The sequence below is a fragment of the Osmerus eperlanus genome, chromosome 25 (assembly GCF_963692335.1).
Source record: "Osmerus eperlanus chromosome 25, fOsmEpe2.1, whole genome shotgun sequence".
NCBI lineage: Eukaryota > Metazoa > Chordata > Actinopteri > Osmeriformes > Osmeridae > Osmerus > Osmerus eperlanus.
The window spans coordinates 9,736,501-9,879,225 of record NC_085042.1 but is presented as its reverse complement, the minus strand read 5'-3'; the positions used below and the strand labels follow the sequence as shown (position 1 = coordinate 9,879,225).

Below are 142,725 nucleotides of genomic sequence, written 5' to 3'. Positions count from 1 at the left end.
GCCAGATGTTTCCTGCCTTTTCATCATGGTATGCACGGAACAGTCAAATCCCCTCATATCAAAAGTGGGATCTCAGAATTCAGGAAGCAAGAAAGAGAGCTTGCTGCCGACCCGCACTCTGATAGTGGTAACTCTAGCCGCGGTCTCGCAGAAAGATTGGTCCTGGCCAGTATGTGGGGCACACCTCGCTCCCCTGGGCCCATGTGTGTGGGCCTGCGAGGAGCAGACCTCGACGCAGGCATTCCTGTGATCAGCCGGCTTACAGTCTGCTGTTGGGACTCAACAGGAATCACACACAGGGAAAATGTCCCACTTCTGTTTTCAATAGCGAAATGCAGCGCTAATTCCATTGCATGAGGGGAAGTCAGGGGTGAATATTTCCAAGGTTTGGGTGACAGACAGACTGGGTGGGGTTAATGCTCCAGTTATCCTGTCTGTCTTGCTGGCTCGTTCGCAGGCTCAAGGTTACGTTCTGGGCGTCTGCATTCAAAAGAGGGCGTGCTTCGCCCTGGTACAGTAGCTCACAGGATAGGTGTGGATACCATGTCGGCAGCTGAAACATTACCACAGCGGCCTGGGTTTGAATCCAGCCTGGGCGCTTTGCTGCATGTCTTCCCCTCACTCTCTCTCCCTGCCTTTCCTGTCACACTTCACTTACAAACCAATAAATCATGAAAAATATCTCAAATATCTCAAAAGAAAACTTAAAAAAGGTCTGCTGGTGAGTGAGGACTGAGTTTAGGTGTAGCGTTGCTGTCTAAAGGGTTAGGTTCACACCTGAGAGAGAGTCAAAGGTCAAAGGGGAGGTTGTTCCTGCAGGGTATTCCCCCTTAGGTACCTCAGGTGTGAGCTGTGTCTGAAGACTGATGACCATTTCAATCCAGACCACCGATAACAAATAACGACTAATCAGGAATGAACTTGTATGGTTTGCCATGGCAACATAGAATGGACTTGTATGGTTTGCCATGGCAACATAGAATGGACATGGATTTGAAAGATACAACAACAATAACCATGCGAATATCGTCAATATTTTACAACTGGTCTCCTCATAGTGGTAAGTACACACTTTTTAGTGTTAATGACAGACAGTAAAACTGTCACCTGCTGTGGTGCTCTTAAAACGATCTGTCCCACTCTGATTATCTCCACCTCCAGTACAGTACAGTTCTGGTTGTGTTCAGATCTGATTAACCTAGTACAGCTCTGGTTATAGTCCAGCGCTCATGAATATCTACATTCAGAGCTACTGGTATGTGACAAGAGTGTTTGAAACAAAGTGAACAATTCCCAAACCTGGTATGGACGTATGAAAAGCACATCTTGAAAGGATCTTCCGTGCTTCTGTGTGGTCTGACCGAGGCCTGCTTCACATAGAAGAACCAAGCATCGTAAGGTCAAACAAACTCCATCATGTAACCACTGCAAGTGCCTGAATTTGAGACAACCAGGAATGTGGAATTCCGTGCATGTGCAGAAATCAGTTATTAATCGTTCCAGCATTCTCAGCTATGGGATTGCAACAAGAAAATATGTCATCAGCAGGGGTATTCTAGGAATGTCACCTATGTGTCGTAACACTTTTGAGAAGTCCTGGTATTTACTAAAAGCTATACAGGTTAGCACTTCTGCTAAATGCAATGATCATTCTCGGGCCAAAACTCGAAGTTAAACTGACTTGGAACCATTTTAGATTTCTGTTGTTGAAATATTCTGCAAAATAGAAAAAGGAAGTTGGTGAAGAGCAATGGCCAGTGTGCCCTCTTGTCTGAGATAGACCACAACTTGCGCAATAGATGGATGGATTTGCATATCCCTCACCCTCCCTCCCTCCGCCACCACATCGGCCTTGTTTAAATATTTACACAAATCAGCAGGACTCACACATTCAGTGAGAAATGTGGCCCAAACACCTTAACCCTCCCTGCCAGCTCCCCCACCCCTCCCCCCCCTCCCCCCCCTCCCCCCCCCCACCCCTCCCCCCCCCCTCCCCCCCCCTCCCCCCCCCCCCACCCGTCAGCCTACACGGTACACACACTTATCCTGTGAGCGACCAGGATCCATCTTTTTTGATCTTTCCATGTTAGGATACTCCCTCCTCCTTGTTACTTGTTCACCTTTGTTACCCAACAAAGGATCTTCCCTTTCTGGGCCTCAGCGTACAGTTTAATCAACACAGGAAATGTTGCTTTCCACTCTAATCGACTCAATTGCTTTACAGCTTCTACTTAATATGAGTCACGTTTTATTTATGAAAGGGGCTAACTGGAAGCCAGCCCTTCAGACTTCCAATCTGCGGCAAATCATTGACAAGCTTTATTAACTCCATATGGGGAACTGAGTTGATTGAAGAAGCACTGGAAGGATCTGACAGCGGCTACATGCATCAGGCCTTTGGGAGGAAGGCAACCATTCAAACTGTGATTGAAGCTGCAATTTGCATCCTATCTCAAACCCGCGTGTCTATTTTCAAAGAAACTATAAATAATACAGACACTTCTCATTTGCTATGTATGTTTGAAGACTATGATTCATTCTAGGAGGCAGACTGAGAACTAATCGCAGGAGTGTTTTGATTAGGTATGACTGCTGTGGAGGGTCTAAAAGTACAATCTTTGTCTTCATAATCATGTGTATTTTCAGAATTTCTCTGTTTGAAATCAAAGTTAAAAAGTTGAGCGTGTATTGATGTAAAACAGGCACTATATTACAAATATGGAAACTTGTGTATCATGTCACACCATTGAAAGACCATTCCTTATTCCTCAACTATACACAGATGGTCTCAATGTAGATGACAAATTATTCTCCAAAATCTTCTCGCCTAACTGAAATATGAACAGCAAATGTTTCAACCTCTTTTACGCTTGGATAACATATTAGGGTGTTCCTATGGTAGTCAGCCTGTGTGTATCTGTCTGTCTGCGAAAAGAACATCAGAAACATATTAAACACATGCTGTCCAGATCTGGAGTTTACTGTGGGCCAACCTGGGTCAAGGATAAATGGTTGTTAAATAATGAGCTAAGCTATCTATCATTCCAAGCTTGTTTCAGATCTCATGCAAGGGTGCGGTTATCAATGATGCCAACCTAGAGTTGGCAGTGCGCCTGAATATCTCATGAACAGAATATATCTCTTGAATGTATTTTGTAAAAAAAAAAAAAAAAAATACAAAAAGTACCAAAACTACTGTTTACACAACAGATCGGTGATAATAGCTTGACATAATTGACTGCCTCTGGTTACATTTTGTGTGCTTTGATCCATTTAATCGCTCATATTCTAAACATTCTGTTTTTGTACAATATATTCTCATTTACTTATTGTATTATATCTTTAGGTTCCAGTCATCTGAGCCATGAAGTTTAAAAGGAAACATTCTGGAGACTCAAGCGATAGCCGAGAGAACAGCATCTCTAAAAACCATTTATAGGTGCCATGTCCTCACAGTGACGTCCGAAACCTGTGTCTTTTTTCCTTGATGTGCAGGAAGGGGAATTGGGATTGCTTTGAAAAGCACTTCATTGCACCTGCACTGGCCAGACACATTTCCGGCCACAAATGTGACATTTGTACAGATGTGAGCATTGAGAAACAGATGTCAAAATATGCAGCGAGGCCCTTGTCATGCCAAACGCCGTACCAGGGAATATGCCTCAGTCTATTTCCTGTACCTTGGTCTCGAAAAAGAAGAAATAACTACCATTCCTTTCATCCAGACGTAAAAACCAAGAAACAAATGATTTAATGGATTGAAACGTTAATGGGCAATACCCATGCCAGCTGTCAGCATGTTTGATGGCTTGAGAAGTGTGGTAGTTTGGGAAGTTTTTGGTCAGACTAGTCTTGTTGAAAATAGGGTCAGCTTACTCTTTCAGCTAATTTGAAAACACCACCAGTTGTGAACTTTTCAGTTTCTCAGACAACTGCCAGAGCCTTTCAAGTGTTTTAATATAAATCCCCGTCTTCAGTTGTTCCGCAGTGGCACAGTGTTGCAGGTCAGGCCAGCGTTCGTATTGAAGGAGCTGCGGGGATAGCATCCGTGTGGCTTTGGAACGCAATCCAATCAGAACAATCTCAACACTGACCCTGTGGTTTACATCAGTGTCTGGGCAGACCACAGACAACACTGGCAGTTAACCCTCTTATCCCCTGCCAAAAAATCAAGTGAAGCATTCTACAATTAGTGTGAATTCCCTCGGAGGCACACTGGAGATGAGTAATAGAACGTACATTTCCACCAATTGCCAGACCATTCCCTCCAAAGGAAAAACCATCTTGCAAAGATTAGGGGTGTTTTATAATCGTGTCATGTGATGATCCTCCAGCACCTCACAGACCTGGTCCACTGGGACCTGCTTTGGCTCCACAGGGCTGGTAGCCGCTTCATTACACACTTTCTGGGGGAACTTACCTATGCTTTTGCTTAGACAGAAACTCTGGTAAAACTGCATGCGTGTTTATATCAAAACCCTGTAACAATAATGAGCATTTACCTTTAGTCATTTAGCAGACGCTCTTATTCAGAGCGACTTACAGTAAGTACAGGGACATTCTCCCCGAAGCAAGTAGGGTGAAGTGCCTTGCCCAAGGACACAACGTCATTTTGCACAGCCGGGAATCGAACCAGCAACCTTCAGATTACAAGCCCAATTCCGCTCAGCCACCTGACTCCCCACATGATATTGAATGTGAGAAAAACTCGTTATTTTCAAAGATATATGTACGGCCATTTTTCCTGCTGTATTGGACAGTTTAAGTGAAGTGTGACGCGTGCTTATCCGGTGAGCTACAGAGGTGCCCTAGAATCTCAGCCTGTTAAAGACGACAGTCCTGCACTCGTAGAGGCTACGAGAAAACCAACAGGAAAAAACACCTGGTCTCACATGAACAAACAGCTCTAAAAGTGCATTGTTGGCACAAATTTGCGTTTCACATGCTGTCAGAAGGGTGTCACAATAGGATCACATGAAGAGACATATTACCCACAGGAGGTGGGGGGGGGTGTTTACAGTGTTAATCTGTAAGTGCATCAAGAACTGGGGGACATGGGGTGGGGGCCGACGTTCCCACATGTTCTTCCCAGAGTCAGAATGTCAACACCAGGACAGGGTTTCTCATTTCCTTGCACTTAACATCTCAACAAGGGGGTGAAGAAATGGGAAAGACCAGCATTCTGAGGCCTTATCAGCGATTGCTTCCTGATTTGTGGGGGCAGTAAACAAACACGTCTTTAGCCAATCGGATGTGAGCCTGCGTTGTCATTAGTCAACAATGTAAGAAGCGCGGTGAAAAGAATCACACAACCCAGAGCCCGAAGAATCACACAACCCAGAGCCCAAAGAATCACACAACCCAGAGCCCAAAGAATCACACAACCCAGAGCCCAAAGAATCACACAACCCAGAGCCCGAGGGTTACCCCAAACCTCCTTTTCAGTGTTACACAATCAGTCATCCATCAATCCGTCTCTTTCTGGTTTCCTTGTGGAAGCTTTTTCGCTCAGCATCCTGCCCGCATGGAAGCTATGACTGGATACCAAGGCTGATAACCAAATGTAATAATAAAGGTCCTTCAGAAAAACACAGGTAAGTTGATCGGCACATCTAATAAAAACACACGTGGTATGTGAAGAGGACTGACCGAGGTAAACTGTGAGCTGAGGTGCCTGAGTCCTGCAGGGTCTCCCAGCTGCAGAGGGTGCACGGAGGCCTGTGAGCTGAGGTATATATAGGGAGTCAGGTGGCTGAGCGGTGAGGGAATCGGGCTAGTGATCCGAAGGTTGCCAGTTCGATTCCCGGCCGTGCCAACTGACGTTGTGTCCTTGGGCAAGGCACTTCACCCTACTTGCCTCGGGGGGAATGTCCCTGTACTTACTGTAAGTCACTCTGGATAAGAGCATCTGCTAAATGACTACATGTAAATGTAAATGTACCTGAGTCCTGCAGGGTCTCCCAGCTGCAGAGGGTGCAGGGAGGCCTGTGAGCTGAGTTGAGCCCTGACTGGACTCAGACTAGCACACAGGGAAGAATCATCCAGACCTTAAAGAGGTTCAGTGAGAAATGAATTTATTCTCATCTCGACAAAAACATGTTGACATGTGCTAAGATGAGATGGTTTGTATTTATAACGTGTACAGTTATTGACCACAACAATTGTAAAGGGGAAATCATGGCAACGTGTTATACTATAGTGCGTTATCCAGCACCATGAACAAAAACACATCAAACAGGCCCTTATCTGGTGTTTTAGTCGAATTTGTACAGCCGACAAAGTATGATATAGGTTTCTTTTAAACAAAAGAATCCAAATTTCAAGTGGGGAAAATGCTTGGCCTCCACAACAATACTCAGCATCAACCCTCTCCTCTATCAACCCTCTCCTCTATCAACCCTCCCTTTATCAACCCTCTCCTCTATCAACCCTCTCCTCTATCAACCCTTCCTCTATCAACCCTCCCTCTATCGACCCTCTCCTCTATCAACCCTCTCCTCTATCAACCCTCCCTCTATCAACCCTCCCCTCTATCGACCCTCTCCTCTATCAACCCTCTCCTCTATCAACCCTCTCCTCTATCAACCCTCTCCTCTATCAACCCTCTCCTCTATCAACCCTCTCCTCTATCACCCCTCTCCTCTATCAACCCTCCCTCTATCAACCCTCTCCTCAGGCCTCAGGGCAACAGGCCTCTTCATCAGGCCTCTCCAAACAGCAGATGTTAAGACCATTTAAATTACATTTTCAGACAACAAAATCCAACTCATCACTCTGGCCCTCCTGTTTCAACTTGAATTGTAAATCTAGTGCACTGTGGCTTGTTAAAAAGATTAGCAGATCTTTAAGGTGTTGCTTTAATTCCTAGAATTTCAATCACCTGTCAGACAGATTCTAGAAAGCCACTGTGTTTGTGCGATTTCCTGGAAATGTCTTGAAAGGAAGAATTTGCCATGACAGACCTCACCTGTAAGACCAACAGAGTGCGACCATTCTCGTCAAAGATTAAGTGTCTCAGAAATGTTGATGGTACATGCCTTTGGAAAATATCAACACAACCTTTTCAGACGTTTTGTTTCAGATTTAAAATGTAAATGTACAGCACAGGGAGAATTTGAACCTGCAACCTCTTGAACTGCAGTCAACTACTCTAGCCACTAAGATCTACTCTCCCCCATCCAGGAGTACCCCACCCAGGCTACTTGTTCTTATTCCCCATAACTGCCCCTTTACAGACCAGTTCAAGCCAGTTTATACTGCAGAATCTCATGGACATTGTCTCACATGAGATCCTCATTCCCTTCTTTGATTTTTTACCGTCTAATGTCTTTGGAGGGATCATGGAGACTATCTGGCTAGTTTGTTCACTATTGTAAATAGCTCGCTGTCTACCGGATGCAAACCTCATTATTTTAATCACAGCAGCATACAGTCTGTTCTACAGAAACAGAACATGGACCCATTCATTATGAGCAGTTACAGGACAATTTACTTTGACCTTTTTATTTCCAACATTTGTCCAGAACATAGTCTCAACGTAGGTTCTATAGGTAATGGAAAGAACATGTCATTCTGGTTTTCAGCAGCAACATAACACAAACTGTTCTCTTTCAAGTAAAACATTTAAATGAATGCTGACGCTGGCACATTTTTGGTTTTTGGTTTCTCTTGATCTCTGGTTCAGCATTGATCTAGGAAATTCTAAGATTGATTAAGGCGGTGTACTGTATCTCTGAGAAGTAGCATGAGTCTCATTCTACTTACTAAACAGGAAATGTTTACATTCTCTGTTGAACCTTCAACCTTGGGGTGGGGGGGGAACGGGGGGGCAGGACGCACAGATTTTGGGAGCCACTTGGTTGGCTTTAGAAGGCTGTGGACAGGGAATGGAAGCTCCTATTGGGTCAAATGAGGTGTCAATCGAAAGGTCAGAGTGCAGTGGCCATTTTGACTGGTCTTCAGTCGGCAAAGTCAGAATGATGCAACAAGAGATCATGGCTATTGATGGGTGTAATACATTGTTTTGGACGAAATACTTGGTTAGATAGTTTGGACCTTTGGGAATGTAACCAGACCATGGTTGGGGGGATGCTTTGCATAACTGGACAGCTCTGAGTCTTGTTAGGTGAGTAGTCTCTGTTTGGTGACTGGACAAAGACGTTGACTGTACTTGCTGTTGAGACTCGATCTTGAAATAATTTATATCAATAGGAGCACAAGAATCGTAGCTTTCCAACAATATATGGAATGATGTGTAGCAGTCTAAAAATATTATTTTGGTGGGTGGGGGGCGATTTAATACTTAACAAGCTACAACTCACCAGCAGGCTGTAGGATCGTTGTCTGGTTTATTTAAAGCACATTATTCTAGTCTTTCCTTTGACTTTTCTAATAACGGTTTTGCTTTTTTGTAATACATATAGAGCGCTTTGTAACATTGTTTGGAAGTACTCTACATCCCTGGTGATCACTGCCTCAAATGTCTCCATTTGTGCGACTATTGTGTTCTTCTGACCAGCACTCAGTATTTGACATCTTATAAACCTGAAAATGTGAAATTATGCCTCAATAGTTCATCAACAAAACCCAGCTGGCCCATCAATAAAAACAGCTGCACAAGCCAGTTGAGCAGCTGGGGAGAATATTAATTTGAAAGTCTATCTTTTGGAATAACAAGCAGGATAAAGACAGGGGTAATTCTGCAGGTGTTTGGAATATGTACACACAAACACCACTCCACATTTATGTTTAATTTACTGCCTTTGCCTGATGTTGGAGCACCCAAACCTGCTCTCATTCAGAATGAATGCTGCTGTTCCAGGAACTGTAGAGATGCCCCAAAACCCCTGTGCTCTACTCAACCCTGATGAATGTGCTCTCCCCTTTCCCACTCTATCACTCCTCTCCGTTCTCTTTTCTCTCCCTCTCTCTCTCCCTTGCTCTCTCTCTCCCTCTCTCTCCCTCCTCTCTTCTCGCTCCTCTCTCCCTCTCTCCCTACCTCTCTCTCTTTCTCCTTATCCCAGAGTTGCTCCTCACAGTTTTAGGAAAGTTTGAGTGTTTACTGAGAGGTGGTGAAATTGAATCCTCTTAAATCTCCCGATGTTATTTACAAAGCCTAAGAACCTCCTAAATCTTAGCAATCACTAATGTTTTCACAGATATAGGCCTAAAAGATGACAGACTTATTGCCTGGTTGAAAAGTCTGTACCTGATATTTTTGATGGAGGAATTTCTGAGGGAGTAGCGTCTTGGTGATGTTTTTACCTGATGACACATCATCAGGACACATTTAGAATGTGTTCCAAGGGTGTGTTCTGAATACTGTTGACAACCATTTTTCTGCAATGGAAACAACTTTACATCTAAAAATATGTTTTGTTCAAAATGGTGCAAAACAAAAAAAAAGCTGGAGAGTGGGAAGAAATAATATTAAATAATTCTGTTGTTCAGTCTGCGGTATTACTCTCTATATTATTGATGAGCTGCATTGGTTCAATGGATTGCTGACCATTTCATTACAGGTCAAAAACCTAGAGAATAATGGTTTAAATTCCATAGACCATAAAGTATATTTGTTAGACTTCCAAGGAGGTTGTCTGGCCCTGGCGAAGGCCCATGATATTGTACATGATGGGTTGAATTTTTTAAGAGTTTGTGGAAAGTTGGAGGTGTTGTGTTCCCATCGGGCTTCTAAACAGGCAAAACATTCCAAACATTTCTGATGAGACTGCAGCCAGTCCTCCAGGTTCATGGAACAGCTTGCAGTCAGAATTAAATCTCTGTTTAGGGAAAGTCACAAATGGCGCCACTATTTCACAATATTTCTTCTCTCTGTAGACTGATTGTGTCTTTCCTTGCTAACTGTTCCCAACTATGTGGTGCAGGGGCAAAGGTTTGTTTTCAAATGTGGGTGAGACAACAAGGATGCAGCATTAAATAGGATTTTCTTCACAAAAGGTGAGGGGGGGGGGTATTCTTGCTTGGTTTGAAGACTTTCTCTTAAGTATATTTTACATGAATGTCTAAAATATATAGCAATATCCAAGAAGAGCTATAAGTAGTCAATGCTAATTGTGGCTGACCTTATAGACAATGTTTTAGTTTTTCTATGAGCGTAATAAAGATTAAGGGTTTTGGTTAGGATATAGTAATCATTACCCTTTAGTTAGTCATGCTACAACATTAATGGAAGCTATTGTGTACACAGTACACAAATAGGACTACATAAATTTGATGAGAAAATAAAGAACAATATCCTCCTTTTACCCTAAACAGCAAACCACAAAATGAAGTTCATCATGATCTCGCATTTCTGAGTCTCCCATGTGCAATGTGCTTTTCCTGGCCAAAACATTTGCCTTTGTTTGCTGAAACCAAGCCTGTTCACATAAAACGACGGGGGGGGAAGCTTGCAAGCATGGATACGGAACTATTGAGCTCCACAGAGATGAGTGCCTAGTTGTCTTGGTGCGCTAACAAACAGACTTACTAACGCCTCTGCCTCTAAACCTGGTCTCCTTGGTATCCAGGCTCCATCCTGCCTCCTCAACGCTCAAACATTCTTTCCAGCTCTTTGGGGATGTTTGATTCTGGTGAACTCTTGCACACCAGCCTACAGGTGAACGAGGAAAGATGAATCAGACAGATCGAAGATCGACTCAGCTGTGATGCAGATTGGTTCCAGATGCACGTGGCCTCCAGACCGCTCTGCTTTATTATCCTGATTAGCTCCACGTGGGAGAAATCTGTATCCACAATGATTATCTAGAAACAACCCCCTGTTTACATCAACATGCTAATACAGAGATAAATGTTTGCCTATACTATCCTGCTAGATTTTACAAGTTGGGGTTTGAGGTGAGACAGAGCATTTAATGCAAATCACGTGAAAAGCTGAGACAAGCTAATGACTTTCCGTGGATTCAGAACGCACTGTAGTCTCGCTGGTAGCAGGAGCAGACCTGACACTTTCCACAACAGTTTGAGAGTTGGTTTTGCCTACGATGATGTGTGCAGTGTTCCCCGCTGTGAGTCTCACTGTATTACACACGCTCCGTGTGTCCCTGCCCTGCGTGAGTTCCTCTGCTCACCTAAGATCCACTCCCATCTGGTAACGCTGTCCTCTGGCCTTTCTAACAAGACAAAGGCTCCGGAGAATGTTCCAGAGGAGGAAGCTTGGTCTTGGGATGATCAAGATAGCGGGCGAGGGGAGCTTGCCTCATTTAGATACCATGCTAGAAACATACACAAACAAAAGGCAGTTTCCCCCCGGGACGCCTCCTTAAGCTGTGTTGTTGTGAGAGCTGGGGGAGCGGAGGAGCAGAGGGCTGGAGGGGAACACATGGCATTGGAGTGAGATAAGGAGCAACACAGGTGTGAAACATCCGGCCCGAGTAGCTCATCTCCAGAGAGCCAGGAGTTTGTTGGGATCACCAGGGAAATAAAGTAAACAAAATCTTGTGAGGAATTAAATAAGCAGCACACTGGAGTGTACCTGTTTTGCAGCTCATCTGATTTTTATTAGCGGCTCTTTGAGAGGAAATAATAACAATAATCATAATCACGACAAGATGTTTCACTACCCTATAGTGCGTCACTCACACCAATAAGTAAGTGACACAATCTGTCCTACACGAAGCTTTAGCGATTCAGTCACTCGACATCATGGACTCTTCAAACAGAAACTGATTTTTGCTGGTTGCCTCCAAAATTCAATTGATTTCCCCCCAGACTGTTGTGGTTCAACTGTGTGGATAAAGATTGTTAATATTTCAATGTGGAAGTCCAAAAAACTGGAGACCAAAAATATCTATGGGTGTTGAGATTGTTGTTGCTGGAAGGATTAGATTTAAGGACGGGCTTGTCTATTGGCTATATTTACAAGGCAGTAGAGTTCCCCTGAAAGCCCCCCTACCTGTTGTCATTGACCCCATTGATAAGATTGTAAACAAAACTTCACTTTCCCAGCAGCTTCCCCGCTGCCTCTGTGAAAGGACTAATTGCATCATAAAAAGAGGGGATTTTTTCCTTTCTCCTCAAACAACATTGATGGCATCCATGAAAAGGACCAGTTAAAGTTGGAGAGTCTACACTGGCCTTGTCTTACAGGTTTGTTATCTCGACGAGGGACAGTTTAATGAATGTGGAGAGGATTGTTGTAACCGAACCTTGGCACATCCGCTGCCTCCAACTGTGAATATAAAACAATCTTTAAGACATGCCACATCCTCTTCCATGATAATCATCTGTGGCTGAAATCTATAAAAAGATTCTAATCTGTGTTGCCCTGGTACCTCAGCGGCTGAGTGTGCGCACCATGGAGGCCTTAACACAGTGACCTGGGTTCGGATCCGGCCTGGGCCCTTTGCTGATGTCTTTACCTCTCTCTCTCTCTCTCTCTCTCTCTCTCTCTCTCTCTCTCTCTCTCTCTCTCTCTCTCTCTCTCTCTCTCTCTCTCTCTCTCTCTCTCTCTCTCTCTCTCTCTCTCTGTCTCTCTGTCTCTCTGTCTCTCTGTCTCTGTCTCTCTCTCTCTCTCCCAGCCTCTCCTGTCACACTTCACTTATAATCTAATAAAACATGAAAAATGTTTCAAAATATTTTTTTTTAAATCAAATTGACTGTGGATGTCTATCTAGAAAGATTCGACTTACCATAAGAATGAGAATTAAATGCAGATCTTCTGAGTATGAAAGAGGTACCTGGTTCTCATCTCTCACCAGACCCCCTGGTCTCCTTTGATTGGGAGGGCTCTGCCTCAACAGAGGCCTCTGCCTCACAACAGAGGCAGAGGCAGAGAAAGACACTGTCATCAACTTATCAGGTTAACTCCCTCCATACCCCCTCTTTCCAAAGCCCCATCCTTCCTCCCTGCATCACCCAGGGGAGGACAGACATCATCCATTAGCTGAATCCTGGACTTGTTTGTTTTCTCTGTAAATGTTTAGGAATGGGGCCTACACCAGTTAGGAAAGAGCAACATGTCTGTTTGTTTGAGCTCTTTTGATTGAACCAGAGAAAGTCGTCTGTCGACTGTTTTTGTGCGAGTGTGTGCGTCAGGGACCGTGTCTTGCTAACGCAGTTTCACGCCAGCAGACACGCCGGACCTGGGTGTTTTTGATGTCCTCTCAGGTGTTTCTGAAGACTGGTTTGCTCTTCTGTCGGTTGGGGAGTGTCCGAGGAAGGTCTGTAAGGAGGGTTTGAAGCCCACATTAGATTTTATCTACTGAGAAAAAATCTTACCTTCTTTTATGGCTCATATATGGGAATAAGGAAGCCCACATTCTCGATGTTTTGAGGGTTTAATAAAAATCTCCAGTGTCCGTTCTTTCTGTAAAACTTTGCTCCGTGAAACTTCATTGCCACAGGAGAGACTTTCTGCTGCTCACTGTCTACAAATCATGACTGCTTAATGATTCAGTTGTTAATCGTCAGTGGTTATGATTTTATATAGCTGATAAGGCGATGGTCGATCTTTGTCTCACTCATGAAGAGGGAGAGAGGACCGTTGGACGTTAGGGGAAATTGCTGCCTTTAACGTTTCTGCCACAACTTGAAAACATTGCTTGTCCCACTCTAAACAAAGCTGATGGTAAAAAAATTGTGCTCAAGTACAAATTAGGCCACAAATTTACACATTTTACATTCTAACGTCAACTAATATTTGTCGTTGCCAATTTCTAATTATTTTATTTTCAAGTAGCTGTGTAAACCCGAGGGGAGTGTTAGTCAAGCATACAGTGTAAATCATACCCAGTTTGTGGTTAATCAGGTTTGGCAGACATTTCACACGCTTTCAATTAGAGCTTTGTAAAAGGGAGAGGTAAGGGAATTAAGGAAAATGTTTTCCTGGATCATGTGCATGTACTAAAGTACCACAGAGGCACAGAATAATCCATGTTAGGAACCACTTTTAAGGTCAATGAGACGTTTAAACCCTAAACGTGATTAATCTAGCGTGAGGGAGGCTGTTCTTTAGTGTTCAAATGATGGGATACTTTTATTGTCCTTACAATTTATATATTCTTTAAGTAATGTCATCCTTTGTGTCTAGTTTGGGAAGGAGTATTGCAATACTTTACGACTTCTCACAGTCTTTTAATCTCAGGATGTTGGACGTGTCCTAACTCAAACAACACTTCTGTGAAGTTTTTGTTTGAACACATTTCTCCTTCCCGATCCTAGCAACTCCACAACTCGAGCCTTGAAAAAAGAGAGACAATACTAGTGAGGAAGCCTAGTATGACAGACCTCATACTAGTCCCCTCAATATCCAGTAAGAATAATTTGATGCCGGGACATACATATCAGAAATTACAGGGGGGTGCATTTCAGAGCAGGGCTGTGTTATTTGATGTTAGGATATCGTCGTAAAATAGCATAAAGAACGGGTCTTTAGCAGGGTCCTGAATCACAGCCCCCCCGCTGGCCCCCCGCCTGCCCCCCGCCTGCCCCTCGCCTGCCCCCCGCCTGCCCCTCGCCTGCCCCTCGCCTGCCCCCCACCTGCCCCCCACCTGCCCCCCGCCTGCCCCCCACCTGCCCCCCGCCTGCCCCCCACCTGCCCCCCGCCTGCCCCCCCGCCTGCCCCCCCGCCTGCACCCCCGCCTGCCCCTCGCCTGCCCCCCGCCTGCCCCCCACCTGCCCCCCACCTGCCCCCCCGCCTGCCCCTCGCCTGCCCCTCGCCTGCCCCCCCGCCTGCCCCTCGCCTGCCCCCCACCTGCCCCCCACCTGCCCCCCGCCTGCCCCCCGCCTGCCCCTCGCCTGCCCCCCACCTGCCCCCCACCTGCCCCCCGCCTGCCCCTCGCCTGCCCCCCACCTGCCCCCCACCTGCCCCTCGCCTGCCCCCCGCCTGCCCCCCACCTGCCCCCCGCCGGCACCCGTGCCTGCATGCCCAGGAGTGACATGAAAAACACATGGCATCAAAAGACCAGTATGAAACTCTTTAAGTCTGTTAAGAAAGAGCTACAAAAGCAACAAATGGCTCTTGACATTTAAAAACTGATTTGATAAGTGAAGGTCCGCAAAGTGGATTTCAAATGTGTCTAAATTACCTGTGTGAGATCGGTAATGACTTCTGTAAGAAAATAGCTTTCACAACGACGCCTACCAACTTCTGGTAATACGAAGGCCTTTGTGTATTTTCTAGCTTCTTGTTCAATTCCTTTAAAAGTCCTTTTATTCTAACAACACAAAGAGAACTGAACAAAATAAAACGAAAGAGCAGTATGCTCGGGCGCGGGTCAAGATGTTGATGGAAAACGTAACCTTTGAAGACCGCATTTCACCATGTCTGGCCTGAAGAACTTTGTTAGATGTCATCCCTTTGTTGGCAGCATGTGGGCTGCAGTGTACACAGGCTGGATCGCAGCAGACAGGCCCTGGGAAGAGTCAACAAACAGCCGAACAGCCGAATGTACACAGGAGAGGACAAGCATGAATAGGGGATGTCGTTCAAACAGTTCCTGTTACAGGTTCACCATCATCCTCCTTTGGGTGTCCTGAACTTTACTCAGTGACACGCTGGGAAGGGTTTGTTAGGAAGCGGTCTCCTGCAGCAGCACTGGAACATTGAAATAAAATAAATAAAATGAACTGAAAAGAATGGAAAACTAAATTGGTCTACAAATAAAACTCTGGAAATCAAAATATCACACGGACACTAACTTGAAATGTGATATTGACTCAGAATTTGAAACACCTTCAGCTCAAATAGCTACAGTAGCGTGACAGCGTGTTGTTAAATGACACTTCGTGTAAGAGGGTTTTGCTTGCTTGGTTGAGCTCCATGAGGGCAGAGATGTTTCCCCAGAAGCTGGTGCGATCATGTGAGCATGGGGGTCACACAAACAACAGGATATCTTACCAGTAAATCTTACCCAAACAAGTGAAGTTTAATTCAAGGTCTCGAACATTCAGACAAAATGTGAATCAACCAAAGGTACTGGTTCTTAACTGGCATGGTTGATAGACTGTTGCAATATATCTTATCTTAGGTGTGTATTTTGTATTTCTCAACGGGAGATCGTCATATCTCCTGTCTGAACCTGGCTCTTCTTGGATTTGTTGCATCATTTGAAGTCAGCTTGTTTTCACAGTTTCCCTGCAATGTTATATTTTTGTTGGAATTTAGTCAGGAAGGCTAACTAGGCCTCACTTGTATTTGGAAGTTTGGTGCTTTGATGTGGTTTGATTCAGTTCCTGGACTTGTAAGAGAGTAAAGACATTTTTGTATAATTTCCGCTGTAGTTAATTGTTTAACCTGTTGTATGGCTACTGTTGCACTTCTGATCCAAACAACAGGTTGGATTTAAGCAAGGAATAAACAACATAATTCAGAACACATGAACCAAGTCAAACAAATGATCTCCGTCAGTACATTATGCAGCTAAAAAGTGTTGCCTTTTGCTGATGTTCAACTAAGAACAGAGCTTTTACACCCACATGTTTTGGAGTCCTTGTGGGAAGTTGTTTGATAGTCTTTTCACTACTACCATTACACTTTTCTGACTGTTTTGTGAATATTTTTCAGTGGAAACTGATCTTTAACAGTTCACTAGATTGCTCTTGCGTTTGACTGCGTGCGGCTGCTTGATTGAAAGCCAGTTGTGTCTTGTACAGTCTGTTTGTCATCAATGTCTCCATATTGTGACCCACAGTACAGTATTACATAAATCATACCACAAAAAAAAAAACTAAAATCCTTTCCCATTGTTTATCAGTGTTGCAGGAAGTTCTTGAGAGTGACACTGTTATTAACGTCATCAAGCCACCACAGCCTCTGACCTGCTTGGATCATTACAAATCAAGTCTGCCTTCCCGGGTCAAACCCCTTGTCAGTAGTTGCGCAAGATCGTTTCCTCACCTCTCCCCTGGTCTGATTGGTGAATCCCTCGATGACTCTGCAGCGTTGTCATCGATGACAGGTTTTCCCCGGCTACATGAATGACTGAGGTGCACTTCTCTTCACTTTTGAGTCACTGAAAATGAACACGTTATCATGGACTATTATGTATTAAGTCTGGTGATTAGGTCAACAGACTTAATGTTGAACAAAGGAGTCTAGTGTGGGAGACCAACTGAAGACTTGCCTTTGCACTTCATACTGAACAAAATGTTGTAGTTCATGTGTGTGACCCTTATCACCTTGTTTTCATTTGGCAAAGCTCTCATCTTCATGCCAGCATCTCTGTCACTACAAGCTGGTGGCTCCTGAGAGATAGGCGTCCACACAGGTTTATATTGGCTCGTAAACATGTCGGCCTAGACCCAGCCAGCGCCCGTGTCACCGGGACAAGCCTCCCATATATCACCTCTAATTCTTTTAGTCATGCCCCCGTTGTGAGAGTAATGCACCCAGAGACGGACACCAGGGCGCAATGTCTACCAGGGCTCCTGTTTCCTGTTTTGAAAATATTTAACACATAGAGAGCGCATATTTGCAGCCTGGCTGGTTGACTGGTTGGCTGTTTCGCGGCAGACGCCCTCCTGCGGAGGTTTTCCTCTCCTCATCAGTGAGCCACATCACATCTCCACCAGCCTCATTTGGCCAGCATTCCTCCAGCCTTTTAAAAGGAGACCAGGGCAGCACAGAGGCATGGCCGACTCACAGGGACAGGTTAATAAGACCCAGAGTTCTCCTGGAGATGGAGGGCTGCTGTGGGGTTAGCGACACCGGGGAACCTGCCCTCTGTGTCCTCCAGTCAAGGTCACACACCGAAATACATGCAAGCCTTAAGACAACACACCTTTACATCTGGAAAAGTTCTTGATTCAAAGTAGTTAAGCTTAAAAATGTCACTTGAAATGAAGATGATATTGATACAAATGAATGCTCTACAGTAAAACCCAATTACTTTGGAACATTTGGAAAATGCCACAATCGTCAGTGAACACTGAACTTTTTTTAGGAGGTCTTTTTTATAGTGGAATATCAGACTGATTCAATCCACCATCAATGGTTTAAAGTGACAGAGCTGGCTGTGGACCCTCTAAAGTCCTGTCCTCCTTCCACAGAAGAACGGTCAGAGGTATTCTCAAAGTTTACCGTAGACCAAATAAAAAAGGGGGAGAATTCAACCTCATAAAAGTAATGATTTTCGGAACAAAATAATAACACGCTACTGAGTTGTTACTCCAAATTGTGCTTTAGACATTCCTCTAAACTTCCTTTCACCTCCTCAGCGCAGACACAGACACAGCCCTGAGGGAACACATTAAAAAAGCACTTCACGTCATTAGGGGTTAATTTCAGTCCAAAATATTCAATTTATTAACCATAAAAAAATGGAAACGTTAACTGTAGAACAACATTTTAAATTAGGTTTGTGACTTAATTAGCAAAGTGGTGCAAGCCCTCAGGATAGTATCTCCCAGGAGTGACTCCTGGCCCAATCTGGAGTCTAGGGAAGCAGGAAGGTGATCGCAGTAGCGGTTCTTGGGTTCACTTTTAACTGAAGTTGCACTTCGGCACCCAGGACAACTTCACCACGCTGTGCCCCATATCTTACAGCCTGGCTGGAACTGATTGTACATCTTTCTCTCAGTACGTCAGTTTAACTGACGTACTGAGAGAAAGATGTACGATCAGTTAAACTGACGTGGATCGGCGTTTGCATTTACATTACATTTAGTCATTTAGCAGACGCTGGGGGGGGGAGAGGGGGGGAGGGGGGGGGGGGGGAGAGAGGGGGAGAGAGAGAGGCAGAGAGAGGGACAGAGAGAGGGACAGAGAGAGGGACAGAGAGAGGGAGAGAGAGGGACAGGGAGAGAGAGGGACAGGGAGAGAGAGGGACAGGGAGAGAGGGATGGAAAGAGGGGAGAGAGAGAGATGTGCTGATCGCTGTTCAAACATCCTCCACATGGTCCTGGGTCTTAGTTGTCTGTAGAGAAACACAGTGTTGACTCAGTGTGTGTGGCACGGACATCCGTACGTCAGAGATTTCCTGCTTCTTTTTTTAGGTCGCAAATCCTGGTTTGTTTGAACGTTGTTTCACTGCCCACCATTGTCAAGGTTTCATTTCATGCTCGTAAGCCGAGGCTCTAATAGTGTTGGTCTGTACGAAAGAGAGGGTCAACGTATCAATATTGCTCCTGAGCCACTGAAAATACTTCATTCTTGTTTTATACCAGTTTTTTGGCACCGGCTGTTGTTCAGGACCCTAATAATACAATAGATGTGAAATCGGAATACCGGGTTGAAGGTTTTCCTATAGACTTTTAAACTGTAAGCCTTTTTTAAGGGTTTAGTATTACTAGGAGTGCACTAATTGCATGTGTTTGTGATGATTGCAATCTATTCGTTTAATGTGTTCTTTGCATTTGAACTCTCCAATCAAAATGTGCTGATAAAATCCCATTAATTTTACATCAGTAAAACATAACAGGTGGCCAAGTGTGGATCTTGGGGGTCATTATTTATTCAGAATGCTGCAAAATGCAAAAGATGAGCACATTTGTTGCTACATTAGATAAACAGGGAAACACAAGTTAAAATCGGGGGTAATAACCACAGTCTAAGAAAACAATGCTGGGATCACCGCTGGGCAGCAACTTGTCATGTTATTTTAAAGATAGTTTTTCACCGGGAGACGTCATTGGGAAAACCTCTTACCGCTGCGCAGTTCATCCCAGGGAAATATCACCATGAGTGTATAATGACTGCCCTATTCCAAAATGTATCTTTTTCCATTAATCAGTAGTTTCCCTAGAAACTGCATGGAGTCCAGCAGAGAAGGACTGGAGCGAACAAAGAATGTACTTTCCGAGTGCTTAGCCAATTTTCACCAACAATTAGGTGACTGATAGCAAACTGTATGTGCTGAAATGCAACCTGAGAGATGCTGTGTGTGCAGGCATGTTTAAACACGCTTCAACGGCACCTTCGATGAAGACTAATACCTGCCTCCTCCCACTTGTAATTCATTTCTGCGATGATGATTGAAGTTAGCCTATAGACCGCGTTAACAGGACACACTGGTTCTGTCACGCGCAGCAGGAGTGAGATCACTCTCCCGTTACCACAAGGCCTTCTCCTACTCTACGGACCACGGCACGATTGAAATGACTCTTATTTACAGCTCCTTGCCTGCTTTAATGATGTCCTTGGGCTTGGGATTCCTGGTATCATGGCAGCCTTTGGCCTGTTAGGCGGGAAGGCATGCATGGCTCGCTGCATAATGACTTCACGAATACGCGATTCATTGCTAAGTGTTCACTGAAAAATGCGTGATGAAAAAAAGTCGGATCCCTCAGCCGTTTCTGGCAGGCCAGCACCGTACTGTCCTACTGTGCAACCAGCAGAGCCAGCGAGTCAGAGGGAAATCTGGTTTACTAAGCCAATAACCCCCAGAGACCCGCGAACAGTTACACTTCTCCTGGACGCTTCGACACTTTTCCGGGGATTACAAAAACAACCTGTCTCCTCAGAGGGGGAAGTTGGAGACAATGGGGGTCTAAATGGGATTTAGAGGGTGATTCAAGTCCTCGGTTGAGAAACACAGGGAGAATGGATGTGCGGATGTGTGGATTTGAGTGTTCGTCAGTGCAAGGAAGCCCTCTCACTGTGAATGATAGCTATTCAGAAGATGGAAGGGGACCCAAGTGTGCATGCTAGTTTGGCAGGTGTATCGCCCTGGGTATGGAGGGTTTTGTGGGGGTTTGTGTGTATTGGGGTTGAGGGGCTGGCGGGTGTTCCCCCTCCAGGTGCCCTGGTGAGGGGAGGCTTGGCCCGGGGCCTGGAAGGGGCATCGGGGCCAAAACCCCAGACTGCGCCAGCTCGGTGTGTCCCAGCTGTGTGTTAGCGTTTGTGTTTGGAATGGGGAGTCAACTTGTGGTATCAACAAGCCCACCGCATTCCGATCTACACAGGCTGTGGCCACGGCAACGTCCACAGGAGCGTGGGGGGGGGGCCTTGGGGAGAAGTGGGGAGAGAAGAAGACAGGTTTCCAGGGAGACAGAGAGAGAAAGGTATGGAGAGTGACACAGAGGCTGAAGGATTGGTCCTACACCTTTTTATAATATATATATATATATATATATATATATATATATATTTTAAACAAAGACAGTTGGAAAGAGACATGAAAGCAGTGAGAGAGAGGAAGACATGCAGGAAATGGCCCAAGGTGAATCTAACCCAAGCCCCTGCGCTACAGGCGTATACGTGCTTAGTGAGCCACTAGGACACCACAGTCCAACACCTTTCTCTTATCGGTTTCCTAACCACTTTGACTCAGTGCCCTCACTCTCCTGTTTGAGAGAACCAGCTGACAACGTAGGGTTCCTGACGAAGAACAGTTCTGTCCGGGTTCTGGGTGTATATATTCACATTTACTCATTTAGCAGAAGCTCTTATCCAGAGCGTCTTACAGTAAGTACAGGGACATTCCCCCCGAGGCAAGTAGGGTGAAGTGCCTTGCCCAAGGACACAACGTCATTTGCACAGCCGGGAATCGAACCGGAAACCTTCAGATTACTAGCCCGACTCCCTAACCGCTCAGCCACCTGACTCCCTGTACATATATATATATATGATACATCATTGGGTAATAGTTTGTTTCAGTAATGTTTAAGTAAAGTGTGTACTGTAAATGTACAGTGTAGCCTACATGTACTGGTGTGCACTGAGGTGAAATTTTTTCAAATTATTTTGTTAAAGAAACTAGAATTAATTTGTAACAGTCACAGAATGTGCCATTACAGTAGGTACAGAAGCAACACCAGAGTATGACGTGAATTCAGATAGGTCTAATCCTCCGGGTGTAAAACGTTCTGTAGTTGCAGTACAAGCTGTTTAATGCTGATGAAGGAAGTGGCAAAAAAGATTGACACAGACTGCTTGGATTTAGGAGGAGAGTTGTAGTTCCACATGTTGACTGGCTGTGGGCTGTGACTGACCTTTGAGGTATAGTATGACGTAGGTAGCTGTGAACGTGTCAGGAACGGTGTTAGTTGATATGATCGGTGTGGTCAAGCTTAGCCAATCACACAAAAAGCCTCCGGTTTAGGTGACACTGGAATTTTACGGATCAGTGTGGCTCCCGATGCATGTTAAGAACTTCTTGACACAGTAAAATTCCAAACTCATCATTGAAAACATATATTTATTTTTGGGGGGCCAAGACAGGCCAGTTTGAAGCCCGTGTAATATTGCTTTTGCAAGCGCCATCGCCTTAAGTTTGAGTCTATCTTGCCCGTGGTTATTTGAATCTGCACATTTAGGTTTAAACTGGGCGTGATCAAACATAATCTTCCATTGGTTCTCTCCTCTGAACTCAGCAGCCTCACGATAGTGATCATTACGCACATTCAAACAGAATCTCATCACGGTTCTTTTACTGTCAAATCTGTGACAGCTTTTGGAGAATGATTCACATTAATCGTGAATGGGTCCTGGTTTTGATCTATCTCAGCTTTTATTGCTGTTACACTTATCTGACCTCAAGAATCTCGTTTTTTTCTGTTGCTAAAGTGGTATTACATAGTATAGTGAGAAATACGTTGCAGTCTTGAACAATGAACGCTAAGCTTAAATAATTGAATTCCCTGACATGACACGTATAATCGGATAATGCTGTTATTCCAGGCCGGGTTTTAAAGAAAAGCTTTTCGTTTTTCTAACGACTTCGTTGACGAGCCAAATATAAATGATTCCATCGCTCGCTGCAAAGCAGGAGTGATTTCTGGGTTGTAAACTTTTAGATATCATTTGTCCGTCACTATGATAATAAAAGCTCCAGCGGCAGGAAATAACCAGTGGGGCCTGCCAATACAATCTCCGTCATAAACAAGAAACTTAAGGAGCTCCATAATCAATATGCACTTCACATCTCAATGGAGGACCGAATTCCTTCCAGGAAACGGGATCCTTTATATTAGCCACCGCCGCGTAAAACAACAGAGACCAGAGACATCAATCAAATCAGAGACAGTTTTTTTAACACCTCACCCCAACTCCCAACCCACTTTCTATTCATCTGTCTGAGGGCCTCGAAATGTCAAGTTTTGACAGAAACAATAAGAGATGACCTGCCCATTCCTGAGGCAGGTTCACATGTCTGGAAAACAAAAATGTGAAACGAGGTTTGAGGTAGTAAACATCGACACAGGAATCCTGAGGGCTCAAGTGACAAGAGCTGCAGCGGTTCCAGCAACCACAACCCGCTGATGTTCAGGGGCGCGACTGACGGCCTTGTTTCAGAGCTTTCTAATGGAAGCAGATGTAAATGGTGGGTGCTTTTTCAGCATCGCAGGCGTGGGTGACCTACGGTATTACAGTACATCCATCCAGCCTCTCTCTCTCACTCTGGCTTTCCCTTCTTTTTTTGTTCCAGAATACACTTTGCATGTCTAGATCCATCATAAAACCTTTAAAGTGTAACGTTTTTCTTTTTGGAGTGAGAAATGCCGCCACGCTTCCTGAGAGCTCACCAGCTCACTCTGGGCTGGGTCTGTTCTCTTTCCCAGGTGCAGGTTGCACGGGCACTCAAACCACTTCCAGAGACTAGGGAGTATCCCCTTTTAAGACGATGAATTTAAAGGGACACGCTTTGCGTGTGTAACAGAAAACATCTCCTTTTCATTACAGCACACTCCCATTTAACATTTTCTAATGTCCATCCTTTCATCTGCAGCAGCGATTCCACAGATGTTGACGGTGGGAATTTTTCTCCTCTTATTAGCCGAATATAATGATTGAGGCTAAATGACAACCTATGGCATGGGTTTCTCTGAGTAGCAAAAACTAGGGCTGTAACTTTTGTTCTCTACATGCTCATCACGAGCCTGTATACATTACGGGGTAGGAGAAAGTAACAACCGTCAATGTAAGGCAGTCTGTATACACTGACCAAAATAAACCACATGTGAGCATAGATCATCAACAATAATAATGTATATGTTATGTTTTATGGCTGGCATTATCTGTGTTCTTGATCGTGAGCTACACCAAGAAAGCCTTGTGTTATTGACAATTGTCCCTCCTTTCAATGCTCGTAAAGAATACCTGTTTTTTGGGGTAAACTTGCTTCTTATATCCAACATGTTTTCCAAATTCAAGTCTTGGTTTAGCCCTGAATGGACTAATAGTGACATCAGCGGAGGGCTTTTTTTGTCAACTACTGCCATCTTGTGAGCAGTCCATCTTGTGAGCAGTCCGTCTTGTTTAAAGCTACATTGACCAGAACTGAATTTCTCTCAAAATTGTCATTGTAGAACTAAGGATGTTTCAACAGTTATATTTGTTTTCATATTGAGCTTGCATGTATGCTCTTCAAAACTGAAGTTTCATGTACTATAGAGCTGCAAAACAACCTCTATATCAATATTACAATATTTTTTATTATGTTTTTGTAGGTTTGGGAAATATACTTATTTTTGACTTGCTTCCTGGAATCGATGTTAGATGTTACCATGGCCTACTATGACATGTATATCAAACCAGATTGGAAAAGCAAGAGAAATCCACAAAGACGCACACTTAAATTAAGAGGCTTAGTAGCCTTTATTGTGCTATTCAATACAAAGTACACTTCAGCACTCTTCATAACATAACTATACCCACCAGCAACAGACACACAGCACCCACTCATACACACTTTGATAGATCAAAAACAACACAAACGTCACAGCACATGCAGGAAAGACTATTTGGGACATAACTGCATCTGGCTAGTTAAAAAAGAAATCAGTCGTTTACAAAACCTTTTTCTGCCAAATGTAAAAGTTGGCGGCAAACAACTAAAATCACTAGGCAAGCTCATGTTTTCTGGCACCGCGAGGGTGTTATATTCTCTTTACCGCATCATCGATCTCAGAGATCTGGTCCTTCAGCTGGCTCCACTGTTCTGGGTTCAAGGAAATACCTTAGAGGCAAGAGACAAGAGTTATCAAACGTAGCGTAATTTTCTGTGGACTGAACTTTCTAAGCGTAGTGTTTTCAATTGTTATTTCGCATCTGAAATGTTCCATTCATTTACTCTGAAAATCTATTTCTAAAGGAAACAAGGGGAAATGACAGTGGGAGTGTTTTCCAGCAGAGTGATTACCTTTCTTGCCTGGCTTCATCTCACCATCTTGGTTCATCCAGTATTCTCGGATGTCGATCAGCACTTTGCCTTTGAAGTCTCTCACACTGACGTATCTCATTTTACCAATCTGAAACGACAACCAAACATCAATCACAGGAAGATCTTATTTTTTATTTTTTCAAGGCGCAATATATAATATGTTGGCCTATATACACATTTTATAGTCTCGGTTAAAATAAATAACTTTAACCTAAGAATATCAACCATGTTATGAATGAATGTAACAGTACATGTAGATGTGAGGATGCTGTGTAGGAACATGAACCCTGACTTGACTCGCACCTGGAACATGTTGTCTTCCTGGTTGGAATCCCCCTTGGCGTTGGCAGAGCCGCCGGGCCGCGAGCTCTCTCCACTCTTCTGCTTCTTGGCCGGCTTCTCAGGTATGCTGGGCTTCTTCCTCTTGGCCTGCGAGGACAGGTGGGTGGAGGGACGGTTTCAAATGTGGGCGGGATAGATTTCTTAAATAACAGAGGATGCGAGGATATATTTTTCTTTGTAAATGTGTGTTTTTTTGTTGGGCAGATAAAAAAAAAAAGAGGGTGACCTACACCCCTGCTGAATTGGAAGGTGGTGTTTCCCAGCCATGTAAAGGCACCATATGGGTAAAAACAACTGTCAGACCAGGGGGGTGAGTGTGGTGTTATTACAGTAAACAGAGGCGATGGGGAAACTAATGTTTTATTTTTATGAAGTGCAGTGTATTTCAGAAGAATGTTTGAATTTGAGTCATGTTAAGCTTGACTTCTGAGTTCCGTCTCATGCTTAGAATGATCATCTCTGAAAGATTATAACTAAAAAGGTAACCAAGAGCCTCCAATACATTTTTATTCCTGCAACGTTTATGTTTCAATTCAAGGTTTTTGAAGGACATGAGGGTATATGTGATGTGGCCAAAGAGGAACATACCTTGGTCTCCACCTCGCTGTCAGAGTCACTACCAGAAGTAGAAGACAACACTTCCTTTGACTTGGGCATTCTGCAGATGTGAACAGATACGGTTTACACAGGGAAACACTGCCACCAACAGACCACTCAGTACAGTGCAGATTCAACTCAAATGCTCATGCATTGCAATATTTCTAATTGATAGGGGTGATGGACGGTTAAAACATATTAGTCAAAATACAGGACCAAAAATCTAAACAAACGTAGACGTATCCATTCATACTCAATCTTGATTGTCATACTGAACCATTAGGAATCTATTTTAGATAAGCTTTCAAGAGCCATTACCAATATTAATATATATTTTGCTTGAATTTAAAAATTGGCTTAATTCATTGACAAGTTTGCAGTGAGACTTAAAGCATTGCTATGGTGATAGCTGATCAGCTACTATGTTGGCAAGGTGTATATTCCATTTGACACATGCATCTAAAAATAACAATCACCGTTGTTGACCTATTACATTCCCAAATGGATTACCACCTGCCTTCGTTCTCCATCCTTGGTCCACATGTTAAGATGCCTGTTGGCACAGCCACTGAATAACAGTCAGAGGGACTGCCCTGCCCCCGATAGCTAACCGTAACATGCGAGTTTACCTCCCGCTGCCCAGACGAAGGCCACAAATCTTTGTGGGCGCCAAGGCCTAGAGTGTAAGGACCTTTTTCTCTGCTGTGACTGAAGGTGCTCTTGCTACACGCATCCGTTATTGAAAACCCTTGTCCAGCTTGGTAAACACGGATGCTCGACAAAGATCGAAAACAATAACATGAAATCCAGTACCACTGCAGCGGTAGCGAGCTTGCAGGTACAAACTCATAACTTGATAAGAAGCAAGCAGTGTCACTAGATAGTATTGGTTAGAGGTATATTTAATTTATACTCCTTCATTAATTATACACTAGCAGCTAGGCAAACGACAGGTAATAGCAAGCTAAAATTACATATTTCGTTGGAATACAGCAGCCATACGTACTCTGAACTCCAAAATGTAAAGTGTAAAGGTAACTAGCTAGCTAGCTCTAGCTAGTAAGCAATAAATAATAAACCAGGAAGATGGGATGATATATTTCTATCGATACCGAGTAGAGCTAGAATGTTTAGCCACTCTCTGGCTGCCACCTGGTTTTCAGAGACTAGATGGGATGTCTACAAACTACAGCAATATGCCAGGTTTTGCGTTTCATTTAATGAAGAATTGATTCTAGTCAAACAAATGCGTACATAAATGTTTTTCATTAAAGTAGGCTTACATGGCTGATGACTGAAAAAAGATCCGGCGGTTGCAATGGGAAGAAAGCGTAGTTGAGATGCGTTTGGTGTTTGAAAAACTGCTGAAGGGCCGCACTATGGGCCGCACCAGCTTTTGTGTTCAGGGCAATATAGTTTGGGAAATGTAGTTTTTAGACTCTAGCGTTACGCTTCGCCTACACACATGGAAACACATTCATTATGAATAAGTATAATAGTCTACTTATTTCAGGGACCGTGGATCCGGTAGTAGTACCTGACCAATTTGAATCTTTTACTTAAAATTGTATGGTACACATATGTCAGGAATAAAGGAAGTTGAATGGCATAGGCATTTATTTTATTAATGTGCAATCGGTTGTCACCAGTAATTTTTTGGAAGACTTAGAAATTAGCCAGTAGCTTGAACGTTCTTTAAATATTTGACGATAGGCTATCTAAAGCCTTTGGAAATAAATAAAATAATTTAGACGGAATAAGGTCTACCAGCTTCTTATGATAAACTTGTTGATAACTGATACATGTGTTGAAGAAACTATCAGTTGACAAGTTAGTAGAAATTGTGAATACTGATTTAGTGTAAGTAAGTCATTATGTTAACCTGTTTATCTAAAATGTATCGTTTTAGTTCGACCTTGAATTGTATCACTCATGCTTGAACTACAATACCCATGTGTCTCTTAGAGACAGCCCTGTAAATGTAGTGTCACTTCCTGTTTCGACCTTCTCATATAAATACTCTGGTTTATGAGTCAGTGTTCGTCAGAAAAAAAAAGAACCCAATGATTCCCATATGCCCAGTGGTGTCTTTCACTTATGGTGAGTAATTGTTTAAAAGCATTTTAATATACTACGATGGATATTAAACACGTTTAGATTGTTATTCATAACGTTTGTATGGGAGGATAGGTTTGGTAAACATGTCCCTGTGCATCTTGGCTATGCGGGGGTCTTCATCGTAGCTAGCACCAGCGCTAGCATACCGTTTACCCTCGATGTGTCTGTCCCCTGCAGTGCCCAGCCGGCTTGGTGAAGATGCCAAAATGGCTACCGGCAACTATTTTGGTTTTACCCACGGTGCTGCGGCGCAGTACAGGTAAGATGATTCCCCAGATATTTACACAAATTTGGCATATTCTCTTCCATCATCACTCGTTCCTGTTTTGTTGGGTAGTGTTACTAAACATTATTACATCTGTGGTTTGCCATTGTTCGAGGTTGGGGGAGGGGACGGTGAGAAGGTGATGTTAGAACACTATTCCGCAGGAGACAGTGGCTAGCTAATGATAAATAGAAGCGCCGAGTTACTAAGTCTAAGATCAGATCCGAGAGGCATTTCTGTATTTCTGTAGGCATACTTATTTACTTGGCCCTCCCACGGGGATGACTTAATTCTCAGCATCAGCCTCGTTTGCCCCTCGCAGGACTAAAAATTTAAGATGTTTTCACGTTGACTGCATCACTGACAGCTGTCAATTTACAAGCAAGCAATCGTCAGTTACATGCTAACAAGCTATTTGGTGGTGATTAGAAAGAGATTAGTTTTACACATGCTCATGTCCCTGGTCTAGTCCTCACCCCTGGTGACTTCAAACTTTCAAACGGTCAACTAACCAGTGCAGTCTCCTACTTAATAACAAAGTGACAGCAAGTTGCTTTTCAAGAACTCCCAGAACGTCACCAGGCTTAAACAAATCATTCTCATAGAGATGACATCAACAGAGAAACGGATTATCAGTCTTACATTTGCAGCATTTCAAAATGTTTGTGTAATTATTATTACACAGGGGGACCTGGTCTTCAGATACAGCTACTTACCCGGCTGCCTATTCAGTAGAATTATTTTGTCGGCTATATTGACTCAAATTTTGGCATAACCTTCAACATTTCTAACTACAATATTTTGCAGTTGCATAAAAGCACACTGGGCAAATACATTAGGCCCTTTGTTGTAACTTAATTGTAGGGACAACATAATGCCCAGCCTAATATGTACTCAAAACAACCAGTATTTATGGCTAGTTTGTTTATAACATCCACCTGAACCAGTGGAGTGACAAGGACTTCTAGTTGTTCTATGAAGACTGTTGGTTTTCAGTTGCCTGTTTGTCAGTTTATTTTTGAAAAACCTTTTTTTTTTTTATTATGTGATTCATGTGGAGCGCACTTCCCTCAGCTCGACGCTCATTCATGGAAAGCCAAGGCTACTCTTCATGGCTTTAACAGTCCCGGGTGCAGCTTTATCTGCACAGTCAGCTGGAAGGCCTCTGGACAAAACAGCTTCAGTCACCCCACCACCCCTCCCTAATCAACTCACGTTCACCAGATACAGTGCAGTTGGAAAACATTCACCCTCCTTCACACTTCTATATGTTGTGTGGTACACTTTTTACTATAGTGGATGAAATCCTGTCAATTGTGTTCAAAATATGTTACAAGTTTAAAGATTTTCAGTCACGCTTTGAAAGCCTGGAAGTGCTGTCTCAGACATCGTGCAGTCGATGTTGAAATGCTCTTCCGTTAAAATGTGACCGTGTCTGAGATTTGTTTAACTAGTTCACTTTTTGCTGCAATTCTGTTTACAAAGACAGTAATCTATTGGTCAGTAAAATGATATTTTAAGATTGCTACATTAATCTTGACATAAAAATGTAATCCCACAATAAACAGTAGGAATCTGAAGAGTGAAAAGTTGATAAAAAGAAAAAGCTTGCTAAAAAAAGAGCTGTTAGGAAAAGGGTACGGCTATCCTAATATCATGGCTTAGTGTTTTGCGGTTCATATCTGTACGGGCTGTACATGTTCATGTTGTTCCCTCAGGTATAGTAGATATCACTGCATGCCTTATACATCTTGACTAAACCTGACATACAACAGTATCCAAACAATATGGAGGCACTTGTTCTTTCACTGCACCGTCACCAGTTACTTTCTGAATATGCAGTAGACCTCATTTAGATGGGGTATCCAGTAAAACACATTTAGATGGGGTATCCAGTAAAACACATTTAGATGGGGTATCCAGTAGAACACATTTAGATGGGGTATCCAGTAGAACACATTTAGATGGGTTATCCAGTAGAACACATTTAGATGGGTTATCCAGTAAAACGCATTTAGATGGGGTAGTCTGTGCCAGTCCAACTCCAGTTGACTGACAGCTCCACTCGACTGCTGGATGGCAGGAACCATGGCAACAGCTTGTGTGGATTTGAAACATACTGAGATACTTAGAAAGCGCTGAATGAATAACTGGGTCATTAAGACAATGCCCAAGATGAACGACCTCCCTGTGGCCTTGCCTATATTTAGCTGCACACCTTAAAATGAAGCTCATCAAAGTAGAAGCAGGCCTATTAAACGGATGTAATTTAACTAAATCCCTTGTTGATCAGTTAGTGTAGCTCGTGTTTGCAATTTTCCAGAACACATGTAAACTGCACATTTCAGATACAGACATATAAGAATTATTCCATGGGATCCTTCCTCAATACATTATAGATTTTCTGTCATCCTAGCTGGTATTGTCTTTATAATATTGTGCCAATGGAATCTTTCCATTGTTTTCAGTTTTAACTTAGCCTGTGCAGTTAGCCAAGTGTTTTGAAAACACGGACCTGATGTTTTTGACTTAAGACCTGCTCTTCAGTGATAAATCACGCCTTGGAATTCCTTTGACTCTGGTCTCTGGCCCCAGAGAGACTAAGGGACTTAAATCCAGAATCTATACATGAAAACAAAATGTGGCACATGAAATATCGAGGGCACCCTCAAATTTAGGTATTAAAATGTAATAGAATTGATTGTCGATGATACAAATAATTGGTAGTACTAGTGCAATGCCTGTTCTGAACAAAATACTTGGATCTGGCAAACAGAGTGGTTCTGCATCCTGGAGGAGAAACATCTCTTATTGCATGTCAGTATGGTGGAAAACATGTTTATACTCTCGCAAACAGCTTCTACAAACATGTGAACACTGCAGCTCCCTGGGCCCTGAGCCTGCTGCCTTACAGGTCTGTTCTGGGGAGAGTCCAGACACACACACTGTTCTGCTGTCATGGTCGGGATACCTCAGATATTTCTGAGGGCATGACTGTCTTTCTTTGCTGCTGCTGGGACACAGCTGGTAGATGAAAACAGCCCTGAATCTCAAATAGTCCTCTCCTGCAACAAGCATGGTTATGGTTATTTAATTTCTTGTTTATTCAAATCTGTATTGATTTCACCCATCTGTGCCAGGATTGTTTCTGCTCGTGTTCTGCTAGCAGTGATGTGATGACATTTCTTAAGCTTTTCACATATTTTCATCAAATTACACTGTGGGAAGCGTGTTTGGGGAGTCCTAAGAATTACAACATTCCGTTGTTGCTCAATAACAACTATCTGCAGTCCTGTAGAGATATCTCCAGGAAACACCGTGGGCACTTGTTGACCTCCAGGCGTGGCTTTTAAAGCACGTCATTGTCGCCTGCATTCGTCCTCCTCATCCCCTGACACCCAGGTGTCCCCATCTGATAAGATGACCTCTGCCTCCCCCTCCCAGCCAGCAGCCTGCGGCCGGGGTAGCCTACACCCACCCCACCACGGTGGCCAGCTACACGGTGCACCAGGCTCCAGTGGCAGCGCACACCGTGGCTGCGGCCTACGCCCCCACCGTTCCCACGGTCGCTGTCGCCAGGCCGGCGCCTGTCGCCGTGGCAGCCGCCGCCACGGCAGCAGCGTACGGGGGCTACCAGCCGGCCCACACGGCCGCCGACTACGGCTACGCCCAGCGCCAGCAGGAGGTCCCTCCTCCACCCCCCCCGGTCACCTCCCAGAACTACCAGGTAAGGAGCCTCGTGGGAGGAGCCTCGTGGGAGGAGCCTCGTGGGAGGAGCAGGGGGGTCATGTGGTGTTGTTTGCTTCTGAGTGTTAAAGGGGCATGATGCCGTTCTGGAAGGACAGTAAAGGGCACGTTTCAAGGCGTGTGACCGTCCAGATTTTATGATATTATTTTTATACTCAAGTGTCACAGTTGATTTAAGATTTATTTTTTTGATCAAATTGGAAAAGTATGCTGGATCTCTCGACTGTTTTCCATTTCTTTTCCCTATGGGACCCAGATGTTAGTTTGTTTTATCACAATATCTGTTAGATTTCTAGCATGAACTGTTTCTCTCTGTTTCAAGACCACTGATGTGTAAGAATGAAATGCAAAGATGACACCTAGAGTACATTCAAAACTTGTACAGTATAGCCTTGCAGTAAAAATGTTTTAAATTCATGTTTTCACTGATCAACCTGCGCACACACAAATACAAAAACTATTACAACTGAATATATCTCCATCCCACCTGATGTATTACCTTTTGCAACAGGTTACTTGTAATGGTCCCGTTTTCACTGGCAGAGACTTGCCAATATTCCAGGTACTGCCAGCCCCGTTCTTTACCCAACATGCTCTGGAAAGTATTTGGTGAATTCGGGTAATCTGGGACATTTTTTGCATGCATTTTGTCAACGAAGCTTCCTGATTAACTAGTGCCCTGACCCTTTCTGTTACACCACACCAATCACATTTTGTGATTTCAGTCACATAACATCCATGCTAAAGCTAGAGTCATAGTTCTGTGGACTTGACATTGTCATAGCGGGGAAGAAAACGCTGTGGAGTTTAGGTGTCCCACATTACTCAATGTCCCAGATTACCCAAATTCACCCTACTTTCTGTAGGCGCTGTATACCATAAGGCATTACCTCAACACCACCAGGCTTGACCTCGAGGCGCCGGCTGTGTGTTCCTCTCTGAGGTTAGCTTGTTTTGTCTCCCGGCGCTGCACCTCCAGGACTCTTACCCCTATGTGAGGTCGACGGCGCCGGCCGTGGCGTACGACAGTAAGCAGTACTACCAGCAGCCCTCGGCCTCGGCTGCTGTGGCTGCTGCTCAGCCCTCTGTGGCTGAGTCCTACTACCAGACCGGCACGCTGGCCTCGCCGTGGGACTCCACCTGGAAGAAAAGTCTCCAAGGTCCATACTTTGATATTGTTTTATTTGCTTGTTCCTCGTTCTGTGTACGGCATTTTTTGCTCAGGTGTTTCTTAATGGAAGGCCAACTTCTGTTTGGTTTGTCTTAAAAAAAAAAAAAGTGTGGATCACCGCTTTTGTCATCCACAACTCCTTTTGTGTCACGTAACTAAAGTGAACTACATGTATGGATCATTTCCCTCTATATGGTCTGACTCCTCTGGCTACTTCAGTGTTATACAAAGGAGGCCTCAGCATCCGTCTCTAACCTCCTGTTCCCTCCCCCTCCTGCAGCCCCCAAGCCAGGCTACACCCAGGGAGTAACCCCCTACACACAGACCCAGCAGACCAGACAGGTCACAGCCATCAAGCCAGCCACCCCCAGCCCCGCCACCTCCACCTTCTCCATCTACCCCGTGTCCTCCACGGTCCAGCCTGCCGCTGCCTCCGCCGTGCCCTCATACTCCCAGAGCCCCACCTACAGCACCAACGCCGTCACGTACTCCGGTACCTTCACCTTCTTCCCCTCCTGTTCGGTTCCGGTAATGTCGACAGAAACTTTCCATGCAGAGCGTTGGATGCAGTAGCTTCCTGTTTTCAATTGCTGCTCCTATAATCCTCCTATTGTCCTTTCTTGCTACAACTTTTAACATGGAAACCAGTCCATACGTACTTTTTAGACTGTTGAGATAAGTCTAAAAGAGGGGCGTGGGGAGCAGGGATACCTTGTAGAAAAGTTGTTTCTAGAGTCAAAAACTGTTGAGGCCACTCCGAACAGGAAGTTCCTAGGCTTCCCTCTCGCCTGAGCCTAACTGCCTCTCCCTCCCTCCCCGCCCCAGGCACCTCCTACTCCGGCTACGAAGCAGCCGTATACTCTGCTGCCTCCACCTACTACCAGCAGCAGCAGCAGCAACAGCAGCAGCAACAGCAGCAGCAGAAGCAAGCCGTGGCTGCTGTGGCGGCCACAGCGGCGTGGACAGGAAACACCTTCACCAAGAAGCCGCCGTTCCAGAACAAGCAGCTGAAGCCCAAACAGCCTCCCAAGCCTCCGCAGATCCACTACTGCGACGTCTGCAAGATCAGCTGCGCCGGCCCGCAGGTACTTACCTGCTTTTACTGACGTGTCGATTATAAGGGAAGTGTTGGAGAAATCTCTTTAACATCTCCTTCCTTTCCCATCTCCCAATCCTCCCTCTCCCCGTCCGCACTCCCAGACGTATAAGGAGCACCTGGAGGGCCAGAAGCACAAGAAAAAGGAGGCTGCCCTGAAGGTGTCCCAGAGCAGCAGCGGGGGGGCCGGGGGCGGGGGGGGCTCGGCCCGGGGGACCCAGAACCAGCTACGCTGTGAGCTCTGTGATGTCTCCTGTACCGGCGCTGACGCCTACGCCGCCCACATCCGGGGAGCCAAGCACCAGAAGGTAGGAGGCTGTCCTTGGCTCTACTGTCCTGGCTTCTGAACCTCTTGTCAGAGTGCAAATGCAGCAACGCCTCAGTGTTGTGTGAGGAAGGGGTTAAGTCAGTCAGATCTCTACAGGCATGGCATGCTGTGTGATTGATTGGTGGCCTGTCATCTGGACAGTATATCAGCAGTGTCGTTCCATGATGACATGCAGCTGTCCCCTAATCCCCTGCGTGCCAACGCCAGGAGTCTCTAGCAGCATCTATCAGCTAGGATTTAAAATTGCTGGGTATTTATGTATTTATAAATTGTGACTCCTTGGAAGGGAATATTCATTCACATTTGTTTTACTAAAGCCATTTCTAATGTACTAATTAGTAACCAAATGATTCTGAACATTTCTGTATGTCCAGACTGGGTCATATTCTGTCCAGACTGGGTCATATTCTGTCCAGACTGGGTCATATTCTGTCCAGACTGGGTCATATTCTGTCCAGACTGGGTCATATTCTGTCCAGACTGGGTCATATTCTGTCCAGACTGGGTCATATTCTGTCCAGCCTGGGTCATATTCTGTCCAGACTGGGTCATATTCTGTCCAGACTGGGTCATATTCTGTCCAGACTGGGTCATATTCTGTCCAGCCTGGGTCATATTCTGTCCAGCCTGGGTCATATTCTGTCCAGACTGGGTCATATTCTGTCCAGACTGGGTCATATTCTGTCCAGACTGGGTCATATTCTGTCCAGCCTGGGTCATATTCTGTCCAGACTGGGTCATATTCTGTCCAGACTGGGTCATATTCTGTCCAGACTGGGTCATATTCTGTCCAGACTGGGTCATATTCTGTCCAGACTGGGTCATATTCTGTCCAGACTGGGTCATATTCTGTCCAGCCTGGGTCATATTCTGTCCAGACTGGGTCATATTCTGTCCAGCCTGGGTCATATTCTGTCCAGACTGGGTCATATTCTGTCCAGACTGGGTCATATTCTGTCCAGCCTGGGTCATATTCTGTCCAGACTGGGTCATATTCTGTCCAGACTGGGTCATATTCTGTCCAGACTGGGTCATATTCTGTCCAGACTGGGTCATATTCTGTCCAGACTGGGTCATATTCTGTCCAGACTGGGTCATATTCTGTCCAGCCTGGGTCATATTCTGTCCAGACTGGGTCATATTCTGTCCAGACTGGGTCATATTCTGTCCAGACTGGGTCATATTCTGTCCAGACTGGGTCATATTCTGTCCAGACTGGGTCATATTCTGTCCAGACTGGGTCATATTCTGTCCAGCCTGGGTCATATTCTGTCCAGACTGGGTCATATTCTGTCCAGCCTGATCAGAGTATCCCAGTAACTGACAGGAAGAGTTTTAGTGAGACTTGCACACATTGACGTGATGACATCCTTGTGTGTAAGCGGGCAGCACCTCCCTCTCTGACCCCTTCAGGTGGTGAAGCTGCACACCAAGCTGGGGAAGCCCATCCCCTCCACTGAGCCCAGTGTCATCACCCAGACTGCATCCTCCACCTCAGCTGCCCCCAGCAAGACCTCCAACACCACCTCCTCCTCCGCCCCCTCCTCCTCTGCCCCCTCCTCAGCAGTGTCTAACTCCCCTTACCTCAAGCCGGTAAACATCGTCACCAGCGGCGGCTCGGCTGGGTTAGGCAAGAGCACGGCTGCAAACAGCGTCTTCTCCAGCAACACCACCCCAGCCGTCAAGAAGATCAACACTCCCAAGATCAACTTTGTGGGTGAGTACTAGGGGTGGGAATCTTTTGGTACATCACGATTCGAATCGATTCTTGGGGTCACGAATCAATTAAAAATCGATTCACGATTTCCCCCCCCCACCCCTAGTGAGTACCAACGCTGTTTTTGTAATGTATTTTTGCTTTTTTATGTTCAGACCGTTTGGTCATTTTGTAGTCTTGCGATGTCTGGAAGCTCCACTACGGCTTTGATGCTGAAGATCTTATTTGGATGGAGGAAAAATATAAATGTTAAAGCTTAGCCCTGGCCAGTGTTGCACACCAGGAGCCTGGGGCAGACTGCCTGCCAAGGAGGAGCTGAAACGCAGCCTGCCTCAGATTAGAGGCAGACAGGCAGACTGCCTGCCAAGGAGGATCTGAAACGCAGCCTGCCTCAGATTAGAGGCAGACTGCCTGCCAAGGAGGAGCTGAAACGCAGCCTGCCTCAGATTAGAGGCAGACAGGCAGACTGCCTGCCAAGGAGGAGCTGAAACGCAGCCTGCCTCAGATTAGAGGCTGGTGTTGCACTAACAGGAGACACGCTAGTTTTAAAACTCCGGCTAACAAATGTCTGTCTGTGGCCACACTGGTGTCAGAGCCCGCTGAGCATCGTGTCAACAGCCTTCTCAAATGGCACCAATCTGCTCTGAACTTCTGTTAGCATTTATGTTTTGGCAACAAGACTGTGTTTACGTTTTCTTGGCAGGTCACTTAAGCTATCAGTTTCCCCCGTCCATGAATACCTGAGATTCAGTCCTTGTTTTAGGGCTGTGTTGCGTCAGTTTGTTTAGTCTGCAGATCACTTTGCTGCAAGAATCCCCTCAAGTTCTCGCTCGACCCTCAAAATAGTATGTGGAAGAATTTAGGAGATCAGAAAGAAACGACCTATATGCGATCTATTATGTTTTGACAAAGCACATGGGACATCTGTTAGACGTAAGCTGTGATTCCAAGAAGACATCAGTTCCTCATCACTCCTGAATTCTTCCATTTTGAAGGGGGGAACAAGCTGCAGACTACTGGGAAACCAGAGGAAGCCAAAGTGGAGTCGTCCAAGCCTGGGCCGCCCCCATTGGTCCCTCAGGTCCAGGAGTCCAAGACGGAGACTTCTGATTCGTTGTCCGCCCTAGCAGCGCTGCAAAGCGACGTCCAACCGGTTGGGCACGACTACGTGGAAGAGGTTTGTGAGAGATTTGTACTCAGGTTGGACCCGCTCAACAATACCAGAATCAGCTAAATGTGTTCTAAATGTTCCCTGGTGTTCTAAATGTTCCCTGGTGTTCTAAATGTTCCCTGCTGTTCTAAATGTCTGCCGTTCGGTTCTCCAGGTCCGCAACGATGAGGGGAAGGTGATCCGCTTCCACTGCAAGCTGTGTGAATGTAGCTTCAATGATCCAAACGCCAAGGAGATGCACTTGAAAGGGAGGAGGCATCGCCTGCAGTATAAGGTTAGTGGATAACTAGTTAGCAGTCTTCGCTTTTTTAGAATGGCTCCCACAGCGTTTTTCAAAGGACACTGTCTCTACCCTCCTCCTACACTGAGAGGAACAAATAATTTCGACAATTTACTCTCAAATGATTTCTTGGTAGTTAGTCCTAGTGGGAGCTATTGGATTAATAGTGGTTCTTGTATAAGGCTTAATAAAATGAACCCTTTGTTTTGGGTGTTGTAGAAAAAGGTGAACCCTGAGCTGCAGGTGGAGGTGAAGCCCAGCATCCGAGCCAGGAAGATCCAGGAGGAGAAGATGCGGAAACAGATGCAGAAGGAGGAGTTCTGGAGGAGGAGGGAGGAGGAGGAGCGCTGGAGGATGGAGATGAGGTAGTGATTCCCTGACTGCACACACAGAATTACTTGTATGCTGTCTGAGTCTTGGGACCATTTTGACTGATGGGTATCTAAGTGTTGCGTGTTGCTGTTAGCTATCTGAGTGTAGCGTGTTGCTGTTAGCTATCTGAGTGTAGCGTGTTGCTGTTAGCTATCTGATTGTAGCGTGTTGCTGTTAGCTATCTGAGTGTAGCGTGTTGCTGTTAGCTATCTGAGTGTAGCGTGTTGCTGTTAGCTATCTGAGTGTAGCGTGTTGCTGTTAGCTATCTGAGTGTAGCGTGTTGCTGTTAGCTATCTGAGTGTAGCGTGTTGCTGTTAGCTATCTGAGTGTAGCGTGTTGCTGTTAGCTATCTGAGTGTAGCGTGTTGCTGTTAGCTATCTGAGTGTAGCGTGTTGCTGTTAGCTATCTGAGTGTAGCGTGTTGCTGTTAGCTATCTGAGTGTAGCGTGTTGCTGTTAGCTATCTGAGTGTAGCGTGTTGCTGTTAGCTATCTGAGTGTAGCGTGTTGCTGTTAGCTATCTGAGTGTAGCGTGTTGCTGTTAGCTATCTGAGTGTAGCGTGTTGCTGTTAGCTATCTGAGTGTAGCGTGTTGCTGTTAGCTATCTGAGTGTTGCTGTGCGTGTCCAGGCGCTACGAGGAGGACATGTACTGGAGGCGGATGGAGGAGGAGCACCACTGGGACGACCGACGCCGGCTCCCTGACGGAGGCTACCCCCAGGGCCCTCCGGGGCCCCCAGGCCTGCTGGGGGTCCGTCCAGGCATGCCCCTCTCCCAGCCCCAGGGACCTGTGGTAGGGTCCCCCTCTCATTCTCACTCGTCCGCTGAAGGCTAAACTTACTTGGCAATTAGAACTTAATTTGAAATTAAGTTGTCTAGACTTTTTCACGTTCCAGGCAGGGGCGTATGTTTCATTAAACACGGGTTGGACGTGTCCCAATTGCTTTTTGTAAACTGCAAATCTGTCCCCCTCCGACTGTAATGAAGAAAATGTCACAGCTGCGTTCTCAGTTATTAACACAGTCTGTGTTGCAGCCTCCCCGTCGCCCTGACTCCTCTGACGACCGTTACGTGATGACGAAGCACGCTGCCATCTACCCCTCGGAGGACGAACTGCAGGACATCCAGAAGATCGTGTCGATCACAGAGCGAGCCCTCAAACTGGTGTCTGACATCATCACGGACCAGGACAAAGACAAAGAGGAGGACAAGGACAAGGACAAAGAGAAGGAAAAGGAGAAGGAGAAAGAAAAAAAAGAGTTCCCCAAAGACAGGTGAGGCGTGGGAATGTTCTGATCAAACGATTGATTGTTAAACAATTTCATGCTTGAAGTGAAATGGTTCCCCTGCCAAAATATCCACCAGTGCTTAGAAAACGAACATACTCCAACATGTTTGCACAGTAGATCAGAGGATTGTGCAAAGCCGGGTCCTGTTCTTCCAGACTTGTATTTCACCCACATTCCTGGGTGTGTGTGAACTGTGTTGTGCAGGGCGCTGAAGGGCGTGATGAGGGTGGGGGTGCTGGCCAAGGGGCTGCTCCTCCGCGGAGACAAGAACGTCAGCCTAGTGCTGCTGTGCTCAGAGAAACCCACCAAGACTCTGCTGTCCTGCATCGTGGAGCACCTGCCCAAGCAGCTCACGGTACACACACACACACGCGTACGCACCCAGAGTCTAGACAGCTACGCAAGGACTTTGTTCTGAAGCGGTTTGAGTGATTTTTGTTTTTAAATGACGGTGTTCCTCAGCTGGTGACGCCAGAGAAGTACGAAGTGAAGGGGTCTGTCGACGAGGCTGCCATCATCCTGACATCCTGCGCCGAGTCCAAGATGCAAGTGACCATCACGCTGACTTCGCCCGTCATCCGCGAGGAGAACGGCCGGGACGGAGGTTGGGAACGCCATCGCAAACCTGCTCCCTGTCCCGCCCCCCCTGTTTCCTTCCTCTTCTCTCTCTCTCTTCCTATGATATCAATTTAAGATGTTGATTCATGTCCTAAAGAGCCCTACTCCGCTGGCACTTAGAGCGCAGGTTGAGGAGTGGAGAAAAGGAGCAGACAGAGAGATATTTGGTACTGTGTCTCCTGACTCCCTGTGGGTAGTTCTCCCCAGCTCCACGCATCGCAGGTCCAGTCTCCAACTAAGGAAGTGCTCGAGCTGTGTGCTGAGAAGCCGGTTATCGTAAACCCGTCGTCACTCTTAAGCCTTAACAAATTGGAAATTAAAATAATCTTTAGGATATGAATTCCAGTTGAGGTCCAGCTCCTTACATTGTTGCATTGGTTGCATTTTGAGGCAACGTATGGGCCAAATGTGCATTTAATTCAAACGTACAATCAAAGGGCTTTCAGACCGAAATCTGTCAAACTGGAAGTAGGGTGATCCTCCTTGTCTTGATGCAGGACTGTTTAACGCACCCCTCTCCTTAATACGTTTTGGGGGCGGGCCTTAACAATTGGTGAGCTCAGCACTTCCTGTTGAAGAGTGGAAGGGGGCGGGGTTTAGAAGTGCCAGCAGTGTTGCTCTTCGGTCCTCTGGAACTCTCCTTCAGTGCTGCTCAATACTGGCCTTCCTGGAAAACCAAATGCATGATCAGTGTTTGCATTGTGTTGACTAGTTAGACCCCCGATAAGATTTTTGTTTCCTGTGTTCTAGGGGATTCTGTTTACAAAGCACAATGCAGAATATTTTACCACTGGGTCATTTATTATTTTTAGAAAGAAAAAAAATATTTTTGAATTTACTTGCCAACAGTAAAGAACAGAAATGACAAGATGATTGGAAAGGGTGTGTGGGGAGAAATGACAAGGCCAGATTGGAAAGGGTGTGTGGGGAGGTGGAATCTTAACTTGAGGAGCGTGTGCACAACTCGAAGTTTGGCATGAATCATGCAATCATGTAAATGGAAGATTTGTGCAGAGGTTCGAATTGCGCATGTGTTTCAAGTAAGGATTTTGCCTGGGATGAATTACGGGGGGGAAAATGTTGTAGGTCACAGGCAGGAACAGGATGTTGGGTCACATCCTCACAGGAAACAAACTGTACTTGAGTCTGGTGATGGAAGCTCACCATTCTGAAGTCCTCCCCTGACTGAGTTGGTGTCCTCCTCCATACCAAAACATAATCTCAAAACATCGTCCGCAGTAACGTTCTGTGCAGAAAGGACGGTGCTGGTTAACACGCCTCCATAGTGCTACACATTCATCTGCATTGGAGAGTGAAAAAAGAAAAAAGTCAATTAAGCCAACTCCAGTGGGCTGTTTATTGAGGAAGTGCACAACTTCAAACCCACTGCTCGTCCTTAGGGGAGAGTCGGCTAGCTTCAGGGAGCAAGGCTATGACAGAGGAATCTTGTGGTTCGACCTGGGTACAGACATCGGCATACAATGACTGTTGGGCGTTCAGTTCAAATCTGGTGATGCCAGGTGTGCATGCAGTAATGTCCTAACCCCCCCTTCATCTGCTGGGAGTGGTCATGTGGTCACCAGCACGCAGAGCTGCCTTCATGTGTCCGTAGCGTGTCAGACAAGCCCAAGTGCTCTTCTTTGTCTTTTTTTTTTTTTTTTTTTTTTTTTTTTTTTGGGGGGGGGGAAAGGGAATATACCTACCACCTGTCTCCATTAGAGGCTTGGTACGACCCACACAGCTCCGGAAGGATTTTTGACCAGGGTGTCCCTCAACCACCCCCCACAAACACTTTGCCACACCTACCATCACCGTGCCACGATGCCAAGCTTTTCAAATCCCACCAAGCAGTCATTAGCACCAGAGCCCCCAAACGGTTCTGAAGGGATTTTATTTTAATCTTCTTACTGATTTACTAGTTCCATGTTTACACACTACTAACCATTCAACCACGGGAATAATCTTCTGTCCCATCCCTTATATTTGATCACTTACTCAGAAATGCCCAGTGTAATTGAATGGCCAGACCGTGTACTATGCATATAAGACATCTTGTTTATGCATTCAAGAGCTTTCATTTGAGTGTTTCTTTAGTTTTTGCACACATTGAATATTCTGGATGTAAAAGCTGAAACTGTCACATGAAGTCTCCAAATTGCTGTGACCCTCCATAGGTGTGGCCAGCAATATGCATTCAACTCACATTTAGCTCATTTTACTGAATTCAACATAATTTATAGCATTAACATTGCATACAACTGTTCATCCATGGAACCACATTCAAAGCGCTTAGATAGTTCTCAGCTCCTTGAACGAATACAATCATCACTAGTTTTCTCATAGTCACTTATCAACAAAAATCAATCTTGGGACAACAAGTTTCTTCAAGCAAACACCTCCTGGTATGTGTGGCAATGTGTTTGAGTCTTCACCAGTCTTGCTGACCTGGTCAAACACCCGCTCCTCACCTCCATTTTGACAATTCGAATCCATTTTTAGATGTAACCTCGGGTATGGTGAAAGACCCAGCGGACGTCTTGGAAAGGCAAAAATGCCTTGACGCTCTGGCTGCGCTGCGCCACGCTAAGTGGTTCCAGGTTCGGAACATCATTTTACTTTTCTTATTGTAGCCTTATGAGATGTATTTGTTTTAATTTTTCGGTTAGAAATTTCATTTAGATTTCATTTGTATAAAAAGAAAAAAAAAACATAAAAAAAAGAAATCTGGACACAATTTGAACATTTTAGAATTCTTTTTTTAAAGAACTGAAAAATATTCAAGGATGCCACCCGTAATGTTAATGTTGACCAGGAAGACACTTCTACTGTTTTGATGTAGCTCTTGTTTAGAAGAAATGGTAGTATTCCTGTCTTTTTAAATTTGTTTTAAATAACAGGCATCCTTGTATTACCTTCTTTAACTCAGAAAACTGTCTTATAGTTATAACAAAATACACACAAAAAAAACTCTTCCATAAGGCTGCAGAGTATCTTTGCATACAAGTGTGTCATCAATAAGAGCTTTCATGTTGAGCGTTTGTTCTTGGTGATTTATTTTGATTGTAGAATAGGGATTGAGAGAAAAGGAACATCTGATTAGTTTACTGTGTCACTGCTGGTTGTTCACAGGCAAAGTAAAGCAGATTTCCTAAGCTCTTTCAGTCCCTATGCTATCCTTTCAAATGGAGCTCTTGTACTATTAAGTACCTTGTTTGTGGAATACGTGATAAACCTGAGGTCAGGGTTTATAAGATGACAAGGAAGTCCCCCTTTTCTTGTGCATCTTGCAAACTTTGAACTCATTTTACTAACGATGAGGTAAAATACTGCTGGGAATGGCAGCTGATTTCAACCAATTGCGGCCAGGAGACACACATTTTATTTTTCAAAGCAATCATAAGCTTCCATTGTGTACAGTAGTGTTTGGACCTCTTTACAGAAACCTTCCTGTTCTATGGCCGCTGTTGCTTTCTGTGGCTCCTGTCGCCCTGCTAACGTTGACTTTATTGCATCAAAGGCTAGAGCCAATGGGCTGCAGTCCTGCGTGATTATAATTCGTATCCTGCGGGATCTCTGCCAGAGGGTTCCCACCTGGTCGATGTTCCCCAGCTGGGTGAGTAACTGAGAAGAACATGCTGGGCTGCACTGTTAGAACTACAGACATACAACACCCTCCTTAAGTACAGGGACATTTATGTAAAAAAAACCCCCCCAAAAAAACAAGGAATTAAATTCTATTTCCCAGTTTTAGTTTGAGCCAAGAAATTGAGTTGTCTTTGTTTTAGTTTTGAACCTGTGACATTCGTGTTCTAGACACTATATATACAGAATGTCTGGACGGTCTGTAGTCCTCCAGCTTCCCTCTCGTCCACTGGAGTGTTTGTGGTTGTATTGTGACCCCTGCCTGACCCCTGCCCCCAGGCCATGGAGCTGCTGGTTGAGAAGGCCATCAGCAGCGCCTCCGGACCCCTCAGCCCTGGAGATGCACTCAGACGAGTCTTTGAATGTATTTCCTCCGGCATCCTGCTTCCTGGTACGGCTTTTGTCTTTTTTGTTCCCTGAAACATCTGTTCTTGTAAGATTGTGTGTGTGGCTCATCGTCATCAGATGAAAAGGGAAGCATATTTTGTAGGGTTATGATAACATTCAACTGAAAGGTGTGTGTGTGTGTGTGTGGTCGTCCAGGTGGCCCAGGGTTGGTGGATCCTTGTGAGAAGAATCCCACAGACACCCTGACAGCCATGGAGGAGCAGCAGAGGGAAGACATCACCTCAAGTGCCCAGGTACCTCCTCACCCTGACGGGGCCAGGTACCTCCTCACCCTGACAGGGCCAGGTACCTCCTCACCCTGACAGGGCCAGGTACCTCCTCACTGACGGGGCCAGGTACCTCCTCACTGACGGGGCCAGGTACCTCCTCACCCTGACAGGGCCAGGTACCTCCTCACCCTGACAGGGCCAGGTACCTCCTCACCCTGACAGGGCCAGGTACCTCCTCACCCTGACAGGGCCAGGTACCTCCTCACTGACAGGGCCAGGTACCTCCTCACTGACGGGGCCAGGTACCTCCTCACTGACGGGGCCAGGTACCTCCTCACTGACGGGGCCAGGTACCTCCTCACCCTGACAGGGCCAGGTACCTCCTCACCCTGACAGGGCCAGGTACCTCCTCACCCTGACAGGGCCAGGTACCTCCTCACCCTGACAGGGCCAGGTACCTCCTCACCCTGACAGGGCCAGGTACCTCCTCACTGACGGGGCCAGGTACCTCCTCACCCTGACAGGGCCAGGTACCTCCTCACCCTGACAGGGCCAGGTACCTCCTCACCCTGACAGGGCCAGGTACCTCCTCACCCTGACAGGGCCAGGTACCTCCTCACCCTGACAGGGCCAGGTACCTCCTCACCCTGACAGGGCCAGGTACCTCCTCACCCTGACAGGGCCAGGTACCTCCTCACCCTGACAGGGCCAGGTACCTCCTCACCCTGACAGGGCCAGGTACCTCCTCACCCTGACAGGGCCAGGTACCTCCTCACCCTGACAGGGCCAGGTACCTCCTCACTGACAGGGCCAGGTACCTCCTCACTGACGGGGCCAGGTACCTCCTCACCCTGACAGGGCCAGGTACCTCCTCACCCTGACAGGGCCAGGTACAGACCTGACAGGGCCAGGTACCTCCTCACTGACGGGGCCAGGTACCTCCTCACTGACGGGGCCAGGTACCTCCTCACTGACGGGGCCAGGTACAGACCTGACAGGGCCATGATCAGAAAAAAAGATGCCAAGTAGAGCAGATTTTCAATCTGTCGTTCATGGAGGTGTGAAACCATGAAACTCACAAACTTCAGACTTAATGGAGTCTGACGTGATGCCCTTTGACTACATGGTTAAAGCCGTACTTGAAATTCATCTGGCAGTTTAAAACCATTACGTCCTCAGGAATGAAAGAGTAATGTCTGAGATGACCAGCGCTGCCCGGGGGCCTGACAGACTGTCAGGATACATGTCATCATGTCTGCCATCAAACATGCCCTGTGACTGAAGATCAAAGCACTCGCTTGCCAGCTCAGAACTTCACAAATCCTAGTCTCACATTCAACTACTGTCTAGCACACATACAGTTAGGTCCATAAATATTTGGACATTGACACAATTTATCATTTTGGCTCTGTATACCACCACAATGGATTTGAAATGAAACAATCAAGATGTGCTTTAAGTGCAGACTTTCAGCTTTAATTTCAGGGTATTTACATCCAAATCAGGTGAACGGTGTAGGAATTACAACACATTTTATGTGGCCCCCCCCTTTTTAAGGGACCAAAAATAATTGGACAAACTAACATAATCATAAATCTAATTGTCACTTTTAATACTTGGTTGCAAATCCTTTGCAGTCAATGACAGCCTGAAGTCTGGAACCCATAGACATCACCAGACGCTGGGTTTCGTCCCTGGTGATGCTCTGCCAGGCCTCTACTGCAACTGTCTTCAGTTCCTGCTTGTTCTTGGGGCATTTTCCCTTCAGTTTTGTCTTTAGCAAGTGAAATGCATGCTCAATTGGATTTAGGTCAGGTGATTGACTTGGCCATTGCAGAACATTCCACTTCTTTGCCTTAAACTCTTTGGTTGCTTTCGCAGTATGCTTCGGGTCATTGTCCATCTGCACTGTGAAGCGCCGTCCTATGAGTTCTGAAGCATTTGGCTGAATCTGAGCAGATAATATTGCCCGAAACACTTCAGAATTCATCCTACTGCTTTTGTCAGCAGTCACATCGTCGATAAATACAAGGGAACCAGTTCCATTGGCAGCCATACATGCCCACGCCATAACACTACCTCCACCATGCTTCACTGATGAGGTGGTATGCTTTGGATCATGAGCAGTTCCTTCCCTTCTCCATACTCTTCTCTTCCCATCATTCTGGTACAAGTTGATCTTGGTCTCATCTGTCCATAGGATGTTGTTCCAGAACTGTACAGGGTCTTTTAGATGTTTTTTGGCAAACTCTAATCTGGTCTTCCTGTTTTTGAGACTCACCAATGGTTTACATATTGTGGTGAACCCTCTGTATTTAGTCTGGTGAAGTCTTCTCTTAATTTTTGACTTTGACACAGATACGCCTACCTCCTGGAGAGTGTTCTTGATCTGGCCAACTGTTGTGAAGGGGTTTTTCTTCACCAGGGAAAGAATTCTTCTGTCATCCACCACAGTTGTTTTCCGTGGTCTTCCGGGTCTTTTGGTGTTGCTGAGCTCACCAGTGCGTTCTTTCTTTTTAAGAATGTACCAAACAGTTGATTTGGCCACACCTAATGTTTTTGCTATCTCTCTGATAGGTTTGTTTTGATTTTTCAGCCTAACGATGGCTTGCTCCACTGATGGTGACAGCTCTTTGGACTTCATATTGAGAGTTGACAGCAACAGATTCCAAACACAAATACCATACTTGAAATGAACTCTAGACCTTTTATCTGCTCTTTGTCAATGAAATAACGAACTCCCATGAGGGAATAACATACACCTGGCCATGGAACAGCTGAGCAGCCAATTGTCCAATTACTTTTGGTCCCTTAAAAAGGGGGGGGCCACATATCAAATGTGTTGTAATTCCTACACCGTTCACCTGATTTGGATGTAAATACCCTGAAATTAAAGCTGAAAGTCTGCACTTAAAGCACATCTTGATTGTTTCATTTCAAATCCATTGTGGTGGTATACAGAGCCAAAATGATAAATTGTGTCAATGTCCAAATATTTATGGACCTAACTGTATGTTGCCTGCCAATGTTGCATTCCAACATTACAAGTATTCATCATGGCATCAAATTGCATAAATGATGTAGCTAACTTGTTCATCTAGCTAACTTAGACAGTCCAGTAGATGGCTACTTCCATGAACCCCTCCTTTCCAACAGTTTTAAGGCTGACCTCTCCTCTCTCCTGCTCCAGTTTGAGACTGACCCCTCCCCTCTCCTGATCCAGTTTGAGACTGACCTCTCCTCTCTCCTGCTCCAGTTTGCTCTTAGGCTGTTGGCGTTCCGTCAGATCCACAAGGTCCTGGGCATGGACCCGCTGCCCCAGATGAATCCGCGCTTCAACGTCCGCAACAACCGCAAGCGGCGCCGCGACAACAGCGACGGCAACGACAGCTTCGAGGGCGAAGGGAAGAAGGACAAGAAGGACTACGACAGCTTCTAGGACCGGCCCAGCGCCTGCTCTGCCCCTCCCACCCCCCCCCCTCCATAACTAGTCTATATATATACACATACCTCTCTGTTGTCACTGCTATTAACAGCTGGGCGCCTCTTGTTGTGACTGGAGTCCAGTGTTACATCCAGCTTGGTCTTGTTGAGCGATGAGTTCACCTGTCGACCTACAGCTGTACAGAACGCTGCAGAGCCCAGGTGTGTCTGTGGTGTGTGTGGCTTTAGCTGTAGACTGGGCCGGCCTGGGGATTGGACCTACACCTCTGCTAGCTGAAGCCCTCTGATCCTTTACGCTTCTCAAATAGAAGTAACCTTGACAACTGCTACCCAAGTTCTGCAACCACTCCTTTTTGGAGTTTTTTATTTTATTAACATTTTTTTGGTTACAATTTTCATTGGATCAGGTAACAGATTGAATATGAATCCAGATGTTAAGGTCTTTTTCTCGTTTCATTCAGAGGGTTGGCCGTTAGTTTATACCCGTAGTGAAGCACATAATTTGGTCTGTAATATTTTATGTTCCCAAGATGTCATGTACGAATATGGTTTATTTTTAAGTGTCTAATGCAAGTGGTATAATGCTATGGTCTTGTCAAAAAGCTGGACTGCAATGTTAACGAGCTGCTGTGGATATGTAGTACATTTCTGAAGAAAACACTGATTCCTGAGATATTTGTGTTGGTAGTGTAGTTATCCCTAAACGTATCTCTAATATATATGAAAATATTCCTATAGTCTTGCAATAGATCAGTCTTTCAGTTTGTTGAAGAACGCATGGCAGTGGTGAGATTTGTTCTTGTATTATTGGCTTTTTAACTTTTTTTGTTTTTGTTTTAAAAGATTAATGAGGAAATTAATGGATTGGTCTTTGAATTCGTTTAACGTTGGATGGATTAATCAAATAATCTATACAATAAGAAAAGATTGGGTTGGGGGAAAAAAGGTGTAATGTTGATGTTGTAATCGCGGTTCAATGTAGATCCATTCTTTGATTGTCTGCCTCTGTATCTCTGCTTTACAACAGGCAGAATAAAGACATTTCCTGAATGAAGGTTTGGTTTTCTCACTTGAATTGAGTTTTACACTAAACACACCAGGGCGGTGGAGGGGGAGGCGGGTCTGAAAGGGTAGTCTAGTCAACATCGACATGCCGTGTAAACGTTGGATTAACCCAAATCTTTTTTGCAGATTGTCATCCCAAGAACATAGGTAAACCATTATGATTTAAGACGGCAGCTAATCCACTTCTAAGGGGGCACAACCAAAATGTATTTATATTCATAACCGCGTTTTCGTTTTTTAGGCAGCTGGTCATATACAAAGGGTTTAGGACTGGAGAGTCGTTGAAGGCAAGAATTCTTTGCATGTCAATGTTAGATGTGACTTGATTCAGTTATTTAGGCCTAATGCCGTTTCGTGTAGTAAAATGTATAAACAAGCTCTGTCTCTCCCCCCCCTTCCTTCCTCCCTCCCTCCCATTGGCTGTAGATACTGTCAACTGGTAGAAAATAGATTGACAGCATCCGCATCCAATAGAACAGTGAGGTCTTATAGCTTCATCCAAAACCGACCAATAGGAGCAGTTTATGGGCGCGGTCAGTTAAATAGCAGGTTCATTAGGGTAGTAGTGTTTCGAACAACCAACTGTTTGGAGCAGCACCTTTATTATCGGGAAAGTTGGCAATATGTTGAGTTTGGGTAGCGGGGTTGTGAAGTCTGCCAAACCGTCGTTCGTTTCTTATGTCACTCCCGAGGTAAGTCGTTTCGCTCATAAATACTGAGATGAAAATGCAATGAATTAGCGAGTTTATTGAACCTACGACAAAGCCTCAGATGCCTAGTTGACATCTACTGCTTCAAACGGGACAGGTCCTAGCAATGCTAGCTAACTGAACTAGCTAGCGGCTGCGTTAGTTTGAGTGTATTGACAGCTAGCTAGTTAGTAAACATGAATTGGTAAGGGTGGGGTTTCGTTTTTGCCAGTACCGGTTACTCTAGCTGGAAATAACATCAGTTTCCTCTGTGTACGGGCTGTTTTGAATGCAGTTTTTTTTCCGGGTCCTCTTCTCATTCGGACTGGAAGTGGGGTCCTGTGACATTGCGGTACTCTCAAATCAGTGACGCTTGATAGCGCAAATTATGAGACGGACAAGAGACAAGAGAGCGCGGTCAGATTAATTTACAGTGACTTGCCTGATGTTGAATTACTTCGAATTATTTTAGGGACAATTTAACTACATATGACATAAATTAATTTGACAGTATTCCACATTACGTCCTGTTCCACAAGTTTTAGTGACTACTATATCTGAACGATGTGATCTTTGACTGCTCGGTTAGATCAAATCTTATCTTAAAAAATGTGCTGAAACGAAAAGCTTGTGCAATTTTATAGCAAAATAGCCACCGTCCTTTTGCCTGTTACAGGTTGGGTAGCCAACATGACCATTTGAAAGGGGGACCTCCATCCCTCCTCTTGACAGGCCCAGTGGGTGTAGATTTACAAGCTCTGAGTCAAAGATTCACCTTTAGTACTGATGTGTACCGAACCAGCTACAACTTTCAAGTTTACTCGAAGGCTATTTGAGTACTTCTCTCAAATACTGTAGCTGCTGTGCCAAGGTGAACGTTTCAGACACTCTTTAAGAACCTTATTTGTGTCCAAAGTCTTCCAGAGCATAGGTGAGGGGTGTTTTAAAACCAAACTGCCTATTTCTCATGGCCATAATATGCTACACAAAACACAAGTTGAGAAATGTTGTTCAGGGAAGTTTCCACAGATTGAGTCGTAACTTCAACAAAGCGATGGTGTTGCAGTTGGTTCTGCTGATGTCAGAAAGCTTAACAGTGCGTTCACACTGCAGCGTTTTTTAACGCTCTGCATCGCTTGCCTTCCCACAGTACACCACGCTCGGGGGCGTGTTAGACAAGTTAATACAGAGTTGTAGTTCTCTAAGGTCACTGTTGTAGTCATGGCCAAGCGTGCAGATTTGGGTTCATGTACTCACAATATCGATCAAAATACCACTTTTACACAACATTTATGTAAGTGCAAGATTTTACTAGTGCAAGATTACAGTAGAATACATGTTACGCCACCGGTCACTCAACCAGTCGTTTGTAGGCTGGGCTCAGTAGCGAGCTAGCAGTGGCACAGAACAGTCACGTAATGTGACGACTACATTTAAAAGTAGGCTATAAAAACACACTAGGAACAATGACGACATCGGCAACCATGCACCATGCATTATTAGTTTAATGTAATCTTTAAATTCAGGCTCGTCACATTTGTAACTTTGTTCTGAACAGAACTGGGTGTGCAGACACATACGAAAAGTTTCTCCTCCATCTTGAAATTGTCAAACCTAGAAATGTTTACCATGACGAACAGTTGCTACGTTACAAGAAACAAGAAACCAATCCGATTGGCCAACGCTAGCGTACTGTAACAGTGCGTTCACACTGCAGCGGAGCGGGCGGCGCGTGGCGTCGGCTTCCAATTCATTTTCAATGAAACCAGGCGTTGACGCTCGCGTAGGGCATTGTGGGAAGGCGAGCGGAGCGGAGCGGAGCGTTGCAAGTTGGATTTTCTCAACTTTATGTAAATGAGGAGCGTGAAAACGCTAGCGTTGGCCAATCGGATTGGTTTCTTGTTTCTTGTAACGTAGCAACTGTTCGTCATGGTAAACATTTCTAGGTTTGACAATTTCAAGATGGAGGAGAAACTTTTCGTATGTGTCTGCACACCCAGTTCTGTTCAGAACAAAGTTACAAATGTGACGAGCCTGAATTTAAAGATTACATTAAACTAATAATGCATGGTGCATGGTTGCCGATGTCGTCATTGTTCCTAGTGTGTTTTTATAGCCTACTTTTAAATGTAGTCGTCACATTACGTGACTGTTCTGTGCCACTGCTAGCTCGCTACTGAGCCCAGCCTACAAACGACTGGTTGAGTGACCGGTGGCGTAACATGTATTCTACTGTAATCTTGCACTAGTAAAATCTTGCACTTACATAAATGTTGTGTAAAAGTGGTATTTTGATCGATATTGTGAGTACATGAACCCAAATCTGCACGCTTGGCCATGACTACAACAGTGACCTTAGAGAACTACAACTCTGTATTAACTTGTCTAACACGCCCCCGAGCGTGGTGTACTGTGGGAAGGCAAGCGATGCAGAGCGTTATAAAACGCTGCAGTGTGAACGCACTGTAACCCTTATCTTGAGCTCCCACTGTCATCAGACCCCATGCTGTGTCATCAGACCCCATGCTGTGTCATCAGACCCCATGCTGTGTCATCAGACCCCATGCTGTGTCATCAGACCCCATGCTGTGTAACGTCAGGGGTGACTTTGTAGCATAGGCTGATGTATCTCTTAAGTCTTGTGTAGTTAGTGTTCCTGTCAGAAGTGTGATTGAGGTGAGGCTCCTGCTCGCCTGTCTGAGGGTGTTGACCAGTAGCCCAGGCTGAACTCAGACTGTTCTCTGTCTTGCTTTAATGTAGGAGATCAAGTCAGAGAAGGAACCGTCCAGAAAAGAGAATCTTCCTGTGTTGTTACCAGGTGAGTCTTGACAAACACGCTACAATTATTACAGAAAGCTGTCCCAGCCACATGTGAAAACAAACTGGCTGTGACAGGCATGTGTCTGCGGTGTGGGTCGTCCCTCAGGTGAGGTGATGTTCTGCAGTGCCAGCACGGTGCTCAGGTACACGCAGGATGACCTCTCTCAGCGGGGCGTGTTCGGCACGCTCGTGTGCACCAACTTCCGCGTGTCGTTCGTCAGTGACGAGCCGTCGGTGGAGAAGGTGAGTTAGCCACGTTCGCACGCACACACAGAAAGCCAACTAAGATGCAATATTTAAAGTATCTAGGCCTTGCTGTAACTCAGAAGCCTCGTATCTTAACCAGGCGTCTAGGCCTTGCTGTAACTCAGAAGCCTCGTATCTTAACCAGGCGTCTAGGCCTTGCTGTAACTCAGAAGCCTCGTATCTTAACCAGGCGTCTAGGCCTTGCTGTAACTCAGAAGCCTCGTATCTTAACCAGGCGTCTAGGCCTTGCTGTAACTCAGAAGCCTCATATCTTAACCAGGCGTAGCCTGAGCCTAGAATGAGGTGGGGACCGAGAGAGACAGCCCTCCCTCTCCCTAGCCTCCCCCTTACAGATGTCATCTCAGGAACTGAGTTCCCTACTCTCGGATGGAGGGTTTGAACCTGGGCCTTATGTATTTGGCAGTAGTGCAGAAAGTACCCACTGAAAGTACTTCCTTACATTAAACATTCACTTGTGGGCTGTCGTTTTCTTATTTTTGGGACACTGCGGTTGAGTCAGGCTACTCTTATCTACTAGAGGGGGAAGTTCGCAACTTCCTCTTCTAGAGTTACGTTGTTTCTTGTCAAGCCTTTATGAAGCTTAACTCACCCATCGTTTCGATTTCTTCCGATGTTCAGGCCCAGCTCTTCAAGAACAAGCTGTATGGAGAAAATGATATTCCTCTATCATGTGTGGACAGCATCTACGGAGGTAGGACTTCAAACCAGTTCTCCCTCCAGTACCAGAGTGTTTTTAGAGGTAGACATGCGATCATGAAGAGGGCGCTGGGCCGACAGAGATGTGGTGTTGTTATATTTAGCCACACAGAGCGTGTCTCTGTGTGTGTGAGGATCCATTCTACTGTGTCTAGACGACTTGTGCGCTGAGTTGTGTGTGCTTCCAGAGGAGTCTTTGAGGGTCAATTTAGGACAAAGCTCCTCATGTCATTTGACCCAATATGTAACCAGTCACAGACAAGCTGTCACAATTTGTTATTCACCTCTGAATTCAACTGTAATTTTTTTGAAAATGGCAATAAACAGAAAAGAAAAGAAAGAGCAGGGTTGTCACGGCGCCCGTGTCCCCAGGTTACGAGGACAAGAAGAAGCTGATGACCGGCAGCCTGGTGAAGAACAAGTGCCCCTCCAAGATGATCATCCACTGCAAAGACCTGCGAGTCTTTCACTTCACACTCACCTTCTGTAAAGAGGATGACTCCAAACGGGTACTGCTCTCTCTGCCCCAGAAAACACAAGATCAACTCCATATCTTTACTCTCTTTTTGTTTTGGCAGAAGCAGATTAATGTTTTTTTTTAATCTGTTTGGTGTGGTGAGTGATGAGTCTTGTTTCCTGGCAGATCTTCCAAGGCATCATCCATCACTGTCTGGAGCCCAAGTCACTCAAGTGTGTCTTTGCCTTTTCCTACTGTGAGAAGACCTCGTGTCCAGGTGAGTCATTACACTGAACAAAGATCACAAGGTTATGCAAAATTTGCCCTTCATTTCGAGAAAATTATATTTAAACCTTTTTTTGACATCCTCTAAGGCTCCTTTCACTGAGAAACCCCCTTGATAGAATCACACGGCCAAGTTCGAGTAAGAATGAAACATCAGTTCTCAGAGTTCTCACTTTCCCACTCTGCAGACGAGGCTAATTGTTCTTGTCCATAAAATCAAAAGTAACAAGCAGCACCGCCACAGAGGGAAATTCAATAAGTCTGGGAGACCTCAGTAAAACATGGCCTCCATTCAAAACACAATTAGCGCAGAGCTCGTTAAAACCTTCCAGCGCTGCAGAACCAGGCCCACATCCCTGAAAGAGCAACTACAGACCTCCGGCTGGAGAGAGAGAGACCTTTTGGATGCACTTTTCCTTTTTTGAAATATATTTTTTGTGGGGGGGGCATTTTCCATGCTTTATTGGACAGTTGTAAGTGAAGCGTGACAGGAAAGGCAGGGAGCCTTTAAGACATGCAGCAAAGGGCCAAGACTGATGTCAGCCCCAGGCCGCTGTGGTAAGCCCTCAGCCTACACGGTACACACACTTCTCCAGTGAGCTACCGGGGTGCCTCCTCTTCTCCAGTGTTGTGGTGAGTTCACCCCAGGCTGGTCCTCTGGGCATCATGGAGGGGGCTCCTTCTGCCCTGCTGTGCGGGCCCCGCAGCAGGCTGGTGCTGCATTCCTGAGAGGCTCTCCTCAGCCGGGTCACGCTGACTTCAGTGTGAAAGAGGCTGCCATGAACCCCTGGCATGTTAGGAATGGACAGTAGAGAGGGTGTGACAGGGTGATGTGGGATAACAAAATACAACACAAATCTGTAAACACTATAGCAGTGTAAAGCCTGTGCTTGAGATGCCTGTAAACGGATGTGGATGGTTGTGGCGATGTCCACAGGGCACAGCTGAAGCGCAGCTTGCTTGTTTCTCCAGAGAAGCAGAGGAAGGAGAGGACGCTGCAGTTCGACAGCGTGGAGGACTGGGCGCAGGACATGAGGAGAGTGAAGGGAACCTGCCGGCTGGTCACGGAGAACGCCAGCTTTGAGCTCAGTCCAGAGTAGGTCCATGTCAGTACATCTGTCAGGAACACGCCAGCATTTTAAACCCATGAATGTGATTGGAAGACTCAACAATACCACTTTCAGCCAGGGTTCTTTATTTAAGATCAGGGCAACGACAAAAATAACTGAAAAAATACTATCTAGAACAAAATACCTTTTTAGTAAATATTCTTTATTTAATTTTTTATGAAATCACTACTTCAGATTGCAATCGTGTCCTTGGCTGAAATAACTAAGAAAATGCCTGATGCTTGGCTGTAAGACCTGGACACGACATGATCAGAGTTGTTAGAGTAAAACATATTTCACCATCACAGCGTTGACATGGAGTTTAAAAACACGCTAAACTGGCCCAGTGGTTACCAGGGTTACCAGTGTGTTGTGTTCTCCTGTAGGTTACCTCAGGTGTTCATCGTCCCATCAGATGTTTCTGACGAGGACCTGACTGCATTCCAGGGACGAGGAATACCAGTAAGTGTCCCCTCGCTGTCCTGTCTGAGGACGTGTCCCCTCGCTGTCCTGTCTGAGGACGTGTCCCCTCGCTGTCCTGTCTGAGGACGTGTCCCCTCGCTGTCCTGTCTGAGGACGTGTCCCCTCGCTGTCCTGTCTGAGGACGTGTCCCCTCGCTGTCCTGTCTGAGGACGTGTCCCCTCGCTGTCCTGTCTGAGGACGTGTCTGGCTGCTATTCTCCTCCTTGAAGCTGATTGGATGAGTTTTTACTGGGCTTGTACATAGCGGGGTCTGTAACCTGTAACCTGTCTGCATGTTGACCCCTGACCTGTGTTCTGGGTGGTGTGTCTCAGATGTGGTGCTGGTCTCACCACAGTGGATGTGCTCTGTTTAAAACGTCCACCCTGCCTGTGCTGCCCGACGACACCCTCTCCCAGGCCTACATGGAAAGGTGAGGGACAAATCTCAAAATCACTTCATTTAAATGGGAAATTTCTGACATCTATAATGTGGCGTAGTAGCAGTAGAAAACGGGTTTATAAATAATAAGTGTCTTATTAGCAGAAGCCAGAAGCACTTCCTGTTGTCTCACAGTAAGTGTGTGTGTGTGTGTGTCAGGATGTTGACAGCCGTGGCAGCTAACTACCTGTACTCTGTGAAGACTGAAGACCTGTCTGACACGCTGCCCTCCCTGCAGGACGTCCAGCAGTCATACAACAAGTTCAAGCACTTCTTCCTCATCGGTCAGTGGAACATGTTTTAGGACTGGTGCTTTTTGATGCTTTATTCTATGGTTTGTAAATGAAGTGTGACATGAAAAAAACGTGCAAAGGTTTACTTGAAAAAAATCTAGCCAAGCTCACATTACTTGTTGAAGTCCCTATCTACACTCACATCTAACCGATACTAGGATAAAGGTTTGGGCTGAGCCCCAAATGTTTTCAACTAGTCAGGTGGCTGAGTGGAGACAGGTGGCTGAGTGGTTAGGGAATCAGGCTAGTAATCTGAAGGTTGTTGGTTCGATTCCGGGCTGTGTCAAATGACGTTGTGTCCTTGGGCAAGGCACTTCACCCTACTTGCCTCGGGGAGAATGTCCCTGTACTTACTGTAAGTCGCTTTGGATAAGAGCGTCTGCTAAATGACTAAATGTAACTACCTCCACAAATATAATCACATTCTGTGGGAAACACTGGGAGGGAGAGGCAGAGAGAGAGAGAGAGAGAGAGAAAGAGAGAGAGAGGGGTGAAGGCAAGGCTGGAATCCAGGCACGTGAAACGTTTTCACTTCCTGACAGATGCCCTACATGTTTGCTTGCAAATGAAACCTTCCATAGATGGTGTTACTTTATTGTTTGGTTGTCCTCTCTTTAGACAATACAACAGAGTTTTGGGTGTCGGATGTGAAATGGTTCTCCTCTCTGGAGAACTGTGGCTGGTTGGATATCATCAGGTTAGTTTGGTTTACAAATGTTATGTTTAAGAAATAAGTACATTATATATATTTTTTGTTTGTTTGTTTTTTGTTCCTGTTGTTATTACTAATACCATTCTATAACTTGCAGGCAATGTCTCCAGAAATCTGTTGAAGTGGTTGAGTGCCTGGAAAAGGAAAATTCAAATGTTCTTATAATGGGTAGGTAATCAAAAAATGAATAATTGTAGTACATCAGAGGCGTGTGTTTGTTTTCCGATGTGGGTGAGACAGCTTTATTTAATAACTGAGGATGCAGCCATTAAATATAATTTCCTCAATATAAAGTTGATGTGAGGGGGGATAGATGTGCTGTTGTGTCCCAGCCGTGTGTAATGAAACCTGCGCTCCTGTGTTACCGGGGTGTGTGGCTGCTGTCTCCAGAGGAGGGGGGGTCAGACCTGTGCTGCGTGGTGTCCAGCCTGGTGCAGCTGATGCTGGATCCCTTCTACAGGACCCTGACAGGCTTCCAGAGCCTGGTGCAGAAGGAGTGGGTGGCGGGCGGACACAAGTTCCTGGATCGCTGCAACCTGCTCCAGCTCAAAGACAAGGAGGTGAGGGGGCAATCATCCTGCTCAGGTACCACTGTTCATCTGTTCTCTCACTTAAGTAATGACAAAATATGTTACAGATTTTTTTCTGTCCCCTCTCCTCCCCCCCTCCCCTTCTACCCCCCCCCCCCCTCCTCTCCTCCCCTTCTCCTCTCCCCTTCTCCCACCCTCCTCCTATCCTCTCCTCCCCTTATCCCACCCTCCTCTCCTCCCCTCCTCTCCTCCCTCCAGAACCAGGCTCCAGTGTTCCTGCTCTTCCTGGAGTGTGTGTGGCAGCTGCTGCACCAGTACAGCCAGGCGTTCCAGTTCTCTGAGACCTACCTGACCGTGCTGTCAGACAGCACGCACGTGCCGCTGTTCAGCACCTTCCTGTTTAACTCCCACCATCACAGGGCCACCTTCCTCAGGGTAACTCTCTCACACGCACGCAGACACACACACCTTCCTCAGGGTAACTCTCTCACACGCACGCAGACACACACACCTTCCTCAGGGTAACTCTCTCACACGCACGCAGACACACACACCTTCCTCAGGGTAACTCTCTCACACGCACGCAGACACACACACCTTCCTCAGGGTAACTCTCTCACACGCACGCAGACACACACACCTTCCTCAGGGTAACTCTCTCACACGCACGCAGACACACTCACTCTTTCACACACGCTCACATACAGACGCTGTCACAAATATAATGATACCGCTGCACTACTGAACTACCATATGAAGCCGGGGGGGAATTGTCACGCTCAACATCTAAAGCACAGCTGTAGTAGACATAGACACTAGTAATGGCATCTCACTCAACTAAAACAACTTTTATGTGAACTATGTCTGTGTGAGATCTTCCTTAAAGCCTGCATGCCTGGCTGGCTCTGAGCCCTGACGCTTGGCTTGAACAATCCTCCTCTGTCCTCCCTCCCTCCCTCCCTCCCTCTGTAGCACACTGTCCTTTACATAACACAGACTGCAGTGTATCCACGCCGGGCACAGCTGGGAGGTGGACTGTGGTCTGCATGCGCTAGTGCTACTGTGTTCCCCCACCCCAGTCTCACCCAGCCCTCCTCTCTGCTAGTGTTACAGTGTTCCCCCACCCCAGTCTCACCCAGCCCTCCTCTCTGCTAGTGCTACAGTGTTCCCCCACCCCAGTCTCACCCAGCCCTCCTCTCTGCTAGTGCTACAGTGTCACCCCAGTATCACCCAGCCCTGCTCTCTGCTAGTGCTACAGTGTCACCCCAGTATCACCCAGCCCTGCTCTCTGCTAGTGCTACAGTGTTCCCCCACCCCAGTCTCACCCAGCCCTCCTCTCTGCTAGTGTTACAGTGTTCCCCCACCCCAGTCTCACCCAGCCCTCCTCTCTGCTAGTGTTACAGTGTTCCCCCACCCCAGTCTCACCCAGCCCTCCTCTCTGCTAGTGTTACAGTGTTCCCCCACCCCAGTCTCACCCAGCCCTCCTCTCTGCTAGTGTTACAGTGTTCCCCCACCCCAGTATCACCCAGCCCTCCTCTCTGCTAGTGTTACAGTGTTCCCCCACCCCAGTCTCACCCAGCCCTCCTCTCTGCTAGTGTTACAGTGTTCCCCCACCCCAGTCTCACCCAGCCCTCCTCTCTGCTAGTGCTACAGTGTTCCCCCACCCCAGTCTCACCCAGCCCTCCTCTCTGCTAGTGCTACAGTGTTCCCCCACCCCAGTCTCACCCAGCCCTCCTCTCTGCTAGTGCTACAGTGTTCCCCCACCCCAGTCTCACCCAGCCCTCCTCTCTGCTAGTGTTACAGTGTTCCCCCACCCCAGTATCACCCAGCCCTCCTCTCTGCTAGTGCTACAGTGTTCCCCCACCCCAGTCTCACCCAGCCCTCCTCTCTGCTAGTGCTACAGTGTTCCCCCACCCCAGTCTCACCCAGCCCTCCTCTCTGCTAGTGCTACAGTGTTCCCCCACCCCAGTCTCACCCAGCCCTCCTCTCTGCTAGTGTTACAGTGTTCCCCCACCCCAGTCTCACCCAGCCCTCCTCTCTGCTAGTGTTACAGTGTTCCCCCACCCCAGTATCACCCAGCCCTCCTCTCTGCTAGTGTTACAGTGTTCCCCCACCCCAGTCTCACCCAGCCCTCCTCTCTGCTAGTGTTACAGTGTTCCCCCACCCCAGTCTCACCCAGCCCTCCTCTCTGCTAGTGTTACAGTGTTCCCCCACCCCAGTATCACCCAGCCCTCCTCTCTGCTAGTGTTACAGTGTTCCCCCACCCCAGTCTCACCCAGCCCTCCTCTCTGCTAGTGTTGGCAGGCGGAGTTGCCTCAAGCACAAAGAGGCCCTTTGAACTGTCCTCCAGTGTGGGACTGGTCGGTGCAGTTTGACTGCAAGGCCCAAGATCTCTTCATTAACCCTCTGTACACCGACAAGTCCAGACAGGACCGAGCTGCCAGAAAGACACACAGGCCTAAGGTAAATGTTTATTCATTTATCGGACATTTGTCACTTTTTATTCAAATTGTAGTCGCCAAATGACGTTGTGTCCTTGGGCAAGGCACTTCACCCTACTTGCCTCGGGGGAATGTCCCTGTACTTACTGTAAGTCGCTCTGGATAAGAGCGTCTGCTAAATGACTAAATGTAAATGTAGTAGGACATGCTTGTGTTATATTGTACCGGTTGTGGTCAAATACTAAATTAGTACAAATGCACACTCGAAAGACCCGACTACATACTTAGTTGTCTCAAGGTGTGATTTGAACAAAACACCCAAATGAAATAAATCCCCCCCTGCCGCCGGCTGTGCCCCGCAGCACCAGAGGCAGCTGTCCTTGCCCGGCTGTGCCTTCAAAACCCCTCCCAAGAAGGGCTTCTTCAGGGACGAGACGGACAGCCTGAAGAAGATCCTGCGCGTGCGGCGCGTCAGCCGCTGGATGCTGTCCCCCGACTCCCCCCAGCCTCCCTCCTCCCTCAGGGAGTTCTACGCCTGCTGGCTGCGGAGGCCCCTGGACCCCCACGGCCTGCTGCTGCCCTGCCTGACGGGGCCCTCTGTGCGGGTCTGGATGCAGCGCTACCTCCGCTGGATCCACGAGGTCCAGATCTTCGGGGGCGGCCCGGTCACCGTGCTGAGTAAGGTCGCTGATCTGCTTAGCGAGGTGCAGGACCTGCAGAGGGAACTCCAGCACCGCTCCTGCAGTACCGCCTCCGACCACCGCAACAACAGCACCGCCTCCGACCACCGCAACAACAGCACCGCCTCCGACCACCGCAACAACAGCACCGACCACGGTGGGGCGAGGGGCAGGGTGTTGGGCGAGGCTGGGTCGATGGCCGCCAAGAACGCGGTGCGGCTGTCGTCGTCCTACCCCTTCGTGACGCACAGGAACTGGTCCTTCAAGCCAGCCATCCCCAGCAGCCTGCTGCAGGGGCTGCTGGTGCCTGGGCCACTGGCCGAGCAGGACGACGAGCCCGAGACTCTGGTCTGAGTGCCAGAGCCACGCCCCCCTGGGGGGCAGGGCCACGCCCCCCTGGGGGGCAGGGCCACGCCCCCCTGGGGGGCAGGGCCACGCCCCCCTGGGGGGCAGGGCGATGCAGTGGGGGTAGGATTGATTTTGTAACTTGATAAATTGTGTTGTTTTTTTCACCTTTTGGATATTGTGGCAGTCCAATACCAGTTTGATCAGGTGGGGGTTCTGCCTCAGGAATACAAAGGTCAGAAAGGTGTTTTTCCCCTACTTTATGAAGATGTCCCATACGTCATGTATGGGACATCTTCATACAGTAGGGGAAAAGCCTTTGAAGGCCCTCTGAGGCGTTCTGGTTTGAGCCAGAATGCTCAAAATATTGGCAGGGTTATCCAGAACAAGAAGTTTCATGTAGCATGTCAAAGTTACCTAAAATTACAATTTTGCCTAAGTAGGGTACACACACACACACAAAATCTTTCAGACTTTTTTGGATGGAGCACTGTGGACATATGTCAAAACTTCGATATTGCCCACTTTTTTTTTTTATAAGAAAGCCTAGAAACGACATGCAAGGTGTTAGAACCATTACTGCTTAGATGTGCTGCATTATTCTTTGAGCCAGGGGAACCAGAAGCAACAAGCCAAAAAGTATGTTGGAGCAATGAGACCAATGTGGTTCTGGACTGCACTAGAAAGGGACTTCTGTCACCTAAGAATTTTCTTTTACATTCTGGAATATGTATTTGCCTACAACGATGTTTATGTGGCCTTGATTGTTTCAGGACATTTTTCCAGAGACTTCCAAAGAACTCAAATGTTGTTGAGGTCAGAGTACTGTTCTGATATGTTACTTGGATGGTATCCGATTGAAAACAGTGGTTTTACGGTATCAAAAACGTTCTTATAAGATTTGTCTTTGAAGTTGTTGAAATTGAATTACTGAAGAGCAATACAGCTTAGTGCCTATAGTCATTGATTTAATTAAATGTGGTGGTGGTAAGGGTAAAAAGATCAATATTGAACTGCCTCTTGATAATAGACTGAATTATTGTGCTCAGATTTAAAATGTTTATTTGATGTTGGCAGTTGGTCAGAGCCATCTGCTGGCTGCAAAAATAACTGCCTTTTACAGGAAGAATTATTTCACAGAGCTTTATAAATAGAGTAGTTTGAGGACCTGGGGCCTGTTCCATAAAGCGAGTTACTGAATAAGACAGGCGTTTGTCATGGAAAGAACCTTTATACTCTTGTTTTCTTGTCACTAAGGTGCATTATCCCTGTCAAGAGGTTTTAAAGCTGTGGAACTGGTTTATGTGAGGGTGTCACTGTGTAATGGGGGGGGGGGGGGGGATTAGGAAGCATTGTTAAGAATGTTTTAAGGTGAAGCCATAGGTTTAGTACCTGTTACATATTTGTAATTCATGATTACAAATCTGTACATATATTATTTTTTACATATATTAGGTATTTACCTTTTTTTGTTCTAAATGTATATGTATCCATTTTATTGATACAGACATTGAAGTATAAGTCAGTTTGTCTTTTTTCTTTTTTCAAGCAGGTGAGACTAATGGAAATACTGTTTTCACTGATCATTTTTGACACATTTACCATGTTCTTGTAAATACCTACAGATATTGACATTTCAATATGTAGACTTTTTCTCGTGGACCAAAACTGTTATATTCTTTAACCTGTCCTTGATGCATTTGCCTTTAGCTTCAGCTAGCACTGAAATCCAGAAAAGGAAAGTACATCATTTCTGTTATTTCACAGAAAGTGTATCTTTATATTTCCTATATAACTTCCTGCACTACTGATGTCATATACTGAAATTCACATTTAAATTGCACTTTTTTGCACTAATACTGTAAATAAATCCAAATTACCAGATGGGCATGACTACAATGTTAATGATAGCTCCCTTGGATTGCTGACGCTAATTCTATGATTAAAGATTTTTGCGTTTCACATCTGAATGTGAGTATTTTAATACAGTTATACAGCAACAAGTTACGGTCACTTAGTTTTGACTAGATTTGGCCTTTTACTTGCTTCTTATCTCTTAATCACTTGAAGTAACCCCACTATTAACCAATCATTTGTGCTCAAATGCGAAATGTAAATGTGTTTTGATGAGGAAGTGGTGCACTTTGAGATGAAGATTTCCCGGATTTTTGACGTTTACGAACAAAGTATGATCTATCGCACAATGACAACTCTGCTGTTGAATTGCAATGAATGGGATGTTAGAGGATAATCTGATCTGGATTAGACCAAGCTTTATGTGAGTCTTAGATTAGCAGAATACAATCCTGAAGGAGCCATGCAAGATGTCACAATAACCTCACACCGACAGTTTTTCAAATGTTGGTGATGTAATGTACCAGAAGGAATGCAGTTGCCAGTTCGGTTGCTTTTTAGATAACGACTCTCCATATTTGACAAATTTCACCTACAATAGGCCTAAATATAATCCATCAGAAAACGCATTATTTGATCAAAGATTAATATTGACATTACATAGCTGTTTCCGAAAATCAGTTTTAAGACTCCCACAAACTTTCACCATCTATTGTCACCTGTTCTCAGTAGTTAAACTGCTCACACCCATCCTCTCTTGATTACCTGAGCCTCCAACAGTGCCACATCCACCGCTATCGTCATCACTGGCCGCCATATTGGACAAACTGGACTCGCTAGCTGGAGTGAACGAGGCAAGAAGTGGGAGGCAGGTAGCTGGAGAACACAAGTGCTTCGCCGTGGCTTTTAATGTAACGGCATTGGTGGCTGTGTTGTTGTCAGTATAGACGAAACACTCGACTGCACTTCTATGTGTCGGCATAACTGAAGAAGTGTAGGATCTCGGCCACAGAGTCCGAGGGGTATCGTTTTTCGTTGTTGTTTGGACTTGGTATTGGTAGACATGACTTCCTTGACACAGCGGAGCTCCGGCCTAGTGCAGAGGCGGACCGAGGCCTCTCGTAGCGCTGCCACCGACAAGGACAGAGGATCCGGGGATGAGGATTTTGAGCCACGGCGCGGTGACGAACAGGACGACGAAGAGAAGGGAGACTCAAAAGAAACTCGACTCACTCTCATGGAAGAAGTACTGCTCCTGGGACTGAAAGACCGCGAGGTATAAACGCTAAATGTCATTTCATACATCTTGATAATATTAACGCTGGCTCGATTCCAAGCTAGCACGACAGCAAACGATAGCTAGCGAACACTATATTTTTGTCAACATTTTACGTTTTCGTCGTCTACTAGCATGGCTATCGCTTGTAGCTATTCTACCGAGCTAGTCTAGCGTCTAGTTAGTCTTGTAGATGGCCATCAAATCAGATGTTATGGGACGTAGCTAGCCCATCATGCTAACTAGAAAGTTAACTACAGCTGGATATCTAGTTCAATATGAAGTTTGACCTGTCTAGTTTAGTTTAGCCTACACGTTCCTAGTTTTGAAATTGTGCATGCTAGCCTAGCTAGCTAAGCTACATAACTATTGTGATGTGCAAAATGTTCTCTTAGGCTAGTTAGCTGGGTTGGTACCTAACTTAATCAAGTTAAAGTTAGGTAGCCAACACATTTCACTCGGGAATCAAATGTATTTGCATAGCTAGCTAACGTGAAGAACGACATTCTATCATAGCTATGTTGAAAATGTATGTTCACCACTCCAGCCTCGACTTAACATATCGTTAAGAATAAACGATTTGTTGTTCTAGGTACATTTGGTAGCAATGTCATATTGCCAGATCTCAGAATACAAGCAAGTAAAATCTTAAATGGTATAATTCATAAACCGTTGTTGGATAAAGGTGTGGCATTTCTATTTATGAAGGAGGTAAGATTCCTTCCTCCATAAACGCTTTAAAAGTACCACACTACTGTTACCTCCCCTCCCCTTGTTATTCTGTATTGACAATCAGTACAATGTTCTCAAATTCACCAACTTGAAAGGTTAGACTCACATAGATGGTACAAAGGTTGTTTTCAACCCTGCTTTAATCTCGGATAGGGTGTCTAGGTAATGAACCGGTCAGTGTTTTCAAAAAAGATAGTCATAACAACAGCTCATGTTGTTGTAGTTAGCTAATTTGTGAACCTCTTCCTCAGATAAGGGACAACAATTGGATTTGAGGAATGCGCTGTCAATTACTGATAACAGTAGTTTAAACACGTGTTCTCGTGGCTTGGAAGTACTTCCAGGGGTGTGCAAGCTGAAGATGCTAAATGCTTAGGTGTTCATGTCAGGGCGGTTGGTGTAGATCAGGGGTGCCTGATAACGACCATTCATTTGAATCAGGTGTGTTGGAGCAGGGAAACATCTAAAACATACAGGACAGCGGCCACTGGGGACCAGGATTCGACACCCCTGGTGTAGATGGTTCTGTCATTAGCAATCCTGCTTCCATACACATACTCATGCCCCCGTACACGTATCACATGGTATTCCAATAGACACAAGACTTTGTAAAACCAGTTGTTCTTGAAGCTGTGTTTCATCTTTAGACTCTACGTCATGCTCTTTATTTGACTGCTAAAGAGAGGGTGCGAATGTGGAGTTGTGTGTGATCGGGTGAAAGTTGAGACCAGTAAGGATGTTGATTCAGTCAGTTTGGGGCTGGTGTTGGGATCTGTCTGAACTAAGGACGAGGTCCAGAGGTAGCCCTGAGTGAGAAGTGTCATGAATATTTGAGTCCTCATTCCCCAGGCTCCAAGACTTACAGTATTCAGCAAGTAGAATTATGCTTCAGCAGCATATTTCATATTGTCCATGTAGACACAGTGTGCAGATTTTCATGGTGTTTCGTCTCTACTGCTGTGACTCCATACTGTCTGGCGTACTCAGAAACTTAGAGCAGGTCTTATATCACAACCAGGACTACAGAGTAAAGTGATATTCCTGACAGTTGACGAGAACAGCTGTATTAAACATTACATGTTGACTTAATATCCAGGAAGTAACACTGCTGAAAAGATGTGCCAACAACACTGATGCTAAGTCAATTCCATCACTGTAGGTCACAATTTGCGATTTCAAGTCTGGGGGCTATTAAAGCCACCGTTGTTGGTTTAGAAAGCATCAGAATCCTTCACTTCTACAAGTATCGTTTCATTTGGAGGTTTAAGCATGGTCTGCTCACCAAGTTGTCCCTCCACAACTCAATCCCCCAGTTGGCTTCAGTGCTGCTCCTCCTGCTCGCTAATTTGACTCGACGGACACCCTACCTCGTGGGAGGGAGATTCAGCCCAGGGCCCAGGCTGGATTAGAACCCAAGCCACTGCAGTGAACTACGGGGGTGCCCCCGGCTTTTGACGTGTTGAACAGGTTGTATGTCTGGTTCTCAGGAGGCAGGAGGCTACCTTCACGGTAATCCTGCCCATCACACATCTCTTCACAGTGGTTAGTCTCCACACGCTCGTGGCCTCAGTGCACACAGTCATGTCTGCTTCCCTGGCATGGAAACAGCTTCCGTGGAAGTGTTAGCTCTCTGGTGGTCAGAGGGCGGGCGGGGTGTTAACACAACTGAGAGTGTGTAGATGCTGTTATTGCTGTCTGTTCCGTCTCACGGCAGACCAGCAGGCTGAAGTCAGCGACCAGGCCCACGACACGGCAACTAAGCAAGACTGAAAGAGCGCAGTGTTAGTGGGCTGTGATGGCATGAAATATATCTGTAATGCTCTGCCACTGAGCTATACCCATCCCTGTTATGTGAACAGAGTGATTAGGACGAGATATCCATCACCAGTCGAGCCTATATACTCCCTCTTGAGTAGTTAAGAGCTATGTCTACAGGACAGATGGTCAAAACAAACAAACTCAGGTCTAGCCCTGCCTGCTGGATAAAGATGTTGGAACTAGAAATGAGAGCTCAAGTTCTCCTAATGGGAGGCATATGTATCTTTCTGAGATCTCATTCTACAAGCTACCCTGACTTGGCCTGTCCCTATTTCAAGGTACATTTACCATGGTTAAAGGCATGTCTGTGTCCATGGGGATTGTAGATAGATCTGTACCTAGATAGACCTTGTTGGTAGCCAGTGTTCCTCAGAGGGGTTATTGACATGACATGACTCTACTCAGAGCAGGGCTATTGACAGCGACTGGCATCTCTCTAGCAGTCAAACCTAAACGTCCAGATCTCTAGCTCTGCTCCTGTTGAGCTGGGAATCATGGCTGCATCGATACCTCAACCCTACAGGCTACTGCAAAATATATCTGTAACTAAATGCCAGTTTGTGTAATCACCAACATGTCTCCCCGGAGCCTGGGAGCCTGGAGCCTGGACTAGATCAGAATGATCATAGATCCACACACAGGCTTTTTATCCTGTGTTTTTCTCTTGGTCATGTTACATAACCATTTTGAATTAGTTTGCAACGAAGCTGTTGAGATATTGACTGAGATATCTCTCAGCCTGAGTCTCCCAGCCTCCTGTGATTCATATTCAGCGACAGTCGCTGAAAACCACGAGGTATGAATTGTGGAGAACGGTGAATTGCCGGCGTTTATGACCATGTTGAAGAGAGTCATCACAATTCCACACAGTCACAAGATCACACGTAGCTTCCCTGCCCTCGTGAGCCCCAGGTAAGTGGAACATCAGGCACAGAGGAAAAAGGACTTAGAATCATTTCACACTTCCTGTTGTTTCCTTACAATCCTCTCTTTGTGTTGTGTAGTTCATAGCTGCAAGATTGGTTTCAAAGACGTTGAAAACAGATACATACACACACACACACACACACACACACACACACACACCATCAAGACACACACACACCAAGACACACACACACACAAAATGGGTAGAGATGACTCCCAGCTGTCTCCCCTGCATGGTGAGGTTGTCGTCCTAATGACAGAGCAGTTGTAGATGTTGACGCACTATGTTGCCTGTCCTGTTCCGGCCCCTGCCCCGCCTCAAGCACTTCCTGCTCCTACCAGATCTGGAACTGCACCCACGTGGCTGTAGAGCGACTCACTGCACCCACGTGGCTGTAGAGCGACTCAGACGTGTAGGAAGGAGGGCGGGAAACAGAGGAAACCGTTAGACACGATGGCAGCCATCTTGTTGTGTTTGGGATCAACGTTTCGCTAGGTACAGACTTCAGATTAGTTTTGTTTTCGTTCGCCTACGTGTTTGTTGGGAAAGAGTAGCTGGACATGTCCCTAGTCTTGTCAACACTGCCTTTGGTAGAGAAGCTCTCCAGCTATCTCTCACCACACACAATGGTGGTTGGAAGTGCCGGACTTTGCTGCTGTTGATGTCGTACTGTTCAAACTGCTTTTCAGGCAAATCTTCTTTTCAGAAATCTTCCTAGTTTGTTTTTTAGGTTGGGGCGAAGCAGCGACGTGTTAGGTTGACCTCAACGTGCCTGTGAACTCTCCCTGCTCTATCATAGGCGGTCAGATGGCTGAGCAGTCAGGGAGTCGGGCTATTAATCAGAAGGTTGCCGGTTCGATTCCTGGCCGTGCAAAATGACGTTGTGTCCTTGGGCAAGGCACTTCACCCTACTTGCCTCGGGGAGAATGTCCCTGTACTTACTGTAAGTCGCTCTGGATAAGAGCGTCTGCTAAATGTAAATGTCTATCAAATCAGAGGTATATTCGTGTCTCCTTTTTACAAGCAGTGTCACAGAGGGCTTCACACATACGCCCACAGAACTGCACCAAAACCACCCTGACTCCTCAACGAAGGGAAACACTCCCTGGAAAACTCAGAGAACAAATAACGAAACAGACCCCCAGAGTGGCCCTGCATGGTGTTTGTTCCGCGGGGGTTTCTAACGTGTCTCCTCTTGCCCCCAGGGCTACACCTCCTTCTGGAACGACTGCATCTCATCGGGGCTGCGTGGCTGCATGCTCATAGAGCTGGCCCTGCGGGGACGCCTGCAGCTGGAAGCATGCGGCATGCGACGGAAGAGCCTGCTTGCCAGGAAGGTGAGCGGGAACGTGGTTGTGTACGACTGCGTGTGTGTACGACTGCGTGTGTGTGTTTGATTGTCAGTGTGTACATTGGGCTCATCACCGTGTGTGAATGTGTGCATCTGTGTTAAGATCACACATCTAACTGCGTCATAACCCTGTCAAGAGCTCTGCTTCCCACAGGAACATGTATCCTTTAGGTGTGTGTGGCTCCTGCCAGGGTTAGCATGGCCAGTGAGGCTAAGCAGAGTCACAAAAGGGGTGTGTTTTAACACTCCCACCCACAGCAAACACGGCCAGACCAGACTGAGCAGGGCAGGGTTAGGTCACCATGCAGCCCAGACTTGTCAGACTTCCTCATGACTTGGTAGTGAAGCTTTTGCCATTAGAGGGAGCTGTTGCACATAGTAAATCCATTGCTTAAATCAAACATGTAAAACTTTTTGTTCTCTTTTAAAAGGCACACAGCTGATCACACTTGAGAAAGTCATCAGAATAAACCGTGGCGTTTTTTTCCAGTATTAGTTATTTCATCAGAAACCTGTTGTAGTGGTCTGACCTCAGCCTACGTGGTACTGGCTCTGCCCTGGTGATCTCCGGGCCGCCCAGCGTGGTGTGTTCTGATTGGTGGTTTGTTCTCCAGGTGATCTGCAAGTCGGATGCCCCGACGGGGGATGTGCTGCTGGACGAAGCCCTGAAACACATCAAGGAGACCCAACCTCCTGAGACCGTGCAGAGCTGGATAGAGCTGCTCAGCGGTGAGACGCCCACCTGCTCCTCACCACACACACCTGCTCTCCTCACTTCACACACCTCCTCACCTCACACACCTGGTCACACACCTCCTCACCTCACACACCTCCTCACCACACACACCTGTACACCTCAACTCACACACCTGTGTAGTGAGGTGTGTGGTAAATAAATAAAACATTTATTTCCACGATATTCACTTCAGAAATCTCTGCCGGTTCTCCTCTGTGTGCTGTGGTTCCTGCAGGTGAGACGTGGAACCCTCTGAAGCTGCACTACCAGCTGAGGAACGTCCGGGAGCGTCTGGCCAAGAACCTTGTGGAGAAGGGTGTTCTCACCACGGAGAAGCAGAACTTCCTGCTGTTCGACATGACCACCCACCCGCTCACCAACAACAACATCAAGCAGCGGCTCATCAAGAAGGTCCAGGAGTCCGTGCTGGAGAGATGGGTGAACGACCCTCAGCGCATGGACAAGCGCCTCCTCTCCCTCATCTTCCTGGCTCACTCGTCGGACGTGCTGGAGAACGCCTTTGCCCCCCTGCTGGACGAGCAGTACGACCTGGCCATGAAGAGGGTGAGGCAGCTTCTGGACCTGGAGCCGGAGGGGGAGGGCGCCAAGCCCAACGCCAACGAGCTGCTCTGGGCCGTGGTGGCCGCCTTCACCAAATGAGGCCGCCGGCTTCCTGGCAACAACGTCTTGGGTTTGTGATGGGGAGGAGGGGGTGGGTGACAGGAAATGGAGATGTTGGGGTGGGGGCAGAGAGAGTGCTGGCCCGCTATGTAGGAACCAGACTGACTCGCCTCCTACCTGGGCTTCAGGAACGGGCCGCCCCACCCTTCTCACCCTCCCCTCCTTTTTGTTCCTCTTCTTTCTTTAACTGTAGATAACTATCCTCCCACCCTTCTCCTTCATGCTCCTCTTTCTGCAAGATGTGTCATTTAATCGCTCACTTTTTCAAAAGAAAATGAACCGGAGAAAAACTAAAATAAAACTCTGAACTTTGAGTTTGAGTACTGGGTAATGTTACGGACAGCTGACTTGGCTGAATCAGAGGCCTCCATTCATGTTCTCCGTGTCCCTGAACACACATTTATATATATATAAATATATAAATCCTAAAGTATATTAATCCAACAATTCTGTTCTTCTGTGTACATGCACATTTCATGTACAAACATAGCTGCAGTATATGAATGGAAAATACTCCTGACAAGTCTTGAAGTTGATTTACTCTGTCAGACATGACACGATCGGAAGTCTTTGTCGTTTTCACCTTTCGTTTCTAAAAGCTGCTCGTCAGACCGGGGTCACAGGTGTGTTCCTCCCTTCCTGTCCAGGCGGAGCCTTCTGACAGGTGTGTTCATCCATGTCCAGGCGGAGGAACCTTCCACGGTCAGGCCCTCTACAGCGAGGGTGCACCCCTGGCTTGGTCTCAAGAAAAACAATATACATGTGGGTTTAGAGAGGGTATTTCTAGCAGGGATTCAACTGTTTTAAAGGAAAAATCTATATTAGAGTGATCTTTAACCCCTCTGCAGTTTTGACATCTCCATGTGCCCCTGTTAATTTGGTAATATAAAGGCACCATCTGCACAGTTTTCCATTTATAAATGTGATTTTTCACTGTGTGCAAGAATTGTGTCTTGCGCTTTGCTTTCTCATAATGCTTTCAAAAATCTATAATCAGTTTATTTTTTTAACTTTAAAATAATCAAGACATTTGAAAATAATTCAATAAAATCCAGAGAATGTGGTAGTTTGTGTGCATACCAAGGTCTGAATAAAACAATCAAAGAATGGGGGTTCACATTCCAGTTCTTTCTATATAAAGACTCGCACAACCCTTCTCTGACTGGTTTGGTTAGCTTGGACTCTTGAGCGCAATGTCTGCATTTATATATTTTCTCTGGAGCGGGTGTTGATCTGGACATTTGGGGGTTGGTCTACCGGTGCAAGCCAGCCGTTATTTCTCCCCCCCCCCCCCCCCCTCACGTCTCCTGGAATTTGTGAGTGTGTGCAAATGACAAGAAAGCCTTTTGACCAATCACCATATCTTGCTCTTATTTTTACGTTGCATGATTTTGAAACGTTCTTGTTTGGTTTTCTTTTCTCAGATGCTTATTTGTATTCATTTAAAATGCAATAACTTTTTGTTACTACATTCTTTTTGCTTTTTGTTGTTTTCAAATCCGTGTATCTTGGTAATGGCATTGCTTTATAGAAGCTACCTTCATGTAATTATGTAGCGAAGACGGCGTCGGATCAGCAGTGTTTCTGGGCAGTGATGCAGAAGTTAAACGCACGTCAGACTGCTGCTCAGTAACGAGGAGCGACTTAGAAAATGGGCTGAATCTGTAGATTTCATAATAAAGGGACCTCTAATCTGTATACTTTATTTGACCATAAAATAAACTAAGATCTTGGAAGTGCCTGAATAACATTTCACAGTTCATTATTATTTTTTGTTTTATTTGACGTGTGCGCATTCTTGCATGGGTGATATTTTTGTCGTCTCATATCAATTGTTGGTTTTATGCTTTTGATTCAAAAGTAGATTTAACATTGTGGCGACTGCTATATGAAGTAATTTCTCTGCCAAACATTTAATTGAACCAGACACCCCTCTCAATCTGGTGTTTATTTCCATCAGGAACATTAGAGAAAGTGCATTCACCGCTAGGTGGCGGAACAACACCATGATTCCTGACTCACCTGCCGTCCCCGCAACTGTGAGTTATGATTACAGTGCGTTCACACTGCAGCGTTTTTTACCGCTCTGCATCGCTTGCCTTCCCACAGTACACCACGCTCGGGGGCGTGTTAGACAAGTTAATACAGAGTTGTAGTTCTCTAAGGTCACTGTTGTAGTCATGGCCAAGCGTGCAGATTTGGGTTCATGTACTCACAATATCGATCAAAATACCACTTTTACACAACATTTATGTAAGTGCAAGATTTTACTAGTGCAAGATTACAGTAGAATACATGTTACGCCACCGGTCACTCAACCAGTCGTTTGTAGGCTGGGCTAGCGAGCTAGCAGTGGCACAGAACAGTCACGTAATGTGACGACTACATTTAAAAGTAGGCTATAAAAACACACTAGGAACAATGACGACATCGGCAACCATGCACCATGCATTATTAGTTTAATGTAATCTTTAAATTCAGGCTCGTCACATTAGTAACTTTGTTCTGAACAGAACTGGGTGTGCAGACACATACGAAAAGTTTCTCCTCCATCTTGAAATTGTCAAACCTAGAAATGTTTACCATGACGAACAGTTGCTACGTTACAAGAAACAAGAAACCAATCCGATTGGCCAACGCTAGCGTTTTCACGCTCCTCATTTACATAAAGTTGAGAAAATCCAACTTGCAACGCTCCGCTCCGCTCCGCTCGCCTTCCCACAATGCCCTACGCGAGCGTCAACGCCTGGTTTCATTGAAAATGAATTGGAAGCCGACGCCACGCGCCGCCCGCTCCGCTGCAGTGTGAACGCACTGTTAGGATCTAGGAGCAACACCTGCAGTCTGGAGATTAGTTCCATTCTGAGTGCTGAATTCTACGGTCCGATTAGCCAAAAATCACGCAATGTAAACCCTTCGTTATATTGATAATCTCCTACCCAACATTATGTTGGAGCAAATGCTGTTTCTGTATTCATTTTACCGTCAGCTCAACACGTTTTCAAAGTAGAGAGGATGTTTGAATTGTGAGGGTAAAATCGCTCCTCCCAAACCCGGCCATGCTCCCACACATGGTAGCCATCACCGCCTGCCAGGTCCGTATGAAGTTCTGCAGTCCTGCCGGGGTTTGGCCACAAACGCCCGGTTTATTGTTATTGAATTTGAGACGTTAGACGAAATGCTGCGGTAAAAAAAGGGTAACAATTAGACTAGTAAACAGTCACAAAAGCGTGTTTAATATCTTTCCCTGACCTTGAAATGGAGCCTAACTTTGACACAACCGTTTTCCTGTAACCAATGTTGGACTGTTGGCTTATTGAAAAACGGTGACCTGTGTTGAGTTCGGTTTCTCTGAATAGAAGTGTTCAGTTTCTGTGACACATTATTTCAAATTCACGGTGGTGAAGAGTTTTGTCCATCTCTTCTGAAACAGTGTGACTAACTGGGTTTAGCAATCTGCAGATTGGAGAGAGTTTAACAAACAGCTCAACATAAAAATGCCCAGTTCAGACAGCAGTACTAACAAAGTCTCTGAGGCTAGCATAGGCCTACAGCCTATAGGTATTTATTATTGGAAGAATAGCACATCATAGACATGTGACTGTTATCCGAACACAGGCTACAGTAGGAACACATTAACCCTTGTGCTGCCTTCGGGTCACATGACCCAAAGGTTCATAACGAACCACCGTTGTGTTTACCCAATTTTATCCAATACAAAAACAAATCTTTTTTTTTTCTTTTAACCTTCACAATGTGGGGGGTCTGAGACAGCCCGATGGTTAAAATAAAATGCTTCACTTTGTTTTTGTATGCAGTAAAGTTGTCGCAATACGACGGTGGGTCACAATGACTGATGGGTCAGAATGACCCGAAGATAACACAAGGGTTAATGTGTTTACACACCATCCGGGATTTCAGCCTCAATGTTCTGTTTCTATAGATACCCTTCATACAGAGTGAGAGGTATAACATACAGAGTGAGAGGTATAACATACAGAGAGAGAGGTATAACATACAGAGAGAGAGGTATAACATACAGAGAGAGAGGTATAACATACAGAGAGAGAGGTATAACATACAGAGAGAGAGGTATAACATACAGAGAGAGAGGTATAACTTACAGAGAGAGGTATAACATACAGAGAGAGAGGTATAACATACAGAGAGAGAGGTATAACATACAGAGTGAGAGGTATAACATACAGAGTGAGAGGTATAACATACAGAGTGAGAGGTATAACATACAGAGTGAGAGGTATAACACAGAGTGAAAGGTATAACATACAGAGTGAGAGGTATAACATACAGAGTGAGAGGTATAACATACAGAGTGAGAGGTATAACATACAGAGAGAGAGGTATAACACAGAGTGAGAGGTATAACATACAGAGAGAGAGGTATAACATACAGAGAGAGAGGTATAACATACAGAGTGAGAGGTATAACACAGAGTGAGAGGTATAACATACAGAGTGAGAGGTATAACATACAGAGAGAGAGGTATAACACAGAGTGAGAGGTATAACATACAGAGAGAAAGGTATAACATACAGAGAGAGAGGTATAACACAGAGAGAGAGGTATAACACAGAGTGAGAGGTATAACATACAGAATGAGAGGTATAACATACAGAGAGAGAGGTATAACACAGAGAGAGAGGTATAACATACAGAGTGAGAGGTATAACACAGAGAGAGAGGTATAACATACAGAGTGAGAGGTATAACACAGAGAGAGAGGTATAACATACAGAGAAAAGGTATAACATACAGAGTGAGAGGTATAACACAGAGAGAGAGGTATAACATACAGAGTGAGAGGTATAACACAGAGAGAGAGGTATAACATACAGAGTGAGAGGTATAACACAGAGTGAGAGGTATAACATACAGAGAGAGAGGTATAACATACAGAGAGAGAGGTATAACATACAGAGTGAGAGGTATAACACAGAGAGAGAGGTATAACATACAGAGAGAGAGGTATAACATACAGAGAGAGAGGTATAACATACAGAGTGAGAGGTATAACATACAGAGAGAGAGGTATAACATACAGAGTGAGAGGTATAACACAGAGAGAGAGGTATAACATACAGAGTGAGAGGTATAACACAGAGAGAGAGGTATAACATACAGAGTGAGAGGTATAACATACAGAGTGAGAGGTATAACATACAGAGTGAGAGGTATAACACAGAGAGAGAGGTATAACATACAGAGAGAGAGGTATAACATACAGAGAGAGAGGTATAACATACAGAGTGAGAGGTATAACATACAGAGTGAGAGGTATAACATACAGAGTGAGAGGTATAACATACAGAGTGAGAGGTATAACATACAGAGTGAGAGGTATAACATACAGAGTGAGAGGTATAACATACAGAGTGAGAGGTATAACATACAGAGTGAGAGGTATAACACAGAGAGAGAGGTATAACATACAGAGTGAGAGGTATAACACAGAGAGAGAGGTATAACATACAGAGTGAGAGGTATAACATACAGAGTGAGAGGTATAACATACAGAGTGAGAGGTATAACATACAGAGTGAGAGGTATAACATACAGATCGCTGAGACTGGCCTTCGGGGGGGCTTAGGATCCTGACGACTTTAAACAAAATGTCTGCAATACTGTAGGGGTTTACTTTTCTGATTGAATGGCAAACTGGCCTAAATGTTACCATGGAAATGCAGGTCAGCATCTTGTTTTTGACAGTGTTGTTCCAACAGCTCAGAGAAAGGGAAAATACATTCATGAGTCAATGTTATGATAAGAAGTATTATCTGAAAACTTTGTTAGCACATGTTCATTTTCAGATATACTCACAAGTCTGATCTGATAAGACTGGTACAGGGAAGTTTGATTCCTAATAAAATGCAGAAAAACTGGCTGTAAAAATCATTTTGGTTGTGAAAGAAAACATGATCTACAGTATATTCAAGGTTAAAACTTGTGATTGAGTTTGATTGACAGGGTTATCACAACAATTCTCTGGAACAGGATTGATGGAACGTAATTGACTGGAAGGATTTACAAGCAACAGGTGGATTAAAAGTAGGCCTAAATGCTTTATTGATACATAGCAATAGAGGGTTATGTGTAGCGGTCAACTCGTTAACTAAACCCTGGTTTTCCCAATCAGGCAGAAGGGGCTGTGGACGCTTCAAATGAGCAAACATGGACAAGTTTACCAGATCCTCAAATGATCTCTAACATAACCTGCTCCGGGGCAGGTTAGGTGTGCAGCATGAGTTACCATGGTGAACTACCCTCTTAAGAAGTGAACTACAGTCGTGACATTGAAAATTCTCACTTGGTCTGAAAAGGTTGATGAAACTGCCCCCTAGTGATCCAATTTTAAACATGAAGGAAATGCAAATCAAATTTTAGGATTTATTTCTTTGATTAAAAAAAGTTGAGAGGAGAGAGAGAGAAGTAACATGAGATACACATAATGAGCAGATTTAAGACATATATGGAGGAATTTATGTAACGTGTTTCAACCTAGCCTGCCCTCTCCACGCCGCTGCATATAATAAGTTTGGATCCTTACTCAGTTGACTCCAGATTTGGAGTATAATGTCAGGTCATGCACAGCTGTCGTGTGACTTGAACGGCGTAGTAATTCCATGCAAATATTTTAGTGCCCTTAGACTACAGTTCAGTTCAGAGACAGGATACAGATTGTGGCTCCCAGAACAGCGAGCTAACAAAGTTCATATACTTTTTTCTCTCTCCATAAATTAGGTGAACTGCTTCAAACGACAGACACCTTCATTTCACTTCTCTCTCTATCCCTTGAAGTTGTGAGTGCGTGTGTTCATGTGTGCACGTGAGAAAAAGGGAGTGAGCATTTCTTTTTTTCTTTTCTTTTTTTACTGTAGCCAACAGTGAATAATATACATAAGTTAATGAAATACAAAGTACTTCTGATATACATCTGATATTCACATAACAAGGTTTTGGTGCAGACATACAGAGAGGCGTTAGTATGGACAAACCCTGTGATCGTCCAAGTTTACGGCGCAAATACCAGAGGTTGTTTTAATCGGTCTGAAACAAGTTCCAGGTTTACCTTGCAACGAGTGGACTTGTCCTCCGCAGGTTGGTGTGACTGTTAGGACGAGCCTGATGTGATGTCACACCTGCTGGCCAGATGAGAGGGGCAGACGTGTTTCTGTCTCCGTACAGGAGACACAGAGTCAGTGGGAGGACAGAAGCACATTGGCCCATACAGCTGATTCCTGTTAGCATACCTGCCCTGCATTCACGAAGAGACAAGCCGTCTTGGCCCCTGTAGAAATATCGAGTAGACTGCGTCATGCTTAGAATACATTTTCGAAGGAGATTGTGTATTGTCACTAGCTGGTCATGACTTGACTAGGTAAATGTAGATTTTATCATTTCATTTCGGACAAAGTTCTCATTTGAGTCCTTAAAGTTTGTGGATATAAATGACAATTTTAGGTGTTTACCAGATTTCAAATACATCATCAACCCATTCTCAATTCCTTCCATATTGTAATACGATATATATGGTTTCTTGGGATAGTCTTTAGCCAGTAAATTCAGGAAACAAAACAACCTTATCTAATCTTGTTTCTGAAAGAGAGATACTGCTCCATGTCATGTTACACTCTGTATATCTTGGCTAATATGGAGAGTTTGTAACTTGTGACAAATTATTTGTGAATGTGAAGCTTTCTTTGGCCATACAGACTGGTCCAGCCACCTAAGTCACACACACAAACACACACACACACACACACACATACACACACACATACACACACACACACACACACACACACAAACACGGTACAAACTCTTAGGGGCCCACAAAGCCTTGTTATTGTACTACGCTACACACAGAGGAAGTTGGACATCTTTTTAAATATAGCAGCAAAGCCACTGTAGTTAAAAGGTATTTATTTGTTAGACGTTTGGGGTCAGACGCATGTTAGGGGACTTAAGTTTGTAGACTGAAGACAAAAGATGATGTATACATCATGATGTATGATGTTTTTACATATAATAAAGGTTTCGAAAAAGAAGTTTAGAAAGGTTGAAAAAATAATAGAAAAAAAAAGAAAAACAGTTTTGAACTAAAAGTTGAAAGGTTAAAAAGATTATTTCAAACAAAGTTTGGATTTTTTTTTTTAAGGTACTCTGACTAGGAAAGTGCCACATTCATGAAACTTACTCTGGTTACTCATACTAGTCCCCTCAATGTACAGTAAGAATACTGGTAATTTGATGCTGGGATATACAGAACATATAGGCACTCAATCAAATTAACTCATAGGAAAAAGTACGTCTCATTGTATATTTCTCTCTCTCATTCTACCTCTTCTACCTCTCTCGCTCATGGTGGTGGACCATGGAAGGGGAGTCATGTTGACAGAGCAACAATAACAAACTACCAACGTCTTGTGTGTCCATGTAGACAAGATCGAATTCAAATGTCTTGCCTAATCAAAAACACAATTTGAAATCTGACCGACGACAAAACTGCTTTTTAAATGGCAACCCATTTTTCTGTGGTCGTCCCACCAAATGTATTTAGTCTCAAACGATTTGATCTGCAGTTCACTTTGCTGTGCATTTGTTTGAAAACGGACGCTTGTTTGGTATCTGCACCTTGTCATCTAAGGATAGACTCGAATTGGAAGTGAAAGAAGTAACATTTGGTATGCATTATCTAATGATGAAGGCGGCCTATGTTGTCATTGTGGCCTTACGACTACGCCATAAAAGGTGGAATTGAGGAAGTCTGAAACCTTCTCCATTGAGTTAAGTTTGTTAGTAACTAAGGGAACACAAGTAGCCTAGTATTTTCTATGAATGCTGGCAGGAGTATATTAGAGTCATGTGTTGAAGTGCATTTCACGAGTCTCAAAGTTTGAAGCTGGATATACGAGAGGCTGATTCACCAAATCTATTGTAATTATTGAAGACACGGATGGGAATTGTGTGACTTTTTTTTCTACATGTAAAACTGTTTTTGGTAGTGATCTAGACAAGCTTCAACATCTCCCCAAGATACGTGGTGGAGTTTATAAACCTAATCACTTCCACAACATTTTAATGCTCGTCCGGATGTGATTGGATCCAGGACAGTGCAGTCTCTCGCAGGCAGCGGTCAACCTCTATCTGATTGGCCAAATAAGTGATAAATCTGTGCGGATGACTCCGCCCCTGGTCCTGTTTATACATGAAGCAGCGCATGGAAATTATGCCTCAAGAAACGCTATAAGTGATGAACACAACCGCGCAACGCTAGACTATTTTACTCGCACTAAACGGAATAGGCTACGTATACACTTCGGTATATTTATCCCATGGTCTTGCACGATTAAAGGACTTTTTCTGTTTTATTTTGATTGCATTTCCCGGGTAATTCTACCCCGTAACTTTTGTTTCGGATGTTATTTTCTTCGTATGCAAGAACATTAAACAGACGTTTGGAAACAAAGACATGGAATATGTAGCCTACAACGTGGAGAAACCATTGGTAAGTTTTTGCAGATATATACCTTTTTCTAGATTACTATTATTTAGAGTGGTTGGTTTAGTTCCATCATGTCTAGCGTATCGTAGCGAAAAGGCAATGAATGGAAGTTCACTCTAACGTCGATGCAAACAGGCCTATATAATATTGTAAGTTTGCACGAAATTGACTGATCGGTTAGCCTGCAAATTGGGTTAGATTTTCAAAATTGATGGTTTGCGTTTGTTGTTGAACCCTCAACCCTTCAAGGGTGATGCCACATTTTCATGGCTAAAAAGCATACCATGGAGGCAATGACTAACAGCCGATTTAAATAAGTCCAACACCATCAAGTCCTCCTGCATTTACTTCACTTTAAAGTTATCAATTATAGTTGTGCTCAGAGAATCTGATTTAATGAGAACTGATTCTGAATGTTTGCAATTCACTGAATGTGCATTAGTTACACTCTTCATGTGGACTACAAAATGTGTTCTCTCTACGTGTCAGTGAATCCTTGAGGGCATGTCTGTTTGTGTTTACCAGATTCGTGTTGCTGTTCACACACCTCCCCAGATACTTTACTCGTTTGATCATAGCTGCTGTTGATCTAGGTATGAGTGGTTGGCTACTGTATCAATAGACTTCCCTGTTTTATTATCATCTGTTAATGGTTTACATTTGTTGGTGAATTATTCCCAAGAAAAATGTATGGTAATGTGTTCCCCATAAATGTCTGGCTCTACTAAGAAGCATTGCTTTACTAAATCATAATTAAATCATAAATTGTTGTCCTCAATGTTGTTCTCTGAGAAAATGTTCTCTCAGAATAATATTTAACCTGATTACCTTTATGGTATTTCTAAAGGTAGCTTTCTGAGAATGGTTTGTCATGTGTGATGTCATTGTTTGTGTGGCTTCAATTAAGCGATACAGCACCATATTTGGAGACTCACAAGTTACCAGGATCTCAGAGAGAAGACCGTATCTTTTAGATTTCACTTCAGAAAATACTTTTCACTAAACTCCACAGTCCCGGTTTGCCCCAAGTCCACACAACCTTGTTTTTCGAAGACATCATTGTTTTACCATTACCTTGCTGTCATACACAAACAGCTCAGGTCAAAATACTCAGTGGCTAGCAAGCATCCAGGGAAAACCAGATTCCTCTTAGTTTGCTCCGGAAAGACTGAAGGAGACATGTATGCCACAACAAGCCTTAGGAAAACAGATGTCAGAATGTGTGTAGGTGGAAGGATAGAAGGCTAGTTTCTCATTCCCCTGTTGCTGTGCTGAGACAGAGGAGGAGAGCAGACTAGAAGCTTCTTTTGGGCTGGTTGCTTTGACTCGAGGCCCTGTGTCCGTTTAGAAATTCACCACCTCTTCTCAGACCGCTAACCGGAGGGCTCCTCCCTGCTCGCTGGCAGAGGTCTGACTGAGGAGGGGACGGGGCTCGGAGCACAGTTGGATGGAGGAACTGTTAGCAAATTTGACTGGAACTCTGGAAGTTTGTTTGGATGCCTGACCTTTCTGCTGGGGAAACATACAGCAGGTCTGTTTATTCCCTGTAAATGTGCGGTCTCTGTGGGTGTGAGCTCTCTCTGACAGAGTGCATCCACTACGAGGGGACAGTTTTGGGATGTTGGGGTGTTTAAAGCTCAGGTTGTGAAGGGGTTTATTGAGGGTGTAGATAGTACTGTACATCGTTTCAATATGGCCTGACTGAGCAGAACTGAGACAGTGTGAACTCTGGCTTGCCCTCACTTCACCCCTGTCAGCGTTATAAAAACCTAAATTAGGAATGTTTTTTATTAGCTTAGTGTGCCATTTGAAACATGCAAGTTAATCTGATGACAGTAAGATGCTGCAACGTTGCTTGACCTCTCTGACCCGTCTGATGCTTTTCCCAGTTAAACGACTCTAAACCAATAAAACGTTCCTAATTTAAGCTTTAATTTGGTTGAAATAATGTCATTATTATTGTTTCAAAGGTTTAAAAAGGTCAAACTAGGAGACATGTTTCAGCTGGCTTTATTTCCTTTCGTTATTCCCCAAGTCTAATAAAGCTTCTCGTACTGTAAATGGCACATTGTCTAGGCAACTTCCTATACCTGACCTAGATATACAACACAATAGATATTGCATCTGGGTATATTCTGGTCTCAAGCATATTTGTGATATTTTGGCGGTTGAGGTTTGCGATCGGTGAGACTGAGGATGTTGGTTAACATATTGGTAGATGGCGTCATAACTGATGGGAATAATCAACGATACGGTCCATTTTCTATCATAAAATGCAGAGCAGTTTCTTCTCTTGTCAGCGTATTGAGGGAGCCTCTGTTCTGCCAAGTATTTTCTGCTATTTTTCGGTGATCTCACAGACTGCAAAGCTGAAGAATGTAGAACGGGTCTTATTGTAACGGTTTTCATAAGTATTATTTCCACATCCACACGTCCCATTGGGATCCTCTCTGTGTCCTAATGCAGAAAATAGAGTGTGGAAATTGAGCGTCTTTGAATTACCAATATGGCTACGTTCCCCTTTCCTTTTAAAGAGCAGAGTGTTGGATGACCACTCAGCAGGAGTCTTGAGTAATAGGATAAGGGTGCACTTTAAGTCTTCATTAGGGGATGGTAGGGGTATTAAATGTGGATCGGCTGTTAGCTACAGAAGGCTAGTCATTGCATAATCACTCTTAAAACTGTTTCCTCCAGTCAATAATCTGAGTGAGTTCATTAAGAGTAGTGTGTCCAGGTCCTCACTGACGGCTGCAGGTATCTGTGAAGTCACGGCATAGTCTCGATTTAATTAGTTCGAAGAATCTTCATCATCAAGCCTGTGGTTCTTTTGTTTTGAATTGTTTGGGTTGACGTTTAGTTTCTTTACAAAAGCTGCCAACTGAAAATGTGTGTCGTGAAGCTCAGATGCAAGTGCTGATTGACAATCTTTTGCAGTTTATTTTTGTTATCCTTCTGGATTCAAATAAAGGTAAAGCTAAATGTGTGCCACTCGGCACCACTCGACAGTCATTCAGAAAAGGATTTTGAGCTCTCTTGGCGTGAGCAGCAGTCAGGGTAGAAGATGCCGGCCTGTGAAGGTCTTTCCCAGAGCTGGACCAGAGTCACACGAGGGTCAAACCGTTCACCACTGGACACACAGGATTAGGTAGTCATACCAAACGTCCTAGATCACACTAGGAAAACACACATACACGCATGCACCTACTGGTACCTAATGAAACAGATGATTCAGGCAGTTGGAATGTGCTGGGCTTGACCGGGCCTCTCCAAGTGAGATGAGGTATGTCTGCAGGGATTCCATGCATGCTGGCCTGGGCTTCTGTTACCTGGGGTCCACATCTCCAGACTTCCAGCCAGGCTCAGGAGATATGCACGCCAAATCTTCCAATTATGTCCTGTTAGAACTCTGCGGACACTTTTATGCATCATGTTGCTGGAAATTAGACGCAATAATGACCTTCAATACAGGATCTTTCTACCTAGTCAGCATAAGAAAAAAAACACAGATAGAGATCTACAGTAAATATCAGTAATAAGGAACAACTAGCATGTGAAAGATGACAGTTTGTATGTGAACTGAATCATCATTGGGGACCTTACATTTACATTTAGTCATTTTTAGCAGACGCTCTTATCCAGAGCGACTTACAGTAAGTACAGGGACATTCCCCCGAGGCAAGTAGGGTGAAGTGCCTTGCCCAAGGACACAGCATCAGTTGGCATGACCGGGAATCGAACTGGCAACCTTCGGATTACTAGCCCGATTCCCTCACCGCTCAGCCACCTGACTCACCTTAACCCACATCTCTTCCATAGATGCTCTGTCGGACTATTCGGCACACACGATTTGTACGTTGCTTTGGATTAAAGGGGCTTCTTGATGTATAAATGAAAGGAATGTAAATGCGGTGGAAACGGGAATGAATTAACAGCTGGATACCCTGCTTCCTTTAGGGCTCAATACAACCCTGATGTCACAAAGGTGTCGGAGGAAGCCAGGTATTGTGTTGGCTGGCCGGCTGAGATCTGTGTTAGCATGTGAAGGCCCCCGCTCTCTCGCTCTCGCTCTCTGTGTGTGCGTGTGGAGAATTGTCTTTTCACTATGGGAGAACTGTCACAGTCCTGTCACACCAGAGTGTGTCTCCAACACTGTTGTCCCACCAGCCTCCCAGCAGAGCATAAAACGCTTCCCACAGTCTTTTTCACAGTTAGCAGCTAGCGACGGCTGTGGATGCACATTAGCTGTGGCCTCATGTGTTTATACTTAGGAAAGCCTTTAAACCAAGTCTTGGACTTTGGTTTTCTTTGTTGAATGTCAGAATGGGTTGCAAGGGGGTAGAAATCTCGCATTGGCATTTCTTTTAATGACAGGCAGTTTTTTCTTCTTTTCTTTCAACCCCAACCGTACCAGTGGCCAGTTTAAGACTGGGCTGGTGTCCAACGCTTCTCTGGGTTGCACAAACATCCTTGTCTCCTTCAGCCTAACTTCCTACAGGAAGACTTCCTCTGTGATGAGCAGGCATGGAGTGCTGTGTGGAGTGGTCGCCCTTAAGCTATTGGAAGAATTTCTCCTCCTAATATAGCTTCTGTTCTGGAGAGAGTCTGAGCTCTCGGACAAAGCCAACAGCCAACAGCTCTCGGACAAAGAACGCCATTTGTCCATCAGCGATCCTTGCCATGTTATGTGTTTTAAAGGGTTTTGTTCAAAAACATCTACTAATCTTTTGATGATGTAAAGATTAGGATTAAATGTCAGGAAGTGCGTGTTGTGTTTTGACAGTAAGTGCAGCGAGGGCTGCATGAGGAGGACGGTTCCTGATGACGGCAGCGTCGACACTTTGGCGCTTGTCTCTTCTTCTCCAGATAAGTGGCATTTGGGACACTGAAACAGGAGCGCTGTGACCATATGGCCCCTGAACGGGAGCAGGGGGAGGGGGGGTAAGGGGGGTTTGAGTGGGGCGTGGACACTGTAGACACTCCCCTAAATAGAAAACAAAAGGCTGCCGAACAAATCTCTACAGCTTCAACATCAAGGTTGAAGCCCCCCCCCCACCGCACCACGTCTTAAGACCACATGGGTCTGGTTTCATCCAACATCTCCATGGTTAACTATGAACAAGCAGAGTTTAATTTCCTGGTCAGACACCTCTCTCTCAGTATCCTGGGCCAGCCCTGTTCCTACATCTGGCTTGCATCAACCGAATTGAAAGCCAATTGTGCTTTGTTTGGACTTTTTCCCTACCTTTGGGATTGCTCGGGCTGAAGTATGCTTTAGGTTTAAAGGCTCCTGGTCTTATGCATTGAACAGAACCAGAAGCTGCCTCGGTGATGTCAGGATGTTTCCCTTGTTGAGGTGACTGGCATGCAGGGCTGGTGCAGGGCTGGTGCAGGGCTGGTGCAGGGCTGGTGGAAGGCTGGTGGAGGGCTGGTGGAGGGCTGGTGGAGGGCTGGTGCAGGGCTGGTGCAGGGCTGGTGCAGGGCTGGTGCAGGGCTGGTGCAGGGCTGGTGGAGGGCTGGTGCAGGGCTGGTGGAGGGCTGGTGGACCAGAGCGAGGGGTCAGGATGTCAGTACTTGCTAGTGTTTTGAACAGAAGAATGAAGGCTTATATCATTATTTTAACCTTTTATTTTGCAGGTTGATTTTAAGAGCATGTTCTACTATATAGCACCAGCCACAAAGACACAATGCAGCATCTAGCAAACTGCAAACACCAAAAACAAACGGCCCATCCGGGGTGTGACATGGAGTGAGGAATGCCTTAAAGCTCTCAAGACTCTGCTGGCCACAATAGTAACCATAGTAACCAGTGTCTGGTGTCTTTTTGGAAGTTTGACATCATTGTTTTGTCTCCACTAACCTACATTCTCTAATCCATCCAGATTAGACCGGACGGATTGCACTCGAAAAGTTAGTTGGACCCTGGAGCTTTTAATTCAGAGGGAATCGTGGGAGATAATCTGCTGACATAACCAGAATCCCCTTCCTCCTCAGGCAGCGGAGCTGAGGGGATGTTGGTTGTGTCACTGTCACACTTTTCCACCCTTTGTTTTCTTTCTACTGTGGACTGTCGTTATCCAGATGTCACCCAGCTGACCCCCCCTAATACAATCGGACCCAGTTCTGCCTCTTGACTAGTTAAGTACTCTTATTTCAAAGGGCTCTCAGTCGAAGGTTAAGAAAAGCTTTTGATCTGTTTTGATTAAACCGATATTGTGGGTAAACATTAGATCTTCACTGTATATTATACTGTGGCCTCTTATTCACTAATTCATTTAGTGTACTGGCATCACAACAAACAGAAAGAGCAGGCTTGTGCCCACAAACATGGCCACATGCTTGTCAAGGTGATATGTAACACAAAGCCTTCATGACCCAGATTTGAGAAGGGAACTGATTACAAGGTGGGAAATGTGTTCTTTCAAGCTGTTGATGTGAGCTGTGGGGATTGTTAAGTGGACGTGATGGTGTCAGTAGGTGAATGTTGAAAGTTAACAGGGGAAGTCTGTCAACGGAATGATTGGCTGTGCTTACAGAAAGGTAAAGTGAATGGTGTCTGTAAAACTTTGAAGATCTGTGCTTCGAAATGTACAGCACTGTCAGTTATCACAGAGAGCTTGTAAGTACTGTAGCATGAATTTGAATCATCTTTAAATTTGGATACACAGTTAAGAAAAAAGAAGCAGTTGCATGAAGCAGTGTAAGCAGTTAGAGCTGCTGAATGCTTCTGTCCATGAAGCTACTGGATGGCTGAGACAAGTAGAGGGCCTTTTTTTTGTTATGGCTAGTGCACACACACACAGACTGTACACACACACTGCACACGCACTGTACACACACTCACTGTACACACTCCAAACACACAGGCAGGTACCCTCTCTCTGCAGTCATGAGGCCTAGAGGCCCCAGTTTACTGACACACAAAATAAGATTAACGGCCCCTGTCCCCTGAACAGCTTGTCTTCCTCTCCCTGGCCATCTGTAGCAGTAGGCTTTCGTGTGCACACACACACACACACACACTCACAAGAAGAGGGGCTTTCCCAGCAGGGAAGCTCTGCCCTCTGATATTGACACAAATATCACACAGGAGATTTGTAGATGGAATTATGATCACATGACCTGTCTGTATTTCATCAGCTATGGCTGTGTTCCAGATACTGTAGTTGATGTACACTAAGCCCTGTACTGCAGCAGATCTGATGTCCGGGATGGATTCAGAGGATGGGATCAAATATGGACCAAATATATTCAGCATGTCAACTTTGTTTCTCCCCATCTGTAGAAACGTTTTGCATCTGTAAAGTTTTGGTAAAAATATTTTCATGTACAAAAGTTTTCACTTTTCTACAGATGCTACATATTTTGATCCTGTATCAGAGAGCCTGTGGTTGAGGGTGGAGTCACCAACCTTATTTTGGGAAATGTGCCAAAACTCTCATTTGTCAATCTGTCAAGCAGGGTTTGTTCCAGCCCATTCATTGTCACTTTTAGCATCCTCGTGGGAACCAGGTCAAATGAACTTCCTAACTGTGTAAAGACACAGTGCTGATTCAACATAATTGTGAAATTCAGATTTAGAAAAAGCAATGATACTATGCAATTTAGCATGACAAAGAGTAGGCTCTAGAGTGGGAACAGATGGATGAATATAAACATTCTACACAGGGGTGACTTTTAGCCTAAAGATCAGCTATATTGATTCATATCGAAACAAATCTAATGTATACCTTGTGTAAGGGCAGAGATAAGATGCTTGGCAGCTCAGCTCTTTAACAGATGGAGCTTGACAGTTCAAACTGAAACCCTAGTTTTTGATCCACCCATGTAATAAGCATGTCTGTTAGTGGTGAACAGGCGGTCCGTAGGAGAGGCTGTGTGGGCGGGGAGACGGGCCTCTCGGTTCTCCTCTATATGGATCTGGTTCTCCTCTAGATGGTTCTACATGGTTCTCCTCTATATGGTTCTACATGGTTCTCCTCTAGATGGTTCTACATGGTTCTCCTCTAGATGGTTCTACATTGTTCTCCTCTATATGGTTCTACATGGTTCTCCTCTAGATGGTTCTACATGGTTCTCCTCTAGATGGTTCTACATGGTTCTCCTCTAGATGGTTCTACATGGTTCTCCTCTAGATGGTTCTACATGGTTCTCCTCTAGATGGTTCTACATGGTTCTCCTCTAGATGGTTCTACATGGTTCTCCTCTAGATGGTTCTACATGGTTCTCCTCTAGATGGTTCTACATGGTTCTCCTCTAGATGGTTCTACATGGTTCTCCTCTAGATGGTTCTACATGGTTCTCCTCTAGATGGTTCTACATGGTTCTCCTCTAGATGGTTCTACATGGTTCTCCTCTAGATGGTTCTACATGGTTCTCCTCTAGATGGTTCTACATGGTTCTCCTCTAGATGGTTCTACATGGTTCTCCTCTAGATGGTTCTACATGGTTCTCCTCCTGGTCAAAATATGTACAAAGTATAGTGCAGCCATAAAGAGTATGTGTGGGGGACAGGCTTCCTAAACGCTTCAGTGGACCGTCTAAGAATGATGACAGGCTGTTTGGAAGTACTTCGCTGCCGATCAATATTCTCTTTTTGCAAGTCTGTAGCTTATGTTTTCCAGCCGGCGTCTTTCCCAGTGCTTAGTGTGCAGACCTTGTGAACACAAGACTTAGGGGCAGACTGATGGAAGAGTATTTTTAGTAAGGAAATTCAATAAAGATGTGGCTCAATGTTACCTTTTGTTCTAATCAGGGATGTGGGGAGCCAGGTATTAAGACTTGACAGGCTGGACTCTTAGTCATGTGAAAGATTTGGTTGTTCACTTTTCAAATAGGTTAGAATCCATTCAGACCTATACCGTTTAATTTAATTTACCAGAGAGGAAGTGCTTGGTAGAAAGAGGCATTGTCAAAGCTTGATTTCTCTCACGATGAAACACTTGACAAGCATACCAAGCTTTCATGTAGTCTACATTAATACCGTCTCTCAAATCCTTCATGGATGCATTTGACATACTTGATATCGTAGTTTTCTGTGAAATGGTCTTGCTGATACAGTTGGAGCCATCGCTTCAGTTATATGAGTGAAATCTGCCGATGTCTTGAAGCTGCAGTGAGTACGTTCAGGGTGGTGCGAGGCGTAATGCAGGGTTGTAACCTGAGGCTCTGCAGCATTCCTCCATGTTTTCACCCCCCAGGCAATCCTGCTGCGCCCACACCGTGTCTGAACCGAGGGACAGATGGATTCACAGCCAAACAATGGAAACGACTCTGTTGTTTTAGAACCAAAGGATAGATGGATTCACAGCTAACAATGGACCCTGTTGTTTCTACAAACATTTTCCCACCCCTAACCCTCTGAACATTATGCATGCCTTATACAAGCCTCTCTCTAGAGAACTGGCTGTAATCGGGCCGGAAGTTAATGTGAACTAAATACTCTAAATCTATACTTCTGAAATACAGTGGTGCTTCTTCGCTGAGTCTCTCTTGTGGGACGTTTCCCTCGAAGGATCAGAAGCATCGGCTGAATGACAGTGATACGCCTGAAGCCTCACCACAGTCTGAATGTTGGCCAGTGTTTCAGGATGAGTTGTCAGCGTCAGCACACAGACACAACCTAACTCTCTAAGAACAGGAGTGTAAAAATCACAGACACGATTAATCCAGTGATTTAGTTCTGCGTTTATTTTATTTGATCTGTTTTCTCTGTTCCTGTCCCTAGCCCGTCATGAGGGCAGGGCTGCTGTGCGCTCTGGACTGAGTCAGACACAATCTCACAGGAGATGGTGTTTGTCGTTGACACAGCTCCCTGGGGAGGCAGGCGGAGGGGCAGACTGGGGAGGCAGGAGGAGGGGCAGACTGGGGAGGCAGGCGGAGGGGCAGACTGGGGAGGCAGGCGGAGGGGCAGACTGGGGAGGCAGGCGGAGGGGCAGACTGGGGAGGCAGGAGGAGGGGCAGACTGGGGAGGCAGGCGGAGGGGAAGACTGGGGAGGCAGGCGGAGGGGCAGACTGGGGAGGCAGGCGGAGGGGAAGACTGGGGAGGCAGGCGGAGGGGAAGACTGGGGAGGCAGGCGGAGGGGCAGACTGGGGAGGCAGGCGGAGGGGCAGACTGGGGAGGCAGGAGGAGGGGCAGACTGGGGAGGCAGGCGGAGGGGCAGACTGGGGAGGCAGGCGGAGGGGCAGACTGGGGAGGCAGGCGGAGGGGCAGACTGGGGAGGCAGGAGGAGGGGCAGACTGGGGAGGCAGGCGGAGGGGAAGACTGGGGAGGCAGGCGGAGGGGCAGACTGGGGAGGCAGGCGGAGGGGAAGACTGGGGAGGCAGGCGGAGGGGAAGACTGGGGAGGCAGGCGGAGGGGCAGACTGGGGAGGCAGGCGGAGGGGCAGACTGGGGAGGCAGGCGGAGGGGCAGACTGGGGCACTAATCCCAGTTCTAGGACTTCCTCCCTCTGGGCTCAGTGACAACTGCAGCCAGCACTATCAGTGTTGAGGGGGATGTTATCGTTGGCACCAGCTCTCTGCATTGACACACACACACAGACACACACAGACACAGTGCAAATCCCAGTCTGCTGTCTTTCTGCACTTTTGATACGTTGCTTTGGGTAAAAGCTTCTGCTAAACAAATACATGCAAGTGTGACCCTTAACCCTGAACCTTCCATCCTGCCATCGTTTTTAGAACTGGAATGTGTTTTGAGATTGAATTAGAGGAGACACACAGAGAGAGTGAGAGTGTGTGTGAGAGAGAGATGCCATGTCATTGACTGGTCAGATCCTCTACCCAGACAGTGTCTCCTCAAATCAGAGAACACGAAAAGAGGAGCAAGCCAAAGACGGACAGTGTGTGTGTGTTATCAAAGAAGGCCTAGACTGTGTAGAGTTCATCAAGGACATCAGAAGGAATGAGAAATAGTTTGGCTCTGGACCTGTCAGCCTTGATTTCTATTTGATGGATGAATTAAGGTTACATGCTCAGATGAGCAGTTTTTAACCAACCCCCATGCCTTCACGCTGGTCACGATGTAGGTCAGTGTAGTGTCTGGATGTGGAGCTGTCCCTGTTGATGCTGTTCGGTCGTAGCCTAGCCACCTGCTAGCAACGAGAAACCAACATGTTAATAATGTATTTTTTTGGATGTGTTCTTTGTCACAGACTTTGTGGCTTGTTTGCATCGAGCGTGGGAAACACCGTGCCTGAAGGCTTTCAGGTTCCAGTCAAGCAGATATGTGGGATGTGGTGGAGGCTTGAGAAATGGGTTTATTTTAGAAGTAGTGTGTCTCTCAGCTCTCAACAACACTGAAGAAAGATGGGACCACAAAGCCTCAAGTGTATTTCGGAGCTCCAGCTCTGAGTTGTAATTTGACTGTTGGCCTGCTGCTGCCCTGCGTGTATCTGTGTCTGCTGGGGGAGCCGAGCGCTCTGTCCAGGGTTCAGAACGTCAACCCTGACGGTCTGACCAACTTCATCACCTCAAATTAGTTTTAAACACTTTCCTCCTCAGACTTCATCTTCATTGAATCAAAGGTGTCTGCTTCTGTTCCCCCAGGTCCTCTGGACAGGAATTTGTCACCAGCTAACAGGAATCTGTCACCAGTTAACAGGAAGCTGTCACCAGCTAATAGGACTAACAGGTCTTCTGAAGTGAGGTATTAAGGACGTGTTCCGTGAGGAATGCTGTAATGTATTTTCTGAAATACACCAATGACTCATCAGAGTTCCTGAGTGAGCAGATGATTTCACTCTGAGGCTTTTGTTTGGACAGAAGCAGGCTGGTTGTGCTGCAGCGTAGCATAGCTGGCTGAGCTGGACAGGACAGGATATTGTGCGGTACACTAGTTCTCAACCTTGTTACGATCGTGTGAAAGATCTTAAAGCTATAATCTGGTACAGTGCATCCAAATGTGACGTTTTAAACTGTATCGTTTGTAGTCTTGGTGGCTTACCTTCTTAATATCTGCAGTTAATCCTTTCGTAGAGGACATTTGTGTTGCGTTATATAGGTGCTTATCTCAAGTGGTTTTCAACATTTAGGCTAATGATCACTAATCGCCAGCGTACAACTACATTTATGTGATCCTGACCACCTTCACGTCATCTGCGGTCCGTTTCTCCATAACCACCTGGCTGTTGGTTGGTAAAATAATTGGTTGAAATGGTTATTGGGGTGTAACCCCTCCGCACTAGACATGGGAAAGTTAGAAGTCAGGCTGAACTCTTCCACCCTACAGTACGACACAGTCCTGAAGGCGGCCCTCCAACATCTCTTCTTGTGGCTAGCTTTACGGTTAATGATGCATGAGCTTGACTGTGGAACCATGTGTGAGATGGAAGATGGTCGAAGCCCAGACCACACTCACCAGACCTGAAGCCAGGCAGGCCTGGTTTAATGAATCCTTCACTTCTACACTCTCTGATGTGGATTTTTTTTGTCTTCTTTCTTTTTTTCTTCTTTTTAGGTGAATGTCTGACGTTTTACAGGAACCACATCCACACTCACACACACACACACACACACCCACACACACACACACACACACACACACACACTCACACACACAGTCTCCTCTCCAAGTTATCAGATATATTTTCCAGCCCAACTGGCTTGGAATTCTCTCTCTGAAGCAGCAAACTGCACTCTAGTTACCCCTGCCGTGACAGAGAGTCCAGTCCATTCTCTTTAACACACACATTATACTCACACTCTATCTGTCTCTCACACACACACACACACACACACACTCCTCCGACAGCTCTCACTGTTGTTGCCGGGCGACGTCATGGCCGTGTGTGTGTGAAGCAAGACGGCGGTCTCGGAGGCTCTGACGTCTCTGCTCGCTGGAACCTTCTATAGATGGAGCCACGCACGCCAGCCCACCACAACGCTCCCTGTGTCTGTGCTAGGATCAACCAGCCCTTGCCCCAGCCCCTGACCTAGCCCCAGCCCCGGTGTTGGTAGAGGGGTCTCCCAGCCCAGGATGCAGGGGTGCTCCAGCCAGGTTCACCCAGGATGCCTATCACTCAGGAGAACGCCCAGGACCACCTGGGCCTGCTGGAGGACTGGCTCCAGACTCAGACCAGAGACCAGCTCCATGACGACATCCCCGTAGGGAAACACACTTTTATTTTGTCATCAAAAATCTTATTTTTCATGCTAAAGCCCTTTATCTAATTATTTGCTCTCTATCTCCCCTGTCCTCCCCTGTCCTCCCCCCTCCCCTGTCCTCCCCCCTCCCCCCTCCCCTGTCCTCCCCCCTCCCCTGTCCTCCCCCCTCCCCTGTCCTCCCCCCTCCCCTCCCCTGTCCTCCCCCCTCCCCTGTCCTCCCCCCTCCCCTGTCCTCCCCTGTCCTCCCCCCTCCCCTGTCCTCCCCCCTCCCCTGTCCTCCCCCCTCCCCCCTCCCCTGTCCTCCCCCCTCCCCTGTCCTCCCCCCTCCCCTGTCCTCCCCCCTCCCCCCTCCCCTGTCCTCCCCCCTCCCCTGTCCTCCCCCCTCCCCTGTCCTCCCCCCTCCCCCCTCCCCTGTCCTCCCCCCTCCCCTGTCCTCCCCCCTCCCCCCTCCCCCCTCCCCCCTCCCCCCTCCCCCCTCCCCCCTCCCCCCTCCCCCCTCCCCTGTCCTCCCCCCTCCCCCCTCCCCTGTCCTCCCCCCTCCCCTGTCCTCCCCCCTCCCCTGTCCTTCCCCCTCCCCTGTCCTTCCCCCTCCCCCCTCCCCTGTCCTCCCCCCTCCCCTGTCCTCCCCCCTCCCCCCTCCCCTGTCCTCCCCCCTCCCCTGTCCTTCCCCCTCCCCTGTCCTCCCCCCTCCCCTGTCCTCCCCTGTCCTCCCCCCTCCCCCCCCCTCCCCCCTCCCCCCTCCCCCCTCCCCTGTCCTCCCCCCTCCCCTGTCCTCCCCCCTCCCCCCTCCCCTGTCCTCCCCCCTCCCCTGTCCTCCCCCCAGGAGGGAGACCAGGACTCGTATCAGGAGGGGGAGAGTGACAACACCAGCAGCACCTCCAGCAGAGACATGTCCCTCTGCCAGGCTGCCGTCACCAAGCTGGTGGAGTACATCCAGATGAACTTTGTGGAGGGTGAGAGCCCCCTTCCCCCGACTCCCACCCTGCCCCCCCTCCAGGAGAGGCTGGACTCGGTGGTGAGGGCCGTGTGTCTCACCAAGGGACCGGGCGACGGGGCGGAGTTTGGCCTCACCTTCGGGAACATCCCCATCTTCGGGGATCCGGAGGGGAAGAGGAGGAGGATGAGGAGGGGGAGGAGGGGGGACCAGGGCCCCCTGCTGGACGTGGGGTGCATCTGGGTGACGGAGGTGAGGAAGGGGAGCCCGGCAGCACGCTGCGGGAAGCTGAAGCTCCGGGATGAGCTGCTGTCACTCAACGGTCAGCTGATGGTGGGCGTGGACGTGACGGGGGCCAGGTAAGACTCTCCTCATTGGTTGGTCGGTACAAGAAGAACTTCTCATTGGTTGGCTCGGGGCAGAAACACTCGTCATTAGTTGTGAAATCACTTGCTGCCCTCCAACTCACTTAGAGTAGCTGGGGACATTCAGAGTTCAGCTCCAGCCTAAAGCTCTCCTGACCATAAATCACTTACAATTTGTCGGCTAATAAATGAACAGGCACACACACTCGCTCCCCAGAGGGTCTTCTATAGACTCCTGTGGAGTGCAGGCTCCTGCTATTGCTTGTCCGCGTTGCAGCACCTGTTCTTAGAGTGACACATACAGACACAGCTGGCCTGGGAACAGCACAGCCCTGTGTCTTCTGAGCACTGGGGACGTGTGTGTGTGTGTGTGTGCGTGCGTGCGTGCGTGCGTGCGTGTGATATTCCCCAAGATCTGAATACGACTTGACAGATGTGTTATTATCTCAGGCCTCTTTTCGCAGCATTCCCTTTTCAACTCATGCATATCTGTAAACCTGATACGGCACAGAAGTTGTATGGTCACACATATATATATGTGTGTATATATATCTTGGGAGGAACATTACTCAAAATAACCAGAACAGCAGTAGCTTATACAGTGATTAAAGACATGGCCACCGGGTAGAAGACAGAAAGGAGCCTTGATGAGAAGGCTTTTGGGTTCCTGGAGAGTTAAAGCGGCTTAACCCCCTTTTCTTGGAGGATGAAAAGGTTGGGTTTGTGAAGAAGTACTTGTGTCCTACTAAACCACGGCCATATGAGGTGGTTCCAGACCTGGCTAGTGGGTCTCGTACACTTTTCCTGAGATTGAAAGGCTAATGCTAGACGGGAATAGCTCATTTGCCTCATTCGCGTGATTTGAATTGACTTTACATGTAATCTCACCGCGAAACACTTCTGGTCCAAGTCTCTGACCGCGAGAGATCCCTGTTGCGTCTCCAAGTCTCTGACCGCGAGAGATCCCTGTTGCGTCTCCAAGTCTCTGACCGCGAGAGATCCCTGTTGCGTCTTGCCTCCTGACGTGTGGTGAGCAGGAGGATGGCGGACAGCTTTTACAAGGTCAAAGACTGACATTAAACTAGCGTTTGGAGTGGCCTAGCTTACCTATTGCCAACATTTTCCACAGTAAGACAATGACGAAATGTATCAAGATACATTTGAAGAAAAAAATAGAAAAAAAGAAATGAAAGTAAAGTATTAAATAATTTTTGGTTCTGTGTGAACATAATTCCCACAAAGTTTTTTTGGGGATGTGGAGCCAAATGGTTTGACTTCAGTCCCACATGATCTCTTAAAAGGCTGTGAATCTTATAGCAGGGCTCCAACTCTGCGCCTCAAACCACCAACATACCAAGCAGTCCCTCTGTGCTGCTCCGTCAGGGTGAGGCATCAAAGCTGGTCTGTGTCTGGGCTCTTGTACCTGGTGTTGTCTTAGAACCTGATACCTCCCCCCATCAGAAGCAGCCCTCCCCCAGCCAGTTAGCTGTGGTTACAGAGAGATGGAGGGAGGGAGGGGGTTGGCTATGGAGAAAATACCTTGACTGAGGAAGGAACCAAGACAGAGGGAGAGTAGAGAGTTAGAGGGAGAGAAGTGGGGAAGAGGAGAGGAAGAGAGAAGACAAGAAACAGAGGGAGAGGAGAGAGCAAGGGAAGGAAGTTAAAAAGATCTGTTAATGCCGATGGTGACCATAACTCAAGAGAGGGATTCATAGTTTGTTCCTGTTAATGGCTCATTGCATCGCCACTGACACCCTTTCCACCTCCACACCCCCTCACTGTCAACCGTCTTAGAACAGATTTGACCGTACAGTCCCCCATCACACGCAAACTTCTTAAGGCCCCCATCACCCCGGCCTCCTCGCTCCCCCTCTCTAAGCCCCAGATAACAGCTTGCGTGGGGGTCTCATCACCATGCAGGCCCCCCCGTCCCCCAGGTCCTCCCAAAGCCCTACAGATGGACATGGATTATACTGGTGCAATCCGGATTGCCAGGTATTATTGTCTGGATGCTGAAGCACCCAGTTTTTATTTTTTTTATATTTGCCCAAATTAAATTCCTTTGTACAGGGGTCTCTGGGCTGGTTTCAGGGGGCGGTTCTTTAGTCTCTTCCCAGGAAAGTGAGAAGTCTGTGTGTGGGGCTGGGGTCGAGGTTTAGATGGTTTGTGTGGAATACTGAATGTTAATCTGTGAGGGGGTGGTTGTGAATGTAGCCGGTGAAAAGTGCAGTTATGGTGAAATGTTTGGCCTAGACTGGTACTTAGAGGGTCAGACTGGGTCATCAAGCTGGGTTGGTCTCTCTCTCTCTCTCTCCTTGTGCTAAATCTGTATGGAATTTGTGGAACTTGGTGTTCAGATTGAATTTACGAATTTACATTTGTTTTACAGTCGCTTATTTCTTACTGAAGTATTTAGCACAAGCCAGGCACTGTATTCACCGAACACTGCAACTTTGTATGATTCAAAGACAGACTCTTACTGACTAATCTACCACAAGTACAGTTATGTGACATATCTCACTTTTCTCCTTTTGGAAACACTCCATCACACACACCATGAACTTCACAAAGAACCAAAATGACCTGGAGAAGCAGAAATGCCACCAGAATGTACAAGCACCATCTGACCAAACTAAATGTTGCGTATCAATGCATTGAAATCCCTGTTCTCCAACACACCATCTTTGTACAAATAAATAGAAAACATAGACATCACGTATCATCGTCACTCCATGCCAATAACGATCCTCAAAGTTGCAGGGATGTATGTATAATATTCAAGGATGTTGCCAGACAGTACTGTTGTGATTCAGCTGTTCCCACTAGATGGCAGCAGAGGATAGCATCACCCATTCTGACCCCTGGACCTCACTTACACCATCAGACAACACAAACAAACCCACAAAGAAGACTGCCTCTTCATCTCCACTCTCCAATCAATTACTCCCGAAATCAGCTTATACTAAAACACTCAACCCTCCTGGTCTCAATACAAGCAGAAACTGCTTCTTCTCAATACTGTCAAATATTTTTGTCACTGTATATTTTATACATGGCTCTGACATGTGAAATGCATATTTGTTTCTGCTGACTGTGTCGGGAGTTATGAAGGATGTCTGTGTACTCCTCTTGGATATAATTTTCCGGAATGTGTGGAATGCCACACTTGCTGGTTACTGTGAGTTCTGTTCTGAATAATGAAGATAATCAGTCTGTTGGTAGAATACAACATCTGTATGAATGTAGGTGTAATTATTATGAGAATTGTATAACGTAATGTTATAATTTTATCTTTCTCAGAACAGTATGCCCAAGCAGAAAGAGTAAACTTCTTATTTAAAAAGTCTTATTGACTTATTTGTGTAGGTCAGCATGGTAATGTTTTTTTGTTAAGTAACAAGTTAAAATACAATGTGGAGTAAAGTGCTGCTGTGGTTATTTTGAGGCGAGTGTCACGTTAACGACTGAATGTGATTTTGAATGGATTACAGAAAACTTTTTATTTATTTTATTTTTTATGTTGACTGACATGTGCACATGAGGGGTGGAGGAGATGTGAGGATGCATGGATTAAACATGTCCAGAATAGATGGTCGTTGACCATCCTTCAATAAGTGTGATCAATAAACCAAAACCCATTTGTGATACATGACTTATAACCATCAGGGATTGCTTGAGACACAAGTTATCCTGGGTTTGGAATGTAACTTTCTTTGTTTACGATGTTCATATGAGCTGTACTTCTTTTGGTCCCTCATTTGACAGGGCTGTGAGTGTGAACGTTGACAAAACACACATCACTGAAGTGCTTTGAGCACCCAGACCATGAGTTAGATACAGGTCAAGCTGTTGTCAATCTCGAGGATCACGTTTTCAAGAGGTCTGTCTGTAGTTATTTACTAAGAACAAGGTTTTCTGTACAAGTCCAGCGTGATGACAAACCAGTTAATTTCATCTTAGGGCACTTTGTGTCATTTAGTGTGACAGAGTGCTGTGCCTTATTATGCTGGGGTGAGGGCAGTATAACTGCAACCAATGGTTCCCATGGAGATAGTTTTACACATCAGTGGATTATTTCAGTAGATTTTCTGGGTTTAGTAGCATGGTATGACAGTGTGGTAAAATGTTGTAGCTTGATGTCGACTATGCTTGTGTAACACATAAATAGTCTACGGGTGATTGAACAGCCTGCTATAGTGTAGCATATCCTTTGTCATTCTAAGAACTACCTGAACCCTTAAATGTAGAACTGCATGTAAAAACATATTGTATACAATAGTAGTAGCCTACCTATGTGTAAAATATACCTTCAGCCCAATTCCTAACAATGGTTAGGGTTATGTTACAAGTTTGTTTGTAGATTATTATAATCCAACAACCTCACAGTTTTAAAGCACCATCGATCTCTGCCATATTTTGGGATGTTTAGTCTAAGTGTCCTGGAAGAACAGGGAGAGCGAGTTTTACAGTGGGCTGCCAGTGATGGAAGACGCGAGAGGAGGCGGAACGTTAAAAACCGCGCAGCGCAGCCATACTCATCTCAGTCTAGCCAGGACACCCGGGAAAACGGTTTGCAGCGACTGAAAATGAAAAACCGCAATGCCTATACGCTTAAATATTGTTTTGGATGACTTCATGCCAACACTTAACGACTTTCGGCTCTCAACATGCTCCGACTTGATTCACCTTCCGAAGAATAGTTACTTCGGTTGAGCAAGATAAGAGAATATTACTGCGCCCTGGATACACGCCTATAAATTGCAAGAGCGCACATACTTTTGACTGGCCAAATGAACTAATTTTAAGGACGATATGGCTTGGATACGGTGTTGGGGGTGTACATGGTTCCACTATTTGATTGTCTTCTGGTGATTATTATCGAACTCATGTGATTCCGAACTCTCATATCGGATTAGCCTCTTGCCAACTGGCTGTCACAGCGGGACTGCAGCGGGGAACCTGGGACTACAGGATGTGGTCCAAATAAGATTATTTTCAGGTAGGGTCGACTTGTAGGCCACTTTAAGTATGCTTTTTTTTGCGTCAGTTTTTTACCTGCATGTCAGCTGACCACTTAGCTACTGTCAAGTTTTCGATACATGGTATATTGTAACATGTTCAAAATAGCGCAGGTAATTTTCATAGAGTGAAATTTTTTTTTTTGTACACAGTCCACATTAATCTAATGATGTACTGCTTTTGATACAATTGAATTACGTGTTGATCATGACATTAATAGGTGTAAGCGCCCAGTCATTTCACACGCGAGTCTCTGACAGATTAAAACATTAACCATTTACGTTCTCTTAAGAAGTTAGAGGTTCTATTCAAGTCATATTTTACCGGGAACCTTGGCTCCCTGATGTGTTCCTGATAAATGTTCAGAAGTGGCCGGAAAATACGTCTATATGTATTGTGTATGTATTTTTTTTCTTCACTGTTATCCATAAGGTTATGAGGCACCAATCAGATGTTTGAGAACCCCAGGGAAGTTGATCGAGAATGTTTGTAGTTCTGGCATGTGAAGACTGCTTCCTGTTATTGCCCTTCGATTTATAAAGGCAGGTACTAATGAGAGACAGCCATCCATGTTCTCCTACATGCAGTGACTCTTCGTATCCTCTGCGCTGTATGACACACTTACGGTTGCCCATGGTGAGGTAATTGAGGCTAATCCGTCTTAACTTGCCCTCACACACACTACCTGGTTCTAGATATACCTGCTTGTCTATTTGAGGCCCTTTTGCCAGAGAATCAAGGTTCCCATGACCACTCAGTGACTTGTGATTGGTTGTAAATGGATTGTAAATGCCTGTATCCATTGAAGTAAGCAGATAAAAAGGTTCAGCAGCATGTCGATGAGTAGAACTTATGCTGATGGCCAAGCTAGACAGAGTGGTTAACCATCTCTCACTCACTCACTCTCTCACACACACACACACACACACACCTTACCAACAGCTTTTACAATTAAATTGTGTAATCTATTCTGTTGAGTCACTGACTTCTGTGAGTGAAATATCCTAAGCCCACATAAGTCACTGGTAATTAATTGTTGTTAATGTTGCCTCATTGCAACTTGTTGAGAGGCTACCTTCAAATAAGATGTCAGTCGTTTCATGGGTTGAGGACCTGCAAGTCAAATGCAAACCTGAGACCCAGAGATGTATGGATCTTTGGCAGGATGCAGACAGCTGTTCCCCGGGGAGATGGCCCTCCCTGTCACCGATTAAGAAGCCCCCTACAGATATCCAAATGTTAATGCGATCCCACCCACCAAGCATAGGTCACTCCAGCAGGCGGAGACTTCTAGAAGCACACGCTCCTTAGGAGCTGGTCCCTGTCTGCCCACTGCTCCTCAGACTGAGCGCGCTCAGGAAGGAAGGAGTCTGGCTGTCCTGATACACAAACAAGTTTGTTGTCTTTTGAGTCAACTATTAATTGTTGGGGCTATAATTGCATTTCTGAAGGGTTCTGCAGTGGGTAACATTTCCCCTCCAAGCTTGTTTGAAAGTGCTGAGCATACTAGTTCCTGTACTTGGTTCCTAACCACACTGTGGAATGTCTTTACTGGTGGAACCTATCAGGGCAGGGTGCCCACATGTTTAGCAAATGGAGTCTGGAGGAAGGAGGGATGTTGATATTCTCAGAATTTCCTGCAGGTGTACTGAAGGGTTTCTCTGGTGAAATGTAGCCTCATGCGGGCTGCTTAATAGCTTCTGTATTGGAATTCAGAGTCATGCCATATTTATTCAGGTCACTGGAATGTCTCACTGGAATATCCTGAAATGACATTATTGAGATACTAAACACTTTTTTACATTCAAACGTTTCCCCAGCATTGCTCTGAATGGTTTTAAGGGGAAGATTATTACTAAGAGCTGTTCAGTATTTTAAGCTATAATCTCCTGCATTCATTTATGCAGATTCCCCTCATCCCTGAACAACAATGTTTCTTATGGGAGTCTGTGTACTCAGTACTTGGTCTGAACTTGTGGTCTTATCATTTTGTATTCCCTGTCTGAGCCTTTCCTTCAGCCAGTTAACTCAGCGGTATAGAAAGTTGGCTTTATACTTCCCAAGAATGCCTTTAAGATGGAAACTACAGCCTGCCAGTACAGCCTTTCACTGAATGTCGTGTTGACGGAAGTCTTCCGAAGCTTTAGGTATGCCTGCTGGCACCTCGGCGCTCAGGTGATCTGAATGAATCATTCCCAACAGTTGTTGAGGTTGTGTCACACTTGGTGTGTTTGTTCTGTGTGAGTTTTGTGACTGTGATGCTGCTTCCTCTTTGCTCATACAAACAATAAATAATTGATCCGCCCCCCCCAAAAAAGATGGATAAAGATTTGGCAGCACTAAGTTTACAATACTTTGAGTAAAATTATTGTAGGTTTATAAGAACTAGTATGAAATTAAATGGTTTTGAGTGTTAGTGGTTTAGGTTGAGTGTATGAAGCCACAGCACGAGGGAGCAGCTAGTCTTGGATTCTACACCGGGTCAACTGCACAGCATTTCACCCCTGCCAATTTGAACCAGATTTATGCGTTTGTGCAATGTGGGAAATGTCAAAATGAAGTATTTGTTTAGTTAATTCTTCAAATTTAAGAAGATTACCTTGTTTCCACTCATGTTTCTACCATGCGGTGTATACTATAATGCACTTAAGCAAATCCAAAGCCTCTATTTTTCTAGGACTTCTTTTGAAACGTAGGAGCAAGTATGAGAACTGACCTTGGAATATATAATCTCATATTTTTCTGTCACAAAAAAGGAGGACAGGAAGTTGTGGGAGCTCGTGAGAATGTGTTCAGACCTCAGAGCTTTAGTGAACCAACCTGCTACGTGCCCTAAGGTAACAGACCGGCGCTGCTTCTCCCCCCAGTTACCAGAAACCCCAAACATCTTCCATGTGTCAGTTTGCTCAGTGTTGAAAGCTGCTCGTACGGTGTTGGCATCCTGGCTTTGTAAATCGGCAGTCCGTCCAGTTGTGGTTCTCATGTGCCGAGATGAGAGAAATTTCCTGAGCAAACGAACTCCTGTTCCACTCCTCCTTCTCTGGCAGGAACACTAACATCTGCTTTCAAACTGAACTATCTCCTGGGCCGGCTGCCACAGTTTTCTCTCCACTATTCAGGACTGTCGATCGGCGCTCTGGAAAGTGGAGGGGTTGATGTATTTTATCGTCCAGCTGTTTACCCCCTGTGGTCTGAACCTGAGGCCAAGTACACTACTCACATGTTTATTGTGGCTCATTCAGGACTAAAATCTGCAGTGTGTGGGTAGGATGATTGATAGCTATGAGTTTCCTGCTAAAGAGCAGTTTGTGTCTCAAATTAAGTCTCAACAAAGATTTCTCATTGTGTTTATTTGCCCTCTTTGAAACCAAACAGTTTTCTTGTCCATGTTTACATTACCAACGTGTAAACTCAAAAAGAATGTTTTAAAAACTAAACTAGATGAGAAAGCTAATTTGGTGTATTCATATTCTTACCCTCCACTGTCTGGAATCAGACTGAGAGCATCAGGGCCTCCTCAGTCGGCACTTTGCCTTTTTACTGTGGCCCATTAGCTTTTACAGCAGATGAATTCCTTGTCTGCTTGCCAGTGCTGAGATGAGGGCTTGTTTTTCTTCTTGTTTGGTCTTTATCAGATGTAGATTTGTGTAGCGAACACATGGGCAGCGACAGGCTGAGGCATTATGCTGCTGAACTCGGCCCTCCCCTGATCTCTGGGAGTGTGTAGGACTGGAGATCAGCACTGCTCTCCTCTGACTGTGCTGGGAGATGTTGTGGATTAGCCACACACACACATACACACACACACACACACTGCAGTTAAGCAGCCACAGACCTGCTTTGGGTGGTCTCATGCTGCGTCCTCTTGGTTTCTGTTTGGACAGCATCATTTGGTATTGCTACTTTTTTTTTAATGATTTGCTTTGTTGTATTAATAATAATGTTAATTTGTAATGATCAGTTAATTCATAGACGACTACCTCACTGTGTCTGGCATGGTTTTGCTTATAGTACATCTTTTTCTTCTCACGGAATCACACTTGCTATTGAGAGTAAAGCAAATTCAAATCCCAACTGTCACTATCCTCAGTGTGTTATGTAATACTTTTGAGATTTGTAGGATGAAAGTCTCATTCGGTCTCTGAGACCAAAACTGGGGTCCCTCGTTGGCAGAACTGAAGCAGGGAAACATCCATGCAGGAAGGGAGGGATGGGAGAGATGGTTGAAAGCATTCTTGCTTAATTTCTGAATACCACAGGGGAAATACTAACCTTTTAAGAATGCAAAGCTCAAGAGTCAGCATACAGGCCTACTGTCTCAGGGAAAGTCCACCCTGAGGCCTTCAGGATCCCCGTAGTACGTTCCTCATATTGGAATAGTGGGGATACAAAATGACATCAACTGAAGCTGCTACATGCCTCTCAGGCTCTACGGATGTGTCATACAGACGTTGTTAGTTTCCCCCGACAAAACTATCAGGAAACAAGCCATGGCAGTAGAGTGTGTTTTGGAGAAACATAACAGCCTCTCAACACTGGAAGCAGAAAGTGGAGGGATGGCAGAAGTGGGTCAGTAAATTCCGTCACAAAGATATGAAACGACGAGCATCGAAAAGAGTCCTCTGTTCTTAATAAACACCCAGAAACCATGCAGTGACAGGCAAACCATGCAGTGACAGGCAAAGGGAAAAGTATATTGAAGCAGCAAAAGGCAGTTAATTTGATTCTTGATTTCTTTCAAATCAGTAACAAGTGCCTTCTAGTGTCTGCCATCATTAAAGACAGAAGATGGGATGATGAGTAGCAGTGATATTCTTGGTCTGAAGTGGAGATGAGCTATTGGTTCAGGAGGTAGAACTCGTAACGTTTTTGAGGCATTTTTGTTTCGAACGTTGTTCCATCTCTCCACAAAGGCAGACTTTGAGGACAGTTGCCATAGGTACAATCTCTACATTCTTGCACAGAACAACATAGATTTTAGTTAGATGATCTGGCCTTCATCACTTTGATTTGTTATCTGCATCATCCATTGTACCCTCACTGGAAATAAGACTGATGTTTAAGTAACTGTCTGGGAAGAAATATCTAGCGTTTAATGTTATGCCTTAATTGCCCTACCTGCTTTGCTATTTTCATGCATTTTTGAAGAATTTGCGTTTGACACTGCCTTTGAGGGCAGATTTTGCTCTGAAACTACCCCTTATCAACCTCCTAGCCCTGTCATTATCAACTAAAGTATTCTTTAAGTTGAGCTGTCTGTCCAGTCATTTAGCAATCATCACGCAGTCTTGATCCCCACTCAGAGACCTGCGGTGAATCATCACAAAGCTTCTCTTCTTCGTGTCTGGGATGGATATTGTGACGGCTTACTGTTGGTATGCAGTGTTTCTGTGTTTGTGTACTTATAATCCAAATCTTAGTTTCTGTCTACCTTTTGTCCTTTTTAAGTCTTTGATGAAAGATTTAAAGATGAAAGGATGAACTGGTGAAATGCCCCTTTTTGTTATGAAATGAACTTTAGGTTCTTCATGATAAATAAGTTCCTTCACTGTTATAATGGAAGATCTCAATTATAAAATGGCTGGAAGTAATCTTGAGGTTTTATTGATCCTCAACGAAAGGAGACTGATCAAATGACGATGAATAATAATATCGCTCAATCTGCTTTAGTATGACCCCTTTTAAGGTGTTTTTTCCAAAAGGATGTTTATCGACGGACTTTCACAAACATTTCTCCAGCAGCTACAGAACTGTTTATTTTAGTTTTCTATCTCCTACAAAAAAAGTTATTTAGAAAAGAGAGGTTTTGCCTTTGTCAACTATTGTCTGCCAACCCTTTCAGGGGATGTAAGCAAATGCTTTGTCGGAACTGGTTGCATCAGCGGCTGTCAAAGTCGCGAGTCAGGATATTGGTGTGCTGTGGAGAATAGCCTTCAAGGGCTTTTGTTCTGGCGGGTTGCCTCACCAACTGTGGGAAACATGCGCTCACCGTCACTGTGGACTAGTCCCAGCTACCAGGGCCGGGTGGTGTGCAAGGAGGGAACTGGGTTCTGCTGTCAAGCGTCACTCTCAGAAGGATGTTTGGGGAGAGTGGACTCGTGTTTGGGGAAATCACTTTGACTGAACTGGATCCCTGAGTAGTTCTGTGCTGTTTCAAGGTGTGCAGCTCTCCTGTTAGACTTTCTGTATTTGTCTTCATTGTCTGAATCGTGTGATTTTTATCTCTCCTTGTTTAAGTGTGATTGTGTGTGAACACATCTGTAATTCAATAGCATTGTCCCTATTTAGCATGTTATGAATTTGTGTGGGGTTGAAATTGGAACTAGCTTCCTCCTGATAAACGTGCATTGCGTGTCGTGAAAGGGAATGTACCTTCGTCATTTTAATGATGTCCTCTTGCAGTACTTCACTGAACGCATCTTTCTTAAAAGTAAGGAGTGTGACTGAAGCATGCTGCTACTCTCACAATCTAAGTTACATAACATGGAAGCACTTTCCATAGTAGCCGGTTTCAAGCAAATTTGCAAGTCAGTAAGATGACCACTAGCATTTATTAGCTTAAAACAATCAAATGTACATCCTGATATGGTATCATCTGATGTGTTACTAAATCTAGTCTGAAACCACAACCAACCTGTACCCGTTTAAACAGGTTGTTTTGCTGACCTGACACAAATCAGCCTTGAAAATTAGCTTGCACTTTGCAGAACTGATTTACAGCGAGGAATTCATGAGGTTAATTTGTAGCTTAAAATAAAGACGTGTATGCAGATTCCCCTTCGAATTACATTTTGAAGCATTTGCAGCCAGGCGTGATGCAGCAGGACTCGGCAGGGTTTATTCATGATTAACCTGCTGAAGCTGACAGCCGGGGCTTTGCAGTTGTTTCTCCAAGTTGTTTATCTTACCTGCTAAGTATGAAGAATTGGATTTATATTTTGTTTATTTATTATTATGTTTTCCTTCATGTGCTTCTGTCCAGCCCTTCAGCGTGTGATGTGCGTCTCCTCTGTGCTCCACAGTTACCTGGCAGACCAGTGCTGGAACGGTGGCGTGGTCTTCCTGATCATGCTGCGGAGGATCAAACGCAAGGCCCCGCCCCCTCCGTGCAACGGGAACGGGGTTTCCGGGGGCAACGGCGTGACAGGCCGAGCGAGCGAGCGGCGAGACAGCACCTCCTCCGACGCCCCCGGAAGCCCCGCCCTCAACGGCAAGCGGACGCGCAAGTTCGGGGTCACGTCCCGCGCCTCCGTCTCACGCGACGACGGGGGCCGTGACGACGGGGGCCGTGACGACGGGGGCCGGGACCCGGAGCTGGAGAACGGGTTTCACCCCGCGCCCTCTGGTGACTCCTCGCCATCGCAGGACGAACCCTCCTGGAAGCCGGGTGGGCAGGGCTTGGCGGTGGACACGCCCACGGGGAAGTGGCGGGTGGCAGGGGCGGGGCTGATGGCAGGGGCGGGGCTGATGGCAGGGGCGGGGCTTATCCAAGGGGGAAGGGTTCCCCAGCACCTGCAGAACGGAGGAACAGCGACCCTTCCTACTCGCTCCCACACCCGCCTGTCAGAGAGCTGCCAAGCTGAATCACCCAGCTGTGAGACAGATAGCCAGGTAATTCAGAATAATAATCACGATATATAATCCGACAGCAACAACACTGACCCCTTCAAGAGCTATATGGATGCTGCATTGTGTTGTTAACCGGTGATGGATTTGGTTCTAACGTAGACCTGTGGGTTCAGTTTGATTGGTCTAGTTAGATGTGTGTTTGTGTGCCCCTGCTGGCTTGGTGATACAGGCATCTGCAAAACAGACACGCTAGCTTTAAAGTGCTGGGATTTGTGTCCCATCTTTGCCATAAAGAAGTCAACCACAGATTATAGCAGAAGTGGAATGACCCACTTACTCATCCTGTTATACTGTGGTCATAATCTTCTAGTGACATTCAGAGTTTATGGGACGTATGAGTTAATATTTTACATACATTTCATTGGTCTTTCAATGGAGTTCAGCTATGATGCAAGTTGTCCACTGTTTCTCCTCTTACAAACCTACTACAACATCTGAATGTTTTTGTAGCTTTCACACACCTTTTAGGAAAGTCAAACTATGGAATGCGAAGCCACAGCCGTGTTTGCCAAGAATAAATCTCACAATTGGTTGGTGAACTACACAAACTGCACATAATGATATCTGCCAGGGACCAGAAAGAACAGATCTTATGAAAACATGTTAATCCTTCACACATTGTCCTCCACTCACACCCATGAGTCATCGGTGGTGACTAACCGCTTGCCAAAACAAAGATGGAGGCCAGATCCATGGCATGCCTTTCGCTTTAACTTTGCCTTTCTTCACGTGTGGATACACCTGAATATCCAGAACACCAGATTAAAGTGTTTGAGAAGCTTCCAGTCACCTGTCTGCCATCAGGGACCAGTGTTAGCCAAGCAAGCACAAAACCCAGCCAGCTAATTAGTACCTTGATTTTTAGCAGCACAACCAAGACTATTTATTTTGGAGCTTGTCAAAAACAGTAGCATAACGTACCGTGAGAACGAGAACACAGGAATTAAAACAGTCCTTCAAGTCTCAGCCTGTAGCCACAGAGAGAGGATTCATTTACAGACACCACCAGGATCTCGTCCCCTCAGGGGTCCAAGCGGAAAAAGCAAAATAAAATAATCGTGTTGATCTCCAAGCCAGTCCAGCCATCTTGCAGGACTCATAACGTGAGGGTTCTGAGTGGGAGGAGCTCCCCCTCTCTGGATGTTTGCAGGAGAGAGACCAGCCTGGACAGGAGAGAGACCAGCCTGGACAGGAGAGAGACCAGCCTGGACAGGAGAGAGACCAGCCTGGACAGGAGAGAGACCAGCCTGGACAGGAGAGAGACCAGCCTGGACAGGAGAGAGACCAGCCTGGACAGGCACCCCAAGCCTCCACCCTGCAGCACCTCACACCAAACACCTGCTTACCGTTTGTCTGGGAGCTGTTTTACTGGTTAACCCAAAGATGCCCTAGAAAGAAGAAAAGCTCATAAACACACGTGGTGAACATATTTTCTAGTGTGAAGACGTTAGTGTTCGGTTGACATCTTGGTCTTTTTCATGAGAAAAGTCCATGTTAGGATGTAATTTTTCTGACATCTACAGGAGACGTCTAACATTTTTATTCATTCTTATTTATTATGTGTCACATACTCCAGAAACCAACCCGCGATTGTTGCCAGTGCTGGGAATCTGGTATACACTGTTCAAAAATCTCCCACACTTTTCTAATTTTAGACCTTCTCTTCCTTCTCCTCTCTGTTTTCAAACCTGGTAACCCACCCCCTTCCCCATTCCCTCTTACTTAGATAGTCGTCTAATTGAACACTTTTGATCTGGGCTCATCAACATCAGAATGGAGAGGCCCTGCATGTTGTATTCATGAGCTCAGAGCTCTATTGTGGCCGGAGGGGGATTTTTGTAATCAACCCAGCGGTGGAGAGAGGCCTCCTGCTTATCATATGGTGCTGATGAGGGCCGGCCATGTCACCTCATCAGGATACAGGAAACCTACTTGTGAGGCTCTACGACTTTAGTATCTGTCCGTTAAATCCCGTTTTGGTCATGTCCTTTCACGTCGTACAGCACTGAAGGCACGACACACCCGTACTAAGCGTGTCTTGTGTTGGTTGTGCTGGATGGTCGTTTGAGCTTGTACTGGTGTAGAGAGAAGTGGAAATTAAACTTAAACTTACCGTGTGAATGACAGCTTGGTAGCTATAGTGTCGGAACACACTATTAAAAACAAGACTGTGTTCTATATGGGGAGTTATGGTTTGGAAGATTGTCACTCAATATCTGTGACATTGTTTTAGGCTGAACACGTACCTCCTAGGTTTCCCATTGCACAGATGTAGGTGTCCCTGGCCTAACAATTTCCTTACACAGACGTCTCAGGACTTCAGTAGCAGTATTATCTGTGTTTTGTCAGGCTGAACATCAGGTAGTGTTTTAATATATAATGGGCCCCTTATCACAGGCCTACAGGCCTGGTAGGCTTGTTTTCTTTAGGGAGGTAGTGGTTGTGGTATTCTGTGTTGTGACTGGCAGCTGGAAGTGATGTTGACCCCATACTAGCTGCTGCTGGTTGTTCTGGCTCGGGGATGTGCCAGGGCTCAGGTGTGTCAGCGATGTCCTCGTGTGAGGGGGGGGTCCAAACTTGTCTCGGCTTCTTCTGGGTTTCTGCAGGATAGTTTTTGTGTCCCTGATCCATTGTCTCAGTGAAGTTGATGGTTTTGGATCGTAAAGTTGCAGTTTCTCTTGATACGAAAAAATAGCAGGAAGTGTTTTAAAATGTAGCATTAAATGTTTTAGTTTTTATTGTATTTCATTCTTTAATTAGTCAAAGATATATTCGTCTACAGATTATTGGCAAGTTGTTAATTGTGCACAAATCCGTATACTGTGGTTCTGTCTGCAGTGTGTGTGTGTGTGTGTGTGTGTGTGTGTGTGCGTGCGTGCGTGAAGTGTTCTGTCAAGCTAAAGCTGTCACACACAGGTGTGCATCACTCGTTATTTATAGAGTCCCCCTGAGGAGAGAGGCTGGATCTAAACTCTTCTCATCCCAGTAGGATACACACCTCCAAGCCTGGCACTTTGAATCATGAAACTTTATTTAGAACAATCTTTGTGTATTCTCTTACACACACACTCTAGGTGTGGTGTGACAGGGCACCATCACATACTGTAGATCCACTCTTGTCTGCTGTGTGTATTTCTACATTGTTTTTTTCCACATGGCTTAACTGTGTCCCTGTTAGTCCCCTCTGTGTCCCTTTTAGTCCCCTCTGTGTCCCTGCTAGTCCCCTCTGTGTCCCTGCTAGTCCCCTCTGTGTCCCTGCTAGTCCCCTCTGTGTCCCTGCTAGTCCCCTCTGTGTCCCTGCTAGTCCCGTCTGTGTCCCTGCTAGTCCCCTCTGTGTCCCTGTTAGTCCCCTCTGTGTCCCTGCTAGTCCCCTCTGTGTCCCTGTTAGTCCCCTCTGTGTCCCTGCTAGTCCCCTCTGTGTCCCTGCTAGTCCCCTCTGTGTCCCTGTTAGTCCCCTCTGTGTCCCTGTTCGTCCCCTCTGTGTCCCTGTTCGTCCCCTCTGGGTCTGCTCGTCCCCTCTGGGTCCCTGTTAGTCCCCTCTGGGTCTGCTCGTCCCCTCTGTGTCCCTGTTAGTCCCCTCTGGGTCTGCTCGTCCCCTCTGGGTCCCTGTTAGTCCCCTCTGGGTCTGCTCGTCTCCTCTGTGTCCCTGTTAGTCCCCTCTGGGTCTGCTCCTCCCCTCTCACACGTGTCTCCTCCATCCCCTCTGACGTCTCCTCTGTGTGTCCGCCCGCAGCCCAGGGAGAGCAGCCACATCTGGAAGATGCACATGGTGAAGGGTCAGGAGGGGCTGGGCATCCAGATCACGGGGGGGCGGGGCTCCAAGCGCTCGCCGCACGGCATTGTGGTCGCCCACGTGGAGGAGGGTGGCGCCACCCAGAGGTGAGCGGTACATTGATACTGTTATGTGCAGGGTACTGTGTGTGTGTGTGGTCAGTGTCTCCTCATGCATATGCGCCCGTCTGAGGTAACTGAGCACACTCAAGCAGCTGCAATCAGCTTCAAAGCTTCTCTCGTGTCCTGGCCTCGTCCAATAGCACGCTGAGCTGTGACCACTTGGTCTGTAGGACTCTCCAGTAGCTCTGCCTCGTAGCGGCTCGACATCTCAAGATGAGACCTACTTGCCAGACATCTCATTTCAAAATCACAAGCGTTAATGTGGAGCTTACACAAATCTTACAAATGCACTGTCAGAAAATGTCCCCCAAACACCAGACTCGTCCCAACACATTGGCTCACTAACAACCTCCTCCTGACTACAATCCGTCTGACTTCACCCTCCTGCGGCAGAGAAAAAAAAAAGGGTGTGACTCACTTCCCTCTCTATTAAAAGCCGAACACAGGCGGAAAAGTCTGGAAAGCAAAACAAAAACACTCGTCCAAAGCCTGCATGCAAACACGCTCACTCTCCCCTGATCACGCTACTCATCTGGTCCCAGGTCAACACCCGGGCTGGAACAACGTCTCTCATCCACCCCCAAGGTGAAGGGTTCAGACTAAACGAGAAGTGTTTGTAGAGACAGTCTAGTCCAGAGGCCGACATTTGATGGCCTCATTTAACAAAAACGGAAAGGAACCGTCTGCCACCAGAACTGAAGCAATGGTTGCAGTTGACGCCCATTAAAAAGGATATTAAAGAGGTGTGTGTGTGTGTTGCAGGGACGGCCGTCTGAGGTCAGGTGATGAGCTGCTGATGATAAACGGTCAGTCTCTGGTGGGACTGTCCCACCAGGAGGCCGTGGTCATCCTGAGAGCCACCGAAGGACTAGTGCAGCTGGTGGTGGCCAGCAGGGTGAGGCTCCACACACACACACACACACACTCTCTCCTTTCCTCACATGCTTTCTCCACACTCTTCCCCTCCTGTACGTTTGTAGTTTAAACACCTATGTCAGAACAAGAACCGTCCTGTCCTGGGCTGACGGGCGTCCTGTCTGCATGAACATTCAGAGAGACGGGGTTTCTCTTAGCCCAAACCTCCCCCCTATACACTCTCCAAGCCCCCGCCACCTCAGAGCCCTGAACCTCCCCCTGCGTGCAGCACAGCCCACCGCCTGTTTAAATGTAACAAAAGAGGAATTGTGAATAATCCTCCTGTACTCACTCTCCCTGGTCCTGGACTGCTCCCTGCTCTAATACCCTGGCTAGACTGCAGCCGCTTAGCTTGTTTGAGGAAGTGTTGCTCTGACAAGCCTGCCTCCGTGCTGCATTTCCTCCGATGTTGCTGCGGTGTTTCTGGAGGATTCTGTGGACTGAGACTCCAGCCTGGTCAGGGAGGGTCTGAAAAATTCAACAGGAGAATTTTTAGATGCTTCCTCTTCCAGAAAGACACACATTTACTCTCTGTCACACTCACACAGTAATGCTCAATGCCCCATCATCTTTACTTCCCCTCACTCACTCACTCACTCACACACACTCACACACACACACACTCTACTGTACTTGCAATCCGTGCTTCATCCTCAAGGCTGGTGGTACAGTGTAACCAACTCTCTCTGCATTTCTCAAACGCGCACACACACACCTCCTCTCCCCCCCATCTCTCTCAAACGCACACACACACCTCCTCTCCCCCCCATCTCTCTCAAACGCACACTCACACCTCCCCCTCCCCTCTCCCTCTCCCTCCAGGAGGAGTCGGAGGTGGACTTCCACAGGTACCCGTCCACCAGCCTGCCGGACCTGGTCAGCACCTGTGCCGCTGCCTGCCCGAGCGGGCGAGCCTCCTCCAGGGACGACATCGCTAGGGACCCCTTCCCCAAGGAGAGCCAGGGGACTGAGGGCCTGGAGGCCACCAGGGAGGACCTGACCTCCAGCAGCCTCTCTCTTCCCAGCCATGACTCTGTATGTACCAGACTACCTGTCTCTCTCTCTCTCCCTCTCTGTCTGTGTCTCTCTCTCCTGTTAATTCAAGTTCATTCTCTCAAGCGAGTCAAGTTGTTTGGCACACTTGCGCTCACACACACACGCACACACAGACTCCCTCACATTCCTGTGGCTGATGCAGCCTTGCTTTAAGAGCGGATGTGAAATTATTTATCCGCTAGCTACCCACCAATGAGCTTCCCTCCGAAATGTCGTTCTTCATTAGCGTTTAAACAGTCGATCAGGGAGCGCCTCTTGATTGTTCTCTTAGCAGTGGTGGCCATCTGCCATGTGCATGTCATAGATTAGACATACAGTCCAGGAAGTCCCACTGGCTATTGGGTTTCAATAGTGTGTGTATTAAGAGTTTGAAGGAACTGGGAAGGATATGATGTGATGGGTTGGGAAGGGGGGTCTGTTAGCGCTGTGTAAGTGGGTCACTCGCTGCACAACAAGCTCTCTTCTATCTCTCTTTTTCTCTCTCGCTCTCTTGCTTTCTTCTACCACTCTCTGTTTTTCTCTTGCTTGCTCAGTGTCTGTTTATCTCTCTTTCACTACATCCCCCTTTCTGTCCCCTCTCTCCCTCACTCCCCCATTCTCTCTCTTCCTGTATCCATCTCTCCCTCCTGAGTCACAACAAAGTGCTGCCAAGTTAGCAGAGATGACTTGAGCAGTTTCCCCAGCCCCTCCGGCCTCCCCTGGCCTCTTCTGGCCCCTCTGGCCTCCCCCCGGCCCCTATGGCCCCCTGGCCTCTGTCTCCTCAGTAGAGCATGCAGCCTCGCCCCTGACCTGCTGTCCTCTCACCCTGCATGGTTACATCGATCATGACCATGTGACCATGTCTAGAGATGTTTCCTGGTGTGTCACAGCCGTCTCCGGGCCTGGTCTCCATGGCAGCCTGACAGCCAGGGAACAGACCACCAGCGCACGACGCGTCCCGCGCTAACCACCAGCTCGTCAAGATTGTTCCAAATTAAAATGCAGAGTTTAGACATCCCCCACGATTATGTAAACTCATTAGAGGGTGCGCTCTGCTGGCTGCTGTTGCGAGGAGACGGAGGGTGTTTCTGTTATTTAACTGCTCACTTCCTGCTGGTTGGAGAAGCTCCCTTCTGTGTACGTGAGGGCTAGGTGATGTGTGTTTCACCACGGGATCACTGGTCACTTAATCCCTGTAATCTGACATTTCAATCTCACTTGTTCTGTGTGGCTTTGGGAGAAAATGTCTCCATGAGGAGCAGAGCACGAGCGTGGTGTGTTCTGAGCTTCTGGAAGGCTTTAAGATAGTGTGTGTGTGTGTGTATACGGAAATACATTTAGTCAGACAGTACGATATGGAAATATGTCCTGATTCACATCCCGAGTTTAGGATCTGAAGGCTGTCATCTGGGCTGATGCTGTAACAGATGCTGGTGTTGTGGAGCAGAGACCATGTCTAAGAGTCTAAGACCGTGTCAACACAACATGCTTTGAAAGGACTAAAAGGTTTAGGAGGAATTTTCAGAATCGATTTGTGGCGAGCCTGTGAACTGAAAGATCTGATGGACGCAAACTCGGAAGATAAGCTTCCTGCTGTGTTTGTGTTTTCAGCGCTCAGGGCTGCCATGGTGGAAGGGGAGGGTACATTTACCTTAAGCCCTGCACGTTTTTTTCCCCAACATTCTTTCTGTCTCTTTCCCTAGCATCTATCCCTTCCACTTTTTTCAGTTTCCCTCTCTTTCTCTCTCTGTCTGTCTCTCTCTGTCTCTCTCTTACTCTCTGCCCCCCCCCCCCCTTCCCCCATGTGGGGTCAGGACATGGTTCAGTGGTGGAGGAATGTTACATTCAACGAGCTAACACCAAGTGTCTGACCTGTGAGAGGTAAACACAGCACATGGTACCCACACAGACCAGACATGCTGTGTTCCAGTGAAACCGCCCCTCAGTCCTCACGGCCCACCAGGGTCAGGGCCTCCAGGGTCAGGGCCTCCAGGGACAGGGCCTCCAGTGACAGGGCCACCAGGGTCAGGGCCACCAGGGACAGGTCTAGGGGATGTCCATATTTTAATACAATGTCAGCACATACTAATCACTGTTCCTCTTCTGCAGTTGACGGAGCAGGAGAAGTTGGAGGATAAAGGCCAGGGGGAGGAGAGAGGCCGGGGGGAAGATAAAGGCCAGGGGGAGGAGAGAGGCCGGGGGGAAGATAAAGGCCGGGGGGAGGCGTCTAAAGCCTGCTGCAGAAGTCCAACACCCATGAAATTTCGCAGCCGGTCACAAGGTGAGGAACCTCGGCCATACACACATATGCAAGCACGGGTGTGCACACACACACATGCATATATAGACACACACACACACACACACACTCCTCAGACAGAGGTAGACAGCAGGAGGCCGCTCCCTGATGTCATTGTGAAGTGTTCCCTGCATCATTCACGCTACGCTGTTTAATGGCTCCTCTTGAAAGCAAACACCTCAAATCCCTCCCCTGCATGTCTCTTTGGCTAAATAAAAACAAAATATTATTATAGATTTATTATTTAAGTAAACATATGTTCTAATTTATCTTCTCCTCTCTTCTCTCCTGTCCTTTCACTGTATTTAAGAATACTTTTTTTTTTTTTTTTAATGGTTGACAAAATGTAGATTTCTTTAAGTTAACGTTGGAAAAATATTTTCCAACTTTATATATTTTTTTACTTAAGAAAGGTTGATTCTTTTTTAAATTATTATTTTTCGAAAATAAGTTTCGAAAATAAGTTTTGAAAGGTTAAATAAATATATATATTTTTAAAAAGGGTTCAAAAGGTTTGCATCATTGATGAGTACTTGATGAGGATCCTGCTCACCAGATAACTGTGTACCATGGAGGCCACAGCGGCCTGGGTTAGAATCCATTCACACCTTTGCTGCATGTCTTCCTCTCTCTCTCTCTCTCTCTATTCTCTCTCTCTCTCTCTCTCTCTCTCTCTCTCTCTCTCTCTCTCTCTCTCTCTCTCTCTATTCTCTCTCTCTCTATTCTCTCTCTCTATTCTCTCTCTATTCTCTCTCTCTCTCTCTTCCCCTCCCCCCCTGCCTTTCCTGTCACACTTCACTGACAAACTGTCTATTAAAGCATGAATGATGCAAACAAACAAAAAAGAGAAAAACGACGCGTCTGCTGAATGAAAACATTATCATTAATTATTGAACCAAACTTGTGTTCTTATTTATTTTGAATGATAATATCTTTTACACTTTGAGTGCCCTCAGTAAAGTGTCCAGGGTGTTCTCTGGGATTGGAACTCTGCCCTGTGTTCTAGATGCGAGCGTTCCGTGTTCTAGATGCGAGTGTTCTAGACGCGAGTGTTCCGTGTTCTAGACGCGAGCGTTCCGTGTTCTAGACGCGAGCGTTCTCTCTCTGTGGACCTCAGCTGGCTGAGGCTGCATGCTGTCTCTCCCCAGGCGGGAGCAGTCGGCTGGAGTCCGTGGGCGAGGACGATGAGCTGATGGTGGAGAACGGTGAGACGGGCGGAGAGATGGCCGACAAGCCGACGCGCAGCGGCCGCAAACACTCCCTTCCCCAGCAGCTGGACACGGCCGGAGTCCGCCAGGTTGGTATCGAACCCTGCTGCTGTTACGTGATGGGGGTGGTTGGGGGAGAAGGCTGGTTTGTTAGCTGTGAGGGTTTGTCGACATGGCTTTTGGCGTGTGGGTCAGAAAGAGGGGTGGTGACGAAGTGAGAAGGTTTTGGGAGTGGTTGGGGTAACCGCTGCAGGACTGCAGCTTAGTGGGTAAGGGTGTTTCCTGGCAGCAGAAACACTCGTGGTTCTGAGTCTGTCTGTCCCTCAGTCTGCACAGGGAGCTAAATTTATCTACTGAGATGAATAATGCAAGAAACATCCCAGCTGGCTGAAAATGGTATTTCCCTTGAAAGCATGATGGAACTATACCTACAATCACTTGTGTCAGATACAAGTACAGTAAGAGTACTGCATGTTTTCAATGTCGTTGGGCTACATTATTAGCAACATTGATGCTAACGCTCATACAAAACAGTAACAACTCTTGCATTGTGTTGCCTCTTGGTATGAAATGCTCTATATCAGCGATCCCAACCTGTGGGCCACGGCCCACTAGTGGCCCACCAGGGTACTACAGGTTGGCCGGTGTTTGGCTCCTGGTGTTGTTAAACATGTGTGATAAGCGCAAATTAAGTGAACGGATGTGTTGGTCGGACGCAAAAATATTTGATCTATGCAAGTGGGCCGGAAAGTGTAAAAGGTCGGGAATGGCTGCTCTATATTTAGTTTTGATTTGATAGACTTCAGATTACTGAGTGTTTGTTGTTGAAGAGATCTCGTTTTTTGACGACCGGAGGTTGTTGAAGTCAGCGTTTTGTGTTTTTAGGAGTATCAGATCGTGAAGAAGTCGGCTCGCTCGCTCAGCACAGTTCAAGTGGAATCACCATGGCGACTGGCCCAACCTTCCATTATCTCCAATATCGTCCTGATGAAAGGACAGGGCAAGGTGAGAAACACACACACACACACAGTTGTAAATTCTGTTGTTGTGATGATGTGAGCCTGACGTGAGAGCTGTGTTGCCGTGGCGCCAGGGCCTGGGGTTCAGCATCGTGGGAGGGCAGGACTCGGCGCGAGGACGGATGGGGATCTTCGTCAAGACCATCTTCCCAAACGGAGCTGCAGTGGCCGACGGGCGACTGAAGGAAGGTGAGAAGAGCGGGTCAGCCTCCGGGAGGAGGGAGGGAGGGAGGGGGGACGGAGGGAGGGAGGAGGGAGGGAGGAGGGAGGGAGGGAGGGGGGGGGGGCGGAGGGAGGGAGGGAGGGTGGAGGATGGAGGGAGGGAGGAGGGTTGAGGGGGGGCGGAGGGAGGGAGAGAGGGCGGAGGGAGGGAGGAGGGTGGAGGGAGGGGGAGGGAGGGAAGACGGAGGGGTTAAGCAACTTGGTGTGTGTCATAATCTGCTTTCTTTAACTGTTCGCCTTCCTTTCTCATCTCTCTCTGCTCTCTCCCCCTCTCCTGTTCCTCCACCAGGAGATGAGATCCTGGAGGTGAATGGAGAGTCTCTGCTGGGCCTCACCCACCAGCAGGCTATCCAGACCTTCAAGGTAAACACGCCTCCTCAGAGACCTTCACCTCTCCGCGCTGCTTCTGGTCTTGTTGTTCATAAATGACAAAGAAGAATCTGAGTCAAACAGCCTTTGTCCAACTCTGTAGTTTAGCATCGATAAGTTGAGGTGATTTCTATGTTGAATTGTGAGGGTTCATCCTGCCCCCCCCCCACACTCCACCCCCCCTGCAGCAGCTGAAAAAGGGCGTGGTCACCCTGACGGTGAGGACTCGTCTCCGCAGCCCCAGCCTGACCCCCTGCCCCACCCCCACCCTGCTGAGCCGTGCCGGCTCCCCCAACTCCAGCGGGGGCACGCCCGTCCCCCCCGCCCCCGAAGAGGCCGACCGCAGGCCCCCCGCTGGGCCCCCCGGCCCGGGCCCCAAGGACCGCATCATCATGGAGGTCACGCTCAACAAAGGTGCTCACTCTCTTTAGGTTGTTGTTCGGTTCTTTTGACATGCAGGGGGGGCACTCTGGCTGCTCACCACAGCTGCACGGGTTCGAATCCAACCTGGGTTCCTTTGCTGTCTCTTTGTTGATTTCATTTTCAAGCGTAGCCCCGAATATCCAAATATCTAATATGTCTCTCCTTTTTATGCGTGTGTGTGGGCAGAGCTGGGCGTGGGGCTGGGTATCGGTGCGTGCTGCCTAACCCTGGAGAACTCTGCTCCAGGCATCTACATCCACAGCTTGGCCCCTGGCTCTGTGGCCAAGATGGACGGCAGACTCAGGTAGGAAGACCCCCCACGGCCTCCACACCAGCCTCCACACCAGCCTCCACACCAGCCTCCACACTAGCCTCCACACTAGCCTCCACACCAGCCTCCACACCAGCCTCCACACACAGCCTCTGTCAACCTCGACCCTGGACCAGTACACTAGTTGGTTCCCCCCCTGTAACAAAGTTCTCAACAGTTCTCAAAAGATGCTCTCCCTTCCCTGTGCTGTAGCTTCTCCTGCCACGGTCTCTCTGGCCTCACACGCCCAAATGTGCGAGCACACACACACGCACAGGCACGCTCATATGCCTCTCCTGGCTGTCTGCTGCAGCCCATTAGCTGTAATTGAGGAAGGGAGAGGCAGGAACCGTGAGCCCTGGAGAACTCAGGGGCCAACGCGGGGAATGTTGGAATCCCCTTCAGATCAGCACAAAGCTCAGCCTGGTGACTGGGCGGTTGTGTGTGGATACAATCTTCTGCCAAGTTTTCCTTTTCGAAAAGTGCGACGTCAAGCTGCTCTGGTCGGGGTTCTGTGATGCAGGGTTAGCTGCTCTGGTCGGGGTTCTGTGATGCAGGGTTAGCTGCTCTGGTCGGGGTTCTGTGATGCAGGGTTAGCTGCTCTCTCGCTGAAGGAACGTTCTGATAGCGTGTTTGTTTTTGTTTCAAACATGTCAAGTCATGTCATTGCATCTTCCGTGTAATGATGGTGTTGTCAAGTATGCAGCAGAACATTTCATAAACAAGTTCCTGAAGATATGATTTTAGGTGTGTGTGTGTGTGTGTGTGTGTGTGTGTGTGTGTGTGTGTGTGTGTGTGTGTGTGTGTGTGTGTGTGTGTGTGTGTGTGTGTGTGTGTGTGTGTGTGTGTGTGTGTGTGTGTGTGTGTGTGTGTGTGTGTGTGTGTGTGTGTGTGTGTGTGTGTGTGTAGCCGTGGAGACCAGGTCCTGGAGGTGGACTCTGAGAGCTTGCGTCACGCTGCGCTGAGCGAGGCCTATGCCATCCTGAGTGAGTGTGGACCTGGACCGGTCAGTCTCATCATCAGCCGACACCCCAACCCCAAGGTACCCCACACACACACACACACACCAACCCCAAGGTACCCCACACACACACACACCAACCCCAAGGTACCCCACACACACACACACACACCAACCCCAAGGTACCCCACACACACACACACCAACCCCAAGGTACCCCACACACACACACACCAACCCCAAGGTACCCCACACACACACACACACACCAACCCCAAGGTACCCCACACACACACACACCAACCCCAAGGTACCCCACACACACACACACACACCAACCCCAAGGTACCCCACACACACACACACCAACCCCAAGGTACACCCCACACACACCCCAACCGCAAGGTACCCCACACACACACACACACACACACACCCCAACCGCAAGGTACCCCCCCCACACACACACACACCCACCCTGACCCCAAGGTACCCCCCCCACACACACACACAAACACACACACACACACTAACCCCCATGTAAGACACACTGTACAATCCTTACAAAATCTTCTCTCCAAAATGCACTAAATACATTGACACCAAGGAAGGAAGAGAGCTATGAGGAAAGGGTGGAGGAGAGAGGGAGATTGGAGGAAGAGAGACATGAGAGACAATAATGTTCCTTCTCCTCAGATGACTAGATGCGTCTCTGATGGTCTCATTCTGGTCGTCATCCTAATGAAGGAATTCCACACGTTCCCTCCACGTGTCACTAACGGAATATTCCTGCCTTCTGAAGTTCCCCAGCGTTTCCCAGACAGGAAGTGTAATATTAGCTTTACTTTCCCTGCAGGGCCACTAAGGTTTTGTTTTTTAACCTTTTAAGCTCGATAGAAAATGACTCCCTCAATAACCTGACACCCCATTCATCTCTCTGAGTGTCTGGGAATTGTCAGAGGCATGTCAGTAAATCTTCCAGACTAGTAAATGATAACACGTATGCAGAGTTGGGTTACTTCTGTAGACTGTCTGATATAGCAGACTCCTGACGTTATGAAGGTACGGTTCTCTTGTCATGACCTGCTCAGGAAGTCTCACCAGACACGGCAACACAGGAAGGTCGAAGGTCATCTTAATTGTGTAACAGGCTTGAATTTCGGTGTGACTTGATTTGACGCTGGCTCTATAATGAAGCCAGTTCCTCATTACCAGCATGAACAATCCAGCCAGACAGAGGTGAGGGGGAAGGGGGGGAGAGGAGGGAGGGGGCGTAGTATCATCTGCTACCTGATTGGCTGTGTGTGTCAGCTGACCGAAGGAAGCGGGAAGGGTTTGAATTGGAGAGGAAGTGGGGGATCTGCTGAGGGGAAGAACCCCCAAAGAGAGGGAGAGAGAGAGGGAGGGGAGAGAGATAGAGAGAGAGAGAGGGAGGGGAGAGAGAGGGAATTGCTTCCATCCACAGCAGTAAAGAGGCTTCATGTTTTTCAGCTTGCTATCAACGCAATCAAAAGCTGGGAACAGCCAGCTTTGAACACCACATTTGGAAGAAGATAACACACTATCTCTGCAATCAGCCCTGGCTGCACACTGTCATTACGGCACATGCTGCTAGTTTTGCTTTGTGTAATACGATGTCTAAAGATGCATGACATGGTGATTATGTACCTTTTATTGGTAACTTCTGCCAACAGTAGATGGATGAGGAGGGTATTTAAATTACTATCAGAGGTTAGATTAAAACTGTGACATCAGGTTCATACATCAAGGAAATTATTTCCAAAAGTCCATAGTTTATATGAGTATTTATCAAATGCTTTTATCATAACAACATGCATAAAATGCACAGCTCTAATAGTATTAGTGTTCAGTGCCAAGTAACAATACATAACAAGTTTCTTTCAAGTATTATGTTAGTTGTTGATGCCTTTGTGTACAGTACTGTGGTTCTTTCCAGACCCAGTGTTTACAGTCAGTGTTATTCTTGGTCAGTGTCAATAGTAAGCACCAGTCCATCGCCCCCTAGTGGGGACAGCCGTCCGAAGCCTGGCCCAGTTGGAAGGTGCAGTTTCAGGAGCTGTGAAGGATATGGCTGAACTTTCCTGCATGTTCTGTCTTGTGTGTAGATGTCGGAGCAGGAGATGGATGATGTGATCGCCCGCTCCACACACAGGGACAGTAAGGAGGGCCAGGCCTCTCACACTCTGGGTCAGTTCTGCTGTCATCTCCTCCTCCTGTCATATTCCCATCATTGACTCATACACCAGTAATATCTCATCATGTTTTAAAACCGTTTATTTCCTAGTAAACTTTCTCAGGCTCCCACATTTGCTGTGACCTCTGACCCCTGCCCTCTGACCCCTGCCCTCTGACCCCTGCCCTCTGACCCCTGCCCTCTGACCCCTGCCCTCTGACCCCTGCCCTCTGACCCCCCAGGTCTCCCCTCCAAGAGCCCGTCCCCCACGGTGAAGGCCAGGCAGGGAGAGGGATCTCCTGGCCTCAGCTGGACCATGAAGAGGTTCCTGGAGCCGGCCAGCAGGGTAAACAAAACACTGTCACATCGATAACTGCACATCACCACTCAACTACCACGGAACTGTACATCACCACTCTACTCACATGCCCACATTTAATACTGTGCCAAATCGTGTCCCTGTGTTGTAATATTGCCTCCCCTCTCCTGATACAGCAGGGGTCCCTGAGTTCGGAGGCAGAGCTGTCCCAGTACTTCTCACAGGAAGCCCCCAGCACTTCCTGTCTGGCGGAACCCTTGGTGATGGGCTCCAGCGAGGAGGAGGGGCTTCACCAGCGGGCCTGCTGCAGAAGCGTCTCATTGGAAGAGCCCTCTGCCCAGCAACACGGTACTGGATATCCAGACTGGATATCCAATCATATTTCTCCAAGGCTTTTATCGAATGCTCTGAACAGTGTGTTATTTAGTTCTACCAATGAGCTATGCCATATTATCTTATTACAGCAGTGTCAGTGTTGTGACAAGAGTAACACCATGCACAGTAGTTTAAATGTGAATGTCTGTATATCATTTGTAACCGGAAACTCAGAGGAATGAGGATTGTTAATGACATCATCATGACATCATCATGACATCATCATGACCAAACATTGTAAAAAGAAACTCCATGTATCTCACAAGCCGTGTGTCTCTCTCCTTCAGCGTTCAAAGACGTGTCCAGCGTGGTAGCAGACGGGGGCCCGGCGGCCCCCCCGGGGGAGGCCCCCCCCCCCCAGCCCCCTCGCCAGCTCAGCAGCTCCTCCCTCCGCAGCCCCCTCCTCCGCCAGCGCCGCGTCATCTGCTACGACGACGAGCCTAGCGACGAGGATGACGACAACGCCGGTGCCACGGCAACCGCGTTCCGCAGGGCCGTCGTACCGGGCGACGCCTGGCGCTCCCGTTTCCCGGAGAACGACTCCGGGATTGTCATCGCCACGTCGTCCGTGGAGGTGGACGAGGACAGCCAGGACGACAGGCGCGGGGGGGCGAGGGACAGCTCCCTAGAGTCGGACGAGGGCTTTCCCCTGGGCGGTGACTCCCCCTTCATGCCGATTCGCCACTTTGACCAGGAGGCGTGCGGCGGGGGCGTGTCCAGCAGTTTGGGCGTAAAGGAGCCACAGCGGCCCCGGGAGGCGGGGGGGCAGCTGGAGTCGAAGCGCTCGCCCAAACTGGAGCACAAGGCCGTGACTCGCGTCAAGAGCATGATGAGCATCGAGACGCCCAACTCGCCTCAGCAGAGAGGGAAAGCAGAGGAGCTTTCCCAGGTCTCTCCACACCCCCAGGGCCCCCAGTCCAGGGGCTCCCTTCCCCGGGCCCAGCAGGGCAGGAAGGGGGAGGCCGGGGGGGAGGCCGGGGCCTGGAGCACGGACACGGTGGTACTGAGGAGGAGCGAGGACGAGTCGTTCGGTCTGGATCTGGAGATCAAGGCTTCTCCTGTCCAGGTGCTAGTGACAGGGCTGAGGCCAGGAGGCGCTGCCCAGAGGGTAGGCTTTACCTAGTCACACTTGTTACCAGAGGGTAGGCTTTACCTAGTCACACTTGTTACCAGAGGGTAGGCTTTATCTAGTCACACTTGTTACCAGAGGGTAGGCTTTATCTAGTCACACTTGTTACCAGAGGGTAGGGCGCTTATCTAGTCACACTTGCTACCAGAGAGCAGGGCTTTTATCTAGTCACACTTCTTATAAATGGCTCACCTAGTGAGTTAATTGGAGTAATTTGCATGACCACAGTGTCATAATACTAAGAATTTTGCGTTTGACGATATGATTTCTGCCTGTTCACTGTGTTCCTCCAGGAGTCCCAGGGGAAGATGGCCGTCGGAGACGAGATCGTGGCGATCGGGGACCGTCTCCTGTGCTCCTCCAGTCATCAGGAGATCTGTGAGCTCATGAACAACCTTCCCGTCACGCTCGTCCTGGAAGTCAGGAGACCAGTTTCAGGTGAGTCACCTACGACTGAATCTGGGTCGGACTTAGATGTTGCTTGTTAGTTGAGAATTCCCTGCTCCAGTCAGCTGCCGTTTTAAATTTAGATATGAGATGACTAGGTGTTTGGTGTTTTGTGGGTGTCAGTGATTCATACATCATTCATTCACACACTTACCGTATTTGTCAAAACTATCTTGATGCCGTTGTATGAATGACCTTTAACCTGACCAAACTAACAACCAATGCTCCAACAGAAGATTCCACATGCTGTCTAGGTCATGTCCAGCAGTTTCTCAGGATAAAACAAAATATTCTAATGACATGAGTTCCAGTAGTCTGCGGTCCTCCCCCACCTCGTTTCCTCACACACGATGCTGGGCATTCATTAAAGAGACCAGTCTGTCTTTCCCCCAACGCTGCCTTAAGACCTAGGACTACCCTCCCCTTGGCAGTACCCTTCACCTCACAGAGGCCCGCAGCCAGCTGGCTTTGTATCCATGGTGACTATTGATTCATTTAACTACAGTAGCTAACCGTAGTCTCTGTAGAAGCACTTGTCCCCTTCTCGTGTGTTAGCTTGCTGAGCAGTAGCTCCCCTAGCTGTAGATGGCTTGCTAGTAGATCTGCATAGCGCTTTTGTTTTAAGAGATTTTTAGGTGGGCGGGGTTGTATGATTGGTGTGAGTTTCAGAATGTGTTTTTAACCCATAAAGTAAAAGGCATTGGTCATATCGGAACATAAATGGTGTCCTCCTGCTGGGTGACAAGGTGTGATCGCTACGTTCCAGGGTTGAGTCGAGACAGAAAGCACAGAACCTGCTGGAAGTCTGGTACAGATGAAGAGGAAGTCTCCAACCTGTCCAACCCACTCTTAATAAAGTTGATTTATTTAAGAAGACTCTAATCATTCTGTTAATGACTGTATAACAATACTTACAAAACACCATCGATTTCTACGTTTGAGCCTTTCACTACACTCAGCCGCATTCTGAAAACGTCATATCTGAAGATGCTGACATTTTCCAGCATGACACGGGCTGGTGTCTGGGAACACGAGGCAGGGCAGAATGCAGGGCTGCAGAGGCAGCCGAGGCAGCAGAGGCAGCCGAGGGGGACTTGGGGTTCGGAAGTTTTCATTGAAGGCAGAAGCGGAGGATTGTTTGGTTGGATCCAGGAGTGAGGGTTACTAGACAGAACAAAAGCACATTGGGAAGCTATGACGCTGGAATGTTGATTTCTTCACCAGATTTTCAACTTGATATTAGCGGTGGATTCGGTTACGTGATTGCACTCCCTTACTCACTGGTTCACTGGCGCTGTTGCCATGACGCAACCAGGCTCCCTCTGAGGCTTTTGAAGAGAGCGGGAAAGCTGATGTTGGTAGTTAATCCACATTGTCATCAAATATAAAATGTGAAGGATTATTTAATCACACGATTTTGGTCAATTATAGTGTCCTCTCCTTTGTGACATGCATTAAAAAGGGGACAAGTCCTAAAAACACTTTCTCTGGGGGTGCTCTGGTAGCTCACCAGAGAAGTGTGTGGACCACATAGGCTGAGGCCTTCCTGCAGCGGGTTAGAATCTACCCTGGGCCCTGCATGCCCCCCCCCCCCGCCCCTTCTCTCTTTCTCTCTCTGCCTTTTCACTTCATTTACACACTGTCCAACAAAGCATGAAAAAATGCCCCAAAATACATATTCATTTTTTTAAATATTCTCTCTCCCTAGCTGTAGATCGATTATCCAGTCTCATGATGTCGTCAGGCGGATGTGATGGACCTGCAGAGGAGACGAGCGGTCTGGACAGCGACGGGGCAGACGACCAGGGAAGCAGAGCCTCACCTGAGACACAACTCACACCTGCAGCCCAACCTAACCACAGCAGTCAGATCCCCGTCACCAACATAGACGACTTCATCAGCGAGCTGAACTCCTCCCCTGATAAAAGCACGTCTGCCAAACTCCCAACCGACACTACGGCCTCAGACGGCATCAGCCTGCCAGGACATGACGAAAGCACCGCTCAGGCTCCGACTCGTCCAAATCTGCTGAATTTCTCAATTTTAGACACAGAAAACAAACCTCCCCTCCTGCCAGTGGGCAAAACATTCTTAAACAATTACTCCAGAAACTTCCATCCCGTCACAGGAGAGGGGGCGGGCTTCTCTAACGGCGTGGACCCCGAGGGGCCAGGCGTCGGGTCCAAGCACATGTACGACATGGCTGAGGACAGCGATTCTGAAAGCGACTCCACCACCACCGACAACACGGCGAGGGCGGGCCTCCAGCACCAGGAACCGGACACTGACGAGGAGGAAGTGGAGCTCTGTTACAGTGGAGTCCAGCATCCCAGCCCCCCGGGAGAGGGGACAGACGGGACATTGTCTCCCCAGCATCCCCTCACCTCCGCCAGCCTCGACACGAACGACCCCGGCCTCTTTGATGTGGTACAAGACTCTGCCGCGGTCTCCATCCAGAACAAAGGCTCGTCTGTCGTGACAAGCCGAACCCCTCTCCCTTCTGCGGCTCCGCGGGACACTCAGCCCTCAGGTGCCTCTCTGCCCGCTGAGCCGGAAGCTTCCTCCTTCCCTAAGGGGAGGGAGGAGTCTTCTAAGGATGAAAACGGTGTGCCGGCTGCTGGGCCTACACAGTGCCGGGTTAATGGTGCCACGGCCACCTGCGACAGCGTTGTGGCACCTGCTGCATCCGCTCAGGCACGGCTGAGTGTCTGCAGCCCCTCCCCCACGCTGGGAGCCCTCAGCGTCACGTCTCTGAGGCAGGACAGGAGAGGGAGGCTGAACTGTAACGCTTCACTGAACTCTGCTCCGGGGAAATCACACAACGCGCCGTCATCCCCCCTCTCGACGGAGCCGAAGCCTTCCAACTGCAGCGAGGGGAGATCAGGCGTCAGATCACCCGCTCCGCTAACGCAGAGAGACAAGGAGAGAGAGAAAGTCGTAGCTTCTCTTGAAGCTAGAACAGTTCAGAACCCTCCTGCGAGTCCTTCTCTCAGGACAGCAGCTAACCTTCTCAGTAGCAGCTCAGCGCCCCCCTCTGGCTCCAGACTCAAACTACAGGACAAAACACAAAAATCGAGCACCTCGCCAAAACTGAAGGGCCTCACTATCAAGAGTAAATGCAACCATCAGGAGCAGCTTTCTCCAAAACCAGTGAGAGCTGAAAGTCCGATTCTTAGGAGGACCGCCGCATCCCCAGTCCAGTCCCCCAAACTACAACCCAAGAAGGTTGCTTTGACCAGTGGCGTTAAGACGGGTAAACAGCTTGATAAGAGCAACAGCCCTGCATCACCCAAACGCTGCCCAGAGAAGACCAAGACCAACGCCACGTCCTTAAACACGACTGAGTCAACCACAAAGACAAAAGACGATCCTCATCCCAGTACAAAGGACCAGGAGACCCAGCTGGTCTCCCAGCAGAAGGACCAGGAGACCCAGCTGGTCTCCCAGCAGAAGGACCAGGAGACCCAGCTGGTCTCCCAGCAGAAGGACCAGGAGACCCAGCTGGTCTCCCAGCAGAAGGACCAGGAGACCCAGCTGGTCTCCCAGCAGAAGGACAGAGCGGAGACATCGACCACCCAGAGGACTTTCATCGAGGTACGACTCTCATCTACGTTGACTCCTGTTTTGCCGCGGAAGGAAACCGTGAATTCAAAGGACTCAAAAGCTCTGGGTGTTACACTGCACAACGATGTAAACGCCAGCACCGATCCCTGTTCATCCCCTAATGCTCCCAGTTCGACGCCTCAGCCAGAAAACACAAACAGCACCATAAGCTATGCAGAGGCGACATCCGTAGAACCAGTCCCTGAGACCAATCTACCCACAAACAACGGGCCGTTGAATAGTCAACAAAAAAACTCAAGCACAACAGAAACCGCTACGAGCGTCAAATCGAACAGATCCAAACTCTGTTCCAAGACGATGGAGCGTCGTAGTTTCTCCTCAGAAACTGGCGCGCCCGCGGACCACAACCCCTTTTCCGTCCGGCAACGGATCAAATCCTTTGAGAACCTGGCCAGCTTTGATAAGCCGGTGGTCAGGTGCTTCGAGGTGCAGTCGTACGGCCAGCCGTCCAAGCCCCCGCTCAGCCGGAGGCTGTCGGGGTACATCGCCGGCTCCATCAGCTCCGTGGACTCTCGCTCTCTACGTCGGAGCCTCAGCTCCTGCATGGACAACTTCAACCCCGCCGTTCCCACGTCGCCTACGCCCAACAAGCCTCCGTCGAGCCTGGTGCTCATAAACCTCGAGCTGCCAGCCCAGAGCTTTCGCGAAGCCCCCCCGCCCGGTGACGAAGCTCTTGAGATGCCGAAAGTGTTCCCTGAGGCGTCCCCGCTTCCACCCCAGACGCCTCCGGTGTTGAGAAGCAGGCAGACCAGGGGGCACGGCGGCAGGCACGGCGGGGGCCACGGCGGCGGGCACGGCGGCCTCTCCCGCTCCAGGCTGAGAGAATTGAGGGCTCTCAGCATGCCTGAGCTGGATAAGCTTTGTACGGAGGACTTTGCCAGCGAACCAGGGACAGTCACGTTTAAAACCCATCTGGAGATTCACCCCACCAGGAGCTCAGAGCTGGCCTCCACAGAGAGCAGCCTGCAGTCTGCAGCTCCCCTGGGCAGGTCAACCCGGGGAGCGGCGGAGGCAGATGGAGGGTCCCTCCAGGGGAAAACCAACGGACCACAAACAGACCAACACAGCTGGTCCATCAGGTGAGGAGTGGGAAACGAGATCAACATATTAAAATGTTTTGTTTGTCTTAATGGCCAAAACAAAATTAAATAAAATACATTCAATTCTTCTTCTGTTTTCAATGTAATCGCCTCATTCATAAGATATACAGAAATTCTACCACACCAAAATAATCCTGCCTATATAATACTAAATAATAATTGAATACAAACAAATGTGAATACTGTGTCGAATCATAAGTCAGTCATAAAGTTGACTTGGGTGTTCCTCTCTTGCAGTTTGAAGGAGCTGGCTGGCTCCCCTGTGAACCAGAGCAGGCTGCAAGCCGTCCTGGCCTCTCTGACCACCAAATCAGATGTGCTGGTCTTGCTCCAGGAAGCCAAAGCTCTCTCTGAGGTAACCACCCTCTGTTGTCATTACATCCTTGAGGGTTTAGGTTGGTTGAGGGGCAGTTCTATGGGCGTATGTGAAGCCCTCTGTGACATGCTTGCGTGTAAAAAGGGCTATACAAATACATTTGATTTGATCTGCAAGTCCTAGAACAGGCCGAGGGGAAAGAAGATCAGTGACTGAATGCGTGATATTGTGCAGACTTCTACTTTCGTCATGTGTTAAAGCTCATATTAAAAGCTTATCTATATTCTTACATGTAACTTGGCATGATTGTAATTGTTTGTGGTTGATGATATTTCTAGGATGTGTTAATAATTACATGTGGTATTCCCTCACTGTGGACTGAATTAAAGACAACTTTTGTCCTTGACCCTCACTGTGTCAAAACGATGCATCTGTTCTCTGTCTCCAGGTGAAAGATGATACTCACTTTGTGGTGTTCACCAAAGACGAGGGCTCGGGGCTGGGCTTCAGCATCGCCGGAGGGATGGACCTGGAACAGAAGGCTGTCACGGTGAGCTTTCTACCGCACCACGTTCCAATCCTGGCTGACCCCTGGCTGACCCCTGTCTGACCTCTGACCCCTGGCCCTCTGTTCCTCCTGGAATACGCAAATATGCTACAGTAGCTACACAACATTTCTAGAATCACTCACTTTAGGCTTCCAAACCTCCAAGCATTTCTCCCGCAGTGTGACGATACACAAACTCCTCAGCTCACCGGATGAGTGCATGTTTCTAGACTGGCCTTACCTCAACTCCCCAAAATATATATTTAAAAAAAAACTTTTACTGAAACTCCTCTGTCCTTTTTTACATGTCGGGCAGGTCCATCGTGTGTTCCTGACGGGGGTCGCTGGAACGGAAGGTACCATTCAGCGGGGGGATCACGTCCTGTCCATAAACGGCTCCAGTCTGGAGGGTACGACCCACGGAGAGGCTCTGTCCTGCCTGCACCAGGCCCGGCTGAAGACGCAGGCCCTGGTGGTGACCCGCAGAAGCAAGGACTGGGAAGCTCACCTGTCTCCTAGACGACACCTGTCCAGCCACTCAGGACACACCTGCCCCAAGAACAACACCCTGGACACCATAGGAGGTAGGCAAAGCTTTGAAAAAATATTAATTAGAATAAAAGCCATGAACAGAGTTAGGTTAATGTGTGTTAGTAGTTTCAGGTTTAGCACTTCGTAAGTGCAGCAGGAGAATCAATGTAGAGACTCTCACAGGGGTTCATCATAGATGGGTGGGACACGTCGACCCACAACAGCTTATATGAGTCAACGTTTCATTCTTAACTTGTCTTTCTCTCCTGACCCCTGTGCCGGCCTGTTCCAGCGGTGGAGGTGGGCCCAGGCGGAGCCATGAGGGTGGAGCTGCAGAAGACATCTGCTGGGCTGGGCTTCAGTCTGGAGGGGGGAAAGGCCTCCGCCCTCGGGGACCGGCCGCTCCACGTCAAACGCATCTTCAACGGTGAGAGAGCTACTCGTCTGCCTGTCTGGAAAAATACCATACACACACACTGTGTCGTACAAACACCCCAGACTGTGTCGTACAAACACCCCAGACTGTGTCGTACAAACAGCACAGACTGTGTCGTACAAACAGCACAGACTGTGTCGTACAAACAGCACAGACTGTGTCGTACAAACACCCCAGACTGTGTCGTACAAACAGCACAGACTGTGTCGTACAAACAGCACAGACTGTGTCGTACAAACACCCCAGACTGTGTCGTACAAACAGCACAGACTGTGTCGTACAAACACCCCAGACTGTGTCGTACAAACAGCACAGACTGTGTCGTACAAACACCCCAGACTGTGTCGTACAAACAGCACAGACTGTGTCGTACAAACAGCACAGACTGTGTCGTACAAACACCCCAGACTGTGTCGTACAAACAGCACAGACTGTGTCGTACAAACAGCACAGACTGTGTCGTACAAACACCCCAGACTGTGTCGTACAAACACCCCAGACTGTGTCGTACAAACACCCCAGACTGTGTCGTACAAACACCCCAGACTGTGTCGTACAAACAGCACAGACTGTGTCGTACAAACAGCACAGACTGTGTCGTACAAACACCCCAGACTGTGTCGTACAAACACCCCAGACTGTGTCGTACAAACAGCACAGACTGTGTCGTACAAACAGCACAGACTGTGTCGTACAAACAGCACAGACTGTGTCGTACAAACAGCACAGACTGTGTCGTACAAACACCCCAGACTGTGTCGTACAAACAGCACAGACTGTGTCGTACAAACAGCACAGACTGTGTCGTACAAACACCCCAGACTGTGTCGTACAAACAGCACAGACTGTGTCGTACAAACAGCACAGACTGTGTCGTACAAACAGCACAGACTGTACACAGTTACATTTAGCCATTTAGCAGACGCTCTTATCCAGAGGGACTTGCAGTAAGTACAGGGACATTCACCCAAGGCAAATAGGGTGAAGTGCCTTGCCCAAGGACACAACGTCATTTTTGCACGGCCGGGAATCGAACCGGCAGCCTTCTGATTATTTGCCCGATTCCCTAACCGCTCAGCAATCTGACTCCCATCCCATCTGACACAGTTGCTGTTGTGTTGCACCACATCTGTCTGTGAAACACAACGATACGCACAACTAAGTGTATATCAAAAAATAACTTGTGCATTCACACACAAAGCAATAGGACTGCAGTACTGTCTAACAACCTCTAGAAGGCAGCATGTACCAGAGTGATGTTTGAAGCTGCTTGAGGTCAGGGAGTTCACCTTCTACCCTGCCGACTGGATCATCAGCACCTGGAATGGAATACTCTACCCTCCCCAAGAAAACAATTAATTGCCATATTACGTTGAAAATGTGTAACCGAGTGTGATACTAGTTTTTCCCCAAAGATTTTCTTTATAAAATGCTTCATTACCAACTTAAAAAAATTATGTGAATATAGCGGAACCCTAAAAGTTATGCTTTTTTACACATTTCCAGTGTTAAATATCTACTGTTTTCATGATATTATTATTTGGAGCGCTTATTCAACCCTATCCTCCTGTGCTGTAGGCGGCGCTGCAGAGCTGTCGAGGGTGATCCACGTGGGGGATGAAGTCCTGGCCATCAACGGCCGGTCTCTACAGGGGCTCATGCACTACGATGCCTGGAACGTCATCAAGGCCGCCAGCGAAGGCCCCGTCCAGCTCGTCATCCGCAAACCCAGCACCTCTGTATGATTTAGCTCCCAGAGGACGGGTGCCAAATGTGCTCCACAACGGTACGAGCTCAAACAAGCGTGCCAACGCCAGGTTGAGAGTGTGGACGAGACTGATCTAAAGGCTTTGTTTGTTCACTTTAATACTTTTTTTATGGACTCTTGGACGGCTTAGGGTGGGGTTCCTGTGTTGACATGTGCTGTGTGAAATGCAATGCAGAACGTTTGTGGTCTGTGTTGGTAGAGTTTTGTTACTGCTGTGTGTCTATCCATTTATCTAGAGCTCAGAAAAAAACGACAATCGTGCTTTTGCATCTTTCACCTTGAACCTGACAAAACTGTTGGTGTGATTGCATAAGAACTTCAAACAGAATCTCAACCCCAGTTTGTAGAGACATGTGATAACAAAGACTTCAGAAAGAAGACTTTACACATATAAGGAGCTATCACTAGGAAATCTGTACTCTTGAAATGTGATCTTTGTTTACCCTCACTTGCCTTTTAAAGCTTTCATTCCCTTTCTCTGACCATCCATATCTGTCATGGGTGGGGAGGTTCACCTGTCAGAGGGCCTTCCATATTTCCTTAAAAATGCTGTATTTTTTAAAACATGTCTAACTCTAGGAACACTACAGTACTTTTGTGGTTGCACTTGAACTTGTTTGTTTTCCTACAACTTGTATTCTGATTCTCCCTGTTGTTCGCAACCCAAGTGGCCAACAATTCATCATTTGAAATTCAGTCACGCTACTTCATAAATCATGTGTGTTTACTGTCAAAGCTTGAATTTATAAGTTACTCATTAGTTCAGACCTAACAGGATGTTATGGATGTGTTTGTGAGCCTGGTAAGTCATGGATGCGTGGCTTTTAACAGCACATGACCAAGTCAGTTTCAGTTTCTTTCATTCTTGTGCGTCACAAGACTTACAAACCGTCATTGCTCTTTGAGTGACTCATAAAGGAAGGAAGTTAGAGCACACCTGCGTCCCGTTATATCAGTTTCACCCCCCCCCCCATTTTCCTGGTAAAAAGTACATTTGTTGCAGTTTTTCTGTTCAAAATCCAGAGACATAATGACAACTTCACATTCTTATCAGGAAAAGTATGTCAGCAGGTCTATATAGTAGCATCTCTTTGAAATAACCCCCGATATAATTTTATTTATTATACTTTTATGTTTCGTAACAGGGGAAGGAATCATACTTGTCACGATAGCACAAGCATGGACTTGTACAGCTGTTAAAACAATTGCAACGCACCCAGCTCTTGCAGAAAGCTTGAAGCACAATTCTTTTTCAGATGCGAACTGTAAATACTCTTGTCTTGGTTTTATGAACATTTCGTTGTATTATTGTACAATAGCTTTTGGCTAAGATGTGTATTTTAAATAGCATGGCAGGATTTATGGTGTCTCTTTTTGTCATTTTCATTGGCTGTCATTTTGAAAGGTTATGGGTGACTGGTTATATCATGTATTCAATCTGTATCACAAATTATATTCATCTTAAAACCGGACATTGTCTCCAATATTGACAATCAAAGATGATGTGGCACGCTAAAAAAAGAAAAGAATATCTAAATGTTAAAAGTTTAAAGAAAATTAAAGGCTGTTTTGGGGCTTCTGGTTATCAAAAAGCCTTTGAATTATGGCAATGTCTTGTTTCCCTGCTTGTATATAAATAATCTGGGGTATATTTTCTCATTTTGTGGTATCACGCAAAAACATAAGATGTTGTCTTACACCGTCTTTCCTCACTCAAACATTTAAGACTGTTAAATAGTGTATATTTATATTGTAGTGTATATTTTGTCTTACAGGGTTTGCAATACCTGTATTTCTAGGATCAGATAATTCAGGTGTTAAAAAGAGATGGATTATTTTGGAGAAATTTCACCAATGGCATTTCTGTTGACATTTGTTTTGAAAGATTTTTTTTTATCTGTCAATAATGTGCAAAACTTTCGGTATTATTAAAGCATGTAAATTGTCTGCTTTACAGGGTGACATGATTGACATTTATAATTAACTGATTGTATCTGTCTAAGACTTTTGATTTAATGCTGACCCACAATATGCATCAGCCATGTCATTTATGATCAAGTCATGTAGCTCTGCATTCCCAGCAGATCTAAAGGTCAACAGGAGGTAAAGTTAATGTTTAACTCAATCGAGTGTACGTTGAGATGCCACCTGAGTAGTTTAAGCCATGAGTCATGGAAAATCAGTTTGAAGATGACTTACAGTATTACCACTCACCAAGGTGTACTTTACCTTTGTCTACAGCAGTGCACACACAATGTACACACATCCTTCACTCAGGTTGAAGTACCGATACTCATGTTTAAAAAGACTGGTAAAAGTGGAAGAACTGACTACACTTTTGCATTCAAATTATAGTTGAGAAGTATGGGCTCTGACATAAGTATAAAGTAGCCATTACTACCGCCTGTTTTAGTGTCAAGGTGGTAACTGGACCTCACATCATATTAATACATGAATACAGAATACAGAAAGACACCAGGTATTTACCAGGAATCCTTTTTTGACGCAGGCAAAATCATATTGATGAGGCCATCAAATACAGATAAAAACTAAAGTAACAAGACTGGTTTGAAAATTTAAGAAGCAGAAAGTACAGATATGTGTTGGAAAGTTCAGGACTGAAAGTAAAAAGTTGTCTGAAAAATAAATAGTGAGGCAAAGTACTGATACACAAAAATGTACTTAAGTCCAGTAAATTTAATAAATAATAAATAAATGTAAATTTACATTTATTCATTTAGCAGACGCTTTTATCCAAAGCGACTTCCAAGAGAGAGCTTTACAAAAGTGCAAAGGTCAATGATCATAAACAACGAGATAGCCTCAAAACATTGTGGGTAGCCAAAACATGAAGCATACATTGTGGAAGGCAAATAAGTGCCAATGGGAAGAAACATAAGAGCATGTAGTTAAACAAGTTACAATTAAACAACATGAACCTCAAGAAGCGACAATAATATAATTCACAGCGAGTACAAGAAGTTAAATCAGTTACAACTAACCAACAAGAGCAACAAGTCCCTCAGTAAGAGTCATTGTGTTCCTGGAGGAAACTAACATCAGGTCCAGCAAGTCATTTCTAAGTACCGTTGTACTCCCGGAGCAAGTACGTCTTTGTACTTCGTTACTTTTCATCTCTGCAACAGTGCAGGGTTCGAATTACGGGGGGGCTTGTGGGGGTTTGACCCCCCTAATTAACACTTGGACCCCCTCAATAGAGGTAAAAACAACAGGTCGGGGGGTCAATACATTTATATATCCTTCTTACCTGTAATCGTAAATATTACTTTACGCCCTGGTCATTGTATAATTCGCACTCTGGTTAGTGTGTGTTTTGGGGTAAATGACCAAAGGGATTAGTATGTGTGTTTTGGATCAAATGACCAAAGGGTTAGCATGTGTGTTTTGGATCAAATAACCAAAGGGGTTAGCATGTGTTTTGGATTAAATGACCAAAGGGGTTAGCATGCGTGTTTTGGGGTAAATGACCAAAGGGTTAGCATGTGTGTTTTGGATCAAATGACCAAAGGGGTTAGCTTATGTTTTGGGGTAAATGACCAAAGGGTTAGCATGTGTGTTTTGGATCAAATGACAAAAGGGTTTGGCATGCGTGTTTTGGATAAAATGACTAAAGGGGTTAGCATGTGTGTTTAGGATGAAATGTCCAAAGGGGTTAGCATGTGTTTTGGATGAAATGACCAAAGGGGTTAGCATGTGTGTTTTGGGGTAAATGACCAAAGGGATTAGTATGTGTGTTTTGGATAAAATGACCAAAGGGGTTAGCATGTGTGTTTTGGGGTAAATGACCAGAGGGGTTAGCATGTGTTTTGGATTAAATGACCAAAGGGGTTAGCATGCGTGTTTTGGGGTAAATGACCAAGGGGTTAGCATGTGTGTTTAGGATGAAATGTCCAAAGGGGTTAGCATGTGTTTTGGGGTAAATGACCAAAGGGGTTAGCATGTGTTTTTGGGGTAAATGACCAAAGGGGTTAGTATGTGTGTTTTTGATGAAATGACCAAAGGGGTTAGTATGTGTGTTTTGGATGAAATGACAAAAGGGGTTAGTATGTGTGTTTTGGATGAAATGACCAAAGGGGTTAGCATGTGTTTTGGGGTAAATGACCAAAGGGGTTAGCATGTGTTTTGGGGTAAATGACCAAAGGGGTTAGCATGTGTGTTTTGGGGTAAATGACCAAAGGGGTTAGTCTGTGTGTTTTGGATGAAATGACCAAAGGGGTTAGCATGTGTGTTTTGAATTAAATGACCAAAAAGGTTAGTATGTGTGTTTTGGATGAAATTACCAAAGGGGTTAGTATGTGTGTTTTGGATAAAATGACCAAAAAGGTTAATATGTGTGTTTAGGATGAAATGTCCAAAGGGGTTAGTATGTGTGTTAAAGTAAAGAGCCTGGTTAAGTACATATATTTGTGTAAAAAATGTAAGGTATAGACAATACATTCTCAAGTGCCCCGCAATACATTTATGGTTGGAACAGCATTAAAAGTGGGAAATTGAAAGATGATTTTGGGGAGGGTTTGGAAAGAGGCTAATGACTTAATAAATTGTCTTCGGGATTCTTATGAAGGCCATCATCCGAAAAAACCATTGTGCCATTCATGAGTTAGTCGCCCTACTGATAACTGCCGTTGAGAATCAAAAGCAATTTTAGGATGGCATCATTAAATACTTAAAAGTGCCTTTGTATTAAAACCCCATTACCCTTTACACCTTTTGGAAACTTCATGACACATTTGTGTAAATGTAAAAGAAAGAATGAGTCGTCATGAACAATTATATAAATACGTTTTTATGAAACAAAGTTGTTTACAAAAACTTAGAATAAATAAGAAATAAGTAGCAGAAAGCTTGCAATCACGAACATTCAGATAAACAGCTTAGAGGGTTGGATTGGCAAGGAGGAGGGAGATTTCTGACTCCATCGCCGCATTTCGTGGCACCTCTGGTGCTTAGGCAGTTTGATATGGCCCCTACAATTACAGACCACGTGACGTTGTTTTAGGCTCCAGACTCCATTTAGAGTAGAAATTCTCTGTGTTTTGGTTTAACGGAGGTAAGGATGTGTGTCTATCCACATGACAGCCAAAGAGCAATATCGTCCAGTATTTTCTTCAGCAAAGTCCATCTCCATTTCGGGATAAGGCGCCGTTCCCCATTGGATTGGAATCCGAATTCTCTTCACTAAAACAGCAGGCAACAGGTGTTCAGCTTTAGTTATTTGTAGTTAGAGAAGCAGTTTTCACTTGACTTTCGGCTCTTTCGTGGTGATTCTTTTCGCCAGCATATCCGCAAGAATGCATTTGAGGTTGAGGAGATCGCCGATTTTACGCAGCTGTTGTGCGCACTCCTGGATGGCTTTCTGGTCTGGAGAAATAGAAAGATTTGTTTAGATTCATTCAACACTACAGAAGATATCCTAAGCCGTTAAACTTGACTTCAATTACGATTCCTTTAAACGAACTATTTTTAACTCACCTTTGCTCATTGCTTTCTGGCTTTCCGACCTCTTAAAAGAGGATGTTCTCGGCTCCAGTTTCATTGTTGCCGAAGGGATTAGCTGTGACAGTAGAGATTTGAAGTTTGTAGTAACTGTCCCGTTTTCTGACAACAACCAACTAATTTTACTTATAGGCCTACGCGCGTTAAGTAGTCAAGGGGCGGTCCGTCTACGTCACACTCGGGGATTCCCACTACTAGTGTTGTTTTCTTTCCTCGCGAGTTGTGTCATGCCTTTTTGGGAAATATCTTAAGACGTTTGTGGGTTTATTAATAACAATGTCTACTTTTATTTATCTGTATTACTGTTTCCTGAAATGCAACAGACAGAAAGCAAATAACTTATCCTATGTAGGCTATAATTTTGCACTGACAAACTAAACAAAAAAAGTATGATCATTATTAAAGAAAATGAGACCACTAGTCCCTTGTTAGAATCACTCTTAAGGTTTTAGTTCACTAAGTTGTCATTCCTCTTGCTTATACCTGGTTTTGTTCCATCTGCTCCAGATGAAGGCTTGCCTTTTTATATCTTTTGTATATTGGAGTTGCTTATACACACACACACATATATACATATATATAAGGTTTAGTTGATGGGTTATTTACATGTTTTCCTGTTTTGAAGAGCAGTAGAAGCACCTGCTAGTCACGCGTGTCCATGTGACTCCGGTTGTGATTAGTGGTTTTGAATCCCTCAGTCTAGGAAGCCCACATCCCTTCTGCTCTGCTGAGCTCTGTCAGGGTCCTGGGTTCAAATCCCACACCCTCTGTTCATTAAGCATCTTCTACACAAACACATGTAAATCAACTTCTCTACCGGGGTATGGATATTATATACTAATCTAACTTGAAATGATCAATTAGTTTCAGGTTTGTTGTAAACTGAAACAAAATGTATTATACATGGGTTAAGGGGTAGTTAAGATGGATAAGGGACATATTCATTCATACTGACTTTGGTTACAATGATGATTAAGACAGTAATGATACACATTCTTATTTCTGCACTTAAACTGTTAAATGTTTAATGTTTAAACAGTTTATTTATTCTCCCAAATCAGTACTGAAAGTGTCCAGCAATTCTATCACAAACATTTACTTATTCCAGAGGAGCAATGGAGAAATTAGAGACATCAAAGTTCCATAAGATGACATGATGGAGGAATATGATAGTTCTCAGTTTCTATCCATCTCAGGACTTTTCCAAGTGTGTGCATAATAAACATTATGAAATATGGTAGCAGTATCTTAATACCAGTAATTTAGAGCAATGTCACTGACAGGTTCTCTTATTTCCGTGTCTTTTGTTTCACTGCAGTACTGTACGTCAACACTGGATTATGTAAGGGCACTTTCAACCAGGAAGTAGGTTAAAGTATCAAACGTCAGAAAAAAACCATAGAATTTTTACTGTATAACATCGATTATGTCTCCTGAAATAACTCACAGTGATATACAGGACCCAATTTAGAACATAAAGTTAGTTACTTTATAGGACACTGTGTATATACTTTGCTACTGACGATGACTTTTGGTCATTGTCTCAATGAGGTCAGAAACAAGTAACAAAACTGAGAATGAAAAACATGAGCATATCCTTTGACCTATACACAAACCCTAACCCTATACACAAACCCTCTGACGGCCGTCTGGCGAACAAGGAGGATCACCAAGAAAAATCCCTTGAACTAGATGTCAAGATACATATCTACATACACATACAATAGACTGACATTGTCGATAAGTAATTTAATAATTCACATTTTCAAACGTTTTCTCATAATGTATAAATCACGGTTATTTTACTGCTTGTTAATGTGGTTTCTGATTCGCATTTTATCAGCTAATGTTCAGACATTTGTTTTCTTCTCTGTTCAAACCATCCGTCTCTCTGTAGCTATGTGCAGCTGTTCCAGGGACTTCCTTACGTAGACTGGTAACATGTTCTGACTTGTCTGCTTGTGGCAGGCTCAAAACTCCATGGCTCCTGGTCTGATAGTATGTCACAGGGCTGCCAACTTCTAAAAACCCTGGAGTGAGATTTGGTGGGGCCAACCAAAATTTCGCTGCGCCTCGTCCATTTCTGTTTACAACATTAGCAGGGCTACTTGGTTGACGTTGCCTTTTCAGCGTGAGAAATGCAAGGTTGAACTGGTTGAAATGCGTGTGTCTCACGGACAATGCGTGAGAGTTGGCAGCCCTGATGTCATGTACGTTGGAAATCCTTTTTGTTTGTTAAACTTCACTTGAAGCCTTAAGCACGAACCAATCATACAAGCAGAGTAAAGGAGGGTGGTAAATCCTAAAGTAAGCTCTTCTGAATTTGTGTCATATTTTGTCATCTATTTTGATATGGACTTGGACACGACAACAATACAATATCTCCAACCCACTGAGTAATACAACAGACGCCTAAATGTAAAATAGCCCAGGTCAAGACACAAGTTGACTGCTAGCTGTCTACTGATAGATTCACATTAAAGTGACTAGCTAATTAGGTCTCTGGTACTGCTAGGAACTAGGGGAAAGGTTACGAAGGGTGAGATGTGAGGGAAGATTTAGACTTATAAATAACTGATGGTGTGCGGACAGTAGGTTGAGGCGACACTGAGAGGGTGATGTTACAATACAGCTTCTCTATCACAGTAATGAGGCAGAGCACCCCTGCTGCCTGCCTGCCAGTCACCCTCCTCCTGCCTCACAGAACAACTTCATATTTTTAATGAGTGTTTTTGTGACTATTGTTAGTCCTATATTGGTTCCTGTATTTATTTGTTCATGTTGAATGTTTTCATTCTTCCAATGAGGTGTAGTTGAAGACGGCTGACCAGGGAGGATAAGGGGCGAGGGCCGAGAGGCCTCTTGTACATTCCAGCATTCGTTTTATTTTGCAATCTAGGTATTTGTATCGAAGGTTCTGTGTTTCTGTCATGTTTTTGCTGTTTGTTGTTTCACAGGATTCTGTGAGACGTGAGAGTCAGTGGGACAAGATGTGTCTCCATCCAAGTTCTCCACGTGATTGCTTAACTTTTGACAATACAGCTGAATGACCAAGTGACACACATGTTTGCATCACTTTTGACACGTCACATTTGCAATGCAAACAACTTTCATTTTCATTTTCCACACCACTGCCAACCACGCTAAAGGTCTTAATAAGAAGAAACTGTTAGATTGCCCCTTGCTGGTTTTATTTGCTATTGGAAGGGGGTTTATAAGCAGTCAAAACTTCAAAGTACCCATTAATTTACATGTAACTATAATTCCTTCCTGTGTTTATGGCACATCAATTACATTTTTAATAACTAACTTCAAAACACAAGTGCAATATGAGAATCCTCATATTGCTATTCCCATTCTGATAGTGAATTACTGTGATTAATATTGAAGGGAGTGGCCCCCCTATTCAACCTGACAGAGTGACGATTAAATACGGTAAGTCAGGTGACTGTGGTCACCTGACTTACTGGTTTTCCAAGCCCTACGGTTTGAACTTCCCCACATAACTATGAGCTCTGCTCCAAAATAGGTCTGACCAGAAATGACGTGCAGACAGGTTTTGCAGGTTATACAAGTGAAGAACCAGTCATGTTTTGACACTGACGATAGTCGAGCACTTCTGTATAAGGTATTAGAAAGGCCACCACAGATATGGGACTTAACAAATGGGTTATTACAAGAACTAAAAAGCCCACTGCAACAGTACTTTGACCAAACCCTTATTATGAATGTTGTCTCACAATACGTCAAAGTCACTCTTCCCTCATTCACAGTAGACCTGATAAAGTGGTATTTTATGTCGATATGTTTACACCTCCGTCTATTTACAGGGTTTTTGGCGAGAGTGATTGTTCCCTGATTGTCCTCATGTACTATAGTTTGTGTGTAGTTATCTATACCTCCCAGTAACTGCTCTAGGTATATATGTGGATAACGCAACGGTAGGTTGCTTTCTAGTCTTCCATGAGACCAGGGAGCTCACACAGTATCCTGTGGTACTGCGTCTGTCACTGGTATCAGCCCAGTCGGCATCACTGTAGGTCTGTATACCGTATCAGCCCAGTCGGCATCACCGTAGGTCTGTATACCGTATCAGCCCAGTCGGCATCACCGTAGGTCTGTATACCGTATCAGCCCAGTCGGCATCACCGTAGGTCTGTATACCTAGCTTCTCACTGTCGTTTCTCCTAAAACTTAACCCTTTTTCTGCGGTGCCTTTGAGATACCTTAGTACGTGTTTCACAGTGACCCACTGCTCCTCTGTAGGCTCAGCAAAGTACTGTGATAACCTGCTCACTACAAAACTTAAGTCTGGTCTGGTACAAGTAGTCAGGTATGTAAGACTTCCTACAGCCTCCCTGACGTCTTCCATCTCTATACACGCATCTGACTGACTGAACTACAGCCTCCCTGACGTCTTCCATCTCTATACACGCATCTGACTGACTGAACTACAGCCTCCCTGACGTCTTCCATCTCTATACACGCATCTGATTGACTGAACTACAGCCTCCCTGACGTCTTCCATCTCTATACACGCATCTGACTGACTGAAATCGCTACCCAGAAAATATTTGAGTTTACCCCAATCTTTCATTTTTAACTTTTCTGCAAGAATCTTTTTCACCTTTTTCAGTCTCTCTTTATTGCTTGCTGC

The 142,725-nt window shown here is 46.2% G+C and overlaps 5 protein-coding genes across 11 annotated transcripts; 4 read left to right on the top strand and 1 right to left on the bottom strand.

Annotated features, from left to right (window-relative positions):
* Window positions 1-24,472: 24,472 nt before the first annotated feature.
* sub1b (SUB1 regulator of transcription b) lies at window positions 24,473-27,431 on the bottom strand. The gene is made up of 5 exons (XM_062451725.1): window positions 27,284-27,431; window positions 25,992-26,061; window positions 25,365-25,490; window positions 25,041-25,149; window positions 24,473-24,857 (listed from the first exon to the last, which is right to left on the bottom strand). Exons 2-5 carry the CDS (start codon window positions 26,058-26,060, stop codon window positions 24,778-24,780), a joined length of 384 nt encoding a protein of 127 aa, XP_062307709.1. The 5' UTR covers window position 26,061; window positions 27,284-27,431; the 3' UTR covers window positions 24,473-24,777.
* A 575-nt stretch (window positions 27,432-28,006) lies between these two features.
* On the top strand, window positions 28,007-48,921 carry zfr (zinc finger RNA binding protein). 3 transcript variants are annotated; one of them, XM_062451078.1, is made up of 21 exons: window positions 28,007-28,100; window positions 28,296-28,377; window positions 31,828-32,110; window positions 32,642-32,692; window positions 33,110-33,290; window positions 33,582-33,794; window positions 34,127-34,386; window positions 34,502-34,705; window positions 36,139-36,442; window positions 37,438-37,619; window positions 37,768-37,887; window positions 38,113-38,258; window positions 38,892-39,054; window positions 39,297-39,535; window positions 39,755-39,905; window positions 40,013-40,154; window positions 42,668-42,765; window positions 43,686-43,781; window positions 44,090-44,201; window positions 44,354-44,451; window positions 47,684-48,921. In XM_062451078.1, the coding sequence occupies exons 1-21, from the start codon at window positions 28,064-28,066 to the stop codon at window positions 47,864-47,866; spliced, it is 3,345 nt and encodes a 1,114-aa protein (XP_062307062.1). In that variant the 5' UTR covers window positions 28,007-28,063; the 3' UTR covers window positions 47,867-48,921. The 3 variants fall into 3 exon arrangements, 2 of the variants coding, with proteins under 2 accessions (XP_062307062.1, XP_062307063.1); XM_062451079.1 differs by lacking the exon at window positions 32,642-32,692; XR_009928494.1 differs by lacking the exons at window positions 42,668-42,765; window positions 44,354-44,451; window positions 47,684-48,921 and having other exon boundaries at window positions 44,090-44,113.
* Window positions 48,922-49,496: 575 nt separating this feature from the next.
* Window positions 49,497-63,116, top strand: mtmr12 (myotubularin related protein 12). Of its 3 annotated transcripts, none has more exons than XM_062451580.1 (16): window positions 49,497-49,628; window positions 52,386-52,443; window positions 52,521-52,688; window positions 53,331-53,403; window positions 53,736-53,917; window positions 54,052-54,142; window positions 55,123-55,246; window positions 55,646-55,721; window positions 56,054-56,151; window positions 56,319-56,443; window positions 57,071-57,149; window positions 57,262-57,332; window positions 57,555-57,724; window positions 57,953-58,129; window positions 59,990-60,157; window positions 60,498-63,116. In XM_062451580.1, exons 1-16 carry the CDS (start codon window positions 49,615-49,617, stop codon window positions 61,167-61,169), a joined length of 2,346 nt encoding a protein of 781 aa, XP_062307564.1. In that variant the 5' UTR covers window positions 49,497-49,614; the 3' UTR covers window positions 61,170-63,116. The 3 variants fall into 3 exon arrangements, with proteins under 3 accessions (XP_062307564.1, XP_062307565.1, XP_062307563.1); XM_062451581.1 differs by having other exon boundaries at window positions 49,503-49,628; window positions 52,552-52,688; window positions 53,781-53,917; XM_062451579.1 differs by having other exon boundaries at window positions 49,503-49,628; window positions 52,552-52,688.
* Window positions 63,117-63,776: 660 nt separating this feature from the next.
* golph3a (golgi phosphoprotein 3a) lies at window positions 63,777-72,286 on the top strand. The gene is made up of 4 exons (XM_062451379.1): window positions 63,777-64,290; window positions 68,974-69,105; window positions 69,734-69,848; window positions 70,091-72,286. The coding sequence occupies exons 1-4, from the start codon at window positions 64,078-64,080 to the stop codon at window positions 70,513-70,515; spliced, it is 885 nt and encodes a 294-aa protein (XP_062307363.1). The 5' UTR covers window positions 63,777-64,077; the 3' UTR covers window positions 70,516-72,286.
* A 20,677-nt stretch (window positions 72,287-92,963) lies between these two features.
* On the top strand, window positions 92,964-134,503 carry pdzd2 (PDZ domain containing 2). 3 transcript variants are annotated; one of them, XM_062451242.1, is made up of 26 exons: window positions 92,964-93,163; window positions 93,987-94,456; window positions 106,504-106,939; window positions 106,991-107,092; window positions 110,844-110,989; window positions 111,767-111,899; window positions 112,742-112,954; window positions 115,064-115,235; window positions 116,402-116,550; window positions 117,347-117,466; window positions 117,555-117,669; window positions 117,992-118,065; window positions 118,260-118,485; window positions 118,681-118,798; window positions 119,714-119,846; window positions 121,892-121,973; window positions 122,202-122,305; window positions 122,455-122,626; window positions 122,941-123,761; window positions 124,076-124,220; window positions 125,938-128,932; window positions 129,191-129,308; window positions 129,718-129,819; window positions 130,133-130,400; window positions 130,640-130,774; window positions 132,362-134,503. In XM_062451242.1, exons 1-26 carry the CDS (start codon window positions 93,068-93,070, stop codon window positions 132,526-132,528), a joined length of 7,812 nt encoding a protein of 2,603 aa, XP_062307226.1. In that variant the 5' UTR covers window positions 92,964-93,067; the 3' UTR covers window positions 132,529-134,503. The 3 variants fall into 3 exon arrangements, with proteins under 3 accessions (XP_062307226.1, XP_062307225.1, XP_062307224.1); XM_062451241.1 differs by lacking the exons at window positions 92,964-93,163; window positions 93,987-94,456; window positions 106,504-106,939 and having other exon boundaries at window positions 106,943-107,092; window positions 115,100-115,235; XM_062451240.1 differs by lacking the exons at window positions 92,964-93,163; window positions 93,987-94,456; window positions 106,504-106,939 and having other exon boundaries at window positions 106,943-107,092; window positions 122,458-122,626.
* Window positions 134,504-142,725: the final 8,222 nt, after the last annotated feature.

Coding starts and splice junctions, on each gene's coding strand:
- mtmr12 (XM_062451579.1), top strand. CDS start 49,560: ATGTTGAGTTTGGGTAGCGGGGTTGTGAAGTCTGCCAAACCGTCGTTC. Junction 55,247..55,645: donor AGCTTTGAGCTCAGTCCAGA/GTAGGTCCATGT, acceptor GTTCTCCTGTAG/GTTACCTCAGGTGTTCATCG. Junction 57,725..57,952: donor TCCAGCTCAAAGACAAGGAG/GTGAGGGGGCAA, acceptor TCCTCCCTCCAG/AACCAGGCTCCAGTGTTCCT.
- sub1b (XM_062451725.1), bottom strand. CDS start 26,060: ATGCCCAAGTCAAAGGAAGTGTTGTCTTCTACTTCTGGTAGTGACTCT. Junction 25,491..25,991: donor ACAGCGAGGTGGAGACCAAG/GTATGTTCCTCT, acceptor CTGTCCTCGCAG/GCCAAGAGGAAGAAGCCCAG. Junction 25,150..25,364: donor AGGAAGACAACATGTTCCAG/GTGCGAGTCAAG, acceptor TTGTCGTTTCAG/ATTGGTAAAATGAGATACGT.
- zfr (XM_062451078.1), top strand. CDS start 28,064: ATGATTCCCATATGCCCAGTGGTGTCTTTCACTTATG. Junction 36,443..37,437: donor TCCCAAGATCAACTTTGTGG/GTGAGTACTAGG, acceptor TCCATTTTGAAG/GGGGGAACAAGCTGCAGACT. Junction 42,766..43,685: donor GCCACGCTAAGTGGTTCCAG/GTTCGGAACATC, acceptor ATTGCATCAAAG/GCTAGAGCCAATGGGCTGCA.
- golph3a (XM_062451379.1), top strand. CDS start 64,078: ATGACTTCCTTGACACAGCGGAGCTCCGGCCTAGTGCAGAGGCGGACC. Junction 69,106..69,733: donor AGAGCCTGCTTGCCAGGAAG/GTGAGCGGGAAC, acceptor TTTGTTCTCCAG/GTGATCTGCAAGTCGGATGC. Junction 69,849..70,090: donor CTGGATAGAGCTGCTCAGCG/GTGAGACGCCCA, acceptor TGGTTCCTGCAG/GTGAGACGTGGAACCCTCTG.
- pdzd2 (XM_062451242.1), top strand. CDS start 93,068: ATGCCTATCACTCAGGAGAACGCCCAGGACCACCTGGGCCTGCTGGAG. Junction 121,974..122,201: donor CCAGGCCTCTCACACTCTGG/GTCAGTTCTGCT, acceptor CTGACCCCCCAG/GTCTCCCCTCCAAGAGCCCG. Junction 129,820..130,132: donor TGGAACAGAAGGCTGTCACG/GTGAGCTTTCTA, acceptor CATGTCGGGCAG/GTCCATCGTGTGTTCCTGAC.